The following is a 121,896-nucleotide window of genomic DNA, read 5'->3' on the forward strand; positions in this document are numbered from 1 at the left end:
TTCTATACATTTTTAAATTTCTATTGACTTTCAAAACATAACGAAATGCGTAGTTATTAATAAATTTGCACTCATAAACATTTTTCCTAAGTCCAACAGATATTAAAATATTATTATGAATTTTCAATATTTTATACCATTGATAGTAACAAAATGTATTTTCCATGATTGTATATTAAATAACAAACAATTGATTCTCATATAAGGTGGCTATCAGACTTGCCAGTTTCTAAAAAATGTTGCGTGAATTCCAAATAAATTATTTTACTGAGAAGTATGCAATTTCATTATATTGTGAATATCAGTAAACATTTTAAACATTATAAAAATTGTTTTTGAAGCAGGTTTACAGCTTGCACCCTTCACCAAATAACAGGGCATTACTTCAGCTTTTTATTTACAAAAAAAAAATTAAGATCGAAGAGAGGCTATTATTAAAAAAATCAACGTTGTATGTTTCTTACTATAAATTTACTGAGTTTTTCTTTCAGCGTATTTTTTTTTCGAAAATAACATTTAAAAACCTATAACTTGTTCTCAGATATCATTTTTATCAGATAAATCATTTTCATGTAGTGATTTAAAAAAAAAATCAATTTTTTGTATCCGCCCTTTGCAAAAGTTACTCTTGAGAAAAGAAAAATATATTTAAATGAAAAATGCTGCCATTGGTAGCAGAGAATATGTGAGCAATGTTTCAATCAAATCAGAAGGGATCGAGTCAAAACTGACATTTTTTTCAACGTTTTGGGCTGAAAATGCCTCAAAAATTTCTAGTTTTACGCAAACGTTTTAAGGTTAAGGTGACGCCACTGTATAATACATAATTAGTTTATGAAATAAAATAAAATATTTACTATGGCAACTTCCTTCTGGACTACTGACAGAACAGGTGGATCGAAATCATGTAAGCGTGGGTCTACAAATAAAGCTGCAAGAAATCCTGCGTTATCGAACCATTCTATTCTATAAAGCCTATTCTTCAACGCGCTGAGAAGCTGATTCGCCAATGGGTCGTTAAACTCTTCTAACTCTAGGCAACATTCTTTCCAGTACAGATACATAGAGCCACAGATCAAATCTTCTTTCTGGATCCTTTTCGTGAGAAAGTACAAAGGTTTTGTAACAGTTACAAATCGTTGAACCATATTCCAAAATGTCTCGTTGTACTCTTTTTGGAGGTCTAATGATAACAACGACAGGATGAAAGCCTTTTCATCGAATATGCGCTGTACCATGACGTGAGCAGAATTCCATCTTGTTTCTCCATCAAGAATTGGAAGATTCTTCGATTTGTCGATTTTAAACGAGTTGATATACGGTTGCGTACGAAGAACTTTAACCAGCTTTCGTACTTTTACCAAAAAGCTTGCAACTGACTTCTTCTTTAATACGTCATAAACAGATAGTTGGATATCATGCGCAGCGCATTTAACTCCAACCAGATGAGCCTCTCTCACAACAGGAAGATCGTCGTCGATATTACATTCTGATGGTTGATCTTCGGAAAAATCGATAAGCTCTGCTTCATCGTTGATCTCGGGATTATCATCGGCCCTTTAAAAAAATATAGAAAAATTTGCATGTGGTTGTACAACACACAGGTCACTTACAATATTTCTTCAAGGATATACACAGCAAAAAAATAATTTTGATATCACATCAAAGTGGATGCACTACAATCATGTCGAAAATTTCATGTAATTTTTATGACCACATAAATAAACAAATGCAGTAAAAGCAGCGTAATGTCAGTTCATGCATGGTATTAATGATAATTTTGTCCTTTTTAGCAAGTAATATTACACCATATTTTCGACATGATTGTAGTGCATCCACTTTGACGTGATATCAAAATTATTTTTTTGCTGTGTAGTTTTACTCATTTTCTCAATTATTTCTTAATATGATCAATTGATAATGATAAAAATAACACAAAATCTGTTTATAAAGTTGTGGCTATCAAAAGAGAAAGTTGATGAAAAGATTCGAAGTCACTTACACCCCTTTCCTTCTAACCCCCTCAAATGTTATTTTCAAAAACAATGAAAATTCAATGGAACATATTGACATAGAATTTATTATAAATGAATTTACAACAACTTTTACAACAACAATTTACAAAAAAAAAAACAACTTTTACAATAGAACAGGGGGAGTTGGTTACGGTAAACATAACATGAATTGATTTATTTATTTAATTTTTAAATATTCCTTTATTTATTTATAATGATCCCTTTCGGTCCTGTTCTGCGTACCCTCGTGGAAGTTTTCAAGTTCTGACTAGAAATGACTCATCATATTATATCAGAATTCAAAAACGGATGTATCAATGTTTTTGCATGATTTTTTGGCAGTTTTCGTACTGTAACGGAACAAACATAAACGTAACTCTCAAATATTATTAATGATTTTGAAAGTGTGACAAATTTCCTGTAAGAATTGACCAAAAGCTTATGATTTGAATAGCTCAAAATGATTTGATGAGCGATTAATGTTGCGTGACATTACAACGATTTGCACTTATCGGCTACACTACTTTCAACTACTCACCAAAACGTTTTGAGCTTCTCAAATCAGAAACTTTTGTTCAATTTTTATAAGAAATTTAACGCATTTTTCAAACCTGTAGAGGTTATTCATTTTTATCAGTTACACTTTAAAAACTGTAAAAAGCTGTGTCATTGCTATGAATGTTGCTATCACCCCATTTTCCCCCAATGTTTCAGAAATCGAGTGAATGGAAGACTCAGAGTATTGTACACGGGGTGTTCTATAAATTACGTAGCATTTTAGAGGGAGCAGCGGGGGTTTGTGAAAGTTGTGACTAAACGTGCATAAAGTATAGAAAAATTTACTAAGAGGTGGGAGGAGGTTTAACTAAAATTTGCTAAAAAATACTACACCATTTTTTAAATTTCCATAAGACAGTAGAAATAACTTACATTGAAATATCTGTTGCCGCAGCTTCCTCTTCCTCGTCGGTTTCATTGTCTGATTCACTTTCGGATAGGTTTTCACACCTCGCTCCATCTAACGACAATTGCATCTGCTGTTTCTCTTTTATTAAACGCGCAGTTTTCAAAAAGTTTGCGCCATTGTCCGTCGTAATGGAGTACACCTGCACGATTTTGATGTTGAAGTGATCCAACACTTTTAAAATTTCAACCATCAAGTTTTCCGCGGTGTTTCTTCCAACCCTCTCAACCATCGCAAGGGTTCTCACTAAGATCTTCCCGTTCTCTATAAACTGCACATTTATTCCTAAAACGCATCGTCCTTTTCGCGATGCCGTATCGGCTTTCACGCACAGCATTTTCCCACGAATTTCATGAACTATTTGATGTTCAATTTTAAGCACAACTTCACCCAAATGGGCAACCATGTTTCGCCGGTTTATATGTGGAAGCTTTAATGCATCCTCGGTAGCATGCATAATCCGGCTAACACAATTCTTTGAAAAAAAATTCAGGGAAACATTGGCTTCTGTAATCCACTGCACTGTCGACGTCACAAAAACATTCCGGTCCAACTTCACCCACACTTTACTAGATTTTTAGGTTCACTCGCGACTGCAACATCAGCAGGGTCCGGTTCGACTGAAATTAGACCGTGTTCCTCCGCTTGCTGCTTGTGCTTCAGGGTAACGTGCCTCGACAAATTGAACGAAGTACTGCACTTCAATGGTTTGTTAGCTGGGCCACAAAGATCACAGATTGATACTATTGATTCGTTTCCAGAAGCGTCTTTTACTTTTTTCTTGGAGAACAATTTTTCCAAAACAACATTGATATTTCTTTTATCCGACATGGTTACCGAACCAAACAGCGCAACTGATACAAGCTAACAAGAGCAACAAGCAAAGCATGTACAGGTGGGAGCACAGAAATCTGCGCGCAGAAATATGTGCGCAGACTATCCACTCTTTACTGTGTAGACTAGTACTCTCTTTTCTCTCGCACACGCGGGCGTGTGGGTAAAGTATCTCTTCACATGGAAATAACTCATTTCATATAATACACATTCGCACACTTGCTCTTTCACAGTATCTGTGCGAGAATGTCTACAAGGGCACAGTTTTAGGTACGTGTTGTATCTGCGTTTTTGCTCACTTTAAACGTGAGATGTGACACATGAATGAATTATGTGTGAGCAATGCCAAGCATGCCGTTCCAAATTCTTGTTTTCTCCATACATTTTCGGAAAGAGAACTATATTAGAACCTTTTAACTTATGGTTTGAGAACTTTAATGGTAATGGTTATGGTAGTCAGTAAGGTCCACGAATTGTTTTGTAACATCGATCAACTTTATGTGGAATATATCGCGAATTGGTTGCCTGTAATTTATTGATTACCAATTCACGATATATTCCACGTAAAGTTGAGATATAATACAAAACCATTAATGGACCTTACTGACTACCATAACCATTACCATCAAATTTCTTAAACCATAAGTTAAAACGTTCTTATATAGTTCTCTTTCTGAAAATGTATGGAGAAAACAAGAATTTGGAATGGTAATGGTTCTTAACAACCCATTATTTGTAAGGTCCAGTTCCAAAAAACCATAATACATAAAGTTGAAACTTTATCATTAAACGTTCATGTAAAGTTCCATAACCATTTCAGTTAAAGTTTAGCAGGGATTATAAACAATTTTTAACCATTTTAGGTAAGGTCAATTTATGGTTCGCGTTTATGCGGGTTGTATGCAGCTCCACTTAATAGCAAGATCAATTTGAGCTACCGATCTGAATTCACTATATCGCTGTATGAAGGGCCAAAAACTGAGGTGCGGACCCGTAAGTAGAGGCACTTACGCGAAATCCACGGGAATTTAAGAATCTCCTTCCAACGATACGATCCAACCAATCGAATAACGTAATTCGCAATACTTATTAAGCTTCCTACAGGATGGTTTGTTAAGAAGGGCGCGTCAATCTCCATGAAACTGTTGGAGTAGAATTCACACCATCACAATCGAATCGGTAGGATAAAGAAAATGATAGTGTTTATTCCCTCCTAGACTCCGGTTGTCATACCACTCCAATCGTCCAGTTCCAGTTCAAATGATACCCTGATGCTCCCTCCCAACCCAGTATTTATTTATATATATAGTAAACATATGTAATGGAGAATATTAAAATGCGTAATAATGAAAATACATTTATATGGATAAAAAACTGGTATTCCGCAATGAAAATAATAATTATTTTACATACAATATGATGCAGCTCTATGTCTCCTCAGTTCCCAATAAGGAAGATGTAACCCTGAAATTTCCAGGTTATATTATGCAAATAAATATTTTTAGCTAGAATGATACTTGATATGTTTGTGTTGTGTTATGTTGTGGCAGAGCTTGGGATTAAACCCATGATATTCTGCTCATTAAGCAAAACCGATCCCTCTAAGGTTATCGAGCATCTCAAAACCAAAACACTCCACGGCAAAACATTATTAACCCCTCACCTGGTATGTAATGAACAACAGAAATACGCGATAATTCATATATTTTCAGCATATGATGCAATGTCACAACTGTTGATAAAAGGAACGGATCCCATCTTATTTAAGACCTGGATGACCTGAAATGTGTGTAACCGGGTTAATACTTATTTAAATGTAATGTAATATTGAAAATGCGTTATAATGCCATATAACAAGATACAATAAACACAAGATTTTTACAAAACAGATAATGAACAATTCAGATTTCTTTTCAAGCTGGTCAAGCTATGCTTCCCTGGAGCCGCTCATAATAGCTAACATTAAGAATTAAGTATAATGAAATGTAATTTACAATAATATTAAATGATGTAAAGTCAATAATGAAAGATATGTAGTACTACAAACACTATACATATACGATAACGATAATCAGAATCAGTGAAATTGTACAATGAATCAACTGAATGGGGCTGGGAGTGACCGTCCATTCTCATTGTTCAAGTTTCAATGACTCTATATGTTGTAGATCAATAACGGCGCCGGCCACGTCCTTGCAATCAGGTGGGAGTAGGGAAGGAATATTAGAGTAACCTTTGTTGTTTGTGGGCCGTGTTTACCTCTGCACTCCAACAAAAGACACAGAAAAGGAGATTTTGTTAGTAAGTTGGGTTCGTTGGATCAGGATTCACCTTGATAAGTGATGCGATAATGGTTTTAAATGAATCAGTGTTATCATGCATTTCATTATACTTGGATTTGCCCGAAGCCAAAACCAAATGGTGTATCCTTGGGCCTTATTTTGGGTGTCACTACGCGGTGATAAGCAAATGATACTCAGAATAAGAGCCGTGATTACCGTACAAATCAAATCGGAATCACTTCACCGTGACGACAAGTGACAACTTTTCACCGTGATGTGACACCCGTAATAAGCCCCATTATAATATAAATATGAACACGTTCCATCATCGAAATGCTGAAAATAAACTTAGAGCATGAGCATGAGCAAAATTGATCGCCCGCGACTGCCAACACCAAACAGCTGAAAACCAATTCAAACAAATCAAATCAACAGACAAAACTAGGGTGAAAGCTGTAAGAGTGAATCATTACAGTATAAATCTAATGATATTCCGTCATCAAAGAGCTGGAAGAAAACTCAAATAATTTAAATCAATAGATCCAGTCTGAATGAAGGCTGCAAAAAGAGAATAATTATACAGCAATGGCCCCATTTTGTCAGCTAGCAAAGTATGTGTTCCTTAAACATTCATCTTGAAGGAGGAAGGTATGAAATTACAATTATGTGGAATTATTGAAAATAACAGTCTGATGCGCGGAGAGGTTGACAGGATCGGGTCATAACTGTAATGTGAATATTAGAAAGATTTATCATCACCAAACTATTCTTGAATTGACCTGGAAGAATGCTTGTGAATAATTGTTATACAGATAAATTAAATTGATAAACTAAATGGTTCAAACAACAACTCCAGCCTGTAAAAAAGCTGAAAATAGGGAATCTTTACAATGTGGATCCCCCACGGTCTTCTACTCAGTAAGCAAAAGTGGCAGCCACCAGACTAGTCGAGCTGCTCAATTTAAATATTGAAACCTTATTTTGTGAAGTTCTTAAGAATACCGATTGAAACACAATGTAAACAAATAAAAGTTAAGAGTCTCATCCGAATCAAATGATTCCAAACGATACGCATTCATAGAAATTATGTTTAAATAGACAAAAGTAGAAAAAGGAACAATCTCACCAAATCAGTCCAACTGAATCCCTTGCAAGCAGCTATGTCACGCTTGGTGTAGGAGCTCCGATCATAGACTCGCCCTACGGGGATCAATCCTCTGGTCGAATGTAGTCGATTGCTCCATGACGCGAACACAAAGCGACCGCTCACAAATTCATACAACGCGTAAACAAACTGAAATCAAAAACTATCACACGCGACGCCACAAATTTCTGTACCGGGAGCACAAGCGAAGAAAAAAACAAACAACGCAGATAGCGACATCTCTTCTGATGCCTGTAAACATGATGCATCACGTTTTCTTTTTCGATTCTAAAACTTCTCGGAAAGCGAGAAAACCACCAGTCACACACGCATAACCGTCCGGGAGGCAGAGTGCCAGCGCTAATCTGGCAAAATCAGCGAAAGCACGCACAAAACAAAAACAAACTTATGCACAACCGTATCCGAAGAGGTTCGAAGCTGAACTCGAACAGGTGGAACTTCGACAAATCAGTGCGAAACCGAACTTTTTGTCAGTGCAAACCTCAACCTGAGCTGGGTTTTAAAAGCAAACGATCAAACTGACGTTTATCCGAAAACAAGCAGATCCAATCTTGATACCCGATCCAGGTTGGAACTGAATAATAAAAGAATTCGCTATTAATTTTAGCGAAAATTTATTGAAATACATTGCGTTCCCTTAACGATTTGAAGTTTTCTTTGCTGATGGATAGCAATGGTTGCTTTGATTGCTAGCCACAATTCCAATATTTAATGGGGAATTCCTATAGTATACTTACGTAAGGATTTTTTATTGGTTTTGTTTTTTTACGGATCCCTTGATACTTGGGCTTCGGTAATGTGGATACGATATGCGGTCAGCATCCTTATTCTTGGATTCAAGCGTCACGGTATCCGAAAAAAATATTAGCTGCAAAATCTCTTTCCATTCATGCATTCTTGACTGCAGATATGAATTCTCACAATAATAGTTATTGGTTATGATACGATTGTATAACGCAGGAGCGCAGGATAAGACTTTTTCCTTGATACATCACAGCTATCGCCTCATCCGTGATTTTGGAAGGGGAATAACCGTCATAACCGTATTTATGCTCGAAATGAGATGACGATCAATTTATATGAAACAGCAAAAAAGGTTATCTTCCATTTAATTCCACTTAATTAATTTTAGTATCCATGACAGATACGTATTTCGACTACAATGTGCAGTGTTCATCAGTGTCATTCCCACTAAAGAACTTTTCAAAATCTAACCCCCTTAAGTACTCATCCCCTAGGTAAAAAAGTCAAGATCATAGGTATAAAAATGAAACTACAATGTGTTGAATCGGAACCTACCTAACTAATAAAAACCAAAGATTTAAGTAAGCTAAAGGAGAAAAATCTATACAACTCTCTAATAAGGAAAAGGAATTTATATGTCTGTTTATATTTCCTCGGTGATATGATGGTAACACATGACAGATGTTAGTGATATTGCGAATGAGTGAGAAAAGCAAAACAACGATATCTCACGGTTGTTGTGTCATACTGGTGAGAAGTTTTACGGAGAGAGGGTTCTCAGTTGTTTTGATTGTTAACCGTAGGAATCTCTTTTGTCAATCTAAAGGCTGTCAGAACCGTGATGGAACTCAGCACTGCATACATTTTTTTTTAAATTTGTATGGGCCGTGGATAATTTCCAACCCCCACCCCCCACCTAACATGTCTACGTAGTTTATGGACAGCCCCTAAAGAGATTGAATTCAAAATGTATGAATCCACACTATTAGAATCGATGTGGTATTTTGTGCGTTTGTTTCAGTTGAAATTCATTCTTATTCATTTATATTATCATTTTTCTATATTTCCTTTTATTACCCAGCGGCATAATCTCGATCGTGCATGATCTATTGTTCGGTTGTTGCGGTTAGGTGTGTGTGAAAAGTGTAGCTTTTGCTAATTTTGAAACATAATTCGGAATTCCGGAAAGCGTGAAAAGAGATTGAATAATTGGATTTATTTTTATTTTAGTCGTTTCTAGATGACCAATGAAAGTAAAGCTGGTGCAGTTTTAATTATTTGTGGTGCACCAGTCTAATAGTGATTGAAAAAAATATTATTATTGATTCCCTGTAACGCGATTTGCGATGCGTTAAGCGTTTGCTCCTGTTAAAACTATTATAAAATAATAATAGTAAAAAAGTAGATATAAAAGTAGATACCGCGATCGCAATTGAATATGCAGGCTTAGCGTCCTTCATGTGACAACCGTGTAGGTGTAGAGGTGTTCTCGGTCTCTAGTAACAACGACTGTCGAACTAAAAATCCTTTCCCTTCTTGATGACCGTAAGCACGTGGTCGTCGTCGTTAATGACCTTCAAAGCATTGATTCACCGGATTTTTCACACTGAGAATTGATTGCTAACAGTCACCGTAGTCGACATATTTTCTGTGATAATCGACTGCCTTTGCTTCCGACACTTGCAAAACAAGCTATCAAATTACAGTACCAAACTAAAATGTCATATGACAGGCTCTGTTATACTACACTGTTGCCGAAGACCGCCACGAATGTATATATTTTAGTTTTTCTCATAATAAGAGCTCCCGATGTTGTGCTTGTGTGAATTTTGAAAATAGCATCAACGATGTCCTTTTAATAACATTCATAATCAGAAATGGTTTAATTTACACCAAATTGAGAATTTAGAACGAAATCACACATGTCATATGATAGCTATTTGAAAATTTTCTTTTTGCTCGAATGTTGTTCTACCGTTTGTGTTGTTTAAGAGAAGCGACGGTAGAGCATGAGAGTACGAATACAAACAGACTGTCGAGCACGACAAGGAAGCGAGTGTCGTAAAAAACGTTAACAGTTTCAACCCCTGATTGCTAATAACCATTCATATAGCTTTGTACAAATTTTGCTCATTTGGTCAAACACGGAGTAGTTAGAGTCGGTGTATAATGAGTCACGCCAAGAGTGAACCCAAGTCTACCTATTTAACTGTCAAACCGGCTACCTATCGTGCAAAGTAAATAAACATTACGATGCTATGAAAGGTCCACGAAAGGTATTGCAATAAAATATAAAATATAATCGAAGAAATGAGCATAAACACGCAGTAAGCGTTAAATTGTCATGGGATACGCTCGGTAATGATTAGTAATGAGAATTTCTACTATTTTTTGTTAAGATAATTTGACAAAATCACTGATATAATGATTTACTACAGCCGTTATTTTTTTTTCCTCGCTAGAAGTCATTTGAAGTTGTTGTAGAAGTCCTCAGTTGCCAAGTGAAAAGAATGGGAATCTTCCGAAAACCGTGATGCGAGTTCAACTGTTTTTCTCTTGGCGTGACTCATTATACACCGACTCTAGGAGTAGTAACTACTAAATGTATGGTCGTCAATGCTCATGCTCAAAAGACCTTTACATTGCTGGATCATCAGATTTTGAACCACCACCCGAGAATCCTACCGCTTTTTTTTTTTTTAACTCTATTTGTTCCAAATTCAAAATAAATTACATTTCATTTTAACCTAGGTGCTACAGTTACTGCAGTAACGTACCAGCCTTAATTGTATATAAGTGTTTTTACATTGTTCATGTCTTGGCAATTCAGTATTTTAAACAGGTTTTTTAACCTGCATGTCAGTATAACAATTGATAGAATCCTACCGCTGGATCTGCACAATGCGTAGGCGGACCTCGCCGATTAGTTGGTGATGATCAGACTTATCTCAGAGATTTTCCTGACATCAAGAAGGCTCCGTTTCAATTTTCAACTTGTCGATTTGATTTTCGATATAATCATCATGGAAAAGGATATGGTCGATGAGGGAACGGCGAGCCCCTGATCACCATGTTGTTATTGCCACAAAATTCTGCAAACAGCTCACCATTCTCCATGATACGCTCATAGATAGTGTTGTCGAAACCAATCTTCGCATTGAAGTCACCAGTATGGATGGAACCTTATCCACGACGGAATTCAGTTGACTTTATAAATTTTTCTTGTCCTGTACCTCGGTCGCATTGGTTAGCACATAACGTTAGATTATGATAAGGTTTCGGACCCGTGTTCTAAAACTGGCATCAATTATCTTCTTATTAACAGGTTCCCAATTGATGGCCACACCATGCACAGTGCCTCGGAGAGCGTGTTCATTAGGGTGGGTCAACTTTATATGGCGGATCAAAACCCTCATTTCCCCATAGCACTTTCGATTCGTATTGGGATCCCCAGCAACTGTGCCAAATTTGAATGAATTGGGTTTCGATCTGGATATGCTGGTTTTGGACCGTTTCCCATACATTGTTGCATACAATTTATAAAGCTTTCCCGCATATCCAGATCGTTGCCAAATTTGTTCAAATTTGTCACAGTTGTAGGGGATCTTAATAAGAGCTGTTAAGTTGACCCACACTAGTGTACACCTTGAATACCAGAATATATCAGTATCTGTCCCGACGGCAGTTTTTGTTCTCCAAAGTTCTGTGTTCAATGACAGAACTGAACAATTCATCATAATATTGATTAACAACGCACAATATTACTGAACTGATCCTAATTGAGCACATTTTTTACCTCACCAAGCATTTTAAGTCCAAACTGCTCATTTCGCTGTAATGCTTAGAGGGTGCAATAGCTTCCATATTTCCTATGCATACCTTCAAACCAACGTAAACGAATCGTGCAAACTATGCTAGGCTCTTGTTTCATTTAACTGGCATACGTGTAGCAATTAGTTCTAATTTTCCGAAAACTTTGAAAATTAATCCTCAACTTTTCTCCGTATGTGATGACAAGCCAAATGAGACAAAGATAAGCATCTAAGCTTCTCACTCCCGAGAGCTTTATTCTTCCATTTATATTTAAATTAATTGGGTTGCTTCTGTGGTGCGTTTCTCGCTTTTATATATTCTTTTCAGCATAAACTGGGATGCGACGGATGGACCATATCAGAGCTACTGCTGCTGCTGTTGTTATTCTACCCATCCATTTCTTTTGGTTTCATTCGCATGGCACCTTGTCACCTAAATGGGGATAGACCGTTTGCTGGCTATGTGCTCTACAACAGATTTTATTTTCAACACCAAATTAAACGAACATAAAACGCACAGGTAGTTGCGCTTCACGAGAATTACGGTGCGCGCGTTGATCGGACAAAAACGTGGAATAGGTTCACCTAAACCAAGCAACGTCAGGTGCTGGAACACGAGGTCAAATGTCACTTGTTTTCATATAAAAAAGGAGAAGGCAACACGCCACAGTTGTTGCAGGTGAATTAATTAGCAATTAAAATAAAGATGAGAATTAACATTTTTACTTCGTGTAGTGAAATACCAGCGTGCAGTACCATCAGGATGTTGTGGATGATTTGTGATGAGAATAAAATGTATCACCCAAGCCGTGGTGGGTCACTATGGTTTCTTGCAATTATGCTAGTTTTCAAGGAAATAATTTGAGCATTCCGTGGGAATCAGAGGTATGAGTTTGTCGTATGTAGCATAAAGTTTTGGCAAAACGAAAAGTGCCCATATTCCTATTTCGTTTCAATAGTAATTTGGTTGATATGTTGTTTTACCAAAGCATGTATACCTCTCACTCTTGATTGCGTGCACTCAACAGGTGTCCTGCTTGAGTTTAAAAAATATGACACTTCAAAAATTCCAACATTTCGACAGTCCACCGCTCATATGCAGTCATAACCGTATCGTTAACATTCTTGTTCGCGCCCTTGCCTCAAAAATCAACGTGACATTGTGCTCCAACTGGCCACCGTGAAGCAGCCGATCCCATTCTCATGTTTTGACGTCGAAAGTCCACACAGCATCTCTCATTCATCGAAATTTTAATGGATCGAAGAAATTGAAAATAATCCCGCTCGGAACAACATCATACCAACGCCATCGGAGTCTGAGTCAAACGGTTGAGCTTTTGCCGATCAACCGACCAAAATCTGCATAATATTCCTATTTTGAACCACTTGAAACGAGCTGTCGCTTGAGCATCGCCTTTCTGTGTGGACCCTCTTATCGTGTACACACCACTAGCTGCTCGCGGTCAGCGCGGTCGCATTCGAATATGAGAAAGACGACCATCATTATCCGCACGCTTTTTGGACGAGTTTTGACGAGATGAGATCGGTGGTCGAGGTTAAAAATGAAACAAAATTCAGACACCTCTCGAGATAACAGCATGAACTACCTGCCTGTGCGACAAACCAGAAACTGTAGGGATGTTCACTTATGCCTTGTTCGGATTGGGGAGTTGTACCATGTTATAGGCGGTTTTAGTGATACAAGAACAAGATCACTACTCATAACAAGCTACAACTCTCTATTTAACTGTAGCGAAGAGCAGAACGAACAAATTCAATTGTCGTTATCCAAACTGCCTGATATGGACACCATGCTATTTACTAGGTACATCGAATTCCAAGATCGATCGTACTAGATAGCAGTATACTGGCACTTTGCGGCATTACAGTCCCATATTCTAGAATAGTAAGCTGAAAAAACGTTCTTGTCCCATTCCATGAAGTTCTTCACAGCAACTACGCAACTTAAATTCTTATTTTCTGTGTTCTTTTATTTTTATTTATTTTTTTAACTCTTTATTTATTCCAAATTCAAAATAAATTACATTTAATTTTAACTTAGGTGCTCCAACTACTACAGTAACTTACCAGCCTTAATTGTTATGATATATATCTAAGTGTTTTTACATTGTTCCTGCCTCAGCAATTCAGCATTTAAAACAGGTTTTCTAATCCTGCATGTCAGTATAACAATTGACATCTTAAAACTAAAAACTAAAACTAAATCTTACCTAAGTATAAAAGGAACTAATCGTAGCAGGATTGCAACGATTTTTGGCTTAAATATATCAAGCTGAAAATTGCACTAGGTCCTAAGTAATATTGACAGATTCCCTTAGTCGACTTTCTCTTTGTATCTCTACGGCCATGTAAAGCCATTCCCAGGTATTCTCAGCACATGGATTGATAAAAGAAGTTTTTATCTAGCATTTAATACGACAATCATAACAAGAAACGGTTTTGTGCTCAAGTTATTAACGAAAGAGAATGTCGATGAAGAGAATCGATCAATGTTACTTAGGACCTAATGCAATGTTCAGCTTGATTTGTTCTAAAGTCTCAACATTCGAAATTCTATGTACCTCGGTAGTACTGTGCCAGGGAGGCAACTTCAAAATTATCTTCAGAACTTTGTTCTGAATTTTTTGAAGTGCTGTTTTTCTGGTGAGGAACAACTAGACCATATTGGCACAGTATAAAGCATGGTCAGTCTTAAAACTTGTTTAAAAATATTAGATGTTTATTCTTCAGCCAAAGTTTGGATTTCCTGTTTATAAGAGTATACAAACATTTAATATATTTGTTACATTTGATTTCAATGCCCTCAATGTGATCTTTCAAAGTTAATGTTTTGTCAAGTACTAATCCAAGATATTTCACTTGAAATAACCAAGAAATTTAAACTGATTATGTGACTACTACTAGGCTACAAACAGGAAGCTCTAGGCTAATGTGCAAATATTATAAGTTGAGTTTTGGATGCGTTGGGAGAAATAAGACAAATAAAAAGAGAATATCAAAAAAATCTGCAGTCTGCTGCAAATAACACGAATACTTCTTCCTTTAGCGGAAATGCCTGTGTCATCAGCAAACAAAGATTTGTGGAAACCCTGAGGCAAATCAAGGAGGTCCGAAGTGAGAATGTTATACAATATAGGCCCAAGAATGCTACCCTGAAGAATTCCAGTTTTAACAGGTAGTTGATCAGATTTGGAATTTCGATAATATTATCTGCAGAGTTATGTCAGTTAAATAATGTTGAACTAATTTCATAATATAGAGTGGAAAATTCAACTTTTTTAATTTGGCAATCAAACCTTCATGTCAAACACTGTCGAATGCTTTGTCTAAGTCTAGAAGAGCAACTTTAGTTGAGCAGCCTTCAGATTTGTTTGATAAATTGGTAACTCTTAAGAGTTGATGAGTAGTTGAATGCCCATGGTGAAATCCAAACTGCTCATCTACAAAAATTGAGTTCGTCTTGATGTGAAGCATCATTCTATTTAAAATTATCTTTTCAAAAAGTTTACTTATTGAAGAAAGCAAACTTATTGGACGGTAGCTCGAAGCTTCAGCTGGATTTTTATCCGGCTTCAAAATTGGAACAACTTTTGCATTTTTCCATTTATCTGGAAAGTATGCCAATGTAATTTTACCAAGAAAGACAAGGTACTATCTGGGAGTTTTTTGATGAGGATATAGAAAATTCCATCATCACCTGGAGCTTTCATATTATGAAACTTTTTAGTTATAGACCTTACTTTGTCCAGATCAGTCCCCCAGGAATAATCCAAAATATTTTTTTAATATTCAGATAATCCCGAGCAACCTGATTCTCAGACCCAAACTGAAGTTATGGGAACTCTCGAATTGCTTAGCAAGTTTCTGAGCTTTTTCCAAATTTGTAATTAAAAATTTAACACTTTCTTTAAGCGCTGGAATAGGCTTTTGAGGTTTTTTAAAATTTTTGTGAGTTTTCAAAAGGGTTTGGAACTCAGGCCTAATTAAGAAACATTATTTTCAAAAGTTTTGTTCGTCAGGGCAGAGAATCGCTTTTTAATTTGTTTTTGCAAATCCCGCCTGATAACTTTCATGGCAGGATCGCGTGTTCTTTGATTTGTCTCCTACGGACATTTTTAAGACGGATCAAGAGCTGAAGATTGTCGTCTATTATAATTTAATCGAATTTAACCTCGCATTTTGGTTCTGAGGTAGGTCTTGCTTCAACTATAGAAGTAGTCAGAGATTCAAGAACATAATTAATTTTATCTTTGATTTGCAAAAGAATGTTTGGATAAAAGCTGTATTCCATAAATGTTCGATATTGCTCCCAATCAGCTCTATGGTAATTGAAAGTGGAGATGTTGGGACTAGAAATTATTTCGTGGGATATTTAAAAATTTACGGGAAGGTGATCAAAACCGAAGTCAGCATGGGTAACCAATTGGCTACAAAGTTAACATGAATCAGTTAGGACCAAATCGACAGTTGACGGTTTTCTTGCTGAAGAAAAGAATGTTGGGCTACACAGCAAAAAATAAATTTTAATATTACCTTCAATATCATGCACTTCAATCACCAACAAACCGACATGAATTACCATAGCAAAAACAATAAAATTTCTGACCAAATCACACTACTGACATCTGGCTCCGTGTTCGCGGGAAATATTTAGCTAAGCATTCTAGCATTCTACAAGTCTAAATCATGGTCTACAGAACCCTCATAAAACCAAAAATGTTACTTGGATGCACATGTCAGAAATCTCATGTAATTTGTATGGTCACAAAAATATTATTATTATTATTTAGCTTTATTTAGGAGGCTTTCAGCCTTAGGCTGGTTCGCCTCCAAGGTCACAAAAATAAACAAATGCATTAAAAGCAACGTAATGTCAGTTCATGCACTGTATTAATTATAATTTTGTCCTTTTTGGCAAATAATATTATATTTTTGACACGATTGAAATGCATCAACTTTGATGTGATATCAAAATTAATGTTTTGCTGTGTATTTGGATATTGAATAGTGTAATAACCTGCAGAACAATCATCAAACAGGATATTACCATTGGAATTGCTTTGAGCATTATTTCATGAGCGGTGTTGTGCATTAAAATCACCAATCGTAAAAAATTTAGACCTATGACGGGTAAGTTTCTGAAGATCACCCTTGAGAAAATTGTTTTGCTGGGCTACGTATTGAAATGGCAAATAGGCAGTTATAAACGTACGTTGTCCAAATTTTGTTTCGACAGAAACTCCCTTAGTTTAAAAAACTTTGGTTTCAAATGAAGAAAGAATTTGAAGTTTGATATGTCTATGAACGATGATGGCAACGCCATCACCCACTGGCTCCATCAAGACGATCATTTCGATAAATGAAATAATTTGCGTCCCTTATAACCTTATAGTCAGGTTTAAGAAACGTTTCAGTTGTTCAATGATTTAAAATCCAGTACTGAATTTCAAAGTCATGACGATATTGTTCGCAAATTTTACTCTAGTTTGAATAGCATAAAACATTTAGTTAGTATTTAGCATATCAGTAATCATATCGATTAATGATTTCTGTAAAAATTCCAATTTAGGTGCAGTAATGCTACCTAAGTCAAAATCATCAAAATTTCCGTTGGAATTATGTTGACTAAAATTCCGACTTCTACCAGCTGCAATAACGGTATAGGTAGCTCCATTTACTTGCAGAACATTGTTAGCAGCAGGTATAGATGAATAATTTGAATCACAGGACAGTCGTCCTTTGCGTGAGAGGAATCACCAAAATTCATGCATTTATCTGGCATGTAGCAGTTTTTGGTTCCGTGACACCCCCATTGGCACTTACGGCACTGGTTGAAGTTTTGGAAATTTCCTTAAGTCTTCCTGAAGTGTACCCACTCCATTCCGACATGGAGCGTAAGGCTTACTTTTTCTAAGGCCTTAAGGTTGTTTAGTTCACTAGACTTCAAATGAACTAAATAAAAATCATTAGAAATCCCGTTACACGATTACTTGGATTGGTTCAACTCCAAGTAATTTTGTCAATTTATCTTTGATCTGATCCAGGGATTCACCACTGGGCAGACCTTTCACGACAACCTTGAATAGGCGTTCAGTGTTGGTGTCGTAATGTAAAAAATACCCCTACTATCCCTCTCCAACGGGGGGTTTGGTAAAGAGAGATGATTATCCCGATTCGGACCTTCCTCAAAAGTTGTCCTAGCTCGCTTTCTACTCTCTATATACAATTTTCACACTGCCGAACTCTAACGGAACTATCAACTCTATACATTCATCTCCTCATCTATCGTAAAAAAATGACCTTAAGTCTGTTATTTGAAATATGGCATCTTCAACTATATATGATTTATAATGTTGCCAAATTTAAATTGCATTTTGTAGCTGAAAATTTTATCTTATTTTTTTAAGTGAATGCAACTAATGATTTTATTTGCACTATCGTGTTTCTCAGCTTTTTTGCCATAAGATAAATTAAACGAAAAAAGTTGAAACCATACTTCCGGTGATATAGCATTTTTCGAAGGTTTAAGGAGCATTTCATCGTTTTAATATTCCGTTTTCATAGCTGCATTTTCTAAAGCAATTGAATTATTTTGCACACCAACTGTTTTTAATGATTCCGGAAGATATCTTGAATCTAAAGTTTTTTTGGTACTGTTTTTCAAAAAAAAATTCACTTTTGAAAACAATAAATGTGGTTTTTTCAAAGACAATGCAATTATACTTTCACACTGCTTCATTGGTTGCACCTCGAACACTGCTGTTTAACCGTTCATTAGGTTAAATAACTTTCCCGAGTCTTTGGAAAACTGCTTTAATGATCCCTGTTCACAAATATGATTCGGTTACTAATGCATATGCTGTAGAGAAGCTAAAACTTATTGGATTTGGACATACCATCTGGCGTTCCGCAAGGTAGTGTCATCCGTCCTTTAATCTTTGTACTCTTCATCAACGACATATGTCATCGCATTTCTTCTGGTAAGCTGCTTTATGCTGACGATCTGAAAATGTTCCGAGTCATCTCGTCTGTCTTGGACTGCCTGGTGCTGGAGACTGAGCCATTACATTCAATCGAGGACGGAATCAAATTATTCACCATTACCTGATCGACTCTGTTCAATTAGAACGTTTGCACACCATACAAGATGTCGGTATTACAATGGACACCAAACTTTGTTTAAATGCGAATGTTGCTGTAACAACCGCGAAAGCTTTTTCCGTGCTTGGTTTCATTCGCTGCAATGCCCAAGAACTATCTGACGTATACGCAGTATTTTGGAATACGCAGCCTCAGTTTGGAACCCGTATCACGTGTTCCAGATAATCCATACCCAACAAACAATTGCCTATTAAAGAAACGACTTCTTGACGATTTTATTCCACTTCATGCTTAATAATACTTGTAGTATTTTAATAATAACTTCTGTTCAGGCTTTGTTACAAGAGTTGTAACAGAGCATTTATTCAATCAAATTTTTGATTATTCAGCGTTTATTATTAGACATATGTACTTCCTTAAACAGCGATGGTATAAAGGTGTATATAGACGCTTGATTCTCATGTGAAATAATGTTTAATTATTATTACATCATCATATACATTTATTAAACGATTATTCAACTAGGGGATAATTAATACGAAAATAAGAACGGCACACAGAGCAGGGTTGTTCTCGTTAGTGATTGTTGTGTCATTATTTCTGTCGAATTTATTACATACATACATACACACATATGTAGTTATATGGGATTCGAACCACGACCTTCCGATCACCAGCAGCTTGCCTTGCCATCTGAGCTATCCTAGAATACATCATATGAGCAGCTAAATAAGCAATAAAAGCTTGAATCTGAAAACCTATCAGCACTTCCAGCCGTAACTCTAGCTAAGGATGCTATTATTTTCTATAGATCTATGAATTGGTTATAGTGAAAGAAATACGCAAAAGTGATACGATTTATGATTACGATTTAAATTAACTAGGAGTAGAACATAAATAAAAAAAAGGGTTGAGGCTGGGATTGAGCTCACGACCTTCTACTTGGAAAGTGGAAACGGTAACCACTATGCTACCAATTTCGTTTTGTTGTTAGCCTGAAGCACTGTTGTGGAATAATGAATCTAATACGTCGTTTATAAAGCATTTACAAAGCATTCAACTAAAACATGGACGCATAGTGGTATAAGCGCTATTTTGCTGACTGTATTCACATTTATACAGCAATATTGTAAAGCAATGCAATGAAATCTAATAATGGAGCTAGAATACATTATAAGAAATTGAAAACAGTTGAATTAAAGCGACAATGTATGTAAAAATTACACTTATTCAGTTTGTTATTAGATCAAACTTCTGGTTCTGAATCAAGAAGACAGTCAACGTTTATAAAGCTTTTAATAAGTAAATTAATCATATCAGAGCAAACGGCGGAATAAAGGCGCATCTATCGATCTCAATGAACTTTTTTCAGCACATAATTCGACATCTTGTTTTATTCAGCATTGTGCACGGTTATACAGCATTTATTCAATGTGTATGCTTATTTGTGACTGTGAATTGTTTGTTGGGTATCGAACGTGTTTAAAAACTGTTATATGCTTTGCACTTCGAAACCTTCCGCTGAACGATCCTGTACATATCCCGTCCTATCAATAACGCTGCCGTTTAATACACTTGGAACTGCTCTCAGACAGGCGTAAGATGCAGTAACAACTAGTTCGACAGTGAACATCCGGCTCCTCTATGGAATACCGAACAGCATACGTAACGCCCTCTCTAACGACCCGTCCACGGAAGCAGCCCTAATAGTTTTCCTAAAAGATGCTGGACTGTTCTATAAAATATAATCAATATATACAAAATGACTACGCTTCGAACATGGACACCACTGGAGTAAGCCTGGATATCACATGACGATTACCTGACTGCCTTCGACAACGACCACCGCCATTCACACCATGGTCCGCCAACCACGCTAAGAACCAAGACAGGAACTATAATGAACTCTGTTTAAAAATACTCTGTACTAAGGGGACTCCCTTCTGGAGCTCCACCAACCTCTAGGAGAACCCCTTCTGGGTTCTCCAAACTGTCAACTATGTAATTAAGGAAGCCCCCTTCTGGGGCTCCCGGAGATGAACCAGCCTGCGGCTGAAAATCTCCTAAATAGAGATAATAATAATAATAATAGTTCGACAGTGAGCATGCATAAGGGCGTGAACGCGATGATCGATTTTCTCTTTACATTCCCTAATAAAAATACCATAAACGAACGATAACCCAAATGATTGAACTATTCCACAAATGGTTTGGATGATTCCCCGAACACGTCGTTAAGCAAATTAACCTTAACATTTTTATTAGGGTTGCTGCAGCTTGATTTGTTTTCCGTACTGAGTACCAATGCTACCGACGCCAGAGGGCAGCTTCCCTCCCACACCTGAACCCTACCTATCGACCTTTCAAACTCATCGACCGGGGACCGGGTAAATTCCATTAAAAAAATCGCTTCCGCTTCATTTTTTAAACAGCACATCCCTAACAACAACAAAAAAGGTGACAATTTCATCGATCGGCCACCTTGTAGTGATGTGCCGCCAAAATATCTCCAAACCGCTCATACCGAGCGAATAATTTGTCACCTTTGTTAAATATATGTTATTTATTCAAATCGAATTGTGTTCGATTTCATATATGGCAGGGTTTATCTTCGATACGCGATATTTATATCGTTTTGAGGTGCGATAAATATGAGTTAAATGGATAATATTTTAATTTAAAAATAGTTTCGTTAATATTAATCTATAATTTACGATGATGCGCGGGGATCAACTCTTTTTGACTCCTCCGAACCATTGCGGGATGGAGTGGGAGAAGAATCAACCAAGTTGAAATTGGATCTATACATATGAAGAAGCATCATCGTCATCAGAAGCGGCGTGAATGAAATTTGAATGGAAATGCTTCTACGGAGGTGAGCTGTTAGGATAAGAATTCAGGTCAGGTCATTTTTTTATAAAAATGCAGGAAATGAGGCATTTGAATCAATTTCTACATTAAATGTGAATGACATGGCCGTCTTCTACAATGCTTGTAAACACTTGACCGTTACAGAAGTATAACAAGATAATTCTCAAGAAAAGTCTCCTCCTGTACGCACCATGAAGATCGTTCGTACCTGCTCACGGATTAAAAGATTGTTATGAGAAAAATGTTTTCGGAAAGCAGCGACATAAAATTACTCACTGGTTCGCGACACAACATAGCTCATTGCTCCACATATCACCTAGACGACAGTACTCTTGGTTGTCATATCTCAGGGTCCAGCGATGTAGCTATTTTGAACACACCGACCAAGTTGGACAGACAATTACAAGCTCATATAATTACCTACCACCTAAAAGTACACCCATAGGACTGTAACTGTTGTGTGCTCTCATAAACTGGAGTAAAGCTACTCGTACAGTGTAGATAAATCAAAACAAAACATAATTAATTTAATCGCTATAAAATGTTTGAAGAGAGGAAAACACAAGGATTTTTAATTACATCTAGGTTTCTTTCCCATTCATCACCTTCGGGTCATTCATGTGGCAACGGATTGCGGGGTGTCGTTCACTTTTCGTCTTTCTCGTACACATATAAGTGTACCGAAAGACAATAATATCACTTGAATAACATATCCAGATAATTTCACGCGCGGGCTCGTGAGTGTGTATGTTAATGTTATCCGAATTGGATGTTTTATTGCAAAGATATTATCAAAAATAAAATTTTAGCCTGCTTTCCAATTTTGTTGTTCCACGTTATGCGTACAATATCTATTTAAACTGCGCGCAATTAAGGTTCGTGTCACTGTTTGATGGATTAATCCGTTTTTATTTTAAGTACCACAGTTCCCGTCTCGTGTCAAACAGGGTGTGCTCTGCGGAGTGATTTTAATGCGTGTGATGCTGTTGCGAGAAGCTCTCCAGCAGCCATAAGTAGCAGAAAAAATACAAGACATCTTTAAAGTCACACGCTCGTTTTGTACCACGTTGGAGAATAACATTTGCAAAAGTGAACTTTTTACAACTTGTAAAAGAGAGAACGATTTGTTTTCAAGATTAGGACACTATAAAAGCACTAGGAAGGAAAGTTAAACGGGAATGGCACGTCCTAACACCTACTAGCGATGGAACAGTTTCCGAAATCTCCCGATATCTACATCTATGATCAGAGATCCCCATAACCTCAGGATTCGCTTTCAAGACTGCGGGTTGATCAGGTTCTATTCTTAAGATCTCATACTGTCCAACAATTGAAATCACATCTCCCAGATATGCTCTCATGATACCAGGTGACTCAGAAAATATTCCAAAGTCCTTCAGGTGATCAGAGATCTCCAAAAAGTTCTCATGATATTTTTTCAAGTTTTCAGGTTGATCAAGTATTATTCGGAAGATTTTCAACAGTCTAACAATTTAAATCACGTCTCTCATATATTCACCCTAGATACCAATTACTTCAAATACATCACCGATCTCAAGGACCTCTGCGAACTCGGTACCTGACACTGGATTACGTTGTTATAACCATCTTGTGCCAGAACACATGTTCTAGAATCAGAATCACCTTCTCCGTCCGTGCTAAAATCACCGAAGCAAACAAACTTTGCAGATGCACACACATATGTAGGGATAAATACCAAATATATTGAATAGGGGCAACTATCACCTTTCCGAAAATGGTATTGGTTTGCGTGGGCGTACTTTGGTTCGCGTGTTAAGGGCATTAGAAAGTTTGTTTACAAATGCTTTTGTGTCGTTATCAAATATCTGAAATACCTTTTAAAACTGTGCGTTGCGCTGATAGTATTGCAGTTGAATTTTTGACAATTTTTAATTTTAGAACTGTAGAGTAGTTTGAAACAATTTTGAAACTCAGCATTGCGAACGGCCTAATTAAAACTTCACAAAACACAAAAACAACGGGGTAAAAACTGACGCCTTTAATTTTTTCATGTCTCTCTTCGATCTCTACTCGCAAAAAAAAATCAACAAAACAAAACAAAAAATTACGATAAACTGAACTTCACATTTTCATGAAATAAATCCCAAATGTATGAACTTAGTTCACGCCTGTTCAGCGCGACCAACGATTTCGTAACGATACTGAAATCACAAAATAAAAATCATGTTTTCGTGATCCTTGAACCCATAAGTCTGATTTTTGTTCCTGACACCGTGAACTTGGATCACATGCAAAGCTGCAGCTGTGATTTTCAGCTGTTGTCGAATTTATTCTTACAGAGTGCTCGGATCCATCGCGAATAGTGTGTTGATTATTAGTGAATTCAGCTGAGCCTTACCATCAGAATGGTGGTCTGACACAACGCCACTTTCTAGGACGAATCATCAAACTGCCTTTAAACCTCTAAGAAAAGGATCCCCGAACGCATCTGGTATTCTTGCTCCCGCCGCTCTGATGGAAGTCAAATGTGCTGATAGCCTACGTTCATGGTGACCGGAGATCCTTTGATTTGTTGTGCTGAAAGTGTGTTCATTCCATCAGCTGAATCGACGCTAGCTAGACAGTTTGGGGTTTGGTTGAAACCTGCCTCAAGTCTTCCATTGTTTTCCTTTCACTTCCTCACTCCATTTAAAATATTGAAAATTATTTTAATGTTAACATTTTACAGTCCATGAACCATGTTCCCGTTTTCGAGAACAGGTTCACGATATCAAGCACAACTCATGAACATAAATCACGTTTACCAGAACTACACACTTGGAAAATTTCATATTTCATATAAACATATTTTTACATGTCCAGACGTCGCACGGGACAATCGGACATTTTGCCGTTATTCCTACCACGATAGCTTACAGAGTAAATTTTAAGAATTTCTTTTGGTGTCATTGGAAGAAAAGTGTTTGATTTTTTTTATGCTACAGTTTTCCGAGTGAAGTAGGGTTAACTACCCCATTTCCGGCCTATTAGGCACAACCCTCACTTAGTCTTTCTTAATCTAGCGCAGTTTAGCACAAAACAGAATGTTATTATTACTGATGACTTCCAAATTTATTTACCTTTCCGTACGTACCGTAAGATTTGATAAAGAGAAACCAATCGTTGAGATATTGTCAAAAGTCTAACACTACTTCTTGACGCCAAACTCGGCCTACGGATTCTGAACTCGGCCTAACGCATTGAAACGCCATTGAAACGCCAATGAATTCATTTCGGCCTATCGGATGAAGATAAAAATTGATTCGGTCGGAACGCTTCTTTTGTTTTTGGGAATAATGGGTTTAAACCTTCATATCACGCGTTCTCATTTACTTCTTTCGGTAGCTTATTAACTAAAGTAGTGTACCAAACGCATAATTGACTTGTTAACTCTGAAATTAAAGGGCGAACACGAAATTATTGCGACACATTCAACAGGGCATAACTTTTTAATCATTGGGTAAAAATCAACCAAATTTTGCACACTTTCTCATTGATGTGTATTGTGTACATGCTGTCAAACTCGAAGTCGTGTTTTTCGATTCAACGAAAATGGAGGTTAACCAACGCGAGTTGAGAGAACAAATTCTTTCCAAACACCTGGAATTTCCTGACCTGTCGCACCGGCAGTTGGGAAAAATGTTGAACATTCACCATTCAACCGTCTCCAGAGTGTTGAAGCGGTTCCAGGAGCGGTTGATGTTGGACCACGGGAACCGGGACCGGAGAACAAAAAGACGGTGGAAATGGTGAAGCGGATGATTAAAGCAAATCCCAACGTCTCAAGCCGTGATTTGACTAAAAAGATCGGCATGTCGCAGAGCTACGTCCAGAATGCAAAGAAGAGAGCTGGACTATATACATACAAGGTACAGAACTTCCCAAACCGCGATGAGCGGCAACAATCGACTGCTAAAACTCGGGCACGGAAGCTCTACGAGAAGATGCTGACAAAATATGGCTGCTGTGTGATGGACGACGAAACGTATATAAAAGCCGATTTTAAGCAAATTCCGGGGTTGGAGTTTTTCACCGGCAAGAGCAAGTTCGATGTGGACGACAAATTTAAGAAGAAGAAAATGTCGAAGTTCGCTTCCAAATATCTCATTTGGCAGGCCATCTGCTCTTGCGGACTGAGTAGTGAGCCTTTCGTGACAAAGGGCACAGTAAATGGCGAGATCTACAAATCTGAGTGCCTCGAGAAGCGCCTTTTGCCGTTCTTGCAGCAGCACGACGAAGCTCCGCTATTTTGGCCAGATTTGGCATCATGCCACTATTCTAAAAGTGTCCTGGAGTGGTATGAGGCCAATTCTGTCCATTTTGTTCCAAAGGACATGAATCCGCCAAACTGTCCGGAGCTGCGCCCGGTGGAGCAGTACTGGGCAATAATGAAGCGGGAACTTCAGAAGAGCAAGAAGACAGTCAAAGACGAGAAGGACATGTTAAGAAAATGGAAAAAAAAACTGAGAAACTGGTATCGGATGACACTGTAAAGACTTTGATGGAGGGCATCAAGCGAAAATGCGTTCAATTTTACACTCAAGGCTCCATCGATTAACTTTTCTTTTGATTTTTGAAGTAAATATATGTATAAAACTACCCTAAAATTTTGGTTTGATTCTAAACATTATAAGAAAATTGGCATGACATTTTCGGTGTCGCAATAATTTCGTGTTCGCCCTTTATGGATTTTTTTTTATGTTTTCTGCTCGATAGGCCCAAAATGGGCGATTAGGCCGAAGTACTTCTCTACCCTAGTTCTAGTATAAAGCCTGAGCGAGACATACCCTGTTACGAAGCTACTTGAAGATAGAGAAGCATTTTGAATCGACACCGGACATAATCAACGAATTGAAAATATCATGAGATGATTGCCCGCATAAATCACAACCATACGGTTACCACATTGAAAATGGTTTATCTTCCTGTGAAAACCATAATGAGAATGGTTCAGTCAACTTTAATCGAACCATACCTAGGTATCGTTTTGACCATATTGATTAAGGTTTTCGAAGACCTAACCATACGAATAATGGGTGGTTAAGAACGTTCACCATACGAAATCTTACTTTTTCCCATACATTTTTTGCAAAGAAACTATAGCCGAACCACATCAGAAAAGGTTCAAGTTGGAAATGTGAAACCAATTTCCATTAAAATTCGAATAAGGTAGTACGTTTTAGAACCAACCATTGTTGTTAGCTTCAATATATACTTTGAACTGGTAGAAATTACCATACATATTGACGTTAGAGTAGAGCAACTTTCATCTAAACGCGACGGGATGCTGATTTCAACTAACTTTTTATTTACATTTTCTGTACATCCTATGCTACTATTTACATGTTTTATGTTGCGTTGGTTTGACAGCGCAAGTGCGTTGCTGTTTTCACCGTTTTCACCCGTCTGTGCTATTCGTGCGCACAACGGGTGCAGTGCGCGGTTTTATGGTGAATATTGAAGTTCATGGAATTTAATTTTCTTAATGACTTTGAACATTTCGGCCGCCATGAAATTTCGGGAATTCATCGTTCACCGGCAAGGAAAATTCTTCTACGACTCTTCTTCAATGATGGTGGATCACAGATTCTGGAGGGTGATTTGTTGGTGCAGTTCGTCGCAACAGGCTTCCTTCCAGCTTCTAATTCATTGGCGGAAGGCGACAAACAATTTGGTATCGAATGGTGTGCTGTAAAGAAGGGACATCTGTATGGAGGAAATGAAAGAGGTGGTACTTAACTAGTGTCAAGTCCGAGCCATGGGGTTCTCCGAACCCACATGGCGAGCTTGACTCTTTACAGTTGTATCAGGAACCGCTCGATTCCCCCGAGCATGGGCCAGGATCTCGTCTGGCGACTCATTTCCCCGAGTAGGGGCCGGGAACTCGTCCGGCGGCTCTGTTCCCTGAGCAAGGGCCGGGAGCTGGTCCAGCGGCTTGGTTCATCAAGCGAAGGTCTTCTTCCAACGACGATTTAGCAGAATTACTGATGTTTTGAACCACATTCGCAGTTACGATGGCAGGATCAATCTCGACTGGAAGTAGGCACAGCTTTGAGATGGCACGCTTGGTTGTTCCTGAACTGATCTTTACTGTGGCGACCCGCACTCGTCCGTCGGTACCAGGGTGGATGCTGATCACGCGCCCGAGAGGCCATTTTTGTGGCGGAACATTCTCGTCCTTGAGGGCGACGATGGAACCGATGGCGAGGTTGTCGAGAACTTGATTCCACCGGTAGCGATTTTGCAGTGTAACCAGATACTCCTTGTGTCAACGGGACCAGAAACGTTGGGTGAGCTGCTGTACTCGTCTCCACCGGGTCAAGCGGGACTCGGGAATGTCCTGCTGGTCAGGATTGGGCATTGCGTTCAGTGGTCTGCCGATCAGGAAGTGTCCTGGAGTGAGAGCGAACTCGTCGGAAGGATCGTCTGATAGTGGAGTAATAGAGCGTGAGTTGAGCATTGCCTCCACCTGCACTAGAGCAGTTTGTAGTTCAGGCTCAGTGAGGTGTGCATTGCCAAGAATCTTGCGGAGCAGGGTCTTGACTGATAGCACGCAGGCTTCCCAGATTCCACCAAACGAAGGCGAACGTGGTGGGATGTAGTGGAATTGGATTCCATTTTCTGAACACTCTCGCGCTACCGACTCCTTGTGCTGCTGGGACATGAACAGTTTCCGTAGCTCTTCTAGCTCTCTCCTCGCCCCCACGAAGTTTTCGAAGGCTGGCAATGAATGCCTCGCTGGTGAGGTCAGACACGAGATCGAGATGAGCGGCTTTGGTTACGAGACATACGTAGACCACGATGTATGCCTTGAAGAACGGAGTACGTCTGTTTCTCACCGATGTGCGCACGTAGATCGGGCCGGCCAGGTCTATGCCGACATTCTGGAATGGGTGCGCCTGGTTGACCCGAACAGGAGGCAGTTGTCCCATCAGCTGTTCGAGAGATTTCGGTTTAGCTCGGGCGCACGTCATGCATCGGTGGATGACCTGGCGAACTAAATTCCGACCGCCAAGAGGCCAAAATCGTTGACGTAAGGACGAAAGCAACAATCCAGGGCCAGCGTGGAGCGTCTTCTGGTGCTCTTTGGTCGCTATCATTTCGGTCAGTCGGTGCTTGGCCGGGAGGATGATCGGATACTTCTCTTCGATCGGGATCTGTGCGTTGTGCAACCGACCACCGACACGAATAATGTCGTCCACAAGCTGTGGATGAAGGTATCGGAGCTTGGACTTGCGATCTACTTGATAAGTGGTGAAAAGTTGACGGATTTCCTTCTCAAAGTGCTGCTCTTGAGCTCGATGCACTAAGGCGAGTAGAGTTTGATCGATTTCGGTTGCGGTGAGCGGCCCCACAAGAGGATCTTGATGATTCTTGCGACGCCGACAATTCTCGGCAAACCTTCGTATGAGAGAGCCTATTCGAAGCAGCGGACGAAGGCTGAAGTAGCGGAACACTAAATCATTGGTCGTTTCATCTTCAACGACTGGAAGTACGACGATCTTGCGAGCTTCTGATTCATCCGACGGTAACGATTTTGTTGGAGAGTACTTACCAGGCCATGGTATAGCTAACGTGCCAAGCCACTGCGGTCCGTGCCACCACAGTGAACTCCTTTCGAGTTCGTCGAGATTCATGCCCCGAGAGATGAAATCCGCTGCACTGTTCTTGGACGGAACGTGATTCCAGACAGCATGAATGGTGAGCTCCTGAATCTCAGCTATACGATTGGCCACAAACGTCTTCCACGTAGACGGTGTTGCGGAGAGCCAATTTAAGACAATGGTGGAATCCGTCCACAAATATATCGTGGCGGAAATATCGAAGCTGTCCATGGCTTGAACCAGAAGTTTGGACAGGAGCAGAGCAGCACACAACTCGAGTCGAGGAATGCTTTTGGTATCTATAGGAGCGACCTTTGATTTTGACATCAGGAGGCGAACTGTGCAGGATCCAGCAGATGTTATCGAACGGAGGTACAGACAGGCACCATATGCAGCCTCTGATGCATCGATGAAGCCCTGAACTTCCAGCCTTGCGTAACCTGAACTGAGAACGTGTCGAGGAATACGTAGTTGAGTGAGAACGGTGAGCTTTTGCTTGAATTCCTACCAATTGCTTACAAATACTGGTGGGACTGCCGCGTCCCAGTCGAGTTGGAGTTTCCATAATCCTTGGAGCAAAATCTTTGCCTTCGAAATGGTCGGCCCGATGAGACCTAGTGGGTCGAACAAACTGCTGATTTGTGACAGGATTGCCCGTTTCGTTAACGTGGCAAACTCCGTCCACTTCGGTTGCTTGAAGGAAAGGAGATCGGTAGCCGGCTCCCATCGTAAACCCAACGTTGTGACGGAGGCTTCGTGGTCCAAGTCAAGTAAAGTTTCAGTTTCCCGAAGCTCCTGTGGAATGGCATCAAGAACGGTTTGGCTATTAGAAAACCATTGCCGGAGTGGAAGTCCTGCAGAAGCAAGCAGTAGCCATAGGTGACAGTGAGTAGCTGGAAGATCTGCAGCGGAAGATCGGGATGATTGCGCCAGACAATGCTCGTGAGCGGTTGGTCAAGTAAGAACACAAGGATCTGCCGGTACGACGGTGGAAAAAATTTCCTGGCTGTGGTTCTTTCACCTTCCACCGCAATTAATTAGCTCGACAAAAACGGATTCACTCCACACGGCACTTACGTGTAAGGGGTTTCGCGAACGAGGCACTTCGGACACCACACACGGAAGTAGAGCAACTTTCATCTATACGCGACGAGATGCTGATTTCAACTAACTTTTTATTTACATTTTCTGTACATCCTATGCTACTATTTACATGTTTTATGTTGCGTTGGTTTGACAGCACTAGTGCGTTGCTGTTTTCGCCCGTCTGTGCTATTCGTGCGCACCACGAGTGCAGTGCGCGTTTTTATGGTGAATATTGAAGTTCATGGAATTTAATTTTCTTAATGATTTTGAACATATAGTTTGTTCTTTAATTTAAATGTGATTTACAAGATTATTTTTTGTGAATACCTCTACCTTCACTTGGAAATTGTTTTTATTGTTCTGCAGATAAACATAGCACTAAAAAAAATACACCCTGCAAAACGAACCTCCATTCTATTTCTGATAAAAAGATAAATTTTCACTAGCAAAATGAACCTGCTTCGATTTCCTGTTTGGGTTGATGTGAGCCAGAAGAAGCAAAATGTCCAACCCATGTAGACCACTGTTACTTATCCATGACAGTTGGGATTCTCAAAAGCCATAGATAGTTTTGTAGGAAATACATGCTTTTTTAGAAATACTTTATACTTTAAGCTGGTTTTACTTGCGTTATTCATTTTTCTCAACGATAAAACAGGTTTTCCATTTGGAGTAAAGTTTTAAAAACAAAATAATAAAGCAAAAAACACCGTGAACTCATGGCCACCGTTCCAAAAAAAAGCATTTTCCTCTGTTTGTGCCAATTGTAAAAAAAACATAAAGCAACCATAAGCACGAAACACGTAAGCATTGTACAAGTTGTATACAACTTTTATTCGTAATGTTTTGAAACAGTTCAATATAGTTTCATATAGTTGATCAACCGTAACAAAATGTAGCTGGAACATACCAGAAACTGTAACAGTAGAAAGTAATGTTTCCTTTCTGTTTATTACATTTCATAAACCATAACAAAACTATTTTATATAAAGTTAACATAGCTAGTAAGGTGTCAGTGAAGTTTGAACTGTTCTAGAAATGGTTCTTTTCTATGCGGGAAGCTAGCCAAGGACCTCAATTGAAATGTTAGGACCTTATTTGGTAAAGTTTTTATAAATAGAGTAAGTCGGGGCAAAAGTTCGACCATAGAAAGCAAAAAATTAATTTTAATATTGCATCCAAGAGGATGCACTTCAATCATGTCGGAAATCTCATGTAATTTTTATGGCCACAAAAATAAATAAATAAATAAATTCGTGCATTCCCGTTTGATTTTGGAAATCCGTACCACAAAATTGCCCACCGATTCCTTTTTTGCCGTTCGACGATGACGGGTGTGCTTTCGCAAGAGTGACGTTTATTGGATCCGTTTCTTTGCACAGGTGTTTTTTTTGTAACTAGCGTAAGTGTGCCTGCGATTTGCATTGAGTGCCGGAGATTGTGAGTTAGCTGAAGGATGTCTCGCTGGATATGCCCAAGTCTGGACGGGCGGTAGCTGGTGGCCGTGAACGGTTCCTGGGGAAAGCACTATATGCGAACCTCCTCCCAGATCACCATGGCAATCCAGGAAGTATCACAACAAAGGTAATTGCTATTCGATTTTTTGCATACAGTGACAGATAGCGGTCATGAAGAACCAGTGGAGGTGCCGAGCAAAGGTATTTATCCTAGACAAATGGTAAGTTATACCCCGTTCACATTACAGCCTATATCACGTAATATAGGCTGTCTTGCAATGAGCACTCATACATAGGATTTCCAGTGAAAACTAGATGTATGAGTGCTCATTGCAAGACAGCGTATATCACGTGATATACGCTGTAATGTGAACGGGGTATTACAAATTCTCTGTTGTCGTTGTCGTAGGCGCCGTCGTAGTCGCTGTCGTAATCGCCGTCGTAGTCGTAGGCAGTACCGTTAGTATATTTAAAATTAAACATCAACCGCTGAAAATATGAATTATCGCGTATTTCTGTTGTTCATTACATCGAGAACGTAATTTCATTTGAATAGCTTGTTCAACCAGGTCTTAAACAATCGTCACGTCGGTCATAGCTTGTTATGATTGTCTGAACCATGTGTAAAGAGAAAAGCGAAACATTGAACGTCGCGTGAAAGTGGATCTTAATGAAGGCCTAAGTACTCTTTCGTAGCTTTTAGTTTTAGGATTTCAAAGATCGTCGGTTGCAGTGGCTTGCTTACTGAGGAGAAAAACACGGTCCCAGATCCTTTCATATTAAAAATATTAAAATATCGCTTGTTTATCCTGTATTTTGTAAAACTTTTCGTTGTCGTCGGTGCCGGGTTTGAATAGTTATAAAAACTTGAGTTACGCTATAATGTGATATGAGAGGCTCGGTGGCCTTAGATCAATCGTTTTTGCTTACTGAGCAGAACATCATGAGTCTAATCTCAAGCCCATCCACATTCAAGATTCGTTATTGATTAAAAAGGAGCTCGTCTGCCTAGTGGCAAACGTTTTTGCTTACTGAGCAGAAGACCGTGGGTTCAATCCCAAGATCCTTCGCGTTATACGATCGTTAGGACATCAATTCAGCTTATCGTTTACCAAAACGAACCCTGCTGCTAAAAAAACACCAAGAAGACCGGAAGAGTGTTCAAAACGATTTTTTTTCCTTTTTGTGCGGCAAAAGTACGTTTCAGCAATGGAGAAAAGGATTACAAATTTAATGACAGTTTTGAATAGTTTTGTCACTACAAAACTTTACATACCCCATGGTAAGGGAAATAAATAAACCACATGTTTGTGCCCAGATATTGTCAGAATTTGGCAAACAACGTAATCCACTCAAAAATAGTCTTCTTCTTCAATAAATGCAAAAAGGTTCGCAATTTTTCCGATGTTTTTGTCACATTCTGCTACATTTATGATTGTTTAGTGTAAATAAATGCGCTTTAGACATTTGTGAATGATTACATGGGTTTGGGACACGAGTTGAACTTTCTCTACTGTTACCTATAATTCTTCGAAAACACCACCAATTTTTTAGATTTTTTTTGTGGGAAAGTCTAAAAACAAATACATTCCAGAGTTTTATTTTGCACATGCATTGAAAAACTCAAAACGAACTTTTGCCCCACCTTACTCTTTTGGTTGAAATATAATGTAAACAAATAAAAAGGAAGGGTCTCACCCGAATGATCTGTAATTATTAAGCTTTCTCATGTTTCCCAAGCTGGATCAAAATGCCTCTCCGATATGCAGCACAATTTCCTTGATTTGTTTTCCGTCGATCTTGTTTTCCGTGCTGAGCACCAATGCTACCGACGTGCCAGGAAGGCAGCTCCCACACCTGGACCCTACCTATCGACCCATCAACTCATGAACCGGGGACCAACGGCTTTACTTCCCATCCGAAGGAAGACGTGATCAGAGATGTAATGCCTCAGAACATCCCGGCGGCGCCGACTGGCATTGAACCCAGGCCTGCTGGGGTGAGAGGTAATCACGCTTACCAGTACACCACCGGCGCCGTTACAGCACAATTTCTTTGAACCAAATAGCCATGGTGACATGTAATAAGTGATCCCAATTGCTTAACGGGGATGAATATGAAATGGTCCGGCATGTGGTAGAGCTTGTTTGAATGGCTTTCTCCCTGCGCTTGGAATTAACGATTTTCAGATAAAGTTAAATTTTCAGTGCCAAACAAGGCAGTTGTTCTTAACTTCAAACTTGAACTTACTCTTTAAAAAAGACTGAAAATTCTTCTAAAAAAGTACTTAACAAAATTATATAAAATTGTCCATAACATCAGAAATACAACTTAAATGCAAAAACAACAAGATTTGGATTCTCATTGATTTGAAGAGGTTTTTATGCATGGCCAGCGATTGTACGGAACCGCCCCGCTGTGCGCCGCCGATGAAAGGACCAATGCACAGGTTTATACGTGAGGTATTCCGGAGATGTGATTTGATCTCGTGACTTTAGCTGGGGAGGCATTGATGCTAACCACTAAGCCGGGCTTGATCCCAAGATGGGCAATTTAGTTTCAAACAGTTTCTAGGAAGACATCAACCCCCAAAAATGTTAAAATAATGCTGAGAACCCAAGAAACAATTTTGGTTTTATGAAGGTTCGGTAGACCGTGATTTGGACTCTATAAAGCTTGCTTGATGTTTACCTGTTAAATTGAAGCTTTGGAATGGTTTGCACATAAACACATATACACACATAAGGATATCTTCTTTTCTTGTTCTAATAAAAAAAACTCTAAGCTAATCTTATTTCAAGTAACATCAACATTTTATTTCTCAAAAGAAAAAGAAAAATGTACAGTTTAATATAACATTAGTTTTACCTAGTCAACTGCTTAATTTCTGATTTCGTGATGTAATTAACAATCGCATTTCATTTTAGTAGATTCATTCCTCATATTTTTTTAGATGTCATCGAAATCAATACGCTGCGGATTGAACTTAGAAATCGTTGTGAAATAAAAAGTGAAAACAAACCTTCGATTCAACACTGAAAGCCTGATGGAGTTATCTACATCTGAGGTGATTTTGTATGGAAACTGAAGGAAACTGCATTGACAACATCGATGGTTCGCAAGAATGCTTTTAGAATATTAGTCGACTTTATGATAGACTTAATGTTGATAGTTTTAGGGTAAGATTAATACTAGTAGATCGGTGATGAAAAGTTTCTTTATTTTGTTTCCCAAAGAAATGTAATTACAATAAATAGGGAAAATGTTAGATTACAGTCTAAGAGTAAAATTGTTATCTACAGAGGTTAGATGTGGGTTGGTTTTAATTGTTTGTTTTTGATACATGTCAGTTCAAGAATGTTGTGCTTGCATTGCGTATTCAATATCTCTATACACTCTGTGTGACTGTATGCATCTTTGACTGTATTGTTTCGGTGAGTTTATGGTTGTCCTAATTCGGCTGGATGTGTGAAGACGGTTTCAGGTTCTGTTTCCTGCTCAATTGCATGACGGTTTTCTCTTTGTGGCCTGACCTAATTGACGTGACGGATTCTTCAGTGTATGTACCTGCTCTGATTGACCGCCAAAAACTTCGCTGGCCAACCCTGCGGCTAATAAACAACTGTGATGTATACATGAGGCTAATTTAGATTTAAATGCAATGTACATAAAACTATTCACTCTTGGCGAAAATATATAGAAAATTATAATTGATTGCATTGTAAATATTATTGCATGAAGTTCGCTTTGCCACTTGGACATTCGTTTTTGAACTTTAAGTTACATGAATGGATACTCTCAAAAGCTAATATAACGAAGGTTAGACAGTGGCCCTTATAGCGGGTGTCAGTTCACGGTGAAATTTAAGGGGTTTGAAAGGTTTTGATATTATTAAAAATGGCGGCCGAAAATACCCATGTCCGCTGTGCACTCCTGGCTAGCCGATAAGTTTTATCTGCAACGGCTAATCTGTAACACATAAACGCATGCAATTAGCAATCTGTATAAGATTCTTGGGCTAATCTCCCTTTCACATAAAAAAATTTGTTATTTAACTAAATGGCAGCCATACGAAAAAAAAGGTCGATTTTTACCCATTTGTTTACTGTTTTCGGACACTTGAAGAAAAAAAAACGTTAAATATTAATATATTGATATGAAAATGGGAGATTAGCCGAAAACAAAAATGAAGAACCAAAATTTAAAAGCTCAAGTCGATAAGTTGTATAGTTTCTGAGAAAACTTATCAGCCAGCGAAAAAAAAAAGTGGTTCTGAGACAAACGCGTTGAAAGATTTGACTGTACCCTTTGCGTCAATACGCAAAAAATCGGATACCGATTTCGCGTATCGAAAAACGACACCGTGAAGTGATACCCGTAATAAGGGCCAGCATGAACTGATTGTCTGCTAAAGGTATTGAATTGATAGACAGATTAAAGATTTGAATTAAATCTGAACTTTTCTGTGTTAAAAATACAATGTTGCTACAATAAAGTTGACCAAAATAAACAGTACGAACGATAGCGGTAGACAAAGGCAATATCTGTTAGGTCGGTGTTACTTCTTTACGGTTGCACATATGTTAAGCTCAATACAGCCTTAAAAAATCACTGCTACGTCATTATACAACAAGCTAATAAACAATCTAACGTTAACATACTGGGCACGGGCAGTCTTCGGAAATGGTGAACTTCGCAAAGGAACATTTGTAAAATGTTTCGTTTATGATTTACAACGTGAAGCACCATAATCCATCTGCACTCTACGATATGTGCGCAAAATTGTCATTAGAGTTGAAAACTGGAAAAACCCACTAGCGAAACCGATTTTACTCTCAGTCTATACTTAATGCATAGTGTTGGAAGTTGTGCGTATTATAGCGTATCATTGTGCGATCACAGCGCACTTCTTCCGACACTATGTATAACGTAAAGAAAGAGAGTTAAATCGATTTTCGCTAGTGGGTTTTTCCATTTTTCAGCTGTAACGACAAAATAAGTTCAAAACAACGAGTGATATGCCTATTAAATTGATTGCTGTTCACTGTGGTGTTCTAATTCAAGCGTCAATTATCACAAGATATTACAAAGAAATATGAAGTTATGTTGCACTCATTTATCGCATGTTGATGCATCATGTTTCAGAACACCGTTTGGTCAAAATTGAGCGCTCAAGGACTTTGTTTACCCCATCACGATAATAGGTAAATATATTGCCAAAGCCGTCGTTTACCTTACAAACAAATACTTACAGGGACGATTCAAAACGTTCAAAAAATTTTTCGAGTGTAGCAAAAAAAACAAGAAACAAGAACAAGTATGGATGGGGCGAATGTGGTCCTGGGCACGAACAGCATGGTTTGCGACATCACCCGTGGGGATCATTGACCGGACGGAGAGAAATCGGAAAGAGAGTAGGCTGTGCGTGTGATCTAAAGTGACGTTTGTTTTTTTTTCCGTAGAGTTTTTTTTCTATAATCAGTTGCTGATCTGGTCAAACCAGGCATAGGATACGATTTCTAGTTCCTCAGCGAGTTCACTGCGACCTGCAATCAATCTATCTACATAGTTCTACATTTTTGTTATATGCCACTGACAAGCTGTTCCAAATCCAAGAAGATCCAACATGGTGCCCTAGACGTCATTCTTCTCTTCGTTGGCTGAAGCTGACTAAATATTGTCCACAAAAAGGCTTGCCAATCGAAAATCGAAAATGACTAAATATTGTCCACAAAAAGGCTTGCCAAAAATCGACTACATCCGAACCTCCTTTATCTCAAATCGAAGGAAGACATTCCGTGCAAGCTCTACCACAAACCGGACTAGTTCATATTGGTCTTCGTCAAGTGGACCGTCTACATTTTGGACTTCTACAACAACACATGTCAATCTGCCTTTAGGTGGAACTTGCTAAATTTGGTGAGTTCATTCCTTTTTTTGTCTTTTCAAATCAGTAAAGCTGGTAGATTACCTTTTCGTGGTGCGCTACTGGTATAAGATCTACCACCGAACCAGTGCTGACAACTTCAAACTAGGGGAACAGGATTTTTCTGTAATCAAAGGAACACATTTTAATCCTTGCTACTTTTTATGCCTTGTTACTAACAACTGATTTGTTAGTAGTGACAAAACAGCGGTAGTGACTACCCACGTTATGTTTTGACGTAGGATTACGTCTTTTGGCAACATATTGGGGTTGCAATTTCAAAAAACCAAATTTGACCTCGTTACGAAAAGTAGTCAGGTTTTGACCACTTATAACTCTGTCAATAGCGGATGGATTTTAACAAGCCAATCGAACAACACTTTATAAATTTTCAATAGGTCACTATTGAAAATTACACAAATGTCCAACTGTTGCAATGGTTATCAACATTATTACCGATTTCCTGCAAAAAGCGCTTACCCTAACACAGATTTCAAAATCGAATTCCATCCGGTCTCACCGTACGGTGCTTATTCAATCACCATATGTGGTGGTTGAGCTGCAACCCACATGAGCGTCCATTCACCGAAGAAGGATGAAGAAGCCACACCGCTACCGTGATCGGATTCAGTAGCTCTTCGTTATTCGCTGTGGGTAGTCTATGCCAAGGGCGTCACACTCGTTCCAAACTACATACAGCTCACGACAAAACGGCTCTTTTCAGCACCACCATAAATTATTGTTGTTTAAGAGTTTATTTTCATTGAACATCACCCCTAAAGCTCTTTGATAATGTACCCAGCAACCAAATGTTTTTGGTTAAATGCGTAACAGTATTGAAGTAGGTCTCTTGTCAATTAATATGCCTGAAGTAGGTGTCTTGTCAATTAATTAGAAAGACTTCGAATTAAGGTAAGGTTTTCATCAGGACGCTACAAAAAACCAAAATATATCGAATTTATATGATTGATCGCGAATATCTCGCGATTGAAACGTTTTAGCAAGAAATTTCTCCATTCAATTATCGCTTTTTTATTATCTATTGAATGAACCACAAAAATGCGTCATTTCTCATCAGCAAACGAGACGTTTCCTTGATGAAAAAAAGTGGTTTCCCTAACACAGTCGCAGAATATTGGTACATAGCATGTAATCCTACGTAAAATCTACGGTCGTACCTTGGATACAATCTCTTGCTTTTTTCATATTGTATATTTCAAATCAAACATATTTGTTTATGTTCATAGAGTATATATAATCCTTTTCCTTTGTCATTCTCCATTTGCTTTCAATCTTATCTTTTCAGAAAGCGAGTAATCACGCTATAGCCATAAGCCATAAAAGGCTAGGACAAGAGTTAGTGCTCATGTCCCAACCATCAGAGGAAAATGGAGCATCACTTAAACTTTCTAGCTTAGATGCTTCCAATGACCAACCAATCATAAAATTACGGAAAACGGAGTGTACGGTACGAGATGTCCAGGTTTCATTAATTTATTGCAGCATCAATTTAAACAGGCCCGATTTTTTCTGAATCATCTTGTGTGTGTGTGTGTGTGTATTCCCTCTAACCCCCACTGGCCGGCAGTGTTATTATGGAAGAACTCTCTCTACAATGTCGCATTTATGGTCATTGTAGACAGCTTTAGTCCGGGAGTTAGAAGGTGATAGCTCTATTGCAGATCCAGCAACCCATTTCAGAATGTCTGGAGAGTCACGCCCATTCCGAGGTTACTTTCACTCACAATAAGCCCCGCATGTATGCATCACCGTTATCAAATGGATATTGGTGATACATACACACTTCCAGGTTCGAAAATATTCTTTTCAACCCTGGCATGTATTTAGTGTAATTTTGATATTTTTTTTTTTTTTTTTTATTAATAAATGGAAAGCTCTCACCATATTCTGCTCTTCCGCCGTCATTATTTGCTTCTTTTGGAATCCCTTGGACTTTTTCTCTAACGCTTCGTATTTCATTCCGTGCTTCACCGGCAATTTCCTTCCGTAGACCGTCCTTGGTTGGTTGGTTCTAATATGATTCCGCATTTTTTGGTCGGTTTGATGTCCACCATATGTTATTGAATTGCCATGGTGATCTGGGACGAGGCTCACGTCCAAAGTCACTGGTCCATCGAGCGCTCCGTTTGCGAAAGGAGAATGAAAGAAATACGAAAGGGATCAGTTTCAAGAAGTGACAGTTTCATCAGATTCCCCAATTAACCATACTCAAGCAAAGTAAGAATATACAAGCTATATTGCGACTATATGGTTACTTGGGTACTCATATGGCCGTCAGAATGGTTCATCGGTTGCGAATTGAAGTATTTCTGAAAGTGATGCGTAATATTTCTCAATGTTTTGTATTTATCCTAACGTTACCTCAATGTTATTTCACAGACAAGCATACACAACACATTGAAAATTTATAATTATAAACCCTACCGCCATCTGTCGTATATACTTTAATGGGCCCGATTTTTTCTGAATCATCTTACCCCTTAAATGCTGCACAGTAGGCCTGACCGTTTTGATATGTGTGACGCATCTTCGATGTGAAGCATATATCAAATAGTCAAGAAAAATCATGGAGGTATATCAATCATTTGCCAGGATGCTTTCAAGAACTGGCTGTGTTGGTGTTATATTAAATTAGATTAGTACGGTAGTAGTTCGATTCTTGCTTCAACCGGAATTGCCCTATTGGTCTAGTAGATGTTGTGTGTTGTCCGGTTGTCTACTGTTAAGTGTTCAGTGCAACGGTCAACGGTCATAGTTTTAAATTAAATGTAATTTGCGAGGCCGCATAATGCGTTATTCCCCACGGCTCTAAAATCGAGCTATTTTTGGACTCTTAAATCGAACCAACTTTTACTCTCTCGGTATAAAGAAATGAATAGAAGTATTGCAGTCAATCAATATTAAAATTATTCAAATTTACCTCGGGGAACCGAAACTGCATTTTTTTTTAAATTAGCAAAAACAATTTTCTAAAATCTTCAATCAAAAATAATTCATTGTACTTCATCCTAGGTTTTCAACAAATAATGCATGTAAACAAACCATCGAATTGGCTTGACGAAAAATGCAGTTTGTCCTCCATGCTCGTGACATAAACCCACTACGATCAGTAGTTTGATCTATTATGGTAGGGGATATGGCTTTAATGTTAACCTATGGATCTAAAGATTGGGCCCATTGATAGAAATCTCCTGTTCTTCAATTTTTCGTCATCTGGACAATACAAATGGATATTTTTGGCTGCTAATGAAACATTTTCAAAAAATGCTTTCCTTCGAAATTTTTGTATGCAAGATTCAAATTGGCCGATCTTTTGCTCTAATGTGAATGAATGACCATAAAAAGCAATTATACTAAGTTGCATACAAATCGGAGAAATTCGAGTCTGAAATTCATTTATTTTTTGCTATTTGGCCTGTGCTCAATACCCTTCTAATACCTAGAGCACCCTCCAAAGGCGCGCCCCTTTGTTAGTCAAAATCAAGCAATGACACCGATATTGACCATACATCAGAACCCTAGTCTTAGCCACTTCAAACTAGAGAACAACGAATAGAAAATTAGGAATCACATAGAAGTCCAAAAAGCGCCCCACTTGACAGAAGTTTCGTCAATATTTCCATCAATATGTTCATGTCAATATTTTCAACAATATGCTCGGGAGGTAATCAATACTGAGTCGCTCCTCACTAACAATGTTTTAGCCGCTGGCATATTTCGAATCAAATCACAACCACCTTGACAAAAGATGCCAAAGAACAGGCCACATCTGCTGCTGTAGTCAAACAGAAGAGGAAAATGAGGGAAAATATTGAAACATGAAATCAAACTTTTTTGATTTTGCGTCAATATACTCATCAATATGATACTTTTTAGTATTGACAATATTTTGCCTGTGTGGTGCTTGCTTAAGGCATTGTTTTCTTGTTTCCAGAGTTTTGTTCCTTTGGTTACTGCAAAATCCTGTTCCTCTAGTAGTCGACTATGATTCGGTGGTAGATCTTACACCATAACGCACCACGAAGAACTCGCGTTATGTGGATTAGTTTGCTAGTGTAATTTTATTAGTTTATCCCTCCCTTGCCTTCATCCTCACTATGCACGCCAGAGGAAAACCTGAATGTATCCACCTATGATGAGATCAAACCTAAGAATGAGATAGAAATGAAGAAGTTCGAGTCTGAAATTCATTTTCTGTTTGGTCTGGAAATGCTCTAACTCATCACCCATATTCTTGTTTTAGTTCAAACCGTATTTTTCATACAAAACATAAATTGTTTAAAAACTTTCGAACAAAATCGAGAATATGAGTGAAAATAACGATTATAAATAATAAAATGTCAATGCATTTAATATATCCAGAGTTCAGAACTTTGTATGTCCTAATAGAATACCTTCTTTGGCTTTAGTGTATGGAAAACGTAGTTCTCAAGCTGTATAAATCTATTGGAGAACTCCTAAAAATTGTTATTAAACAAATTTTAAAATCTCCAAATTTAGTGTTTAGGGTTCGTTCTAATATTACGTAATCCAATAAAATGGTCTCCCCATCCTCTCGCCACGAACTCTTTCAAAACCAAATACATGACATGTAATGCGATGATAGGACAACTTCACCCACTGTTGAGTTTCGTAATATTCGAATGGGGCCACACCACATTTTTTCCACCAGTTATAGAACAAGCAGAGTATGACGGAAGAATCGTGAACAGTCCTAGATAACCTATGCCACCACATTAGAACGAAATGGTTAAATACTGACATCATCACTAACATAAAACTCGTTGTTTCAACCTCTTACGCTCTTTGCTATCAGTTCCTAATTATATTCACAATTCATTGAGGCGCTTTTGCCAAAGCACTAAATACTTTAGAACATCTGTCTCTAATTCACTTTTGGCCGTGGAGTTCGGTACCGCTCAGTCCTCTCGTACCCTTTTGTTTGTCAACCAATTTTGTAAAAGTTTTACCAAAACTACAATCGCACCCGTGTTTTATATTTTTTTCTGTTTATGTTCTATTAGACCTCTTCCTCGTCCTTCCTACCAATTATAATACTGTCGAGAAGCACCCAACACCACATCACGAACGACCCCTACTTCTGATATTACACTCCATTCCTAAAACCCTTGGTTCCTTCTACTTGTGTCTACATAGATACTTGTCTCGTTCGCTCAGGTTCTTACTTTTAAAACTGCCCTTTTCCTGATGCTTTTCCCGCTACTGTAAAATTCCTAAACATTGAATCACTTCTGCAAATTTCTACGATTAAAATGGCTCTCAAATGGTTCGCTTCCTATGTTAGCTTTTACAATGTACATATTCGATTCTCTTCTGATGCTTTTGCCTTCAACAATATTATTATTTTACCTGATTCTAAGGATTAGTCAATGTAACGAACTAGTGTGTTGCTATTTTCATATGCTGTACAGAGAGGATTACCTCGTCATTGTGTATGTCACCCGTCACCCGCCGTAAAGCATGCTTGGGTCTTACGTACTTCCTGAGCCATTGTTGCTATTGATATTGGTGCTAGTGCTACCGCTAGAGTGCGTTTGATTGCGCTGGTTCAGAACGTCGTCAACTTGAATCAGTTGCTCGATGGGAATCAGCGACAGTTCGCCACCGGGCGGTGGTGCTGGAAGTGCGTCCTGAAAGCGAGCGTAAACGGTTTAATTCGAGGAGATACGATTAGTAAATAGTTGAGGGCAATTACTCTCGCTTCTTGTGCAGCTCTTTCGGCGCGCTTTGCTCGTTGTTCTTTCAACTTTAAGGAGAATATTGCCACCGAACGGGCCCGTTTCACCAGACTTTGCTTAAGTCGTGATTTCTTGGCGGCCAGTTCAGCTGCGACTGAAAGAGTACAAGCATATTACCAACAATCAACGGTCGCTATTTGAAACTAGGAAGAGAATGCAATACCTTTTGCTTCCTCTTCAGTTTGTGCCTTTACGGGAGGTGCAGTTGTGCTAGTTCCGCGTTGCTCGATGGCAGGTTTCGGGGCCATGTTGCTCCACGAGGGTGCCCCTTTTAGCAGCTCCGAATCGGACCCCGTCGCCAGTTCTTGTTGCTGGAATAGTTAAGATTGTTTTAATAAAATGAAAGTTATACAAAGACACACTCGATATTAAGCAAAACATTTTGTAACAGCAACCTTCAATAAATCGAAAAAGCCATTCTTATGCATTATCAGAATACAGTCAACGTGCCATCCTGAAATTCCGTGGAGTAGAATATCGAAAATCATGTAAATATGTGTCGGTGCTCAGAATACATTCTGGGTAGTTCTTTTTACACAGTGACACCCAAATGTAGACAGGTATGTATCTAAAAATACGTTACGCTTTATAGCAAAAGTATATTCTAGATAACTCAGGAGACCATAAGAAAGTCCAATATTGGCGAACGGGCCCGGCATAGTGGTATGCATCCATGTCTCTAACACTAAAGGTAACGAGTTCATATCCTATTCCCGGACAAGTCACGAATTACCTAAAATGTGTTAAAGTGACTATAATGTATGTAATCTTAAATGGCTTAATTTTATATTATGGTCACCGGAGTTATCCGGAATGAGTAAGTTGTGTAGAACTTAGTATGGAGTAGATTAAAGATGATGTTGAGTGAAAAGAACTCATAAATAGGTACATAGCTTACATATAAATAAGAGACAACTGAGGCATTCCACGAAGGTTCGCAAATCGATCCTGACCGATCATTTCCAATTACGCTGAAACTTTGCACAGTTGTTCCTTTTTAGTAAAGGCGCCATTTTGTGCTCTCAGTTTTTCATATTGAATCACGACTACTTTTGGAAAAGGGCCTGTGTAAAAATAGTACTAATAAGTTTAAAAATATATATTGCCGAAACGCTTTGTTCGATTGATTTGGTGTCTTCAGCAAAGTTGTAGATATTATTTTGGCAATTGTGTAAAAATATATACACTGTAAAAAATTTCGTTTGTATCAATGAAAAAAATTATATTTATTATTAAAAAAGTTAATTTCTCAAAAAGTGCATTTTTGAAAAATTTTGTTTTTAACCTCATTGGTGATGGTGATGCCAAAGTAACATCTACAACTTTGCTCAAGACACCAAATCAATCCAACAAACCGTTTCAGCAATATATATTTTTTAACTCATTAGTACTATTTTTACACAGGCCCTGTTAGAAAAGTAGTCGTGATTCAATTTGAAGAACTGATAACACAAATTGGCATCTTTACTAAAAAAGAACAACTGTGCAAATTTTCATCAAAATCGGAGCCGATAAATAAAAAAAAAATTAAAAAAAATCGTAAAAAATAAGTAGAGAATTGCTCAACTACTTAAAGCTTTTTAACTCAAAAATTACTTCCCGCACGCAACCTCAAGGTTGGGAAAATTTTACCCTATCTGGTGATGGTTTTAGTTTGCGCAACAAATATACGATATATCCGGAGGAACATGATTTCGTCTAATTTTGTAAATATTTTGTAAAATTTGACTAGTGATCGCTCACAGATAGGACCCGATTTGTACGTTGTGATTTTATAATTAAAATGTGATGATGATTTGGTCCGTCCTGCCATGGCTGAGGCAGATGATACTATTCAGTTCATTTATTTATTATACATAACATAATGATTAAACTAATTGTCAATTACATATACATTGAATGGTGACATCTATTGATAAAAATAGAAACTATTTTATTACTTAGGGTAAAGGCGGTAAATGTCACTTGCACGAACAACAAGGTATATGTTGTATCCGAGGGATCGCGGATACAAAGTATATTCGTTATGAATCTGGTAACACTGTAGTAGGCCAAACAAGTTGATGTTTGAAGTTATTGTTTACAAAATCAGTTGCGGAAGCGGCGCCGATGGTGTAGCGGTGAGCGTGATTGCCTCTCACCCCAAAGGGCCTGAGTTCAATCCCAGTCAGCACAACTGGGACTTTCTGAGGCATAAAATCATTATTTTTCATAAGGCAAATCAATGAAACTCATACTGATTTCTTGTGGCTAAAATTCATAAGTTTTGTTGCCTGCGTGTATTGTTATCACCATATGAGACACATAGTATCCTAGTGTGTCACAATTCAAATCCATAGTGTTCAGGCATGATTCATAGCATAAGATTCACACATGAAATGGATGTGTTGCACAATAAGCGCAAAATTAAGTGTGAGACACATGATGATGACGTGTAGAATTTTTTTGAGTGTAGATTAACCAGTCATAGCCATATAGACCTATCATGGTGCCTTCCTGTTATATGGCATATGGTATCCAACGTATCCAGTATTCTGCGCTCGATAAGTTTGCCAAGTAAGTTTTATTGAGTGCCCTTTTGACATTCTTGACGTATCTTAAGTTGGAGGCGAACCAGCCCAAGGCTGAAAGCCTCCTTATAAAGCTAAATAATAATAATAATTCTTGACGTAGAAAATATTTACATTTTTGTATCTATGTAGGCTTTGCAATCAACAATATTGACTATGAAGGTCTCTTTAATAAAGAAATCTGAATCTAATCCATCAACAATATTGTAAATACAACCAAAAACAAAATCAAGCGAATATATAAAATATTAAGCCTGCCAAGACTAAAACAAGTAAATATTTTCTCCTTCTTGAACGTCACATTCATGGGCACTCACGGCGTTCATTAACGATCGCAAAATACTGGATTGCCATGTCTGTTAAATCTACCCAACACACTACGAAAAAATCGTGTAAATGTCGGTTCCCTGAAACCGACACATGTAAGCGGCCTCTTTGACATAAGAACCAGTTGAAAGAAACGAGAAAATCAATGCAACCAAACGTTCTCTTTGTCGAGTTGCTTATGTTTCGGTTGGAAAACACTTAATTTGATATGAAATGTTTATTTACGTTCCATGATTTACATCCATTATGGATTACGTCTCGTGTAAAGGCAGTTATTTCTAAGTGTGCACAGCAAAAAAAATTTTTGATATCACGTCAAAGTGGATGCACTACAATCATGTCGAAAATATGGTGTAATATTACTTGCTAAAAAGGACAAAATTATCATTAATACAATGCATGAACTGACATTACGCTGCTTTTACTGCATTTGTTTATTTATGTGGTCATAAAAATTACATGAAATTTTCGAAAGATTGTAGTGCATCCACTTTGATGTGATATCAAAATTATTTTTTGCTGTGTGTAGGAGCTAGATTAATCGCATCATTCGTGCAGTTTAAAATTAAATTTTCATACCCCTCGAACGGAGCAATATTTCAAGATATGTTTTTCTATAACCTCAAGAAAAGAGGAATTTATTAAGGCTAAGCCTAAAACTACTGCAAACTTTTGCTTCATTTTCTTAAAATTTTGGGATTGACGGTCGTCCTGAAACTGCTCGAATAAGTGATTATTGATACCGTAATACGGGGTAACATTGATAGTTTTTTTTAAGTATATTCTATTTATATATAATGCAATGAATGTTTTTCAAAAAAAAAATTAAACAAGTAGAGTAAACGCTCCTACACAGCAAAAAAATAATTTTGATATCACATCAAAGTGGATGCACTGCAATCATGTCGAAAATTTCATGTAATGTTTATGACCACATAAATAAACAAATGCAGTAAAAGCAGCGGAATGTCAGTTCATGCATTGTATTAATGATAATTTTGTCCTTTTTAGCAAGTAATATTAAACCATATTTTCGACATGATTGTAGTGCATCCACTTTGACGTGATATCAAAATTATTTTTTTGCTGTGTATAGTTGCGGTACGTTAGAAGCGTTCTAAGTTGTATATTGAGTCTCCATGCAAACTATACCCAAGTAACCAAAAGTTCCGCATTCAACGATTAAAATCACTTCCAAGTTCCATAAAGTTGAAATAAAGTTCCGACCGAACCTTCAAGTTTCATAAAGTTCAAATAAAGTTCCGACAGCACATTCAAATTCCATAAAGTTCAAATAAACTTTCGACAGAACTTTCAAGTTCCATAAAGTTCAAATAAAGTTCCGATAGAACTTTCAAGTTCCATAAAGTTCGAATAAAGTTCTGACAGAACTTTCAAGTTCCATAAAGTTCAAATAAAGTTGCGACAGAACTTTCAAGCCACATGAAGCAATCCACACAAGACTTTATTTGTAACAAACTTAAATGTACGTAAATATGAAATGATCAGTGGCCCGAATAAATCATAATTCTTATATTTATGCAACATTCTATAAAAAATAAAATAAAAAGTAATTTCCTGATTTCGAACCCGTGTATTCGGGCATGCGATCTACGATTGCTCACCACTGCGCCACAAGTGTGATGGAATATGATGCGGTCAAACACCAATTTAAAATTCATCAAAGTGTTGTGTTTCGTATTCAAGTCAGTCAGGTGGCTAAGAAAACTCCAACAATAGGCGGGACAACAGCTCACTTTAATATATATCAGATGACGTAGCGGATTGTGCTGAGACTCTCACGTAGAAGAACTGGGTTTAATTCTTCAAACAGCTCCATTACTACTACTATAATGCTGATAAATCAATACACATTTAATATTTGCCTTTAGATATAACTTTCATAAAAGTGCGAACTAAATATAGAATTACCGGAACTTTCAAGGTTTTATAACGACTTAAAAATGAGGCTGCTAAGAATTCTATACACCACCTTCAACCAAGCTGCTTAAGCCATAAACAGCCTTTTATCAGAACTTTTGGTTACTTGGGTAGGAACCTAACGCTTTTAACGTATCGCAACTATTGGAGCGTTTCCCCTACTGAGGGTCCTAGAGTAAATTCGACAGTAATATCATAGAGGTAACTCTAAGACTAGTAGGTCCCGAAGAAACATGCTCAACTTTTTGGCTCAGCTCTGGTACTATTTATCTTCGGTTCCAAGCTAATCGATGCACCCCTCGAAACATAGGAAAATCTACGGACCTCTCATTATATCTGTAACTTTCATGGCAAATCAAAACAAACATTGTGCAGTACTAGAATTTCGGCTAGAATGGGGTACGTTAATCGATTTGCTTGGGACCAATAGGCTAGTCAAGTAGTGAGCCAATGTCCTAGATAGTCGAGTTGCACAGTATTTTCATTCACAACCATTAAATGGATGAAAATTTGTCGTATCCGATAACAGCTTTTTAATCACTAGATTTGAAAGTTGTGAGATTTTTTTGATATCATTTTTGCGGTTACCATCTGGATGACATCAGAAAATAAGGATGAAAAGTGCAGTCATGTTCATTTTTCTACCTTCATTGAGCTGTACAAAGCCAACAATGCACTGTGGTCCAGGAAGCAAAATTAGGTGGAATAAATTAATAACTCGAAAAATATTAGAGATAGCGTATTGACGTCTTCTAAACATTTTCTTGTGAGCTTTATTCGCGTTGGTTGCAAAAGTGCCCTAAACGCCAAATTCTACCAGCAACGTAATTTGGCCTCTAACTTTTTTACTTCTATAGATAGAGAAACTAAATATTGTACAAAGTTGTGAATTATAAAAAATTAGAAAACTTTCTTGAACATTGTTTTTGTTTATCTCTTCTATATTTGGAGATATAAGCCATTTAAAAAAACAAAAGCCAAAAATCAGTTTTTCTGTCATATTTTTTTTAAATATCACTTTTTCTTTACAAATTCCAATAAATCTTTTACCTTATCTCCGTTCATGAGAAGAAGGGTAAGATCGGCCAAACGAATCGCTGATAAATAAAATCTGAGTTAATATAATGAAAGCACTTGAAAAAAAAATACCATTTCTCATTTTACAACGTTTTGAAATGAACAATTCAGCGTCTCAAAAATCAACGCTTGCTTTAACTCATACCGCAGTGAATGATTGATTAAAATTTTCAAATTCGTCTGTTTGTGTATGAAATACGCATACCTATAAATAATATTCTTGTTTATGTTAAGGGCATTAGCAGTCTTGCTTGGGTTCCATTTCTTATGCTATTTTGAAGATTATATGCTATATATTATATAAATGTATTCACAAAATAGTGTATCATCGATCTGGTTCTTTGATACTCGAAAGAAGTCCGAACAATGTAGATTTATGGAATAAAAACCCCTATTTTCAAAGTGCATTTATTTAAAAAAATCAAAAATTACCTTCACCAAAAGTTGCTAAAATGTACTTCTTGATATGCTTTTTAAAGTGATATGTATCACTATCGGTTGTACTTGCGCCATTTTGAAATATTACGCTTGAAAATTTGAGCTAAAAGACTACAAAACTGACGATAACTTTTGACAGGAGACTTGTACTGGTATAGTGTCTTTGGAGCAAATATGTATTTTAAAATTAACTATAATCGTTCTGAACATAGTAGGCCAAAAAAGTGATATTTAAATAAAATATGACAGAAAATCTGATTTTCGGCTTTTGTTTTTTTAAATGGCTTATATCTCCAAATATAAAAGAGATAGACAAAAACGATGTTCAAAAAAGTTTTCTAGTTTTTTATAGTTCACAACTTTGTAGAACATTTAATTTCTCTATCTATTGAAATAAAAAAGTTAGAGGCCAAATTACGTTGCTGGTAGAATTTGGCGTTTAGGACACTTTTGCAACCAACGCGAATAAAGCTCACAAGAAAATGTTTAGAAGACGTCAATACGCTATCTCTAATATTTTTCGAGTTATTAATTTATTCCACCTAATTTTGCTTCCTGGACCACTGTGCAATGTTTGATTAAGCAGGTTTGGTCTGAATAATTTCCTTCCAACTAGGCGTAAATAGTTGACAAATGACATGATGCGAAGACGTCTGTATTTTTCAAGAAAATCCAATTATTAAATTGCTAATATTTTTCTAACCTCGCAACCTTTTTAATTTCAGTCAAAATAAAAGGTATCTTCAAACTACGCTTGCGACTTGAAATACAGTAAACAAAAGTATATGCAAATAAAGTATAGTTTTGTGCAGTTTAAAAACGGAAAAAAATATATTTTGCAAAGACATGTTGACAGATAGATGTAAACAGTAAACTCAGTTAAATGTGAAGCCTAGGTATACGGTGTTTCAAAGCTAGCTTTATTTTGCCAACATGACAGTTCCCCCGAATTTTTCCCCCAGTTTTTACGTTTTTAGAATTATTGATTAAGTGGTAATTCTGCATTTTTTTAATTTGATAGGCATGTCATGATTGAAAATAAAAACATATAAAACTGTTACTGTAAGTGTCTAGCAAAAAAAACAGAAGTTACTTTAAGTGCTTTGCGATACAATCATGCAGATTTCAGTATGTATCAATTTTGACAGCAAATCAAACAGACAAGTTATTCGATGTATTTTTAAGCAGTGTTGCGCTGCAAGGTAAAACATAAAACATGTTAATAAATTTCAAAGCATAGCCTTCAAGTGCAACGGTCGACGAATCAATTTTTAATTTTGCGATCATCTCTTGGGCCAAATCGTGAATTCACACACAGCACCGAGTCCAAAAAGGCTACGCCGCCAAGCTGGTTTTGCAAGTTACCTTCGCTACAATACAGTCGGTGCTTCTGTGTATAATTGAAGGGTCTGCCGCCTTCAAACGTTTCGCCCACTCGGCACCTCCACTAGGCCCAATCGTGAGATGGTGTTCGGTGTGCTTTTTGTTGCAATTCATTACCATTATTCAATGAGATGTCAAAGTGGATGATAATCAACGGAACGAAAAAAAAAACAAATAATGCGATGATAGTACCATGAACAGGAGAGAATAGAAAGAAAAGTGCATCCACACGGGTTAGTACAGTACTGTCCGCTTGTTCAAAACTGACCTTTAGTCGGCTCACCTCGATGTTGGGCATCCACTCCTTTGATTTGATGCGCGGCCGGAAGGGAGGAATTTCCGGTATCCTGGGTGGGGAAGCGTTCGCCGAAGAAACGTTTTGCGGGCTCTGGTTGACCGGTGAGTGCATAGTAGAATGTGCTTGCTTGCGAAAAGGAGGAATCTCTGGGATTTGAATTGGCTGCGAGGATATCCGCGGACTCATGGTTTCACTGCAAGTATTGATATGTGGGTGTTAGAGAAGATTTATGGTTGGTGGGGACAAGGGGGGATAACATTCACTTGTTCTAGTGTTATGCTCGTTAGACCGAATTGTTCAATGGACAGTTTTCTTTTGATAGAAGAAACAACTTAACAATAAGAAAGCTAGAGATAATTTTGAAAAATATTTGCATACTTCAGCTAGATCGGATAAAATAAGACGTCTAAGTTCACACCTACGGGAAGATTTAGAAACATCTAGATTTAAAGAAGGGAAAGTTTATACTTAAACCATACCCAAGATTGATGCTTCGTTTATCGTATATACTATAACTGTGCTTCATCGACTGTCCACGGAATGGCGGAATATCAGAGAGCTTAATGCTTGGCTGCTTTGGACATGCACTATAATTGTAGTTATAAAGAATGTATAGCAAAAATGCTAGCAATAATATATATAATAAAGTGTGATTGAAACCATTCGACCCAAAATGAATAATTGCGAAAACATCGCTTTACCTTGAATTCGTCGAATTATTTCATGAACATATTCAACAAATACACGTAAATACATAACTAACTAACCATCTGCATTACAACACATTAAAAAACACAAAAGACTGAAAATGAAATGATATTTTACGGATTTTTTTTTAAAGTTAACTTTAAAGTACCTTGATATAGAGATTTAACTGTTACTTCAAGTGGATGATTGATGCTCTGATGTTGGTAAAAATGTGTGATACAAACGAATTATGTATATCTTTTTTTAATTTAATTAGAAGTACCGTAAAACGGGATATCTTTGATAATGCGGGTAAATTTGATAGTAGAATATAATAATTAAATTTACTCTCTGCACTTTTTCCGAATTGGAAACATTTGTTCCATATTATAGCTTAGGGTATTGCCTTTGATATCGTATAGAGTTTTTATATAGTATGTGTACATATGTTCCAAACATATTTAACAAAAAACATCTTGTTTTCGCCTGTTCGAAAAGGTACTCAAACAAGCACTTGTGAAATGTATTTCCGATATAGCCATCACAAATTCAATGTTGTCTTCTTATTGCTTATGATGCTTCTGATTATATACTCATTCAAAGTTTTTTTGTTTAACTAAATTGTTTGAGTTTCACGCATGTTTTTCTACTTTCATCGAGCATTATCAAAGTAGCCCCAAATCAAAATAATGATTTTTAGTTATAAGACTAAAACAATAGTGCAAATTCAATAATTTACGTTAAACATATTACTAATGAATCTACTAAATCCTCAGTTAAAAAAAACATTCATTGCTGTAAAAATATTTAGAATATACTTTGAAAAACTATCAATGTTACCCCGCTTCACGGTACTCCTAACCCTACACTGAGGAAATTATAGATGCGATTTTCATAGTCACCATCGTATAAACGTATGAAAATCTGATTCCAAACCACTTTCATATGCTTCGTATGAATTCATAATACCCGTATGTACATTGTTTTTCAATGCAATCAAAGATATACGGCAATCGTGCATTTTCATCATGGTATTATTGATTTGCAGCTAGCAGATTCAGTAGCAGCTGTGCCACCACAATATACAGATTTGCCTGCTTCAGGATGCAGAGGATGTCCTATAGGAGCCGAAGTGGATCGCGTGTTCGGTGACGGCACCACCATCTTCTGGGACAACTAGGGTGGCTGTGGTGCTCTATACGATTTGTATTCGGCCAAGAGCTGCCACTCGCTTTGCAGTGCCCATCAGTGGCGGAGAGGCCAAGAATACTTAGACGCTTTTCCTCTCCGGAACTGAAATTGCAAAACATATTGCAGCTTAAATGAATCTTGCAAAACATCGCCAATAATAATGCAGCATTGCCTGTAAAACCAGCTGTTGTGCTCATCGACACTTAAATCACCTCCCAGGAGAAGAAATAGAAAGCAAGCAGCATTAATGTCTCCAATGAGTTTCGTACGACGCACTTTATGAAATTATTTGCCTCAAAATGACAAAATGATTTTCATAGCTCAATCTTATGAAATCCATAATAAATTCTTGTCGCAAAAAATACGATATTGTTTTTGGAAACCTGTAATAAATGACTCCTTGTACAGATGTGTCAAAATGTAGTCGTTGGAAAGACTTAATTATCCCCAGACTTAATCCAGAAATTTGAGATTTGGTAATGTGGTTCAGGTGGTGCAGTGCGCCGAGTGTCTGCTCAGCAAGCAAAAAGGTGTGGGTTGATCCACGGAAGAACATACTTACTTAAAATCCCGATGTAGACCTCCGTGTTGACCTTGTCGCCTTCTGAAATGAACACCGGGTCCATTTTTTTGCTATCGGAAGCCATCAATCCAAACATCATAACGCTAGCAGGATGCTTGGTCAGATACACGTTCTTGCGCTCGTCGGCCACGTCGTTTACCGGAAAAGAACTTATATACCGGTCGGTTCTGGAATTTTATACGGGATCAACGGTATACATGCTCTCGTCGGCGAACAGGATTACCGGATTTTTTCGCTTGAGGAAGTTCAAGATTTTCTTGGTAGTTCAAAATGCGATTGGTAATCATATGAGTTTTTTTCCGTGCCCTCGACTTCGCCCCGCAACCTTCTTTTACGATCTTCCATGCCGTAAAGTCACTGATCCCGTGTTCCTTTGCCATTTTCCTTATTGAACGCACTGGATTCATCCGAATCTTCCTTTTGATAGCAGCGATAACCCTCGGAACCCGAGCTGACTTCGGACGACCTGTGTCCACCTTCACGGATAGTTGTTCTTTCTTTTCTCGGTCTAAAACCCTTTTGATGGTCCACCGGACCGGGACACTCCCACGGCGATTGAAATGTCTTTTTGCGACATTTGCACGTGGGACAAATCACGATAACGCTGCCACTTCGTCATGGTGCAACTGTCAAACTAAGTAAATCATTTTCTTTTATGCACAGCCTACTACGGTATGAGCTATAAGTTACGTGAACGTGCATGCAAAGAAAACCAAGGCATTGTATGCACAGGTGAAACGGGAACCTTATTTGTACGATGATGGTGCAAACATTATCACGCATACGGTATTTTCGGAGGGAGGCATAATATTGGTATAATCTTATGGTTCTCAGAATTTGTAGTTTTGTTCCTTATTGCAAGATATTAGACCCGTTTTTTTATTATTAGGGTAACCATTTTTATGTTAGGTTGGTCCAAAAAATCGATGCCTACTATGCGTCGTGACCATGTTATAGTCGCTATAATTCAATGGAGTCGCATGGTAGTCTAGTATTGAAGATTTTTTGGACCACCTTAACATGGAAATATTGTTTTGCTATGGAATTTGTGAGAATATAATTGGCATGTGGCTAATTCGCCGTATTAATTTGGAATAAAATTATTATGATACATCATGCCAATGTGAAACCTAAAAATAATAAAATATAAATAAAAACGTTGAACGTTAAACGTATTGAACTGAGTAGATCTTAATAATCACGATTCAGGCGAATTATTTTAGTTTTCGTGATAGCCATTCGATTTCAATCTAATTAATCATGAGCCAAAAAAGTAGCACGTGGACCTAATTAGGTTCACGTTTCAAATTATTTATTCATAACAGTCAAAGTCGAAGTCGGTACTATTTCTTCGCCTCCGACTCCGACTCCTTATGTTTAAAAATGTGTCCAACTTTGACTCCAAGACTCCTACTCCAACTCCACAACCCTTGTTCCGTAAATGATTTGAATCTCCTAAAATCAGTCCCAATCACACAACTCCCATCACATACACATGTAAAACCTATAGGAAAGACATCCATGCAGCCATGTTTTGTAATGGGTTGCCTCCATTCCTGGAATCATGTTCATCACACTAGTTCTTCTCTAAAATACCCTTTCCATCAATCAGATCAACCATCCACCGGCCATTCAATTTCCAATCAACACGATTATTCCCGGTTCAATCATAAACAGCATGTTTCCCCATATCAAGCCACTCCGCGTTTTATTCAAAATATGTTCTCTCCCATCGTCCGGTCCCTCTCTCACTTCCACGATGGTTACCGAGCAGTCGAGGATCCTCGTCCATTCTGCTTGGACCAGAACTTCCAGATTGGAAGTTTTTGCCGTATACGGTTGCCGTCGACTATGACGATACATGGCACATCACCGGCACAATAGAAGTACGTATAAATGCACAACCAAATGAAAACCATCGAAATACCATACACCATGCATCGTCGGATGGCGAAGAACAACCGTCGTCATCGTCAGTAGTAGGTGTATGCGAAGACAAGTGGTACGGGAAGATGGGTGAGACTTAATAACATTCATTATGCATGGAAAAGCATACGGTCGAAAGTGTTTGAAATGTTCATCCGTATATTTTTGCTTGGTGAATTTTTCAACAACTGTTTCACCAGTGTGCATCAACAGAAGCAACTGGTCACTGAAATCGATTTGATGCTGTTCAAACAATAAGAGTTTCCCAGTAGGACATCATACCGTTAAAAAGGAAAACTACTTCGGTATTAATGTTCCGTGGGCTACCCAAAGTGTATTCCCTTGCTCATCTGTTGATGTATGTCACCGAATTAATCCGCTAAAAAGTTCCAACCTCTAATAGATTGAAACTATTCAGCGATTTTAGTTTTGACAACAAAAATTACAAACGCCAATTGCAAAGCATAGAGAGTGTGGTGCAAATCAAAACGATTTCCAAAAATCCAATCAATACGGAATCACAATGTAGGTACAATAACAAAAAAAAAACGAAAATAGCGTGTTACGCACAACATTTAGAAACTAAGAGAAAAATATGTCATACCCTGAGTTCGACTGTGAAGATTCTAATGCAACAGTTTGTGCTGATTGACCACTAAGGGGAGAATCTTGGAGAGGTCGTAATAATACTGTGCTGGTCTATTGAGGAAAAGAGCGATTTGTTTTCAAAATTGTATTAGGTGGTCAAAAATCGTTCGAATATAGGATGGTTTGTTTTTATTTTGGTACAGTTGGATGAGGAAAACAGCAAGAAGGTTAAACATATGAATCAAAAAACAATTTACATACATCATTTGTTACACATCTGGCTTAGGAGACAGAATCGAGGGGTGGAATCCAAAATGGAACATAATTTAAAATAAATCAAGTGGTGGCAGAGCGAAAGAAACCTAATTACATACATACCTGTTGGGATAAATGCCATATTTCTGACGGTGGATATATTGGGGTGCTCAGAATAAGGATCAAATATTTGCATTTTAAAAGCAAAATATAACATTATGATTATTTAAACAAAATGGTAAAACGAAATTTGCCTGCTTTAATATGAATACAACTGGATCACACAAACAAATTGGTCAAAAATCGGTCGCGATTTATCATAAAAAAATACTGCTTCAAATCCAGATTTTTAAATATTATAAATGTATGGCTTTTTAAGTGTAAAGGCAGTTCATATATATTTCCAGATAATTTATCTTAAGCCTTGTTCAGTCACAGACTAGGAAGTTGTAACGCGTTATAAGCGATGTTTGTGGTAAAATAACAATTGTGTTAAACTGTGCTTATATCACGAATTCCGCTTATAATACGTTAAAAATTAGAATCATTACAACTCAAAAAGTCTAATAATTGCTAACTCACATTCATTTAGACAAGTTTTTGAAAAACTTGGACTTAGCTAAACTGTCTTTTAGAATATTTTAACACATTCTTGAACATTTGAGTAAATCATTAAAACCCTTGAGCACTGTTCTCGTTTATTAACAATCCTCGGTTGTTTGATTTTGGATGGAATAAGTTGTCAACGGGTCACATTGACCCGGATTTCAATCTGAATTTTAGTAATGGTTTTTTTTTATCAACTGTTTTTATAGTCAGACGGTTTGCTAAAGTCTCAATTTTCAGATTATGGTCGATATTATCGATTTTGACCCGGTTTGCTACTAGGAATAGATGCCGGAAGTAGTCATTTTTGGCCACAGTACACCTATGCAAGTTTTGCATCATATATCACAAATCTATATAAGAAATAGTTAAGAGAGATAGAGACAATGTCTGTTTGAAGATAAATGATTATTGTCTGCCTTTAGTTACCAAATTTGGATGTACCGGACACCGGCTCCGGTGGCCACAATAGACTTTACATAATACTAGCCATCAGACTGATGCAAAATTTGACTTTTTAGCTCCACAGTGCTTAAATGGTTTCAAATCGGGTCCTGATTAGCCTCCCAAAGTTACAACTCATCTGGTAAGAAACCGATTTCGCACAAGCCATTTGAAGTTTACATGTAAATTACTATGGGAAATCTCAACTTTTTGTTCATTGCGTTCTAGTCTTTTTCCATATTAAGCTGCGAAACCGTTCTATAGCCATTCTTATAGAAAAATTTCTCAGCTACTACTTTGCTCAATATCGTTTCTATGTAAAACGAGACAGGAAAAAGTTATTAATTATTTAATATATTGGTAAATTTTTTTTTTTTTTTTCCTTTGGTTTGTTTTTTCCGTCGATTTTGTTTTCCGTGCTGAGCACCAATGCTACCGACGTGCCAGGAAGGCAGCTCCCACACCTGGACCCTACCTATCGACCCATCAACTCATGAACCGGGGACCAACGGCTTTACTTCCCATCCGAAGGAAGGCGTGATCAGAGATGTTATGCCTCAGAACATCCCGGCGGCGCCGGCTGGGATTGAAGAATCCAGGCCTGCTGGGGTGAGAGGTAATCACGCTTACCACTACACCACCGGCGCCGTTGAGATTGGTAAACTTATGACATGATCAAGCAGCTGCTCTGTAGGCAACACTGTATTTTGCAGTGTGACATGGTAGCCATGATTTTTGTGTCCTATTCAACGCCCCAGAAACACCAATGTTGCCTGCTGAGCAGTTGATTGAGCATGATCATAAGACATTAGTGCATTGAACCATTAATAACTTTCGATCCTTACATTTAATCAAAATGTGGTCTTGAGCAAAGTTGTAGCTGGGAAAATTTCCTACAAGTACAGTTGAAAGCTTTGAAGCAGACCGATATGGTGAATTATCGACATGAACAAAAATCTTGGTTTTACCATAGTAATTCCAATACAAACTTCAAATGGTTTGTGCCATCTCAGTTTCTCACCAAATGCGTTCAAATTTTGAGAGGTTAGTCAGGATCCGATTTGGGATCGTTTAAGTATTGTGGCGTGAAAATTTCATATTTTGCATCACTCTACTAACCATGCGACACATCATGTCACATTAGACGAGCCAACCCCCAGATTTGTGCCATTAGGGGAGAACACCACTTTCTGAAAATTTTAGCTCATCCGGATGAAACACGAGCTGGCGCTTTTGATTTTAAGTTCATAGTTCAGTTCAAATAACATTCCTTCACTCTTTCGTGCATAGAACTGGTTCAACAAACTCGATTAAGCTCAGAATTTCAGAACATGTATCTTAAACTTTAAGAAACAAATTAGCTAAAGACAGCGTTACGTTTCAAGCTAGTATTAAGGAGATTTTCATTCTTGAATTTATACGTGCTTTTTGTTGTGTTTGCAACAAAATACAGGCAACGTATCAACTAGATTTCCAATAAAAAGGCCAACATCCAGAGTGTGGTCGTCTCACCTCATGCATTTAGGTGAGATGACCACTCTCTGAATGTTTCAGCTGTTTTTGATATAACACGGGCCAGAGCTTTTGGTTTAATGTTTATACAGGGGATTTTGTGGAAATGTTCCTATACAAAATGCTCATATGAGTTCAAAGGCGAATATCTCAATAAAACTAACTGGATTCATGATGCAGTTATTAGAAAAGTTGAAACTCATTGTTTGAACCACAAGTTTTGAAAATCTGAATCAAATCGAGAATAAGAAAATTTTATTATGATCGAAAGAGTGTAGGGGTGTCACTTTTACATGTATTTTATCCAAATTTTCAATATAAACTTCAAACTAAAAGCGTCAGCTCATCTTATAATCAAATAAAATCTGAAACTTTCAGTTAATGGTTTTCTAAACGAACAAATTACGGGGTTGGCCCGTGAAAAATTTATTCTTTATTTTTGTGGGCCAGTCTAATTTCACATTAGATTGATGTTTTAAAAAATTATTCCACGAATATTTTACGAACTTCCCTGATTATATGTGACTAGTAATCTATTCCAAATGTTTCCGATACCGGTTCCAGTGGCCACAATCAACATGTTCTTAGTACTGAGCATACGACATATCTAGTCACATCAGATTGATGTGTATGAAAGGATTCTGGCATATTTCACAACAATTTGATTATAAAAACATATAGATTAGATCAAAAATAACTTCTCCCTGATTCAGTTTAAAATTCAAGTCAATATAGCACCTTATTTGTAACTTTTTTTCAGCAGCCTTTCATAAATGTACGTAATGTATAGTTTAAATGGGTAAACGTTAGTCTCCACAAAAAAGGAAAAGTCAAGAAAATTGTACCTTCTAGATGTTTTACTTTTCACTCTTGGGTCATTCATGACTTGAATAAACCTTCAATTATTGAGACAAATATGAACTGAAGCTAATTAAATCAATCACCTGGCGGTAGCACGGTGCCTTTGTTGAATTCAGTGCTGCAAAACTTCGACTATATGGCGATTTTTACAAAACAGCTTCCGTCACTCGATCGAGCTAAAAATGATCTTCAAAGGAAATCACATCAATTGTCAGTGACCATGTAGTCAGTACCGAACATGTGCAGTTTTTGTTATTATCTAAAGCTAAATAAATCCATGGAGCCATCAAACTGAACGTATTAAGTATATACGTCCGTAAAGGTTGCAGACAAATAGTCGAAAAACAGAACGTCGAATGAAAAAGTAGATTGACAAAAGGTAGACAGGACAAAAGGTTTAAGGTACATCAGGTCGAATGGCCAAATGTCAAATTATCACAACCGAGTCAAAACGTAGAATGGACAAAAGGTCGAATGATGAGAAGGGGAATGGTTCAAAAAGGGACAAAATGCCGAATGGACAAATGATCTAATGGACAAAAGGTCGAATATCCAAATGGTCGAATGGAAAAAAGTTCGAATGGACGAAAGGTCAAATAATTCAAAGCGGGACAAAAAGTCGAATGGCCCAAAGAGGGACAATAGATTATAAGAGAACAAAACACCGTTTTTGACACAGGGTATTAAAATTCCATTACCATATTTTCTTCTTTCTTTCCATCTCGCGTTCTTTCTCATAATCTCTGGTTGAATCTTTTGGAAATGTATTCGTATTGAAAGGACTTTATTATGTTTTTTGACGTAGCACTGCGTCTGTGATTTCTATATGGTGGTACACTTTGTGGAAACCGAAAATGGAACATGTAACAAAATTATGAAAGATTTTGAACATTAATAACATTAATAATAACTTTATCACCAATCGATCAGATATATTTCGACGCATCTGTTAAATTTAAGATTTTATAATTTTTCAAAATGTCACTTTTGAAAATTGCACGGATGTGCAACTGTTGCTATGATAATTAAAATTATCACCGATTGCCTGTGAAATCATGAGCATCCATAGAAGGAGGAAGAAGCCGCACCGCTATTGATCGGAATCAGTTGCTCTTCGTGAGTTGCTGTGGGCCATCTCTACCAAGTAACATTTTAAGTTTTATGGAATTCTACAAAGCTACTATAAAACAACATTCATAAAACCCTGGTCAAGACTACTTTGCCATTGATGCATCCACCAAAACCTCATTGATGCTAGAATCTGTCTAGTTGGCCCACCCTGGAGAAGGTTCTGACAGTTTCAGTGGTTTCCTGTCGGTACTGACACAAGTTATTCCAATCATCATTCGCAAGGTCTGGAGAAGGCTGGTCTGTTTTCAGACTGTTTTGACAATGTTTTATGAATTTGAGGACCACGCTCACTTCATTCACCTCTAACTTTTTTCATCAACAGAATACCGTTAAATGATGTATAAAGCTTTTGTAGCATTTGATATTAACTTCAACTTTTGTTAATAACTAAAATCTGAATCTCTTATGCATGATGAAATAGAGCTGGCAGAACATATTATTGTTTTTCAGTGAATGCAATTTACATTCACTGAAAAACAATGGTGGGTTCTTATCGCTCTGATTCATCATGCATAAGAGATACAGATTTGAGTTGTTTACAAAAGATGTAGTTAATATGAAAGCCTACAAAAGCTTCAAACATTATGTTACGGAATTCTGTTGATGAAAAAAGTTAAAGGCAAATGAATGTAAATGAATGCACGAAATGAATGTAAATGATTTTCCATCCCTGGTCGTTAATGCTACCCGTTCAGCTGGACATGCTGGTCCTTCTAAAGAACTAAATTTTACTGAAATCGACTTCCCTTCGGTCGCTAGCATCGCTTGAAATTTTCATCCTGCTTCGTTTATCCTTGTCATAAATTTGGCTTCACTATCACTATGAGGATCCATCATTAAAATTCAATTTTTAAACAGAGGGGATTTTATGATATGTACACTTTAAAAAGCCTAAAAGGCAACAATATATACTTTTTACTCTCATTCAACATAATGGTTTTTTGGTTGCTTTTATAATGATAGAACACGTTTATAGAGTATTTTATCAAGACATTCATAAAAAATCGCTAATGAAGTTTATGATTGATTTATAGAACAGTTTTATGGTGGGATTGAGAGCTACTTTAAATTAAATTTTAAAACAAGACAGTTTTTGACTTCTCACCAGACTGTAAAAGGTTTTTAAAACAGCGAAAAGATGAACTACTAAGCAGGAACGTTTTACACTGTGAAATGTTGTATTTAAACTAAATGGATCATTCATTCTCATTATAAAACCATCATAAATCAGAGTGGATGCCAAATCATTGCAGAATTGTTACTTGGGCTGTCAAGTCCATCATACTAAAGAGTATAAACAGATACTGTCCCTTGTAGTTTTTTCTAGCTGGTATTAAATCAATCGGTTGACAAGTTTATTGCAGAGCTAAGCTTGGATTGCATAATCATTATTTTTCTCCTTTTTATCTCTGCTCGGTCTTTCATAGAACATAAAAAAATCGATTTTGTGATTAGTCATTTAACATTCAACGTAATGGTTTCTTAAATCTGTCTAGTATAATTATCATTATTTAGCATCTGACCAAGTGGGTTTCCCATCTAAATGTACCACCATTCCACTTTATGTCCCTCTTTGAATCATTTTTTTTCCATTCAACCTTTTCTCCCCCTTCTCATCATTCAACCTTGTGTTCACTCGGCCTTTTGTCCCCTATCCTATCCTTCCTATCTCATCCTTTGAATCATTCGACATTTTGTCCATTCGACCATTTATCCATTCAACTTTTTGTCCATTCGAACTTTTGTACATTTGACCTTTTGTTCCCCTTCTCCATTCCATTCGATTTTTTACCGCTGCATTAATAAGAATACCTTTAATTTTTACTCCAGATACTTAAAAAAAATTACTCCAACTCCACAGTCCTAGATAATTCTTACGGAATTTCAAAGCGAATTCTGAAAATAATTCTAGTGATAATTCCAAAGATATTCATATTGATCGGTATTCCAAGGGAAATCAAACAAGTGGTTAAATTCTTCGATGCACACAGCAATAATATTAACATTGTTCGATTAATCCCAGGTAATCATGATATTATTGAAAACAAGATGAAAGCACTGGTACCATAAATATGAGATTGCCATGGCATAAGATTTGTAAAATAAGTTAAATACAGTGGGGGAAATTCGTTTAAACGCAATGTCATTTTTGCGTTTATTTTCAACACAAAAGATCGAGACAAAAAATCAAATATAGTTTGTCATAGCCCATCAGAAGTCTCGTATTTGAGAACACAATTTGATTGGAAGTTCATAATGACTTTTGAAAAAATCCCAAAAAAGGTGATTTTGGGGGGGAAATTCGTTTAAACGCACACTAACGTAAAGCCGCATTGAGCGTACCTATGCTCCTGTTATCTTGCGCATCTGTCATATTTACACTGTATAGCCCTCGTTCGCCATTAACACGAGTTTAAATTTGCGTTGCGCGGTAGTTGTTGCTTGTTTTCGGCAAAATGGGTAAAGGAAAGTATTTAAGCCAGTCGGAGCAAATACTGGTTCGAGAACTCAAAAGTCGCGGTGAGAGCAATCGCAAAATTGCACGTGTGATCCACAGATCGGAAGCAGCAATCAGGAACCTGCTGAAAAAAGGCAAGACGTATGGCGTAAAAAAGAAAACAAAGGGAAATTCGAAGATCACCAACCGTGTCCGAAACCAAATCATACAAATGGGAGACTCTGGAAACTTCTCTGCTGCGCAAATCAAGCAAGAAATGGGGCTTTCCATTTCTAAGAGGCGTGTACGGCAGATTCTACATGGAAGTGGCCACTTAAAGTACACCAAAAAAGCAAAAAAACCCAATCTTCAACCGGCCCACATTAGCGCCAGATTGAATTTCGCTAAAAAATACATGTCTTGGACTACGGAATGGGACAATGTTATTTTTTCTGACGAGAAGAAATTCAATTTGGACGGCCCAGACTGCACCGCATATTATTGGCACGATTTGAGGAAATCTCCGCAGGTTAAGTTGAGCAGGAACTTTGGAGGTGGTACTCTAATGTGTTGGGCCGCTTTTTCGATCCATGGAAAGACCCCTATTGCCACCATTTCAACCAGGATGAATTCGGGAAAGTACTTGGAGCTTCTGGAAGATGTTTTGATCCCGTTTACTGAAGACGTTATGCCGGAAAATTTCGTATTTCAACAGGATAATGCAGCAATTCATGTCAGCAAGCAATCTTTGAAATGGTTTTCTGAACGAGACATCAGTCTTTTGGATTGGCCAGCTCGTAGTCCGGATCTAAATCCTATCGAGAACTTGTGGGGCATCCTGGCACGACAGGTTTACAAAGGCGGAAGGCAGTTTAAAACAGTTCGTGAACTTGAGTCAGCCGTAAGAGAAGCCTGGAGCTTGATACCTGATACAACTCTGCAGAAGCTGGTGAAATCAATGCCGAACAGAATTTTCGAAACTATTCAAAAAAACGGAAAGCAAACGAAGTATTAACTATTGTTTATTGTTGATTTTTGAACTGTGAACTCGATTTGATTAATAAAACTAAAAGTGCGTTTAAACGAATTTCCCCCCCAAAATCACCTTTTTTGGGATTTTTTCAAAAGTCATTATGAACTTCCAATCAAATTGTGTTCTCAAATACGAGACTTCTGATGGGCTATGACAAACTATATTTGATTTTTTGTCTCGATCTTTTGTGTTGAAAATAAACGCAAAAATGACATTGCGTTTAAACGAATTTCCCCCACTGTATTATTGCCCCGTGCACTGAAAAATTATGAAAAAAGTACCAAAAGCATCCTGACAATAATTCCATTTGAATTCTGATTACAATTCAAACGGAATCTGAATCTGAGGATATTATCAAAGTAATTCGAAGTCAATATACAATGCTGAGGATATTTTTTATGGAATTACGAGAAATATTCCAATGGAACATCCCATAACTTTTGGGAGAGTTCCCATAAATAAATAAATAAATAAATAAATAAATTTCATGCAAGTTTTGTGGAGTGTTATAATCGAATATGGGATACTAAGGAAGGACCCGTAACGTGGGTAGATCACCCTTTCGTGGTACGTTGCGGGCTGTAATATCTACCACCGATTCCTAGTCCTGACTACTTCAAACTAGGGGAACAGGATTTTTCAGTAATCAAAGGAACACATCTTAGTCCATGTTACTTTTTATGCCTTGTTGTTAGTGACAACAAGATCAACGGCTTTGTCCACCGAGGATGATCTTGAAACAAGGAAAAAATGAGTTAGTTAGTCTTCATCTATGTGATTCCTAATCTTCTATTCGTTGATCTCTAGTTTGAAGTGGTTAAGACTAGGGTTCTGATGCATGGTCATTATCGGTATCATTCCTTAATTTTGTTGCTAAGGAATTTAATTTTGACTGACAAATGGGCGCGCCTTTGGAGGGTATTTCAACACTCCAAAGGGTATAAATAGCGGGACCTTTCAATTAGAGTCAGATCCTTACGATAAATGCAAGAATGACAACTCTACTCTACTTCATCATTTCTTAATAGTGATGGAGTAATACGACATGCACTAAACTAAGGATACGGGGTACCCGAGCAAAGTACAGCATCAAAATGACAGCAAATTGAAATCAAGTTTTGATATCAACATCAAACTGAAATCATAATTTGATTTCAGTTTAGACAATTGACAAATTTGATACCTTATTTTGTTTTCATTTTGCTGTACATTTGCTCTCCAGAAATATGTTGTTGCGGGTTTGTTTTCATTGACTTAGCATAACATCAAATTGAATACTTGTTTTGCTATCAACAGGAAAAATGGATATCAAATTTGGTTTTCAGTTTGCTCTCACTGATAGCAGAATTAGTTTTCAATGTGATGTCACAGGAAGATTTTTTTGCTCTCAATTTTGATATTTTAACCGTTAAAACGACCAAAACGACAGCAACCTGAGTAATCATTATCAGCGAAATCAAAACATCAAATTTAGATTTCAGTTTGATCTCAGACTTTGCTCGGGTATACTACAAGAGTTCCTAGGGAATTTACATGGGGATTCTGAGGATAACTCTCAGATAATACTGAGGAGATTTCTTTGATTATTCAGAAGGGTATACTAAGGAAATTCTGAGTAATATTCCAAGATTATTACTTGATTTTTGCCATTAGTAAAGGGATGTCATTTCTTAAATTACCTATAACACAATAAACCCTCATTTTGACGCCACCAGCAACAAACTAGTTTGTTACTTAAGATTTCTGAAATGATTTTTTTTTAAAGAGATTTAAATTTGCTTCAATATAATGAAAATCGTTCAGTTTTAAACGGTTCGCAAATGCCTTTCTGGACGAGTCCGAATGAGTTCTTACGTCTTATGCCAAAGTAATAATCTCGGTTTTATTATATTCTTGTAGACCATGATTTACCGTTATAGAAATAGTAACAATAACTTCTACTACTAATAATAAGTAGCGCTCATTACTTGATACATAATCTATAAGACCAAAAGACTGAATTCTTACCTTTAACATATAAAAAATTGCTGACATGAAACATTTGCCTAAAACCTAAAAGAGCGAGACTAAACTCGATCCCAATTTTATGAAACAGAACGAAAATGCCTGAACTCGTTATTTGCCGAAAGCTCTGCCTCATTACTCATTCTTCACAAATGAGAACAAAACAGATGGAGCAGAAAATTATTATTCACGCATTTTAGCCCATTTTCCTCCCATGCACCAAATAGAATGAAACATAACACAATCACGACCGTGCCGATTGCATAATTAATCACCAGTTGTATACAGATTGGCATCGAACGTAATTCGGTTTCTTTAGCTCAGCTTGCAAGTTTTTGTCGTTTTTTTTTCGATCCCGTGGTGGAGAAAAAGGTACCATTAAAAGTGAAGGGAAAATCCGTGAAGAGCAAAATGGCCAAAAAACAAGGAAAATCGGAAATCAAATGCTTGCCAGGAAAAAGGAAGCCAGGTGGGCGGGAACAAACTCATCAAATACCTGTGAAATCGGTGAGTCCGGTGTGACCTCTCTGGTTTCGGTGGCAAAGATGTCGATGTTATCATTGCTGCTCAGTAATTCTTTGTGGTGATGTTGCTGGTGCTGTGTTTGTGGGTGGGATTGATGCTGTTGTTGATGTTTCTGTTGACTGGTCAAGTTGTCCAGTTTCGCCGCAACGTTCGTTAGAGTGACCCGTTCTAAATCGTTTTCCTGATTATCGAGACTAGAGGAGACGTGAAATCTTGGTTTGTGAAAGAAGCGTTTAGAATCACTACGTTTATTGGGTGATATTGCTAAACACATAAAATCTATACAAGTACCTGCCAACGGACTGTTCGGTTTTATCGAAGATATCCTGATTGCTGTTGAAGTCTTGGTCGTGATGGGAGAGCGACGTCGACGACGGTGGAGACGGTGGCGTCTGCCGCGGCGATGGCCCTTTACATTGCATTTCCCGGCGACAGTGCTCTGCTCGAGCAATCTCGGCAGCTAGCCAGGATGGAAGTTCTGGTAGTATCCAGGTCAAGGCTGACCGTAGTCCTAACATTACATGCTCAAGGGCAACTATCAATATTACGGTTTGTGTTGAAGTTAATCCAGGCCAAAGGCGCGAAACTTGACCGGATAGGCCAATAAGAGCACAATTCACTATCACAGCTGCCAAACCTAGCATTCCCAGGGCATTTTGCCACGTGCCGATATTAGCAACTCGTTGCCCAAATGGCCTCTGATGTACATGAGCTAGCTTGAAGGCATCGGATCTGATTTCCAACAAATTGTTGGCCAAAGCGCACAGTCCAGCTAGGGGAAACGCTGAAGAGAACAATACAACATATCCCATCTGAACTAACATTTCCAGGTGATCGGAAAATGTTCCATCATACTTGTACAGAGAGCTCTCGATTTCTGCCTGATTGATTGATCGTTTTGGTGTCGATGTAGTGCAATCCGAAGAACTCTTGCTATCTCCCAACTGCTTACTCTCACTGGATGGCGGAACTTCTTGAGTAGGACTGAGGGCACCCCACATTTTAAAACTCAACTTGGCCAGCTTCCACTGTTCCACCAGATATGGCCAAGCTGACTCACGTAGATTACCGATAATTTGTCTCGATATGAGCAAACCAGCCAGTTGCTTGAAAGAAGGTGTAAAACCAATATTAAACTCACAACCACTTAAACTGGAGTGATCTCAATTACCTCCTTTAGCTTATCTTGATCGCGCAGATAGAACGCAATGTAGAACAACGACAGAAAGCTGTTGACGAACTGAAACAGTGCCACTTTGGCGATTAGGTGGTTCTCGTACTTGGATTGAAGCCGATAACTCTCTATTGGAAAAGAAAAAAGGAACCGTTAATGACTAGAAAGCACTTGATTGGATGCACTGAATTTCACCATCGGTGGGAATAGTTCTAATCGTTTGCAAGAGAATGCCACTATGTTACATCGTTTTTTTTTTAAACCACGAGTGAAATGAACCAAATGGAACCAAACCATAAAAAGAATCAAGCCTCACCTCTGTCGTTCAGCCAGACGGCTAGTTTGTAGTACGCTTCGTCCATCAGCGTAATGGCGCCGGCCAGGAGGACCTTTGGTATCACACTCAAACAACTGAATATGCCCTGCTCGGGGAGTTTCTCGTCCCACCAGTCCTGCCGAGGGCGAATCCACCGGAAGCGGATGGCAGTGGAGAGGACAGAAAAGAGAGCAAATTGTACTTCCACAGTTGGTTCTGTGATTGCGATTTGCGCTTTCAATATATCGATTGAATTTTAGATTCAATGACGATGGCCACTCGTTGCGTTGTTAGATGGGGGGATGAGGTTTATGACTGTATAGCAAATGAAATGTGCAGCACTAAATTTTGAATGCATTATGTTGATTGTTGGGAGGTCCGATGATGATGACCTGTGTGTTGCCAAAACATTGCTCCATTATTATACCCGGTGGACTGTGGTGCAACACGTGTTATTCCATCATTGGATTAGTTTTCTAATAATCTTTCAACACATGCCCTTTGGTCACACGGCTGTAGATTTAATTTTGCTTTCTTATGATTGAGTGATCAATTTGATTTGCCATTTCAATGTTAATCACTCTAAATTAAAATGATAAATCCAGCAAACAACGTCACAAGGGACATCAACATGTTCCAATAGTTTAAAAATATTGGCATATTTGATGCTTATAGTAGGCTAAATAAATAATCACGATTCAAGTTAGTGTTATTGAGATATTTGCAAATTCTCATACAATTGCATGCAAATATCTCATTAAAACTAACTTTAATTGTAAAGCAGTCTTCAGCACAGTTGTTTCTTATTGTTTAAGCTTGTCTGAGCTAAATAAATGCTAAATTCTATAATCGAAAAAGTGAAGGGGTGTCAAGCTTTTTGTAAACAAACCTTTGTAGGCCCTTTTCTCGCCATCCATATGACACCAACGCAAACCATCAACATCACCGAGTAGGAGAAATTTTCCCCTTCCCGATGATGTTGTTGATTTGCGTGAGTGACCCTCGGTTGGCGAGAAAAAGGCCTACAAAGGTACATGTGGCTCTTGATATGAACATTTAACCAAAACCGCCAGCTCGTATTACAACCAAATGAGCTGATGCTTTCGAAAAGTGGTTTCAATCCTAAAAACAAAATTCTACGGGATACTCCGTAGAAAAAGTTGGAAATAAAATCTCCCATATACATTTGGGCCAGTCAATACTGGAGGTTTTATCGAGCTTTTAAAGAATTCTACCTGTTGGGCCACAAGAGCACTTTAAATCCAAAATGTTTACTGGGTGCTAATACATAGTATCATTCAATTAATAACATAGTCGAGCAATTTTAGGACCACCGTCTACAGAGATTTTAGAAAAATGAGGCAATAAATTGCAGAGGGAGAGGGTTGAGAGAGCATAAATAAGAGCTCATTTTATCAAGGTTCTATACAAAAATATCTCAAAATATTGTTCCCCGGCAACGTTTGAGCGTCTTTTAAAACGGTAGCCCCTAGTTTGCACCAATAAAAACAATAAAATGCACCCTAAACAATCAATAACACTGTTCAACAAGACTTTCTAGGACTGAGAAAATTCACTTTATTTGACTTTCTCGTGGTCCTCTGAGAAAAAGTCTCCAACAATCTTATACCCTAACACGTCCTAATTTTGTGGTACCACCCTCTTGATGAAGTTTGGTATGTTGTCCCAATGTCGGTCGTATACTGCCTAACTAAAGCATGTTACGACACTGCCGTCAAATACTTTTTTTGTATTTATTTACTTGCGAAACATTTTTCTAGAACATTTGAAAACAATATCTCGTTGTCTTACCCCTCGTTTGGGTGATTTTTTTTTCACTGTAAAAACCATAGTATGTGCTGGTATGTTGAGATTTCCATAAAGTAATTATTTTAACAACCCAAAAGAATGAAAGCACTCTTAATTCGATGATTTTAATCATACTTTATCGTTATTTTATTCAATTTAAAAATATTATTGGTCTTTCCTGAGTAAAAGTCTAAACCATACTTATATCCTAACACGTCCTAATTTTTTGGAACCGCCATCTTTATGAATTTTTGTATGTTTTGTACCATATAAAATAGGAGCTCCTCGCGGAAAACAAGCTTGGTCGCTAAGTCGCAAATAATGTTGCATGCAATATAAACAGAATACATAGAAACGTCAAAGTGATCCGATGCGGTTAGTAGATGGCGGAAATAATAATATTCAAATCAATCGTTAAATGGATGAACGAATATCCAGAATGAAGAGTTACGTCTGTTTGTCTGTGATTTAATCCTTTTTAGGGAACATTTAATGTATAAGAAGCCTCTATTGGAAACTTGCTCGTCGTTGCTAAAAAAAAACGGGCAGGACAGTAAATCTAAGCTTCAAGAAATAGATGAAACGTTCCCTTATAAAGAAGAATTGTTCCTTTAAAAATAGTAAATGTACCAATAAAATATAAAATGCACCAATAAAAAGACGGAAATGTTCCATAAACTCTGGGGATTTTTATGAAACATTTGTTCTATGCCAATAAACTCATTTCATATATTTTAAGGAACATTCAATCTTTTTTAGGCAACATTTCATCTTTTAGAAGCTTCTATTGGACGCAAGCCCGTCACTGTGACTAAAAAATTACACAGGAAATCTACGCATAAGAAACATATTCTATAAACTTCGGTGATTTCAATGGAACATTATTGGCATATTTCAATTTTGTGATTGGCTCAATTCAAATTTTTTAGTTATTCATTTTTAGGAAACATTTTTTCTAACGGGTGTTCAATAAAAAATGAGAATGATTTCAGTGCTGTCCAGCGCTCTTGTGAGATCATCGCGACTAAGTTGCGTTGTACGGCTGACCAGGGCCCCTTCTCCAATATTCATTGACGTTTTTTGAAGAATAAACCTTATGTTTTTAATAAAAAATACTGAATTCGTTGAATTTTTTTTTAACTAGCTATATGACTGAAAAAATTCTCATTTTTATTGAACACCCGTTATTATAAGCTTCTCTTGGAAGCCTAACTGTCCTCCGTTCCTCAAAGTTAAAAAAAAATACGGGCAGTACAGTAAAAAAAGATTAAATGCTCCCTAAAAAATATGAAATGTTCCATATAAATCGCCCAAGTTTAAAGAACAATTCAAATTTTGTATTGGCACATATCATATTTTTTATGGTACATTTCAGTATTTTCTAGGGAATATTTCATATTTTTCTTAGAGAACATTTTATCTTTCTTATTGATCATTTCTCTTATTTTAAGGAGAATATTTTTAAATTCACTGGTGCAATTTTACTTTTTTTCGTGCGCCCACATTTTTTTATTGAGCATTTCAGCTTATGTATTGGCACATCTGCCTGTTTTTTGTGGGGTAGTTTAATTTAAATTTTATTGAACTTAATGATTAAAAAATAGACATAAGCACATTCTCCCAAGTTGAACTGTTTGAAAGATGTGATCCATTACCATCTAATTACATCTAACCGTATCGGTAACCGGTAAAAAGAACTATTCGAATATTCGCCATTGTAATCCCCGTAATGGAGCGTAAATTGATACGAAAACGCAATCAGGACTAAAGTTTGTTCCAGTTAGTATTTTGCCGCTTCTTTTTAATTACTGTAGCGCCTCTAGTTATCGACATTCGTTGCGATGTTCATGAACAGAGGATGATACACGGTTAGAAAAAAGTACCCAAAATTAAGTTCTTTTCACTCATCTCGGCACTATAGTGCAGGAAACCAAAAGTAGGTAAAGCGGGTCAAAGTAATTTTCATTTACTTGTGTGCAGTTCGTATGGAATTTTCCACTGGCTTTTTAACCAAAAGTAAGTACCCAACAGTAGGTAAATATGATTATACTCAACGTTGGGTTCCCACACTTTACTACCCCTGTTGGGTGGTTTTGCCCCTCCGTTTTTGACAACATTCGAAGGAGAAAAGGAGACAAGCTAGTCAAAAGTAGGTAAAAATGAACTGGCCGTTGGGTACTTTTTTCTTACCGTGTATCTACGCTTTCGACTATACCACACGGCGAATGAGAACGACTCAAATTTGAGTTTAGTTCACTCATAATCGCCAAAAGTGCAGGAACTCAGCGATGAGTTAATTTGCCTCATGTTTTCCCAGTTTTTTCCAGGATTTTCCAGGGAAAAATTCCCGAATTTGAGAAAAGTAAAGATTGGATTCACTCAGTCTATTAGTACTACTCCGAGACTGAATAAAATTTTCGTCAATTTCCTCATTTTCCGGCAGATTTTTTAGGTTTTCCACAGGAAACCATGAGACAAATTTTACTCATCACTGAGTTCCTGCAATTTTGGCGATTATGAGTGAGCTAAACTCAATTTTGAGTCGTTCTCATTCGCCGTGCAGTAAGCTTGTAGAACGACGCACATTGTAGAACATTGTCGAACGACGCACACACTTGCCTCGAATCTCCCCAGCAGAAAAAAAAAACACGAAGTCAAGTATGCGAGAAAATGAGCGCTTCATGTTTGCTTTTAGACTATCCATATTTAGGAGCATGAAGAGAGCAGTGTAGAAAGCACAGGTCTGATAATCGCAACGTTCGTGGTTCGAGTCCAGTCACGGCAATCTGAATTCTATTTTTTCCACATAACTAATTTACCTCACTAATACACTCTTCATTTTTCGGTCTCAAATTTTCTTGCATTGGACCGCAGCTAGGTATATCGCATCCTCGGTTCATGCGGTCTTCACTAACATCCTCTGATGATGAATCCCACATTGTAAGCGAATCTTACATCCCCCGGTTGGGTGTACGATTTCTGTCAATTTTCAAGTGCCCATGGTTTTAAATATTCCAAAGTTTGGATTTCTCTAGAGCTTTATTTAAAATAAAATAATTATTGAAGATAAACTTTGTGAAATAGTACAGTTATTAAACTTTGTGTTTTTTTTTACTCAAAATTACTAAAAAAAATACCATGTATATTTTTCCCAGAAAGATTTTATATTTCTAAACAGCTTTGTTTCAGACGTCATTCCGATCAGAAGTGACACTTCGTGCAACAATCTATTTAAAAATGTCAAAGATGCCATATTGAGAAAAAATGCGATTTTTTCAAAAATGTGAATTGTTACCCATTTCACACAATTATGCAAAGGTTCATGAAAATTGGAGAAGATCGACTAAAAAAAATGTTTCTTTTTTGGCCTGGAATTGGTCAAATAGATTAGTGTGAGAGAAGTACGAGTAGCTTTTAAAAGCACGAAAAAGCATGATTGTTTATTTTATTCATGGTTCCAGTCATCACGAAAACAATAAAACTCAAAAGAATTGATCTTTATTAAAAGAAGGAAAAATACCTACAAATGTTACATTTTGATTGCTTATAAAATTTCCAAACCTGAGTCTTCGAAAGTTCAGTGGATATAAAAAATCAAAGACACGTATATTAGTGTGAGAAAAGAACTTGCAGCTTTTATAAGAAGGAATAATAATAGTGATGATATATTTTATTCATGAAATCATCAAAACAGTAAAAATCGGAAGTCTCACAAATAATTAAAAATTGCATTTTAAATGGATGCCAAACCGCCAAATCTTTTTTTCTATTCCGAAAAAATTTCAAGCTCTTCAAAAAAAATCCATGTTTTGGAAAAATATCTAGGGTTTTTGATTTAATTTCCGTCCTAATAAGCACAACCCGCGCTTTACCTCTCTTTTCTGAACGAGTTTAAACAAAAAACGGAATATTTATGTCAAAGATGACTTGCAAATTTATTCACCTTTCCATACGTACCGTTGGATTTGATGAAGAGTCACAAATTGTTGAGATATTGTCTAAAATCTAAAACTGCTTCTTGATTCTAAATTCGTTATACGAGTTTCAATTAATCATTTTGTCAAGCTTCTGCATTCATGTTCCATCAGATGTCACAGCTGTCGTTTGCGGTGACATCTATCGGAAACTAGACACAATCTGTTTTCCTATAATTGTTCACAGAGGACACTGCAGTGCAAAACATGTCTGGTACCTCTATATATGCATTTAGATTATTATTCGAAGTCCCTCCTTTTTTACACATTCTGCACACAAAATAGCTCACCCCTCACAGAATTTCCCGCCGATTTTTATGTATGGGGCGGGGCATAAAGTATCTTTTGCGCAGAATATGTAAAAAAGGAGGGACTTCAAATGTTAAAGTAAATGCATATATAGAGTTACCAGACATGTTTTGTAGTGTCAGGTACTCTATTTTGTAATCTGTGAAAGGGTAATCACAAATCGAGTGTCAACAAAATACATGGCATGTTGAGAGATTTAGCTCGTGAGAGAGAATTTCTCTCTCAAATTTGAATTTTTTGGCTCTCTGGGGACAGGTAGTAAAGCAGGTAAAACTGTATGGGGAAAAATCATTTTTATTTAATTGTAGCTTGTTAAACAATAATTTTCGGGAAAAAACTGAACGACTAAGTCCCTGATTAATTTCTTTAGGTTGTTGTTCACTTTTTTTGACCTGAATATGATAATCTTCTATTCGTTGTTCTATAGTTTGAAGTGGTTAAGACTAGGGTTCTGATGCATGGTCATTATCGGTGCCATTGCTTAATTTTGTTGTTAAGCAATCCAATTTTGACTGACAAAGGGGCGTGCCTTTTGAAGGTACTCTCAGTCTTCGAAGAGTATAAGCGGGACCTTTCAATTAGAATCGATTCCTTGCGATGAAGGCAAGAATTAATACTGTATCAAAACCGAATACTTCATCATTTCTGAATAGTGATGGAGGAATACGACATGCACTAAACTAAGGACACGGGATATACTACAATAGATCAAATTACTGGTCGTAGTCCAGTCACAGGGTGTCTGGTTAAGGTGGAAACTATTCGGTCTGATGACCATTCGGCCCTATGGTCGGACGCACACTGCAGGGTATACCATAGAATCCAATTTTACTACTAGTGGGTGATCCACGAGATGGATATAAGAACTTCACAGCTAAAAAAAATCTCAGCCTTTCTACATCATGCCATAGGGAACAAGAAGGACACGATGGTGCAGGAGCAATTGTGTACGTACATATTAGCAAAACATGACAAATTAATGTTATATGATAGTCACACAGTCCACCGGATGTCGACACTTCATCATTAAAATTCAGGAGCTAAACGGTTTCGCATTGGATAAGGGACCGCTAGGATGGTAGAGAGGTTTTTCTGTTCCGCCAATTTGCACTGTGTCATGATGAAGATGAATCGGTGGAAGGCAGTGGAAGCGCAACCGAAGCATAATAATTACTACGCGTAAACGTGTGGTGGATGTATTTAATCAAATCGAAACCGCCAGGTTCGCACACGGCTGCAGCAGGTTTGAATAGCTAGTAAGACTTAAAATTAAAGCTGACCAGACCTTCGACGCCATGCACATGCAATCCCAGAGGCCATCGTTGGAATTTGGTAAGTGCTGATCGAGCCAATCCTGCAAGTTGTGTCGGTGTTAGAGAAAATCAAAGAAACAAAAATGTGATCAGTGTGTTTGCGAATGTGCGTGTGTTTGGAGTTTGGGAGATAATAAACCTGGTGGCTTTAAAAATGTATACAGGGATTAGGAATAGCTTTTAAAAAATTATTGTGAATTTTGTACAAACAAGTTAATCGAATTGAATTACAATATGATACAAAAATCGAATAATCAAAAGAATTAATAACAAAATGACAAAAAATATAAATGAAATCAAAGCACTGATAAGAAAATTAAATATAGTAGAAACATAAATAATATTTAACAATAAATAACAAAACACAAGTAAGCACCACAAATTATTACAGCGAAACCAACAACAACAAAGCATGTAACGTACCATTTTAGGGTGACCAGTAGACTGATGCAAAATTTGGTATTTTCGCTCCACAGTGCTCAAACGGTTCCAAAACGGGTCCTGATAAGCCTCCTAAAATTTGAACTCATATGGTACGAAACTGACTTGGGACAAACCATTTGATGTTTATATGGACATTAATGTGGAAAATCCAAACTTTTTGTTAATTATTGTCCATATTGTACTGTTAAAATTTTTTATAGTTATTCTTATCGAAAATTTTCTTAGCTACATCATTGCAGAATATAGTTTTTCAGCCAAACGTCAAATTTAATAGTTATCAATTGTTTAAGAGATTGATAATATTATGGCATGATCAAGTAGTTTTGTGGGCAATACTGAATTCTGCAGTATGACATAGTTTTCTATTCTACGCGCCAGAAACACCAATGTTGCCTGCTGAACAGGTGATTGAGCATAATCATAAGACATCAGTGGCTTGAATCATTAATAACTTTTTATGCTAACATCCTAGAAAAGTGGCCTTGAACAAAGTTATAGCTGAGAAAATTTCCTACAAGCATAGCTATCATTTTTGGTTTTTGGTTTGTGCCATGTCAGTTTCTTACCAAATTAGTTCAAATTTTGGGTGGTTAATCAGGACACGATTGGAAACCGTTTGAGTACTGTGTGGAGCGAAAATGTCAAAGTTTGCATCAGTCTAGTGACCAGTCATGTAGAAAAATACGCTACAAGGAGTAGGGGGTCCAAAATTGGTGTTTCATCAAACGTAAACAAACGATTGACGTTTAACGTTTGTTTGCATTTCATAAAGCACCAACTTTGGCCCCCTCCTCTTTTAGCGTATTTTTTCACATGGCTGGTCACCCCAAAATGCTACGACATTTATGCATCGTCCCTACAGGTAAATCTAGTGTCAATATTAGGCAATAGGTTCCGAAAGTAATATGTTAACAGTTCGACTAAGTAAAGATACAAATTAGAACAAGCAGTGATAGCGTTTGTTGCTGTTTACATCTGTAGGTGGAAATGAGTCAACTACGCGTGTGAAATGGTCATTCGTGACACTGTTTATGTTAATATTAACTTTATAGTAGACTGAGCATAAATACCTGAAGTCGTAACATTAGGAACATCACTACAAATACTAGCACTAAGCAGAGTCCAATAATTGGAAAACTAACTAGGTACCGAAACGCACGTCGCTGCCAGGCTGGAGCTTCCCGAGGCTCTAGTCGCCCTGTTACTGTGCTTACTTCCAACGGACCCTTTTCGTAATGGAACAAAGTAGAAACACAAACAGAGAGAAGCGGCGCGACAGTTCGTTAGTGGTATGAATTAGTAATTGGTGCAATGTGGATAGCAAGCTTACTTTATACAGTGGTCTTGGTGGCTCCAGTAGCTCCGGTGGCGTTGAAAGCGTACCCCATCGGAAGGCCAGTTCGACTGAATAGCGTCTCCAGGCCTCCAGATACAGAGACGCCCACGCCACGTTGAACAAGGAGAAAATAACATGACCAATATCCTGTGCCGTCTGAAATAAAATTAAACCTACGTCACCGAGATTGTTCCGAGTTGTTTAGGCTATTAGCCGACACCTACCTGGCCGCGTCCCCACAGGCCAACATATAGAATCGTCCCCAGGACAGCGGGAACACACAGAGCGCACGTGTAATGGCCCAACCAGGCAAAATATAAAGCAACTTTCACTCCAAAGTATGCCGCAATATCATCTGCCGTTGGGAAGCAAAATAGTGAAAGAAGAAAAAGTACAAATTAGATTACGCAATTTTTCTTCCCGACTTCGGGAAAATGATATAGGTTGATGCCATGCAAAGAAGACGGTATGACACTTTTGCAGTAATTACCTAACGGCTGTGGTGCAAAAAACTTCCGGACCCAACTGGACTGCAACTGTTGTAAGGCGCTTGTTTCGTGTAGAGGAAACACTTGTGTTATCAGACCCAGCTCCTGCCAGGCAGCCACTGTTGGGAAAGGGAAGAAATGAAAACGAGAATGATAAAGGCTGGACTATTGCTATTAGTAGGTATATGCTGTAAGATATAATTCGGCAGAGGGCTGTACGATTCAGTCTCGGGAGGGCGATGACAATTTAAACTAATAAATTTACTGGGCTTTAACGTTTCGAATGTGCAAATCGTTCGCTTCATATTCATACATAAATTAAAACTTCTATTGTGCAGAGAGATAATACTGTTTAGAAAGAACCCAAGAACAGTCACACGTCAAGGGATTTGAGCTAATTGGTTCTAAGCTTTATTACTCAAAACTACAGTTTAAGGGACTAGACCAGCGCTCTAGCTCTCAGCAATGATATCATTCGAGCCCAATGTTATTCTTCATTATGAATGAGAAATAAACAAAATGCAGTTTGAAACATGGGCATCGAACTTAGATACAGCTTCTTTTTTTTTAAGTAAGTGTTGAAAGGTTGAGCAGGCCTGGACTAGACACTACATTTGTGGTATGTTTTTCCTTTTCTGAGAAGTTTAGATATTTTTTTTATATTTAGGGGAAATCCGTTTAAAACCGACACCCTAACGATTTCCACAGGTATGCAATGCTTGTACATAATTTATCGACCTATTAACGTCACAGAATCTTACTTTGACTCTAGATGCACCATTCCACCAGATCTTACTATTACATATTTTGATAAAACTTGATTTTTAAAAAATAAGAAACAATCGGGAGCGTGGGTGAGATCGACACAATCTTATCAGGGTAAAATTAACACCAGTTGGGGTAAAATCGACACCATATAAATATCAAATGAACATTTTTCGATAAAAAAAAAACGAGAAATCTACTTTATTTTGTCGATGTCTCGTGTTTTTAGGGAGGGGTAAAGGGAGAGAGATTTGAATTAAAGTATGCTAAGTTGAAGGTTATATGTGTAGTATATCTGGAATATACTGATTTTAAAAAATCATACAAGCGTTCAATCGCTACGGTCATTTTTAAAAGTGACAGTTATTCCGAATCACTCTGTACATCAATTTTGCATTAAACATATGACATATCCTGTTTCTGAACAATATTTCAAATGTCGATTTTACCCTGACTGAAAGTGTCGATTTTACACCGAATGAACTAAACATCTTTTAGCAAACTGTTTGAGAGTCAATAAACTAAAAAATCACCAACCTTCGTACGGAATACACAAAAGAATGTTTTATGATGATCTAGGCACGCATCAATTACCGAAGGTTATAAAATATTAAAGTCTGAAACAGTTAAAACCCGAGAGCGAAATCTTACAGCAACGGTTGGATCAATGCTGACCGACTTTCTCTTTGCATTCTCACGGCCATGTTAAGTCATTCCGAGCTATTTTCAGCACACAGATCGTTTAAAGAAGCTATTAGCTATAGCTTCTAATAGGACACACATGACAATAAACGGTTCTGTATCCAAGTTTTAAACGAAAGAGAATGTCGATGAATAGAATTGATCAATGTTACTTAGGATCTAATGCATTGTTCAGCTTGAATTGATTTGTTATTTATTTTGAAAGATACAGGATAACAGCAGCTATAGGGTGGTTCGGAAGAAATCACAAGCATAGGGGTTACTAAACACCACTTTGTTAAAAGCAGCTAATCTAAAAATTCAAAGGGAGGTTTCGCTATTACCCCTCAGTGTTGGTTTTACCCGGATTTCCCCTAATCTTAAACGGTAATCATGAACATGATGATAAAAATTCTTACACAAAGTTGAGCCATAGTTCAGTGAAAACTTTTTACTATTCAGATTTCAAACAGAACACTTTTCTCGGTTAATTAAAGCTTGAGTCATTTAGAATTTGCACGCAAAAAAAACGGATGTATTTCGGAACCATCTTAATAAAATAAAAATGTTGAGTACCTTAAAACGGGGTAACATTGATAGCCTTTAAATTATATTCTAAACATTTTTTAGGGCAATGAATGTTGTTCAAATTTTACTTTTTTTTTAAAAAAGTACTGAGGTTCTCAGAGTTCATTCGTTAGTAATATGTTTAACGAAAATTATTGCATTTACACTATTTTTTTAGTCTTGTGACCAAACATCAATATTTTGATTTGAGGTTACTTTGATAATGCTCGATGAATATAGAAAACATGCGTGAATCTCAAACAATTTAGTTCAAGAAATATGAAGTAAAGTAATATGAAGAAAGAAATATGAATGAGTATTTAATCAGAAAACATCATAAGCAATGAGAAGACAACATTGAATTTGTGATGTCTATATTGGAAAGACAAGTGATTCCTTAAGTGCTTTTTCAAACAGGCGAAAAACAAGATAATTGTTTTTTAATATGCTTGGAAAATATGTAACACAAACTATATAAAAACTCTATACGATATAAAAGGTAATACCCTAAGCTACAATGGAACCAATGTTTCCAATTTGGAAAAAGTGCAGTGAGTAAATTTAATCATTATATTACACTTTCAAAGTTACCCGGATTATCAAAGATACCCCGTTTTACTCAAAATGAAGGTCATTTATTGCACTTTAAAAAAAAATAGCAAAATTCCAATTTGGTTTTGATGAAATCTCGAACTTTTCTTCGAATACCACTCATCATATTTTGGACACTCTGTTCGCTAACCGGAGCGGCCGTTTTTTTTTCACCATCTCTTCATCTCTGTCGCATCCCCCGAGTCACCTTTCCACTCTTCTTCAACTTCTGTTTGAAAATTGCCTAATCATTTCCACAAACCTTGCTGAAGACATCAACTTGATAATTTGTCATTTTCGCTGAGATATGAAGCATTTTTCATAGAAACCCCTCTAAAATCGTTTTTTCATAACTTTTTTATTAATTTTTTACAGCATACTATGCTGGAGAGAGTTTTTCAATTACTAAAACACACAAATTTCTAGAATATTCTACATGTTTCAAAAACATTTTCATGTAAAAATATTGGAGGGAAAGTTGTGCAATACTACATGAGCGTAAATAGAAAATAGTGATTTTCAGTGAAAAAACACACAGATATTAGTTTTTTATGGCATACTTTGATCGGAAATGCTTGATTTGCATTTAATGAAGTAGCTAGAACTCCACTGCCCATAATCGTAGGTCAGTCCCATCTGTAAAAAACTGGAAATGAAAAAAACGGTGTTCAAAGATTTTACAAGTTTTCTGATTTGACACTTATTTTGGAGGGATAATTTTAAAAATAAACGTACAATGTGATAGAACGCATATATGTTTACCCAAATATATTGGAAAAACATCGTGAAATTTTTATTTTATGGCCAAAATCTGAGTGGGACTGACTTGCGATTACACTTAACGTCAATGAGAAAAATAACCGCAAGTCAGTCACAATTCCATGAATGCTGCATTAGTTAAGCACAGTATTGAACAGTAGATATATACCATGGTTCCATAGAACGTTATTGAATGTTTCTGGATTTGTTCCGCTGGTTCCAGAGAAAAGGCCGGAACATATTCCGGTGAGTATGGGTCTCCATCAGACCAGAGCTTTTCATAAACGTGCCAAACCCACCATGAGATAAATCAATTCACATGAGAATTCAAAAATAAGATCAATAAGAGTCATGAGTGACCAGCACCATGTAGGCCACACCCGAACATGTTCCGGGTATCTCCGGGGAAGTGGTAAATCCTATTTAAATCAAAATCCTTCAAGCGATACATCAAATCACATGAGAATTCAAAGCCATATCCATTGGCGGTCAAACTAAGTATCGTACACACTTAGAAATTTTTACCGTATTCGGCAATTTTTTACCGAATTTTCAACAGCTGAACGTTCGGTAATCAAAAAGACTACCGAACGATCCGTAAATATTTTTTTTTTGATGAGCTGTCAACATTACTGAACGTTTCGATAGGTTTGATTTGAATAATCTATTCGGTTTATTTTGATTAAAAACTCTTGCTGTATGAATGTTTGATAGTTTATTATGGCTTTAAAACTATTTCGAGATTCTCCTTTACAAAGTTTAGAATTTTTTCATAAGAAATGTCATTCATTCGCTGATTCTGTCCCTTCGAACAACTTTTTTAATGTCACAATGCAATCCGCAGTAATGCAATGCAATGCAGTAATTCCTACATTTATCCGGTAAGTGGTACCATCCACCCACCGCTGTTTCTCGGCTGTCCTTCAACCTATTACGCTGATTTTTTTTGTATGTGATTAGTGTCAACCAGTGTTTGTTTTTATCATTTACCATCACACGCAAGGAGTAGCGCTTCAGCCGTTTGAATTGCGTTTATTTTGAAAATCTTCGCTATTACTTACGAGTCATCATTATCTGTATATTCAAGATATTTGCATCAATAAACATTTTTCAGTGTTGGCCCAATGTCACTCCCGTCTTACGATACATATTAAAACTTAAATAACTTCGATGTTGAATGGTTATTAATTACACGATAGCTAGCGTAATCTATTATGGAGTAAAAAACATATTTAAATTAGGTGTTTTTTTATATCTTCTACATTGTTTGTCGTAGATTTCAAAACCTTCCCTCTTTTTTGGAGTGTAACATAATTAATGGATCATCCCCTAACGAATTTCAAGTGTCTGTTAGCCCGTGCGTGAACGCACAGTGTGACTAAATTAAAAAAAGTGGGACACAGCTATTTGCGACGAAACTATTGAGTGTAGCATTTTCTTCAATTTTTGAAAACTTTATTTGAGTGGAAAAAAATTGATTAAGGGCGGTATACACTAAGATAAAAAAATAACTTTTTTATGTCTTGTTAAAATCGATGAACATCTATGGAAACATTGTAAATGAAGTCATTTTAAGAAACTTTATCCAAGAAAATAATGTTCTATCTCTCAAGTGAATGAAGTTATTGGGTAAAAATGGAGTACAAACTGTAGTGCACCCTTAAAACCATTTTTTATGCCTTTTTTTTATTTTACATTTTTTTTTCAAAGTTGTAAGTACTCTGAAAATGCATATTTTTGCTCTGTAAAGCAAATCGCTATCTTTTCGTTTAAAGTATTTACATCCGTATTTATAATGTTTTAACACTATCTTTAAGGGGGTGTATCATGCAGGTTAGCAGGTATTAGCAGCTAAACTCAACGTAAGTTTGTTCAACAACTAATACCCTACTGTTACATGTACAATTTATATGGGGATCCAAGAGGATGCCTAATGAATTTTCTAATTAAGTACCTCAATGTTTTGTTAAGTTTTGCTGTTTTCATGACCGGTATTTGAATCTTGCAACTACTGACCGGATTCCTTGGTGCAAAAGATAATAATAATGTATCATATTTAGCTGGGTTTCTATTCAACCGGAAACAAAACCCTGGAAAAACGGAAATGTTAAAATCCAGTGGCCATCTTGATTGATGATTTTAATTTCAATTGTATAACCAGTTTTTCATCGATGCCACTGAAAACATCGACTCACAATAATGAATTATTGATCAGCTATTGATTGACGTTAAGGGTTAAATCCAGTTTTACATTCGCGGTACTGTTGGTACACGTTCGATCGCTCATTCAAACCACAAGGGGGCTGTCACATATTTCTGTGGCGCAAATTGGTACCGTAAAACGGGGTATCTTTGATAATGCGGGTAACTGAAAATATAATATAATGATTAAATTTACTCTCTGCGCTTTTTCTGAATTAGAAACTTTGGTTCCATATTGTAACTTAGGGTATTTCCGCTGATATCGTATATAGTTTTTATATAGTATGTGTTACATATTTAAAAAAAAAACATATTAAAAACAATTTTCGTGTTTTTCGCCTGTTTGAAAAAACATGATGGTTTGATCTCTTATGAAATGTATTTCAGATATAGCCATCACAAAATCAATGTTTAATTCTTATTGCTTATGATGTTTATATATATATATATTATTATATATACTCATTCAAAGTTTCATGTTTCAAGCACTAAATTGTTTGAGTTTCACGCATTTTTTCTACATTCATCGAGTATTATCAAAGTAATCCTAAATCAAAATACTGATGATCGGTCACAAAACTAAAAAAAAATGTGCAAATGCTTTAATTTCTATTAAACATAGTACTAACGAATTAACTTTAGTATCCTTAGTACTTGTTTAAAAAAAAAAAAAAAAAAAATATATTCAACAATATAAATAATTTAGCGGCGCCGGTGGTGTAGTGGTAAGCGTGATTACCTCTCACCCCAGCAGGCCTGGGTTCAATCCCAGTCGGCGCCGCCGGGATGTTCTGAGGCATAACATCTCTGATCACGCCTTCCTTCGGAAGGGAAGTAAAGCCGTTGGTCCCCGGTTCATGAGTTGATGGGTCGATAAGTAGGGTCCAGGTGTGGGAGCTGCCTTCCTGGCGTCGGTAGCATTGGTGCTCAGCACGGAAAACAAGATCGACGGAAAACAAATCAAGGAAAAAAAAAAATATAAATAATAAAATAATAAATACTTAAAGAAAACTATCAATGTTACCTCATTTTACGGTACCTATTCATATCACACGTGTAATATTACCGCACCACCACTAGGCGCCCAAAATATCTGTTCTAGTTTGACACGAAATAGGTACCCAAGGTCGATACGGTGTTTGGTTAAATGCTTTTCTTGTGTTTTTCTTCGCCTTGAAAGACGGGTACCTATAGGCCTATAAAACATGGCCTTCCGCTGCCATCTTGAAATACGTCTTGATGATTGCCATACGGCGATGTATGGGAGAGAAGTAAAAAAACGCTTTTTTCGAAAAAATGCTTTAAATAAATTTTATTGTTATGGGGGGAAAAAGTCGAAATCTACCTATTTGAACTTTCATCATATATTTAAAAAATCTAATATTTAATTTAGCGGCGCCGGTGGTGTAGTGGTAAGCGTGATCACCTCCCACCCCAGCAGGCCTGGGTTCAATCCCAGTCGGCGCCGCCGGGATGTTCTGAGACATAACATCCCTGATCACGCCTTCCTTCGGAAGGGAAGTAAAGCCGTTGGTCCCCGGTTCATAAGTTGATGGTTCGATAGGTAGGGTCCAGGTGTGGGAGCTGCCTCCCTGGCGTCGGTAGCATTGGTGCTCAGCACGGAAAACAAGATCGACGGAAAACAAATCAAGGAAAAAAAATATTTAATTTAATACTTCTATTGAGCAGCCTTTGTGTTTTTATCATCCATAGAATTATCGACAAAAATCATAAAAGGTTTATTTGCGATAAAGAAGACGTTTTTCAAGAAGGCCACGATAGGTCGTTTTGTAGGCCTATACTTAGCCGATATTCCAAATTGCGGCACCGATAGCAACAGGGGGTGACCATGTACATTGTAGGACCAACACCAGTTCCACTGTGTTAGCTTCCTCATTTTTGACACAGGCATGTATATTTTTTGCAGCAGGGATGACTAGAATCACCTACTTTTTCTGGTTTGCTTCGGATATGCAACAATTATATACAGCTACATACACAGACAAAATGTATGGACAGGTACGTGAATGAGAGGAGAATACTTGTTGATCCATGTACATGGTGAACTCATGTTGGATAAAAGGGGACATATGTACACTTTGCCGCTTCTTACGAATTGCAATGAAATTATACTGACGTTAGCTATAGGTCACCTTTATTAATGTACCCTGGACTGCAAGCTAAAAAGTTATCCTTAATTACGGATTCACGAGTTGCTTGATCTACGTGAAATAAAATGCCATTAAATTCATATAGGTATGAAAAATATTGTTTAGGGAAATAAAATTTTCTGGCAATAAGAAACTCAACGGTTGAAACTGGTGTCGATGCCTTCCCCTCAAATTGAATTTAAGACCCAATCAAATGAAATAAATGTATACAAATTTTCGTGTGATCATAAATTCCGAATCGGAATTCACTCCAAGACACGATGCTCGATCGGGAACTGATCCGAGAGTAATACTGACTGAAGCTTATCGCCATCCAACCGTCAACAACGTGTGAAACGTTACAGCTCGTCACAACCATGTCGGTTTTATCTTGTGCTTCAATGTAAAGACCACCACATTTCGCCCACTCATCGTCATCGTCTTCAGGAGGACATGACGATGACGATGTGGATGGTGACACCGAGTGACGAAGGTGAAAACGTCTTCAATTTGGCAAACAAAATCTCGCTATCGGTGTGCATAATATTTAGGTACGTTGACTCACTTCAACCCATTCCTATTGAAACCACAAATTTGTACCGCGTACTCACCTATGCTCTGACCTTCCTCGACCTGTGCCCTTCCTTGTAGTGCTTTTAGATCTGAAGCTCCGGCTCTCAGTCCTTGCAGTACCTGTGTTTGAGAGGATACAAAAGGAAATTTGAAGACAAACGGACCAGATAAGAACAAAATTGCTTGCTCAAAAATGCAAGAGCACTTCCAGTTTTTTCTCTTCTTTTTACGATACTGGTGTCTCCAAAACATGGTACACGCTGACTGTTGGCGGGCATGCAAACAATACCCAATGAACACAAACACACACACTCACACCTAAGGTCTCTTCAGGCTGAGAGAACATATTTCCAGCTGTTTAGGATACCAGTAGCTTCATTTCGGATCCAATATCACTTATGCATGTGTATGATGGAAAGGAAATCCTCTTGAAAATAAGAGCCCCAGATACTTGAGCGCAACAAAAAGGAAAAACACACTCATGAATTACCATCTTCGGTGGGTAATGTGGGAAATAGAATGCTCCTCGGTTTTTCTTTCTTTTCGATACCAAGTTATTTAGATAGGAAGGAAGCAGGAGAAGCAGAAAAAAGAAAATAAATGTCTTCGTGGACATTTCGATTTGATGAACCAAGCATTTGACCGGCACAAGGTGTAATGTACCACAATAAAACATGGCGAGCGTGTGACATTGAAAGCAAGACGATGCTTATGGTGTACAATATACTTTTTTATGACTACTCAGGGAACACATTCGCAGTGCAAGGTCGTTATTTCTGTCTAAGCAAAGAATTGCTGGTCGATTAGTCTACACGGCGAATGAGAACGACCTTAATTTGAGTTTAGTTAACTCATAAATAACATAAAGTTAAGGAACTCAGCGATGAGTAAATTTGCCTCATGTTTTCCATGTTTTTCCAGGTTTTTCCAGGACACATTTCCCGGATATGAGAAAAGTAAAGATTGGATTCACTCAGTCTATTGGTACTACTCCTAGTATGAATAAAGTTTTCGTCAATTTTCCTCATTTTCCGGCAGATTTTTTAGGTTTTCCACAGGAAACCATAAGGCAAATTTACTCATCGCTGCGTACCTGCACTTTTGGCGATTATGAGTGAACTAAACTCAAATCTGAGCCGTTTTCATTCGCCGTGTACAACGGATGGAGGGTGAACATAACAACGAGTTGTACCCCAAGAGGTGTCAAGACGAAAGTCGACATGGATATTTTCTCCTCGCTATGAGTTTTCGATTAATCGTCGGTACTATCAAATGTATTTCGGTCAATTGTTAATGGATCATATCTGAATTACGATAAAGTGCGAGTTGTCAGGTTAAAATTACACACTTAATCGCATACTCGATACTCGGTTCTTTTTTTTTTTGGCGGACTAGCCCAGCAAAACTAATTAATTGTAACACTATCGGCTTTTTTTAGTTTTAAGCGCTGACTCAATAGTTTTAACATGTTATAACGGTTTTCAAATAATTGCAACACAGAATTCCCCATCAATATAGCGCTATAACATGTTATAACTCTGTAGTCTGAACAAGGCATTATACCGGAAACAGTAATATGAGTTACAGAAGGCTAGTAAATTATCAAATGGTTTACTGTGGTTTGCTATTTTCGGTAATATTGATTACTGTTTCGTCGGTAGCCATGATATTTTTACTGCATGTTCATCATTTGGTCATTGACCATTTGTATAAAATTACTGAACAAACGGTTATTTTTGATCACTCGTGGAGAATCTGCCAAAACTTTTGAATCGGTATAATAGTGTGTGCATAATTCTGTTAAGAACCAAAAAATCAATTATTGTGTTAATTTTTGGGAAAACTCCACGTAAATTTATTGAAATGGTTGATATTTTGGAGCAGATCAATGAGTGCAAACTAAGACTAAAGGAAATCCTGTGTGAGTGCATTGATTTTCATTTTCATCGCAGAATACTGAGGTTGTAGACAGCAGCATAATCTTTCTCTACCGTTGGTCAGTTCCAGTTACAGCAAAGATCCGAATCCCAATGCAAATGATATACCGATATTCTACGTCAAAGAAAGCTTCCTGGCAAGTCTCGTGACAAATTGAGTGTTTTTACTTTGTGAGATTGAATGGCCATTTGCGAGAAAACGACGATGAAAGTCAAAAGTGACAATTACGTTATATCAAGGCATACCTATACACTACCGATGATATGTTTAAGGACACCCCCAAAAAACCATGCAAATATGTTTTGTTCAATGATCTCTCATTTTACCTCAATACCTTTCAAATGATCTACAGAGAACGAAAATTGGACGTAACATGACAGAGATATGAACATAAAGGGTTATACGGTCAAAATTTGGTCAATATCAACTTGACGTATTTCTTTCAATTTTGCATTTAAAAAACCTGAACACCCCTCATTTTGAAGGTGTGTGTGTGTGTAGAATGTTGCTCTTATTTTGATTTTGGAATTCACTCTTCAGTTGTCAAAATGCCGTCCAAGCAAGAAGAGCAGCGTATCAAAATTTTGCTCGCGCATCGCGAAAATCCGAGCTACTCGCACGCAAAGTTGGCAAAATCGCTAAAAGTTGCCAAATCAACCGTTACAATTGTAATTAAAGTGTTTGGGGAACGTTTGTCGACAGCCAGGAAGTCTGGATCGGGGGGAAATCGAAAACCGGAAGCCGCTGAGACGACAAAGAGAGTTGCCGGTAATTTCAAGCGAAACCCTAACCTCTCTCTCCGAGATGCCGCAAATAAGCTGGGTGTATCGTCTACAACCGTGCATCGAGCCAAAAAACGAGCCGGACTATCGACTTACAAGAAGGTAGTGACTCCAAATCGCGATGATAAACAAAATACGACGGCCAAAGCGCGATCCCGGAGGCTGTACACGACGATGCTGACGAAGTTTGACTGCGTGGTAATGGACGACGAAACCTACGTCAAAGCCGACTACAAGCAGCTTCCGGGACAGGAGTTTTATACGGCAAAAGGAAGGGGAAAGGTAGCAGATGTTTTCAAGCACATGAAACTGTCAAAGTTCGCAAAGAAATATCTGGTTTGGCAAGCCATCTGTGCCTGTGGCTTGAAAAGCAGCATTTTCATAGCTTCCGGGACTGTCAACCAAGAAATTTACGTGAAAGAGTGTTTGAATAAACGTCTGCTGCCTTTCCTGAAGAAACACGGTTGTTCCGTACTGTTTTGGCCGGATTTGGCATCTTGCCATTACGGTAAAAAGGCCATGGAGTGGTACGCCGCCAACAACGTGCAGGTGGTTCCCAAGGACAAGAACCCTCCCAACACGCCAGAGCTCCGCCCAATTGAGAAATACTGGGCTATTGTCAAGCGGAACCTAAAGAAGACCAAAAAAACTGCTAAGGGCGAGCAGCAGTTCAAGGCAAACTGGCTTTCTGCGGCGAAGAAGGTGGACAAGGTGGCTGTACAAAATCTGATGGCAGGGGTCAAGCGTAAGGCCCGGCAATTCGGATTTGGAAAAGCGGAAGCCTAACTGAATATTTTTCCTGAATTTTATACTAATTGAACTTGAAAAAGAAATTTAATTTGATTTTTTAAATAAACGATTTCACCGATTTACACGCGTTTTTCCTTGACCAAATTTTGACCGTATCACCCTTTAACAAATTTGTCATGTTTTTTGGGGGTGTCCTTAAACTTATGATCGGGAGTGTATATATGAATTTGAGTACGTAAAGACGGAACTACAAAGCAAGAACATTTTGTAGCCGGTTTGCTTCAATTACCGATCCGGTCAAGAAATTTGTCGGGTTGGAAAATTTCTCGACTTCCCTAGGCATCAGTGATGGCAAAATCATCAATCAAATGATATTTTTCCGCTCTCAATTTAACGCGTGATATTGGAACAAAATGCCGGCGTAAAGTCCCAGTAGGGACGCAATAAAGCCAAAAGAAGAAGATGCATTTTTTTGCAATTCTATCTAGGGGAATTTACGTATTCTCGGCAACCTAAGCAGCGACCTTCTTTCTATAGCCTTTTTTCTCTTTTGCTGCCAGCTGTTCTAACAATTTCAGTCGAAAGAATTGTCAAAAACTGTTTTGAAACGCTTTTACAAAGCTCCAATCTTCTCTAGTGAGAGCGAGTATTGTCGGCAACCAGTTTTTCTTCGGCAACCGTTCCATTTGAACTGCATGTAAATCTGCTGTTCTATTATCGGCAACTCGAAATCAGCTACAATTTGTAGTGCGTGTGTTTCATTTCAAGAAAACCCTGCTAGATTGCTTTTTCTCAGTGGTAAAAATATAGTCAAATTGAAGCTGAAAGCATAAAGAATCGTTTGCATGCATTCAGCGAAGTGTTTTCGTAAGAAAATCCAGTGAAAATAGTGTTTCAATTTGGGTTGCCGAAAATAGTCTGTCATGCCAAAGCCGTCATTTCCCCTAGTAGTTTTTGTAAAAAAAAACAAAATTTTCAATTTTCTCTCGAACGAACCAATTTTAATCAAACTTGGTCAGATGAAACTAGAACTCACAAGCTGTTCAAAATTTCAGTTAAATTATGTACAGGTTAATTACAAACGATGTTTGGTGACGAACATGCTGTATGTTAAGCTAATAACTGGATCGTATTTAGACGCTTGGCCCGCCTAATGCAACGGTTCATAAATATTTTCCTCCCATGGTTGCACTATGGGAAGGTCTCATACAAAAAGGTGACCAAAATATTATTGGCACTTAAACCTTTTTTTTTCATACCCTAGATATATATTTGGGCATATTTCAATCCTTAACTCTTCAGTTGGAGCATTAACCTTTGCTCAGCCATGATTTTTTTTAGCTAAAAATGTGGATATAGCTCCCATTTCATCGTATCTTGACTTTCAATCGATCATATTTTATTTCTTGGTTTGATATCCGCATGTTATATTTCAGATGGAATAGATTTTCAATCTTTAAAGATGGTATGCATGTTAAAAACATTATAATTTTAAATAACGTGTTCTCACGGTAGCGTAAGTTAGCGCAGATAATATCACCTCTAGAAGTAGCGACAATGTTTAGATTTCATTTCCTCATAAATAGGTTTGAAGAAATAAGAGGAACTTTTTATTTACGAATCATTTTGTGAAAAAAAAAAATCTACAATTGTTGTGTTCATTCTAATGTAACTTTACATAAACATGCTTGGTGTGTAATTTCATCCACACTACCGGAAAGCTGAGGTTTTAAACTTAAAAAAGTATACTACTACTTTTATTAAGAACTGAATACCATACGGAAAATGAAATACGGTCTTCTTCTTATCATCTATCAATAATGCAATAATAGAATTTTAGACACTCGGAGACGAGCCAGCCAACGGCTGAAAGTCTCCTTAATGAAGATATAAAAAAAAAAAAATAGACACATTCAAACGATTTATTATGGTGACAGTTTTAAAGAATATAAATTGCAAATGAGCTTTGGAAATATTTCATGAATCGTTAAATAACGCGTACTTAGCTGTGCAACAATTGATTACATATGAGATCAGACTCCAGTGCTATAAAATAATTAACAAAACTAAATAAATCCCCCATAAAAACCACCCTAGTTTCTCTTACCTGTAGTACAAGCCATTGTCGCTCCTGGGATGTGAACAACGTGTTTGCACCATCACTGTCTTTTGTTTGGGCAAAACAGTGACTTTCCCGTTTGGTAAACTCCTTCAGTGCCCCTCCGAGGTCCGTTCGAAGTCGCTTCGGTAGACGTGCTTCCTCTGCTGCTTTGAACAACCTGGTTAGTTGATGAGAAAACATCATAAAAAGACTACCCGTAATCACCAACCAGAGCCCAAGTTAAATTTGTACCCTTCACCAAACAAGCTTACAACCCTCACCCTCACACCCACATTTGCCGAACGATGAAACATGTAACTACCAACCAAACGTCACTGCCCTAACACCTGTCTATCTGGAAAATTGGAAAGTGAACCCAACGGGAAACTTACACATTCATCGGAGCTGCGACATAAAAAGCGGTTCGTTTTGTACTGTCATGTGCTCTCACCAGTGCCGATAAACCTAAGCCTTCTGGTGGGGTTGCCTTAATCTTATTTAACAGCCATCTTAGAGCTTCGTCTGGTGCATCCTCTGTAACCCCCGCGAGCACCGGAACAGACAGGAAAATAAAAGCATACGTTTTTTCAATGGGATTCCTTTTTTTTCGAATGGGAATGAACACCCAGTTTACTCTTACCTGGAAACTCTATCACCACATCACACTGCGTGGGAATTTTGTTCAGCCACAGTCGTCGTGGTGTCATCAGATGTCCTGCACAAGGCACTCGCCGGCGGATTAATCTGGATGCTAGAAGGCAGAAGAAAATTTAAGAAAATCATCAATAATTGACTAACGCTGTTATGTGTTTGATTCTCAGAGAAATTCGCTTATATAAAGACCACAGATATAGATTTAATATCACGCACCCGTTCCAAATTTAGGTTCTCCGATATGGTTACTTCGCATTGACTTTTCGAAGGTAGGTATATGAGAAAATCAAATATTTACCAACGTTTCAAAGAACACTTGTACACCGTCCAATGCATATTTCATAAGATTCTTCACCCTTCTTCAACATATCCTTTACATTTACCGGAAAATGACTGCGTGGAAAACCTAACAGTTTCATGACATTTGCGTTGCTTGAATGTTGATTCCATTTCAGAATCATTTTCCTTCGCAGTAAGCTATCCAAAGTCGCAGAAACGAGCACGATACGTAAAACTTTAACTCACGACAATCTAATAATATTGCTGATCCAGTTTAGGGATTTTGTGGACTGGAAAAATTTCGGTTTTCCTGGGCGGCATATCTAGTACATTACTTGCTAGTTGCATACGAATGCAAAAATAATACCTACAGTCAGGGATGGATCGGATTTTTATTTAGAATGCTTACGTTAAATCCAATTGAATTTTTTTAAATTAAAATATGTATTAAAAAATTAGACATTTGCAGGAGTTTTTTAAATATTAAAAAAACACCTAAAAGATCGCGTGCTGCCACATGTTTTTATAACTTTTCGGCAGTAAAATAAGTATAGATTTAGAACTCTGCCTAGAATTTTGCGCCAATTTGCGCCGGAAATAGTTATTTGAGGAGCCCACCCCTAAAAATATCGATTATTTAAGAATAACTTTTTTGTTTCAAGAGATAATTAGTTACAATGTTCAGCATTGTAAAGCATAAACACATGCTTTTATATAGTTGTAGAAGAAACCAAAATTGTAGGATGCTTAGAAAATCAGTTATACTAAAAACATGATTTAAAGGGGCCTTTCACGAAAAAATGATACATATCTCGCAATTTATAAGAGCTAGAAATTTGCTGCAAAGTTGCTTAATATAACATTTGCTACAAATTTATTGAAGACGTTAAGTCAATCTGAATCAAATAAAAAAATATTTTTTCGATCTCACTTTTAGGTAGATTAATCACAAAACCGTCTACATCAAAAGAAGCGGATTCATCTTCATTCACTTGATTCTATCTATTGGACATGATTTGACATGCCACAAGATACTTTTGTCTGAGATATTACTATGTCCTACAGAACCGATTTTCGGGACTCCCGGAACCGATAATATCGTAGCCATAAGAGATGAACTAGCCTCAGGCTAAAAATCTCTAAAATAAAGAATTAAAAAAAAAAAAAAAATTTGGGGCCATACGTTATAGAAATATCTAAATTCATTCTTACTAATCATATCTCAGCTATCTGATATCATTTGCTGCACCAGACAACCGATTAGCGTGAAAATTTAAAACAATTGGTCAAACTGGTTAAAAAAGTACAAAATAAACACAGACATATCACATATCTACATCTCCCAACAACGAGAAGAGTTCTATGGGGGTGGTACCAACGGCAAAAGTTAGTTCAACTATTCCCGTTGAATAAAAATCCAAGTTTATGAAAATCGGATGAGGCATTGCTGAGAACGAGTTTGTTGAAACAAAATCGTTCGTCCTGGTACTTTACGGGTTAAGTAAAAATGTGACGAGTAGTTCGGTAAGCAATGATTTTGTTGACAAAAAAAGAACCGAAGTTATCAGCAATTTCATCTGAGTGCTCAGTAAATATTGAAAGACATCCACCTCCAACCCAAAAAGAGATCTCCAGTTTTTTTTTGTTTCTTGGTATTGGCGTTCTGCATTGGGGATAATATACGCAATAAGACAAAAATAAGTTTTGATTTTTTTTATTCAATAATCCAGCGTGCGATTAAAAATGATTTGCATTTTTTTTCCGCGATCTGTGGTTGCTATTGTGAGACAGATATAAATGCTTTTTTTCAAATACTACTAAATACGTGATGGATTTTGAAACTTAAAGTGTGTTTGCAGTACATTATCCACATGAAAACATGGATTCATGTAAGTGATAGTGACCTCGGAAAGGACAAATTACCAGGCATCCTGAAATGAGTTGCTAGATATGCAGAAGAGCTATCAATTTCTACCTCCCGGATTAATACTGCTTTCAACTGTTACATCAAGGATTATTGCAAGCAGATTTCATCCATAATACCACTGCCGGCCAGTGGGGGGTTAGATTGAACAAACATACACAAATACATGTATCAAACTGAACGGTGGCCTATAAGAAATCTAGCTTTTTTTTCAATATGAAGCACTTTTGATGCAATATTCAGCAACTGTTGTTACTGTGTAGAACAAAAAACAACTTTCTATAACAGACAAATCAACTCAATAGTATTGTATCTATGCTTAAAAACCATGGCTGCACAAAAAGGGTCTCGTTGTTATTGTTAGTTGCAACTAAAACTTGACTGCTCCAAAAATGCAAAAAGTGTGATGAATGTGCACGTTTACGTTAAATCGTTTTGTTGTCTTCTAAACACTTAAAGTAATGACCCGATTTGTCAGCCCCCTTTTTGAAAAACTTTTCTAATTTTTTACGAAGCCCATGCGTTTTTTTTTTTCGTTGTCTTATTGCACCAAAATATACCTTAAGCATCCATCTTGAAGATTAATGGGAATGATTTGGAATTACAGCTAAGTAAAATTATTAAAAACTTAAAATCTGATGCGTGGAGGGGCTGACTAAATCGGAACATTACTGTATTTCTTGCTTCATAAAGAATAAGTGCACCGAAGACAACAAAACTATTACATTTTGACGTAAATGTGCACTATTATCACACTTTTTAAAAAGTGAAAACGCGCTTATTTATTGTCATTCGAAGCAACCATCTTCAGCATGACATGCTCAATTACCTTGCAATTTGCTGACTAGTAAAAGGGTTGCCCTATGAAGAACAAAACTAACTAATCAAAATCAAAAGTCAAACAATTGAGGTTTACTAAGTAATACAGCAATGACCCGATTTTATCAGCCCCTTCGTGCATCAGAATTTTATCTTTCAATAATTTTGCATAACCGTAGTTCCAAATCTTTCCCATCCATCATCAAGATGGATGTTTAAGATATCATTTGGAGAAATAAGACTACAGAAAAAGCGCATGGGTTTCGTAGAACATTAGAGAAGATTGACAAAAAAGGGGCTGACAAAATCGTACTGTACCACCAATACCACCTCGTTACAATTTCCTAGTCAGTAGAGGCATGGTTTTACCAAACCGGAGGCGGCGGATTCAATTCCCGATCCAATCAAGGAAATCTTTTAGCTCGGAAATTTAGGGCATATAGAGTGTCATTGTGCTTGCCTTGCCCTACAGTATACCATTTCATGCATTTTTGGTTGGTTCGCTCAGAAAGCTCTCAATTAATAACTGTGGAAATGCATCTAGAACGCTAAGCTGAAAGCCGGAAAAACGCGCGGTACAGAAACGTAAAAAGCCTAGAGGAGGAAAGAAGCAAACTTTCCACAAGCAATTCTTACGCCTACGTAGTAATCAATCAAGTATGAAATGTACAGTAATATGGTAGTATGTACTAGCATAAAAATAGCCTACGGTTGTCTTTTTACATATTATGAAACCTTTTCCATCAACAACGTACAGCATGTTTGATCAATGTTCACGGCAAACACAAAAAGTATGGTAGGATTGACATACTTTCCAGTGGGTTGATTGATGTTGATTTCCTGCTGGTATGTACTTCGCTGAGTGCTATAGCTGATTGAAAAGGACTTTTTAATGGTACTCGACAAATACAATACAACTATGATTATAGAAATCATTAATGTCGCATAATGTTATCCAAATGAGAGCTGGGTACCCGGAACCCGTCACGCACATAATGGTTAAGAAAATTAAAAAAAAAATTCGAAATTTTGAATCAAATAATCCGAAACTGAATTAGCACATGCCTCTCGTAGCTCAGTTTTTAAAGGTATAAAGCAAGACCATGCTTGAGGTGGCAAAGTTCGATTTCCGGTGAGGTCTAGGACTTTCCAAGATGATTCTACTTGACACACGATATATTCTAATGCAAAAATGGTACAGGCTAAGAAAGCTCTCAATTAACAACTGTAGAAGAGCTCAAAGAACACTAAGTTAAGAACCATTGTAAAGTCCCAGTAGGGACGTAATAAAGCCAAGGGTGGAGACGAGCACTATATCTTTTAATGTTAATGACCGTGGAATTTGTAGTTGTAGCTCGCTGATCGATGAGAACTAGTAAAAGGGTTAACGACCTAAATAACAACTTTGGTTTTATGAGAGTTCTATAGACCATGATTTAGCCTTTGTAGAATATTTTAAAACCTCGATAAAACATACAATGTTACTTGTTGAGTCATGTACATTTAATGTAATAATAATATCAATTTACCATCCATACAGGCCCGCATTTTAGGGGCTCCACACAATTTATAAATTTTAATATCAAAACTTAGTACTTATCAGAAATGTTATTACTAGGACATCGTTGCTAGTTATATTTTTAGAATTCACACAAGCGCAACATTAGCAGTTCTTATTATGAAACAAACTAAAATACATAAATACTTGACTATCATCGGCGACAGTGTCGTATTACAGAGACTGTCATATGACATTTTAGTTTGATACTGTACTTTGATAGCTTGTTTTGCAAATGTCGGAAGCAAAGGCAGCCGATTATTACAGACCGCTTACAGCACTGGGATGAATGTAAACTTTATTACATTACTTATCCAATAGCAGCTGCATTAGAGTGACAGTCTAAATCGACATATGCCTATAATGGCAACTGCAGAATAAAGATACTAAAAATCATGAGCCCCATTATGTAAGATAATCGAAACGAGTTTTTCATATAAGCGGTTCGTATAAAATTCGGATCGATCGACTCATTCATCATTTTGATACGATATTTTTTTTTAACTGATGGCATACAGTAACCGGGAAATTCAAATATGACGTTTACTCTTTAGGGGCGATGGGTCCTAGAATTTGTGACAATACGTGTAAAAAGTATAGGAAAATTCGTGATACATCAGGAGAAGAGGGCAGGGATATGGAACAGCACAAAGTAAGCACAGTCGAGGAAACACGTACATCTTTCTGTTTGAATGTCAATAATAAAGAGACGTGCAATGAGCTAAATCTATAAGCTTTTGCTGATGAAAAATGTGCGCTCATGCAGAATGTGGTGATTTTCCATAACTTAAGTTTGAAGTTTGATTGAAGTATAATACTGTTCCATTCTACGGAACTAATATCCAAAATGTAGTTTTTGTTTACATTGGTTTTGGAACTGTTTATAATGAGCTTTTCTTTTGCTAATTTTGAGCTCTCTTTGTGCTGTTTCTGAGCACTCCTACCCATAAGGCATGTCTCTCAAACTATTGCGTGTTTTTAGGAGATTTTATAACACAGCGCAAAATCTTTTTTGAGCTGTGCGCGTGCATCTACGAGGAGGGTGACTCTTGTTTTGCTGTGGTTAGTCGCACGCACGCTGAGTAGATAGAGAGAAGATTGATGACGGTTTTGAAGTTTTCCTGCAAAAATATAATGCCGATGCAAGTAGATGCGAGAAATTCAAGAAGATTTTTCGTAGATTAATTCGCTAGTGTAAGATTTTTCGAGCATCTAAAATTTCGATTTAGATGTCATGCCCCCTCGTGCATCCAGATGATCCCTGGAGGGTTAAAACATTTGAAAAACTTGTGGACGTAATATTTGAATGGCCTAACCCTATTTTTGCTTCAGTGCTGAATATCAGTTATTGAAAACTGGATGTCGGTAAAAAAAAGTAAACATTCATTGACGTAAACTTGTATTTCATTTCACGCAAACGAGCAACTTGTAAGCAACCAAATTCCTAATTTTAATGAAAACAATCGTGCATGTAAACATCCTTTTCACGTAAACTAGAAACTTGCAAGAAATGTTGCTTACAAGGATGGACGGTTGCATACAATATTTGGAATATTTCATGAAATATCTCAAAAAATTTACACGATCTATGATGTAAATGTTTATGATACATGACGCTACATTTATGTACATCATAGTGACAGAAATTTACACTACTTTTTTGAACTATGCAGGACCACATTGACCATATCCGGTCATGCGCCACTTGAGATAAGGCATTATTAGTTTTGACCCACGGGCATGAACTTTGGCCCATCCAATGTGAATTCAACATCAAGTTCAATAGAGGTCATAACGAGCGTTCTGGGTCACATTGGCCTTATCCTCGAATGTTCCGAATACACCCTGGGTTGTTTCCCGTTTCTGAGATGATTTCATAAGAACTAAAGATATTGGTCATATTGAGTTGCCACGCTTACATCGTCACACCCGGATATATTCCGGGTACCTTCGGGGAAGCCAAAATCTAACATGACCAATTTTAAAAGATAATTTTTTTTTTTTTTTAAATAATCATTTCTGGAAATTACATTTAATAGCAAGAACAACATTGGCCATCTCCAGAAATGTTTCTGGAGCCCCTCAGAAAGTGACCAGAATTTTAAATAAGTCAAATTTTATCTAGCAACGCATCAAATCACGTGAAAGTTCAACTATTTAATTATTCAAGAAATATTCAGTTCCTAGTCATAAAACTGCTGACGGAACCAAATTCGTTCAGATGTTCATCCCAAAGCGTCTATCGGGTCGGCAGCACCCTCCCAGATTCAATTGAATAATTGTGGGTGTAAAGACTTTGTTTAGTTAAGCGCGGGCCGGACATGGTCTCTAGAGCTCACGATATCATTCTAGTCAAATATTATTCATTTTTATGAATTTTATCCCAGAATTAATGTGAAAAACAAACTAAATGCAGCTTGACACATGTTCATCGAACATACTATAGATACTGCCATTTAACAAAGCTAGTTTAGAAAGGTTGGGCAAGCCTGATCTATGTTGCCAAAAACGAGAGCGTGCCTAAATCGAGACCTTTTACGCCGTGTCACAATTGTGTACTAAAATGTCTTAACAATTAGAAAAAATACTCCCTTAGTGAATCCTTCTGAGTTAAAAAATTCTGGTTTAGAAAATTTGAAAAAAAAAATCAAATTTTCGTTATGCCATAAATCAAAAACCATGTTGCCAGAATCGAGACAATTTCAAAATCGTAGTTTTGTTTACGTGTGCTAAAGTAATGTAATATCATTTACAAATAACCCCTAGCAAATATTTCCTTAAATGCTGAATTATTAAAAAAAAAAAAAAAAACATTAGTATCTGGAAATTCTAGAAGAAAAATTAAAAAAAAAATGTTGATCTCGAGACTCATATTCACCGGCACCTGTTCTGATCCGAACATCTCCAGAACGAGCTGTTCTATTCCAAAAATACTGAATAGCGTTCTACCATAGAGGTAACTCTAAGACCAGAAGATCCCGAAGAAACGTGCTCAACTTTTTGGCTCAGCTCTGGTACTCTCTTCGGTCCCAAGCTAATCGATGCACCTCTCGAAACATAGGAAAATCCACGAACCCCTCATATCTGTCAAACTTTCATAGCGAATCAAAACAAACATTGTGTAGCATTTCGACTAGACTGGGATCCGTTAATCGATTTGCTTGGGACTAATAGGCTAGTCAAGTAGTGAGCCAATTTAAAATCGTTAGTTTCGTATTGATTGTTGGTTCGACGGGACCTTTAATTTGGATGTTGTTACGTCCAATTGGGTTTAGTGGATGTCGAAAAACACGCTCTCAAAATTATGCAATTTTTTATCAAATAATACAGTGCTTTGTTTAACTTCCTTAATTAGTCAGTCTTCGGACCAGCAATATTTTATTCTAATTTCAGAGGGGTCTTGATGAAATTTGTATGATTTGAGATGAAATTGATGTGCTGAGATTTAATTCAGTGCAGACACGAAAAAATGTTGATGGAATAACTTTGTTTCTTGTCAGAGTGCCCATCTAAAATGTACGGATGATTTGAATAATTAGTGTCTATCTACAAAAAAAATACATTTTTCAAAATTGATATTTTTGAGAAAAATCATGTTCATTTTATTAAACATATTTTTGTCAGTGAAGAAATTAAATGTTTAGATTTTTTTTAATTTTCTTATGAAAGCTCATATTTTTTTATTTAATTTATTTGATAAGGCTCAACCGAATTAACTTTACAGAGCCGAGGATTCTTGTTCACTATACAATACATGTTAAAACTATAGTCAAAAGGTACAACACAATAAACATTTTATCTTCCGCTGTACAATAAGCCTCCTCCACCAGAACAGGAGCCGCTTCCAGTGGTTTCATTCTATGGCAGATTCGCCAACGAGGGTCAGAGCGCTTCCATTGCAGCAATGGACCCAAAACGTGGTCAGTACTCACACATTCATCACGAAACGGTTGCTTTCCAAAGTTGACGACGCATCGACTGAAAGAACTTCTGATGAAGAACAATGAGGAGGACCACACAATGGTTGCTGCCGAGTAAACAGACGATCGCGTGACACACATTGAGAGTAGTCTGCTTCTGTCGACAGCCGAGTGAACATGAAAGCTCATATAATAAGGGAAAATTACGTATTCTCGTCAATCTAAGTGTCTACACTTCTATCACCGACAAACAGACATGACACTTAATTCTGACTTTTGTCCGAAAATCATAAACGGCCGATTTAAATGTACAGTGATCCGAACTGGATGTTTTGATCTAGATGAAAATAATTTGTCCAGAATGGATCAGACACGAACTAATTCATAACTTTTGCATGTGGGTTCATGGCTTAGCTAAATATTTCCCGCGAACATGGAGCCAGATGTCAGTAGTGTGATATGGTCAGAAATTTTATTGTTTTTGTTATGGTCATTCATGTCGGTTTGTCGGTGATTCTATTTAGCAAATTTCTCAACTTCACGCACATACATATAGGGGAAAAGTTGGCTTCGGCAATACCTTAACCTATTATCGTCAGGGGGGTAAACAACGTAATTAAGAGCTCAATTTTGGCATGTGGATACATTGTGTTTCAGAGCAACTATTAGCCAAATTTGAGTGCTCTAGGACTTTGTTTACCCCCCTGACGATAATAGGTTAAGGTATTGCCGAAGCCAACTTTTCCCCTATGACGTGTTTGTTTAATTACATTTATCTGCTGCTTGATATTCTATCCATTCTAATCGACAGAATTGTCAGCAACGGGTAGAAAAGGTTTTAAAAAACGCTCCAAACTTCTCATGTGAGAGTAACTATTGTCTTTGCATTTGATATGCGTGTTAACCAGCTATTCTATTATCGGCAACTCGAAATCAGTAGTATTTTGTAGTGCGTATGTTTCATTTCAAGAAAATTAAGTTTGAAGCTATGTATAGATAGACAAAGAATTCGTTTTAATACGTTTATGTTTTGGTGAGAAAATACAGCAAAATTAGTTTGAGTTTTTGTAGGTCTTGTCATTTTTAATTATATTTTATTTTTAAAAGCTCCACCATTTTCAAAAGGTTGTCTAGTTTTTTTTTTCTAGGAAAACAATTACAGATGGATATCTATTTTGACATGCTTCGAGTTTGGCATGCACCGATTTTGGAAGAAAATAAGTATGCGAAATCTTTACACCCACAGAGTTTCAACAAGCAAAGGACGACGACAAGGCGATGGTCTTTCCTTCCTCCTGTTCAAATTGTGTTAGAAGGTGTAATGGAATGTGCGAGCTTTTACATGTGGGGGAAGGCACGTTCTTCAATAAATCCAACCAGTTCATCTGCTTCGTGTACATTTTCGGAAAAACGTTTCAGGCAGTGGTAGAGCAGTTTACCAGGCAGGGACGCTTGAAGCAGAAAAGATTGAAAACGTCGAAGATTAAGTATCTGTTCGCTGGAGGAATCGTATTTTATGTACTTAATAAAGACTCCACGAAACCGTGAGGTCTGATAATCTTCGCCCACGTATACCCCATCTTCGCCCAGAAGATCCTCGAATCTACGAAAAATCTTATTTTTTTACCGTTATAACGGGCATTAATCCCATAAGAAATCTTCGTGAATTTCATATCGCTTCTAGATCTTACACGTAAAGTACTCCACGTAAAGTACTACACCGTTAGCATTTCCAAAGTTACAAAGTCAACCAACGAATTGAGAAGCTGTTTAAGAAATCGCTAACAAAAAACAATTTTCCGAAAAAAATGACATTCCGAGAATAATTCCAAATGAATCCAATTCTGAGCATTACTCTAATTCTGAGAAGAGACATTACTCCACAGACAACTCCACATTATATAGCAGCACTACAATTTATAGTTGATCTACTCTAAATTTTAATTTATTTGAATTCTTGAGTGCCCTTTGCAAATAAACCTCCACGTTTCCTGTGAATAGTTCCTAGTCTCACGCTGATGATATGGTGATCTTGTATTAAATATTGAAAAAGATCATTGTAGCCCATTTCGAGACAGATGCTGGTGCTCTGTGTATTAGTATGATTCAAAATATCGATTTTGCTCCATCCAGTTAAATCGATTCCAAATCAGGTCCTGATCAATCTTTCTAAAATGTTATCTCATTAGATTGCGCAGGGTTGCTTTCACTCACTTCGCTATAAAAAATGTATTTGGAATTACTAAATAACTAGATGTTACAATGATATTTTTTACTTGTAATTTAAGAGGAGATTGTACACGAATCATAAAATCACTAATTGTGACTCACTGAAAGCGAAATGGACAGGTTTTATGTGTCAACACATACTTTACAACCTTTTCTTGTAATTTACTAGTACAAAATATCATTACAAGATCCAATGATTTCATTATTTCGAAAACATTTTTTTTTTTATAATGAAGTTTGAGGTTCGATCCTGGTTGCGATCACATAGTGCACTGGCACAAGTTTATATGGGAGTTATCATGTTTCTTATGCTAAAGTTCACCAGTTCTAATATCATCCCACACAAGTCATGAGTCATGAATGACATAAAATGTCTTAGTAAGTATAAGAAAAAAAAACGAAAAACTTTCTCAAAACACCTTAACTCTAGTGCGTGAATACCTACAAATCCATCAATGTAATGTACTAATGATCAATTAACACAAATCCACAAACATGTATCCTCTCCATTGTCAAAAGCTAAACCGTTTAAACTATAATGGATGAAATAAAGAAGCTCAGCAAGATTGCCAAATTAAAAACGAAAACATCCAATTTATTTTTATTAAATTTCTCGTCAGCACATTGAAACGATCACGGTCCTACTCCGTGTACCTACCTAAAAGCAGTGGATGAAAAACTCTCAAAGGAAAAACTGATTTCAAAACAAATCGAGAGAAAGGCAGACGCGTCACACCAAGAGACCTATCATCGGAACGGATTTTGCCAAGAAGAATGAACCAAAATGAAAGAAGGACGAAACAGATCCTGAGGAGGGTGCTGCACATCCAGTCAAAAAAGATTCCTCTAACCAGCGGTAAAACGAAATATGTTGTCATTTTCCACATTGGATATTCTATACTTCGCACAGACTTTTCGTATCACGAACCATTAGTTCACGCTTCGTGCCTCGTCGGTGTGACACTCGTGTCGGTCGGATACTAGCGTGAGATGAAAAGTGAAGCTAAAGATATTATCCAGTGAGTGCCACTCACCTTCGACTGAGCTCCATAGAAGGGCTGGGGATGATGGGGACATAAGAATGCTATAAGTGTGTACCGACAGCACACAAACTTATTTGGCTGTAAACCGTCGATGGGGCCAAATGTATACCAATGGTGACCCATCGCCGCATCACACCGTGCCGTGGGGAGTTGTAGAAGAAATTGGTATAAAGATTACATAAGAACAATGCTCCAAAAAGTAAGCCACAACAAAAATCGATATGTTCACATCATAACAAACAAACGGTGACACAGTAGCGTGTTACAAGAGACAGTGCACAGTATACCCAGTATACCTCTGTTAGTTCGTACCGCGTTAATAAAACTATATAAGGGGCTATCCATAAACACCGAAGACATTTTAGGTGAAGACGTAGTGGCTGTGTCTACCGTTCATACATTTAAGGTGAAGCGCTGTAGAAACGTGTAGAAACCTTATTCCTGATTGATCTTACAATCACCTCGAAATTTCAAGAGCATAAATATCAGCTCCCATAAAACGTAATAAAATTTCAAAGATTGTTTTTATGCGTCCCACACATGATTTTTTGCAATTTGATCAACAAATGATATCTATGTGTCGGATACATACTTAATATGTGTACACATAAAAGCCATGTGTGACCACACATACTATTCATTTGACACATAAATTTCATGTGTCCTTCTGAGTTAGGTCTGTTTATGTGTGATCACATGAAAATCATGTGGAATTTGACATGGAAATTCATCAATAAAAATGTGTGGAATTTTTTCAGTATACGTCAATGAAACTGGAACTCTATACAGTACAGCAAATAGGGAATTTCAATTTTATGAGCAATATCGCAAGTATTGTATTGAATAAACGGGTTTTGGTCAAATCCACAAAAACTATATTTAATGCTTGTCAAAAAATTATTTTCCTCTAGCGGTGATGTGAAGTAAATTTCGGTGTACAATTCCTACGGTCGTTAAGCTTCAAAACAGTAAAATGCTTACAACAGTCTACTATCCTGTTCCTGTCTCCGACGCCATTTCGATCAGAACTGTAGCATGAGATTTAAAAAAAAAATCAAAGATGCCATTTTGAATATTTTACAATGTTCAAAATGGCCAGACAAACAATTATGCAAACTTACATGCACATCGGAGAAGGTCGAGCTTTTCCGATTCACATTTGGCTTGGATCTGTGTTTTAATATAAAACCAAAAATGCTTTCTTGTTGAATTCCCTCCCCTTGGCTAGTTTTTGCACCTTGGTGTTGGTGCTTAATTGGGGCTTAATTTCATGCTTTATAGTGGAGTGTTGGAGACGGTAGGTTTATGGCCGGCGTTGCTGGCTCATGCCACGATAGAATGGCGCCATGGGCAGGCAATGGGGATTACTAAGCTTCCCCTCTCTGATAAACCACTGCATGAGAGAACCAAACATCTAGTCTAGCAGTGATAGTATCACACGTGTTACTCCTTTGATTGAGAGCCGCGTCGTAGTACGCTTACGTATAGGCACTGACGTTGGGTGTGATACTGGCGGGTTTTGCCGCAAATCACTCTTATTTTATTTATTTTTACGCAGATAGATTTATTTGGGTTTGCAAGGGAATTATACTATTTAAATATTTCAGAAAGTGCCCAACGGTGCTCCTTCTATTTGCGTGACAAGCTATCATTGTTGTTTTCATTGAAGTATTACTCAGGAAACAATGTAAAACATTTTTTGTTTTAACTCTTTATTTGTTCCAAATTCAAAATAAATTACATTTCATTTTAACCTAGGTGCTCCAGTTACTGCAGTAACGTACCAGCCTTAATTGTTATGATATATATCTAAGTGTTTTTACATTGTTCATGTCTTGGCAATTCAGTATTTTAAACAGGTTTTTTAACCTGCATGTCAGTATAACAATTGATATCTTAAAACTAAAAACTAAAACTAAATCTTATCTAAGTATAAAGGGAATTAATCGTTGCAATTGAGGATTGCAATGAGTTTTGCCTGAAATTATTAATTATTTTGTTGGACATTTGTTCTAAAGTCTCAACATTCGAAATTCTATGTACCTCGGTAGTACTGTACCAGGGAGGCAACTTCAAAATCATTTTCAGAACTTTGTTCTGAATCCTTTGAAGTGCTTTTTTCCTGGTAGTTCAACAACAAGACCATATTGGCACAGCGTAAAGCATGGTCGGTCTAAAAACTTGTTTAAATATTAGAAGTTTATTCGTCAGGCAAAGTTTGGATTTCCTGTTTATAAGTATCCTCCATTTAATATATTTGTTACATTCAGCTTGAATGCCCTCAATGTGATCTTTAACTGTCGGATTCAGCGCGCCTACGTCTTCGGAGCTTACGCAGAAGTGATACGCAATTCGGTAGAGCTTGTCAAACGCTTTTGAGCTTATGTAGTATAGAATTTGTTCGGTGCGGTCGCGAAATCTTGATACAAAGCTCAGTAGTAAATAAGTAGAATATCTAGGGAGGAAACCAAAATTAATCAACTTGCTATCACATTTATTTTGGTGGCACTCTTTAAATGATAATAAGCCTTTTTTTCTCGCTTCGGTTGTCTAGCACGGCTTTCGGAATTCGCGCGGTTTTCGTAACTTACATAATTTAGATATTTCGTTCGAAAGGGATTTAGGACTCAGCTTATTGAGCCTGATTTCCTTGGAAATGATTTATTACTCATAAATATCGCGAAATTTCAACTTGTTAGTTATGTACATATTATCTTCATATGAAACACGTACATTAAAAATAAAATAACATTTCATATTATCATATTTCCAAGAATTAACGCTCATATAACTGTCTGATCGCGCACGAGCAGAACTTCTTCCTACGGATGGTTAGAAATAATAAAACAGATCGAATTACTGACCGTCCTGCCATGGCGGAGGTAGAACTACTATTATTTATTGATAATGTATAGGACACAATACAATACACAGCTGGTAGGGTAGTACCACACGTAGTGGACGTTTGCACAAACATACTCCCTCCAAAACCAACGGTTTTATTTCACACAAGACATAGAAAACTACAACTATTCTAAACATTTGGTGAATCGATTGCCGGTCACAATAGTCGTATCGTATCGTCGATGAATCAGTGCTGTAGCGCATGCAAGATGGGTTGAAATGGTTTCTGCTGTTATCATTCTGTTGTAGATCCGATGTATTGTTCTCCCGTACAGCTGATAGCACTATAGTGATCACGAAAACTACGCGAGAATCTGGTAAACGCACTCGCCATTGAAATGAGCATGCTTCTTGACCAAGACCCTTGCAGTCCACGGTGAGTCAAGAACTACACATGCTATGCCAGATGGCTACCTTTGTGGCCACACCATCGCAGCTGGGAGGGAATATAACTATAATATAATATAATATAATATAAGAATATATCTTCGGATTGGAACGGTAAAGACAATCGCATCGGATTGTGGCCCGCGGGTATCGAACGGTTGGTCACGGCACTATTATGATCGCGCACGAGCAGAACTTCTTCCTACGTTGTGTATTACGGATGGTTAGAAATAATAAAACACAATCGAATTACTGACCGTCCTGCCATGGAGGAGGTAGAACTACTATTATTTATTGATAATGTATAGGACACAATACAATGCACAGCTGGTAGGGTAGTACCACACTCCATTTTACCCCATCGTTTAGCATATTTTTAAAATGTTCGCAGTTGGACAATTTTTAACGGATTCTTAACATTGTTCATTTATTACTAAAGAATTTGTGCTAATTAAATGCAGAATAAGTCATTTTTATATGAAAACCCATATGTTTACCTGAATAAGTTCTTGTGATGCTTCGAATGTTTGTTGGGGATCTACATTTTTACATAATGAAAGCTCACACGAAACAAATTCAGTACAGGTTTAAAACAGAAATGATGGGAATTCCACTCGTAATTTTTTTTTTTTTAATCCAGAAAAGTCAGCTGATATCACCGGGCTTGATCTAGAGCTAATACAACGATGTGCTGCAATCGTCCAAACTCTGGCAACTGGCATGCAACTCGGCAGTAGCAAATTTGATTGCTACTGCCGAGTAACTGCTGAGAAATTTGTGGAATTATACCCTTGTATTATATGCCGGTTACTGTTCACAAAATTCTGATCCACGGATCTAAAGTTTTGGGAAAGGTCTCTAGTTCCAATAGGCCAATTGTCGAAAGAGGCACAAGAAAGTCGTTATAAAGACTTATTTTCTATTAATATTGCATTTAATCAACTAATATAAACATATATTAAAAGGTGCCGAATCGATCATACCAGGAAGATAGCTAGGACGACAATGAATGAAGATTTGATTTATCGGCTCCTAGAACCGTCAGATCCATTCGTTTCTAGTTTAAGAGATTTTAGCGATAAGCGAGAGATGGATTTGGTTGAGGATGCTAGAAATATGCTGGATCTACAATCAATTCACCAGCTGGAAGACACTGGAAACGAAAGTAGTGATTTCAATTGAACAAGGATTTAAACTGATATTAAAATAATTATTTCGACGGGAAATTCTTTATCAGGGAAATGAAAATAAATGAGATGTAATAATAATCAATGGAATAAAATATCTAAATTATATAATGTTATCTGGGGCCTATGGGTACAACAGGATACAGATGACTACTAGATGAAATGATAGTATTTTCACTATATTTTCATCATATTGAGGAGCCGTCTGCCCCTTTTATCCTCTTTAAAGTTTGTGGATGCTTGCAATTTGGCTATTTTTGAGCTGATATTGCCTATAACAATTTCTGTTTTGCAGATAGATTTTTTTTTGTCTTCAGTAAAGTGGTGTATTTTATAGATTATTGAAAAGTTGTAGAACATTATAGTCATCTAAAACAAATAATTTCGGAAATATTTACATAAAATTTAATTTTTGAGGCCCTTTTATAAAAACGCTTCATAACTCAAAATCACAAGTAGATAGAGACATGACGTCTTCTACAAAGTTTTCAGATATGAAGCAATCTACAACTTAGCTGAAGATTTTATGTCTCTATCTGGTCAAGCTGAAAGCTAGATTTTGCAGCGCCACCTGTGGTGAAGTTCAGAACTAAAACTAAACTTCATTCAATGGGTCTTGTCATCTTTAAAAACTCTTCTGAAGCACCCTGAAAAAACCACTGTGAAAGGTGTCAATGAAAAAAGTTCATGGATTTGGCCGTTTGTACCACTGTGCACGATCGACGCTAAACATCGACGGAAAACAAATCAAGGGTGGGAGCGGAATGGCCAAATAATATGTTCTGTGTATGATATGGTAATGATTCGTCAACTGTTCAAAGAAGTACTTAGATGCTACGATCGCGTTCGGTTTTGTATTGTTTTTATACCAGTAGCTTACAACCAACTGGACAGGATTACTGGATACATTGGATTCATATAGTGAGACCTTTCCGTTATTATCATTTTATATACCATTTATTACATGACATATTATATATTGACTAACATTTATATAGCTCAGAGCGTTATGTTGGGTTGTTCACGCATCCTTCCACCCCTGAGGATTCAAGAAATGCTTCGTTGTTTTAATGTTTTTATTTGAAAACGAATCATTTCAAAGAATTATCTTTGCGGTGAACTCAACGCAGTAGGCCTGACCGTTTAGATGTTTGTATCATATCTCAGATCCGGAGTGATTTGAGATTTGGGCATAATTGCATTTGTAAACAAACACGTCAATCCCCGATTTCTCGCGAATAAAAGCTCAATCTCAAAAAGTAATAACACTATGAGGTAGAGGAATGATTCCTCTATCATTTGGTATAGTTTGTTTGTGAGATTGAGCTTTTATTCAAGAGAAATCAGTAATTGACGTGTTTGTTTACAAAAGCAATTACGCCCAAATCTCAAATCACTCCGGAGATATCAACATCAATATTGACAAAAATTATTAGGCTTCATCTAACCTAATAATTTTCCAGGATACTTTCTCGTATTGGCTACGTTTGTATTAGATTAGATTAGATTAGATTAGATTAAGTTCCACTTTCATCTTAGTGGAAATCACATATATTCACAATTTTCCGAAAAATGCAACTGCACATTTCTTTTTTGATAACTCAAGAATTTTGCTAGTCATTGAAATGTTCGGAATTATGAACCGTTTCGACTGTCTAGCAATGGAAGTGTTACTTTAAACAACTTTATGTTTGAAATGTTCATGAAATATTGCTGTTGCTCACACTACCCCGCTGACGCGTTTAATACAATTTTCCCCTGATTTTGTTTTCCAAAAACAAAAACATTTTCAACTCTTATACACGAAAACGAATTTTGTTCATTTAAATCAAAAATATAAATGTTCCTTCTCTTAACATGTGAATAATTCAAATTAAATTGAAAACATGTAGTAATCAAAAAGATCTACGTTCAAATTAAATTCAAAAGCATGTTTATTCGACAACATGGAATTTGGATAAACGATTTTTAGCGTATCTTTCCTTCTTTTTTCCTTCTTGTTTACATTCAGCAGAATTTAGCTCCAGCTGCTCCAGTTATTCCTCGGAACTCAACCGAATCCGGAAACCTACCAAACCAAGTGTCCAAATAAAGTTCCAGCACGACAAAACCGGCAGAACCCCACAATGTCAACGTCACTCTGCCGTTTCTGATGCCAATCCCCATATCACTCTTACCCAGGCCCGACGTCGAAAGAAAAAATAAAATCCGAAATAGATTCCGAATCCATTCCGGATGCTTCCCCTGCCCCGACACAAAATTTAGAATGAGGACCAGCGTCAGAAACGACAAAACAACGCCAATATCACAAAGTTTTCCCGATTCCACTGAACTGGAACCCCCGGATCCCGAACCAAGACGCCCACCCACAGACCAACCTTAATCGACCCCGAAAAATAGCTGGAATTTAGATACCCTGATGTCTACAGATCTTTATTCATTTATTTCCCATCTTTTTTAAAACAATGGTGTTTCAATGCGTTAGGGCAGAATTGAAACACGTATGTATAACGAATTTTGAATCAAGAATCTAGATTTCTAACAATATCTCAATAATGTGTAACTCTTTATCAAATCCAACGGTTCGTATAGAAAGGTAAATAAATTTGGAAGTCATCTATGGCAGAATCATGGCCGTTTTCGGTTCATATCCGATCGAAAAAGAGAGGTTAAGTGCGGGTTGTGCTTAGTAGGATGGAAATAAGATTAAAACCCCTATTTTTCTTCACATAGGTAGGTAGTTGTCAATTACTAATAATATTTACGTTTTTTTGTCAAAACGAATATTTTTAACATAAACGTTGCTTCCCGGAAAATTTGGAAACCCTAATTATAACAGTTTTTATCCTCTTTAACAGAGCACAGACATCCAAGCTTAAACAATTTTTTCGAAAAATTATGTGTAAGAATTCAAATTAAAATACGTTAGAAACACTAGCGCTGCCATACGGAATGGTGCGACTCGAGTTATCACTTTTTGCGATTATAACTCATTAACTGAACTAAAATTTAGGGTGATCTTATTGACCGTGTATCCAAATGAACTGTCAAATTAGTTCAAAACAAACAAGACAAAGCAACGAAAATCAATTGAGTTTTCGCGGAACCATTATTTTCGAAAAAAAAACTAAGTTCCTTTACAGTTTCCTGTAGATCTACAACCGCTTTTCGTTCCAATTTTAACTGGGCATAGTCGAGGGCATAGTAGTCAGGAGCAAAACTGACTTTTGTTGAGTTCACTGGCGGCGTATCTTCAAATGATTAAGTGAGGTTGAGTAAGATTTGAACACTGTTTACCCTGCATCCGTTCATCCAGGAATTCGAAAAGCCTCCGGGAGGAGGTTAGGAATATGACTTGGATGGCTGTTCTCTGTGCTACTACGTAAAAATGACATCAGAATGTATTTTGGTGATGACGTCACATGTTTTGTTAATTTTTAAGTTATTTGATAGTTTTAAAAATCACTGAATGTTCCGTTTGTCATAAGGTAGCAATAGACGAGTGCAACGGTGGATTTGAGTTCACCCACTCGAGAAAAAGTGACACAAGGTGCGGACAATGTTTACTAATAATGAACACTAAATGTTCATGATCAATTATTAATGAATATTTCAGGCGTAACATTTGATAATGGCACAAAAGCATTAGTAAACAAACTTTTTAAGGCCCTTTACATGCGAACCAAAGTACGCCCATGCAAACCAATAGCACTTTCGGAAAGTTGAGAGTTGCCCCTATCCGATGATGTTGTTGGTTTGCGTGAGCGTACTTCGATTCGCGTGTAAAGGGCCTTAAAAAGTTTGTTTACAAAAGCTTTTATGCCGTTATCAAATGTTACGCCTGATTTAGTGTTCATGATTAGTAAACATTGCCCACAGCTTGTGTCACTTTTTCTCGAGTGAGTGAGCTCAAATCTATAGTCACTATATTAATTATCTGGCGGATATAATATCCTTCAAACTGACAACTTTAATTTCTTCAATAATAATCTGGCACCCAGTGAAAATGCTCAAGCTTTTGCAGAACGTTTTCGTTACACGCAACATCTTATTTTATCTGTGCAGTATCAATATCAATTCACAACAAAAATATTGTTATATCGATCAACGTAATTTAAACTGATGTATGATGTCAACGGATGCAATTTTGTTCGCCAAACCGGTATAGGGTAGAGAACTACTTCGGCCTAATCGCCCATTTTGGGCCTATCGATCAGAAAACTTCAAATAAATCCATGATTTCAGAGTTAACAAGTCAATTATGCGTTTGGTACGATACTTTAGTTAATAAGCTACGGAACGAAGTCAATGAGAACGCGTGATATGAAGGTTTACACCCATTATTCCCAAAAACAAAAGAAGTGCTCCGACCGAATCGATTTTTATCTTCATCCGATAGGCCGAAGTGAATTCATTGGCGTTTCAATGCGTTAGGCCGAGTTTAGAATCCCTAGGCCGAGTTTGGCGTCAAGAAGCAGTGTTGGACTTTTGACAATATCTCAACGATTGGTTTCTCTTTATCAAATCTTACGGTACATACAATTTAATATATATCTGAGTACTGCGAAATCAGCCGATTTTATTTTTCAAAATCTTCCGAAGTTTCAAATTGTTTTGCTGAAACAGCTCACGAAATTGTATATACATGCTGTCAAATAAACTCTTGGCTCCTCCTCCTCTACTCCAGAAATAACGTATTGGTGATGGGAGTGCACCTGCCCACAAAGCTCACATGACTCTTATAAAGTTTGATTACATTCTTATTTCAGCAACCCAGTTTTGGCATTATCAATATCAAATAAAAACACTTTTTCGAGCATCACGCTCGATGATTTACATTATCCGCCTATTAAGGTGGGTGTTTCGACAGTTTCATAATTATAATTCTTAATTTGTTTTCAGTAGGTGGTAACACCTTTACTTGTGGTTCAAACAGCAACTACCTACGTGACTTCTGAGCTCTTTTGAATGTTCGGCTCCTGTTTGACAGTTTGACTCGGCTCCCAGATGACAAGCATTTTGAATTAGTTTGCAGTACTCAGATATATATTACACAACCAGCGGAATGACCTCTGTGCAGCTCTTTGGATGTAATATTCAACAACTTTTCTTTCTATATGTACACATTTTTTTACGAAATAGGAGAAAATCTGTTAAAAGAACCTTTCAACGCATTCCTGTAAAATTACTATTCCATCCGTCCGAAATCTATCTATCAAAAAGTATATTATTTATCGTCTACGCACTAGCCGTCTACCGTTCTCCATGAAAAACAAAAAAAAAAGCATTTAGAAACGCATTGATAAATTAGCACCTGAATTGATATAATTTTTGTTCGATTTAATTATCGTCACGATCACAATACTTCCACCACTTTGATTTAAAAATAAACAGTCATGCTCGATTGGCTCCCGCAAAAGACAGGTCGAGGTCGAATCGGCTCCGGTCACTGTCTCCACCAGACTATGAATATAGTGACTGTACTCAAATCCATCGGTGTGCACTCGTCTATAAGAGTTAAGATCAAAACAGTGATATTTAGGGACAGTGGAAATTTCCGGCAAAACAAGCAACACTTCGCGGTTGAGAAATGTGAACAACATGAAACTTCGCGGCGATTCCGAGGCAATATTTCAACTCACAAAATATTAATAATGCACTGTAGTTATTTTTTTATTTTTCTTAAAAAATAAATGCAAATAACATTTTCAGAAACATTTCTACTCCACATTATTTTTTGGTACGAAATACTTAAATGATACATGCGTTTTTTGTCAATTTGACATAAAAAATATAGATGTAAAATCAGATCGATAATATCTAGACCAGACTCAACATACTTCATCGTCATTGGAAAAAAAAACAATGACTTGCATATCGCTAGAAAAAAAGAGCGTTCTTGATTGGCTCTCGTCATTTTCAACCAATTTCGCGACATTACGCCACTGTCCATAGTGATAGTTAACGTTTTTCCGACGAAACAAGTACCTATCCGTTTTACTCGGCCAGCCCGTTTTAACCCCATCTCTCCTACAGCAAATACTGTTTTTGCTGTCAACCTAAACTCAATAATATGAGTCAATTGGTCTGTCGGAAGTCAAACCGGAAGGATACGAACAGCAAGGAAAAATAGACCACTTTATGAGAAGAGAACATTACTAGGTACCTGATGACTGCACTGACGGACCATATCTAGGCACTAGGATAGTCTGCTTACCATTTTCAACGCACGAGATGATTTTTCCCTTTCGGCGACGCAAATTGGACTCCAAATTGCTCTCGTCACCGTACTCCTCATTTCCAGTGTCCTCCGATTCCTGATGGGCATCCTCGATGATGCCGCTGTCGTGGATGTTTTCGCTCGCTAGTAGAAGCGGATGTTGATCCATGGTGATAGCGTGCCACACACGCGACGAACTTGTTCAAATACACAACGGCACAGCTTTTCCTACTTACACACACGCAAACGGTAAGAGCTCGACCCCGTTTCTAGGTTGGTAATTGGATCGTAGGCAGAAACTGGATATCTAATTCCTGTGCATATTTATTTAAACACCCATCCACAAATATGGAAAAATGTTGAATCTCATTTATTTGTGTTTCACTTTTATTTTTCGTTTTCCGTTGATGGTTTCCCGGTCGTATTTTCAGTGATAACCTCAGCAGCTTATTCGAATACCTAAAACAGAACATTAATCACTCACTCATGTTTCACTAATCTTCTGCCTGCTAACGTTTATCCTTCACCCACTTATCAAAGTGTTAGCGTGGCCCCTTTCCACCTTAATATATGCACTCTTAGCACAAACGCCTTCCACCCACGCAGTGCCAATTTTTTAACCGTGGTTCGAAATTTATGCAACCATATTCGTAACTACAACAACAAAAACTCACCGAAACCGATTATCTTCCTTTATTGCTTTTACAGACCTTACGTCAGAACGCCACTAGGTCTGTTAAAACTTCCTCCGCACTTCGAGCATCAAATAGCTTGTTTTCTGGTTTTCACGCGATGCCAAGAAAATCAACTTTGCACGCAACACCTCTGAACGTAAGAACCTGGAGGGTGGAAGTGAAAATTCAAATTTCCTTGCAGCTCCGGCACTGAAAAATTTCCTTTTAACAATCGCACTAATCGATTACGCCGCAATTTACTTCTTCTTCTATCGATTACGACATTAGCTCGCTATTTCGCATTAAAGAAAATCCTCCGATAATGGAATGCATGCTTCACACTTCACAGCGATGGGATAGACATTTTTCTTGATCCCACACCCATCTGATATTGCGACGGGATAGTGAAAAACACTATTGTAATTATCCTTCGATATGTACCAGAACAAAGACCTGACTAAAGCGAAAAAAAAATCTTCACCTCACGCTCCACCCACAAGATTGAAAATTTTCAGTCCAAGGGAAGGGGAAAACGTATCAGACTGCGAAAAACACGGACTGGACGCTAGCTTGCCTGTGACACGAATGACGATCTGCCAGCGAATCCAACAATGAGTTCCCTCCGTCTAAATTCAGGCGCCGTGGAACGCCTGCGCCGCCCGAATGCCGGCTCCTGACAGAGGGCACTCACATTTACGTTTGTCAACATTACGAACGGATGTTGACCGCGCGCTTCCATAGCCATGCACCGTAGCTTCGCAACCAAGGACGCATAACCGAGATACCACGTGAATTTTATGATCATAACATAACAAACGTAGACTGCGTCTGCGACGATTGGGGTGTTATTTTTTGTCTTTGGTTTGGATGAAAAATGCAGAAACAAAACACGAAAAACGCCGGCAAACAATGTGCTTCAAGCGAAAGTACATCCATGTTGAAGGGTTGTTTTTGAATAATTTTAATCAGTGTGAAAAGCTTCTCACTTTATCCTGTGAAGAGCTCCATTGGAATTAAATACATAATCAATGTTGGATCAGGGCCTCCCTTAGTTCAGTCAGTAAATGGGGTAGCAATTAAGGGTATGCGATAAATCGAATTATTCCGTTTATTTCGCTTCGAAACGGAATTCCGTGGAATTTCACGGAATATTTTGAAGCTGTTTCGCTTGTTTTTTGTTCCATTTCGTTTCGCTTAGAGCAGAGCAATTTTGAGTTAAATTTTTCAATGTTAACGGAATTTCGAGAAATTTCGTCTATTTACAATATCCCAATTATTTTTTTTTTGTTTTTTTTCTGAAAACGAAGAAGTTCATAGAAAATGTTGAGATACGGCCAAACAAGTGAAATTTATTTTCTCCTTAGTGCTTGCTTATTCAATTTTGTCAGCCCCTCTCCACGTCATGTTTTTTCTATATATATATATATGTTTTTCCATCGCCATAAATATGGATGTTTTGGACATGATTTAGTGCATGTCCATTGGATAAGTGAAGGAATTTTAAATATAAATGTGAAAGGTCACATTTATAGCTGTCACAAGCGGAAAGCAGTAAATTTTTCCTTCTTTTGTAAGTACTATACAAATTTCCAACTCCCTCTCCTACCCTAACTCGAAGACATCATACCAAGAAGACTGGCAACTTTGCGACAGATACAATAGCGCTGCGCTTGAGTGAAGGTGGAAGCAATGCATAGAAAAATGAACAAATATACAAACCATTCTTCAGAGGTTGTAATCTTTGCTATCAAATTCGTTCGAAGCATTTACCTTTGAGCGGCAGATGACGCGATTGTACCTGTCTCATAGTGTTCGTCGAAGAAAATGAAAGAGTTGCCAGTCTTCTTGATTTGTTGTCTTCGCCTAAATGCTAACGAAGTTATTGCTTAGGCTCTCAACATTGAAAATCATTATAATGGGGTGTTTACATATACGCTGGTTCACTAGCTCAACCACCTCAACCCGAGGGGGACGACTCTATCTACGATGCACAAAAGATTGTGTTTTGCTGTGGCTAGCTGCGCGCACGTTGAGTAGATAGAAAGAAGATTGATGACGATTCTGAAGATTTCCTGCAAAAAGATGATGCGCGATGCAAGTAGATGCGAGAAATGAAAGATAATTTTTCGAAGATTGATTCGCTAGTGTGAGATTTGTTGAGCATCTAGGCTTGAGATTTAGATGTGTCGCCCCCCTCGCCTCAACCAACTAGCACGAATTTCAGTAACTCCTGAAATCTCATGCTGGTAGCTGCTGTCACCCTGCTTACATTATGCTGGCTACTTTTTAGTACAGTTCTAGTACACTAGCGCTATCACACCAGCACCACTGTATACAGCCCATACGTGATAAACGCATGAACATTAGCAGTTTTTCACACAAAAATGCGGTAGATTAAACAGCGCTATACACTCAAGTTTTGTTTACAAGTTTTTTTAAACGACAATTTTCGAAAAAAAAAACGTGTTTTTTTTTTCAAATAAAACGATATTTTTTACATCGATTATTTAAATAACACGGTTAAAGAAGTCAAGTATTTTCTAAGGAATGCACGTTTAGCCAAAAGCAAACTTGGAAGTATATTTTGAGTAGGTTCGCCGGACAATACGGGTACATATTTTTAGAACGGGAACGAATTGTAGAGGCTGGCAATCGATCATTCTCGCCATTTCGGAATCAAAGATGGCGACTTCCGGTTTGTGAAAAACTGTCAAATAGCCAGCAATATGGATATTTTTGGAACGGGGACGTCGTGTAGAGGATGGAAACAGATGTTTGACACCATTTTGGAATCATTGGTGACTTCCGGTATGTGATGAAATATCGAATACTCTACAATAATGGTATTTTCGGAACGGGACGACGTGTAGAGCCCGCAAATCGATTATTGACACCATTTTGGAACCCAAGATGGTGACTTCCACCCTAGTAGCACACTTGTCGCTTAACAGTTGTGGTTACTTGAATGCACCTTATTTCAGTCACAATCAAGTTGCAGCAACTTATTTTGATGGATGTGTGTTGCTTGGGCAGTATATGAAAGTGCCAAATAAATGTTTTTTTTTATGTATAATGCGTTTATTTTTCCAGGCTCATTTGCCGTAGCTTTGCGGAGCCGATATTCATTGTTTAGATTATAAAATAACTTAAAACTAACGTTAGTATCGCGGCTATCGCGGCAAATTGTAACAAATGGATGGCAAAGTAGGGATCGAGAACACAAAGTTTGGAGAGCAATAAATTAAATTGCAATAGTCGATATCTCGGCTCGCCAAGTTGTTTCTAGGTTGTTTTCCTCGAGCCCTGAGGGATACGGATAACTCGGATCTAGCAACACAATTGAGGGTGCATGACCAAAGCACGTGGTCGATCTCATGATAACCACTACCAAAAGCTCACAAATCAATGCCTGCGAGCCCGATTCGAAAAAAAATGCGAGTCTAACGGGCAGTGATTGGACATGAGCCTCGACATGACACATGACACGTATAAAATCACGGCTCATGTCCAACCATTTGAACTACGGTTTGTTCCACACCTATGGGAGAATAAAATGTAACCATCAGTAATTTCAAATAATATCAAAAATTGAATAAAAAAACATTTTAAAAATAAAAAAATAAATTATATAGTTTCACTCTACGAAAAAGTAATACGAAAAAAATAAATTCAAGAAAAAATAAAAATAAATGCTATTTACAAAACTTTGGATCACCCTATTTATGCACCAGCCTAATATCATAGAGGTAACTCTAAGACTAGTAAGTCCCGAAGAAACGTGCTCAACCTTTTGGTTCAGCTCTGGTACTATCTTCGGTCCCAAGCAAATCGATGTACCCCTCGAAACATAGGAAAATCCACGAACCCCTCATTTTATCTGTCAAACTTTCATTGAGTTCTCCAAGCAGGATCTCACGAACACTACACTAATAACATAATTTTACACACACTAGCGTATACTGTCATGTGCACGGTAAGAATCAAACATCCATTTATGAGTAAAAGTGAATCCATTGTCAATAAAAGCGGCACCACTAATTAATGAGTAATTCATTGTGCCAATTAAGTAGTAACTGTTAGCTACTGTTAGCAGTAACTCATTGTTGTTCAAATCATTTACTCATTAATGAGTAAAACCACCTTTATCAAAAATGGGTTACCCTTTACTCACAAAAGGGTACTTGACTGTTACCGTGCAAGCGTAGGGTTTGTTTTCGTTTTGTTGTTTATTTTTACTTTAGAATGACAGTTCTTACAGCAAACAAAAAATTTCTCACAGGTAACAAAAAATTTCATCTCACTAACACACGCAAATCGTACCAATATGAACCCGGCTGTAGAGGACTATAGCTAATCAAAACAAACATAGTGTAGTACTTGAATTTCGATTAGAATGGGATACGTTAATCGTTTGCTTGGGGCCAATAGCATAGAGGTAACTCTAAGACCACTGGGTCCCGAAGAAAATCATTATTATTTTTGGCTCACTCAGTACCAGAACAACGGTCCCAAGCAGTCCCAAGCTATTTCACTCACCCCTGCATGTTCTGCATGAATCCACACACCCCTGATGTTATCTGTCAAACTTTCATAGCGAATCAAAACAAACATAGTTTAGTAATAGAATTTCAACTAGAATAGGGTACGTTAATCGTTTGCTTGGGACCAATAGGCTACTAAAGTGGTGAGCCAATTTAAAATCGTTAGTTTCGTATTGATTGTTGCCAATAGGCTACTCAAGTAGTGAGCCAATTTAAAATCGTTCGTTTCGTATTGATTGTTGCTAATATTGCACCAGGGAAACAAGGAAGATGCGATACTAGCAACAATCAATACGAAACTAACTATTTTAAATTGGCTCACTACTTGACTAGCCTATTGGCCCCAAGCAAATCGATTAACTAACCCCATTCTAGTCGAAATTCTAGTACTACACTATGTTTGTTTTGATTCGCTATGAAAGTTTGACAGATAAAATAAGGGGTTATTGGATTTTCCTATGTTTCGAGGGGTGAATCGATTAGCTTGGGACCGAAGAGAATACCAGAGCTGAGCCAAAAAGTTGAGCACGTTTTTTCCGGACCTTCTAGTCTTAGACTTACCTCTATGATACTAGTGAGAACAGAACAAGAGCGACACGATATACCTTCTACACTGAGGCGGCAGCAGACTGGAGAGATGCAATTGTTTGAGCCAATACCCGTTGGGTCAATAACCTCGTAGCTGGTGTGCCTCGGTCGACTCGGTAGGCAATTTCGTTGTTACTATCGATGGTATGATGTGCCGATAGTGGTGATGATTTTGCTGATGTTGGTGATGATGGGTTAAAGCTGGACCGAAATCAAAGCGCTCGGCGTATGATTAATGGCTTCCTGACTCGCGCACTTGTTGTCTATAACACTATGTCAACTTACTTTGGTGAGAAAAAACCCTCGCGTGGGGGAAAAAAAATAACAAACAATAGTCATTGGCGTAGCCAAGGGGGCCAGGCCCCTGCAGAATTATCCACCCCGCCCCCAGAATTTTTTGTGTTTTTTTTTAACTCGCCGGTATTTTGTTAAGCTTGTCAAGTTCGA

At 37.4% G+C, this 121,896-nt stretch overlaps 2 protein-coding genes across 3 annotated transcripts; both read right to left on the minus strand.

The window, feature by feature from the left end:
* Positions 1 to 27,687: 27,687 nt before the first annotated feature.
* Positions 27,688 to 30,161, minus strand: LOC135706623 (uncharacterized). The gene is made up of 4 exons (XM_065228268.1): positions 29,954 to 30,161; positions 28,670 to 29,874; positions 28,135 to 28,602; positions 27,688 to 28,092 (listed from the first exon to the last, which is right to left on the minus strand). Exons 1-4 carry the CDS (start codon positions 30,159 to 30,161, stop codon positions 27,688 to 27,690), a joined length of 2,286 nt encoding a protein of 761 aa, XP_065084340.1.
* Positions 30,162 to 40,727: 10,566 nt separating this feature from the next.
* wwk (white walker) lies at positions 40,728 to 116,889 on the minus strand. Of its 2 annotated transcripts, XM_065228170.1 has the most exons (21): positions 115,644 to 116,889; positions 93,163 to 93,273; positions 92,915 to 93,056; positions 92,529 to 92,700; positions 86,990 to 87,071; positions 78,666 to 78,782; positions 78,400 to 78,530; positions 78,170 to 78,331; positions 77,910 to 78,065; positions 76,368 to 76,436; positions 68,991 to 69,126; positions 68,672 to 68,802; positions 67,792 to 68,606; positions 67,472 to 67,694; positions 56,709 to 56,803; positions 52,197 to 52,304; positions 51,703 to 51,910; positions 51,402 to 51,515; positions 43,847 to 43,994; positions 43,641 to 43,777; positions 40,728 to 43,575 (listed from the first exon to the last, which is right to left on the minus strand). In XM_065228170.1, exons 1-21 carry the CDS (start codon positions 115,813 to 115,815, stop codon positions 43,417 to 43,419), a joined length of 3,588 nt encoding a protein of 1,195 aa, XP_065084242.1. In that variant the 5' UTR covers positions 115,816 to 116,889; the 3' UTR covers positions 40,728 to 43,416. The 2 variants fall into 2 exon arrangements, with proteins under 2 accessions (XP_065084242.1, XP_065084243.1); XM_065228171.1 differs by lacking the exon at positions 76,368 to 76,436 and having other exon boundaries at positions 67,472 to 67,712.
* Between the last annotated feature and the right edge of the window lie 5,007 nt (positions 116,890 to 121,896).

The sequence above is a fragment of the Ochlerotatus camptorhynchus genome, unplaced genomic scaffold (genome assembly GCF_037179485.1).
Source record: "Ochlerotatus camptorhynchus isolate MF236.1 unplaced genomic scaffold, CSIRO-AGI_Acam_v1.1 ptg000284l, whole genome shotgun sequence".
In the NCBI taxonomy this organism is placed as follows: Eukaryota; Metazoa; Arthropoda; class Insecta; order Diptera; family Culicidae; genus Ochlerotatus; species Ochlerotatus camptorhynchus.

Coding starts and splice junctions, on each gene's coding strand:
- LOC135706623 (XM_065228268.1), bottom strand. CDS start 30,161: ATGGGAGCCGGCTACCGATCTCCTTTCCTTCAAGCAACCGAAGTGGAC. Junction 28,603..28,669: donor CGATCTACGTGCGCACATCG/GTGAGAAACAGA, acceptor TCGTAACCAAAG/CCGCTCATCTCGATCTCGTG. Junction 28,093..28,134: donor GCTTGACCCGGTGGAGACGA/GTACAGCAGCTC, acceptor CGTTGACACAAG/GAGTATCTGGTTACACTGCA.
- wwk (XM_065228170.1), bottom strand. CDS start 115,815: ATGGATCAACATCCGCTTCTACTAGCGAGCGAAAACATCCACGACAGC. Junction 78,066..78,169: donor CACCAAGACCACTGTATAAA/GTAAGCTTGCTA, acceptor CATTACGAAAAG/GGTCCGTTGGAAGTAAGCAC. Junction 43,995..51,401: donor CCGACTGTATTGTAGCGAAG/GTAACTTGCAAA, acceptor TAACTATTCCAG/CAACAAGAACTGGCGACGGG.